Source organism: Pezoporus wallicus, unplaced genomic scaffold, assembly GCF_028554395.1.
Source record: "Pezoporus wallicus isolate ANWC-B61680 ecotype Strahan unplaced genomic scaffold, APGP_CSIRO_Pwel_v1 contig_6897, whole genome shotgun sequence".
NCBI classification, from domain to species: domain Eukaryota; kingdom Metazoa; phylum Chordata; class Aves; order Psittaciformes; family Psittacidae; genus Pezoporus; species Pezoporus wallicus.
The window spans coordinates 1-133,978 of NW_026636510.1; the positions used below are offsets into that span (position 1 = coordinate 1).

General features: G+C 60.3%; 8 protein-coding genes and 2 non-coding genes across 27 annotated transcripts; 6 read left to right on the plus strand and 4 right to left on the minus strand.

The window, feature by feature from the left end:
- On the plus strand, nt 1-18,228 carry EIF4G1 (eukaryotic translation initiation factor 4 gamma 1). Of its 8 annotated transcripts, none has more exons than XM_057400365.1 (35): nt 1-60; nt 1,108-1,168; nt 2,419-2,527; nt 2,626-2,712; nt 3,010-3,042; nt 3,655-3,675; nt 4,213-4,386; nt 4,723-4,822; nt 6,573-6,685; nt 7,700-7,792; nt 7,867-7,933; nt 8,279-9,151; nt 10,265-10,353; nt 10,554-10,740; nt 11,100-11,233; nt 11,487-11,624; nt 11,815-11,988; nt 12,065-12,262; nt 12,509-12,655; nt 12,750-12,986; nt 13,067-13,171; nt 13,583-13,736; nt 13,838-13,938; nt 14,037-14,139; nt 14,244-14,346; nt 14,940-15,196; nt 15,291-15,406; nt 15,554-15,726; nt 15,887-16,012; nt 16,104-16,185; nt 16,400-16,498; nt 16,619-16,753; nt 16,835-16,916; nt 16,988-17,128; nt 17,242-18,228. In XM_057400365.1, the coding sequence occupies exons 3-35, from the start codon at nt 2,453-2,455 to the stop codon at nt 17,421-17,423; spliced, it is 4,899 nt and encodes a 1,632-aa protein (XP_057256348.1). In that variant the 5' UTR covers nt 1-60; nt 1,108-1,168; nt 2,419-2,452; the 3' UTR covers nt 17,424-18,228. The 8 variants fall into 8 exon arrangements, with proteins under 8 accessions (XP_057256348.1, XP_057256349.1, XP_057256350.1 ...); XM_057400366.1 differs by having other exon boundaries at nt 14,256-14,346; XM_057400367.1 differs by having other exon boundaries at nt 11,505-11,624.
- On the plus strand, nt 10,399-10,475 carry LOC130594530 (small nucleolar RNA SNORD66). Its single transcript, XR_008971110.1, has one exon. It is a non-coding gene; the product is annotated as a small nucleolar RNA SNORD66 (small nucleolar RNA).
- Nucleotides 11,666-11,741, plus strand: LOC130594531 (small nucleolar RNA SNORD66). Its single transcript, XR_008971111.1, has one exon. It is a non-coding gene; the product is annotated as a small nucleolar RNA SNORD66 (small nucleolar RNA).
- A 1,467-nt stretch (nt 18,229-19,695) lies between the features above and the next one.
- FAM131A (family with sequence similarity 131 member A) lies at nt 19,696-26,335 on the plus strand. The gene is given in 7 exon segments (XM_057400373.1): nt 19,696-20,086; nt 20,088-20,131; nt 21,804-21,928; nt 22,831-22,924; nt 23,203-23,385; nt 23,825-23,953; nt 24,371-26,335. Coding segments are annotated over 7 exon segments (1,071 nt in total). The 5' UTR covers nt 19,696-20,030; the 3' UTR covers nt 24,811-26,335.
- A 177-nt stretch (nt 26,336-26,512) lies between these two features.
- On the plus strand, nt 26,513-28,267 carry LOC130594485 (heat shock protein beta-7-like). Its single transcript, XM_057400385.1, has 3 exons — nt 26,513-26,713; nt 27,349-27,500; nt 27,911-28,267. The coding sequence occupies exons 1-3, from the start codon at nt 26,572-26,574 to the stop codon at nt 28,097-28,099; spliced, it is 483 nt and encodes a 160-aa protein (XP_057256368.1). The 5' UTR covers nt 26,513-26,571; the 3' UTR covers nt 28,100-28,267.
- Nucleotides 28,268-28,644: 377 nt separating this feature from the next.
- CLCN2 (chloride voltage-gated channel 2) lies at nt 28,645-42,275 on the minus strand. Of its 2 annotated transcripts, XM_057400380.1 has the most exons (25): nt 41,251-42,275; nt 41,018-41,118; nt 35,832-35,979; nt 35,200-35,331; nt 34,953-35,081; nt 34,067-34,200; nt 33,912-33,989; nt 33,729-33,807; nt 33,012-33,137; nt 32,860-32,944; nt 32,632-32,733; nt 32,464-32,548; nt 32,231-32,386; nt 31,792-31,861; nt 31,526-31,636; nt 31,076-31,289; nt 30,845-30,978; nt 30,574-30,725; nt 30,390-30,495; nt 30,250-30,323; nt 29,960-30,010; nt 29,422-29,460; nt 29,130-29,234; nt 28,973-29,059; nt 28,645-28,891 (listed from the first exon to the last, which is right to left on the minus strand). In XM_057400380.1, exons 1-25 carry the CDS (start codon nt 41,468-41,470, stop codon nt 28,685-28,687), a joined length of 2,925 nt encoding a protein of 974 aa, XP_057256363.1. In that variant the 5' UTR covers nt 41,471-42,275; the 3' UTR covers nt 28,645-28,684. The 2 variants fall into 2 exon arrangements, with proteins under 2 accessions (XP_057256363.1, XP_057256365.1); XM_057400382.1 differs by lacking the exon at nt 29,960-30,010 and having other exon boundaries at nt 41,251-42,274.
- A 655-nt stretch (nt 42,276-42,930) lies between these two features.
- Nucleotides 42,931-50,506, minus strand: CHRD (chordin). 6 transcript variants are annotated; one of them, XM_057400379.1, is made up of 23 exons: nt 50,341-50,506; nt 49,876-49,979; nt 49,265-49,391; nt 48,719-48,856; nt 48,508-48,628; nt 47,533-47,629; nt 47,291-47,432; nt 47,076-47,216; nt 46,475-46,557; nt 46,237-46,384; nt 46,033-46,139; nt 45,837-45,953; nt 45,595-45,751; nt 45,266-45,507; nt 45,063-45,176; nt 44,586-44,795; nt 44,406-44,499; nt 44,207-44,263; nt 43,993-44,096; nt 43,734-43,836; nt 43,457-43,611; nt 43,226-43,319; nt 42,931-43,077 (listed from the first exon to the last, which is right to left on the minus strand). In XM_057400379.1, exons 1-23 carry the CDS (start codon nt 50,462-50,464, stop codon nt 43,010-43,012), a joined length of 2,847 nt encoding a protein of 948 aa, XP_057256362.1. In that variant the 5' UTR covers nt 50,465-50,506; the 3' UTR covers nt 42,931-43,009. The 6 variants fall into 6 exon arrangements, with proteins under 6 accessions (XP_057256362.1, XP_057256360.1, XP_057256361.1 ...); XM_057400377.1 differs by having other exon boundaries at nt 47,070-47,216; nt 48,719-48,865; XM_057400378.1 differs by having other exon boundaries at nt 48,719-48,865; nt 50,341-50,505.
- Nucleotides 50,507-57,573: 7,067 nt separating this feature from the next.
- On the plus strand, nt 57,574-59,995 carry THPO (thrombopoietin). 2 transcript variants are annotated; one of them, XM_057400384.1, is made up of 5 exons: nt 57,574-57,999; nt 58,821-58,948; nt 59,032-59,118; nt 59,331-59,495; nt 59,597-59,995. In XM_057400384.1, exons 1-5 carry the CDS (start codon nt 57,960-57,962, stop codon nt 59,777-59,779), a joined length of 603 nt encoding a protein of 200 aa, XP_057256367.1. In that variant the 5' UTR covers nt 57,574-57,959; the 3' UTR covers nt 59,780-59,995. The 2 variants fall into 2 exon arrangements, with proteins under 2 accessions (XP_057256367.1, XP_057256366.1); XM_057400383.1 differs by having other exon boundaries at nt 57,574-58,948.
- A 632-nt stretch (nt 59,996-60,627) lies between these two features.
- Nucleotides 60,628-62,517, minus strand: POLR2H (RNA polymerase II, I and III subunit H). 3 transcript variants are annotated; one of them, XM_057400386.1, is made up of 5 exons: nt 62,399-62,517; nt 61,937-62,020; nt 61,135-61,228; nt 60,942-61,025; nt 60,628-60,818 (listed from the first exon to the last, which is right to left on the minus strand). In XM_057400386.1, exons 1-5 carry the CDS (start codon nt 62,469-62,471, stop codon nt 60,701-60,703), a joined length of 453 nt encoding a protein of 150 aa, XP_057256369.1. In that variant the 5' UTR covers nt 62,472-62,517; the 3' UTR covers nt 60,628-60,700. The 3 variants fall into 3 exon arrangements, with proteins under 3 accessions (XP_057256369.1, XP_057256370.1, XP_057256371.1); XM_057400387.1 differs by lacking the exon at nt 61,937-62,020; XM_057400388.1 differs by lacking the exons at nt 60,942-61,025; nt 61,135-61,228 and having other exon boundaries at nt 60,721-60,818.
- Nucleotides 62,518-83,893: 21,376 nt separating this feature from the next.
- Nucleotides 83,894-111,504, minus strand: EPHB3 (EPH receptor B3). Of its 2 annotated transcripts, none has more exons than XM_057400390.1 (16): nt 111,364-111,504; nt 98,088-98,152; nt 97,057-97,729; nt 89,787-89,942; nt 89,299-89,634; nt 88,373-88,497; nt 88,041-88,209; nt 87,842-87,947; nt 87,393-87,445; nt 87,069-87,191; nt 86,726-86,973; nt 86,286-86,501; nt 86,046-86,195; nt 85,765-85,958; nt 85,473-85,628; nt 83,894-85,164 (listed from the first exon to the last, which is right to left on the minus strand). In XM_057400390.1, exons 1-16 carry the CDS (start codon nt 111,458-111,460, stop codon nt 85,056-85,058), a joined length of 2,976 nt encoding a protein of 991 aa, XP_057256373.1. In that variant the 5' UTR covers nt 111,461-111,504; the 3' UTR covers nt 83,894-85,055. The 2 variants fall into 2 exon arrangements, with proteins under 2 accessions (XP_057256373.1, XP_057256372.1); XM_057400389.1 differs by having other exon boundaries at nt 87,393-87,490.
- Between the last annotated feature and the right edge of the window lie 22,474 nt (nt 111,505-133,978).

Consider the following 133,978-nt stretch of genomic DNA (forward strand, 5'->3'; position numbering starts at 1 on the left):
ATGGTCGTGCTGCGCTGCGCTGCGGCTGCGTCGGGCCGCGCGCGCTGAAGGAGACTGAAGGTAACGGGCGGGGGCGGGGCGGGCGCGCGCCGCGGGGGGGCGGAGGGGAGGGGGGTACCGGTACCGGGCCGCGCGCCGCCGCCCCGGGCTGCGCGCCGTCGGGCCCCGCCGCGCCGCCGCCACCACCACCACCACCACCACGTGGGCGCCGCCCCGCCGCCGCCGGCTGCCCCCTCCCCCCGCCCCTGCCCTGCCCCGTTCAGCTCCCGTTCGCAGCTCGGCCCGGCCCGGCCCGGCGGTCCCGCGCGGCGCTTGCTGCGCCCCCACGTGCCGGCCGGTGCGCCCCGCCGCCTCGCACGTGCTCCCACCGCCGCGTCCGCCTAGGCCCGCCGCCGCACGTGGTGCGTGCCCTGCCGCCCCCGCCGCGCCCGCCCGTGCCGCTGCCGGCGGGGCCGCGGGCCATGGCTGCGGCCGGCAGTGACACGTGTCCTTGGCAGAGGCCGCCGCCGCCGCGGGGGGGAGCGGGGCCGCCGGATGCCGCACCGGGGCCCGCGCCGCGCCCCGCCGGCCCCCCCGCCGCGGCCTTTCCCCCTTCTTCTGTGTCGCCAAGATGGTGCCGGCGCCTCCTTGGGCCTGCCCACAGCCCCGATGTGGGGCCGCCGCCTCGGCCTGGGGGCGAGGTCGGGCTCAGGCCTGTCTGCTCCCGGGCCAGCGCTGCGGCCTGGCCCGGCCCCGCCGCCGAGGACACCCGCTCCCTCCCCCGGGCGCCCTGCGGCTGAGCCCCTCCGTTGTGGAACCCGGTCTCCATGTCCTGGTCGTCACTTGCACTGGGCCTGTCTGCCTCTGGTCCCCAGGGCCCGGCCTCGGGCAGGGAACTGCCGCCCCAACTGCTGGCCCAGCGCAGGCCAAGGCCTGGCCTGTACCTGCGCGGGGGAGGCAGCGGCTGCGGCGGCTCCTCCCGTTGTCACCCTCCCATCCGTTTGGTAGTTCCTCTTCCCGGGTCGGGACCTGTCTCACCCCAGGCCGGCCGGGGCATTGACGGGCACGGGGGGGGGCTCTCTGCGGCGGGCTCGGGCTGATCTCTCTCCCCTCCCTTCTCTCTCCCAGTCAGTCGGATGAACGGTCTCTGCAGGCCCGCTCAGCCGGCCCAGGTTTTTCCCGCGGGGGGGTGAGTATGCTGCTCGCTCCCGGTTGTGCCGGCAGTGTGGGCTGGGGAGGCCGGGGATGTCCTCGGGTTTCCCCATTCTCTGTGTGACACCCCTAATCCGCTTTCTGGGGTGAGTGGTGCCCAGGCTGTGCTAAGGCGTCCCAGGTACTGGATAGCTTCCCTGGTGAATAGGGGGCTGGAAGGAGCCCTGGTGGGGTGCAGCCCAGCTTCTGCCACCTCCTCAAACTCCAATAGGACCCATGTCTGCTGGGTTGTGACTGGGGGAGCCCCCATGACGGGGTGTCACCCTGCCATGCCGGGGTGCAGCCCCGGGGGTCAGGGCAACCCGTGGCCCGTCAGTGCTGGCATGGCCTGGTGTGGGCTGGACGTGCCTGGTGGTGCCCGCGGCGGGCCGGGGGCCGGCGGTGCTGACGCGGCTGCGCTCGGATTACAGGAGGCTGCTGCCTTGCGTGTGCTGGCTGGCCGCGGGCTCACCGGGTGCCATAGGGTGCGGGGGACCCCAGCATGGAGCAGGGTGGGGGGCACCGCCTCTTTTTTTCTGCCCGACGGCCTTTGCCCTGGGGCGGGGAGAGCAGCACCGGCTGCCAAGTCCCTCCTGGGACAGCTGGAGGGTGCCGGCGGTGGGGGTTGTCCGCGGGCTGCCCCGGGCAGGGCAGCAGGCAGGAGCGTCGGCAGCATGGAGGGACACAGGACCTGCTCCCTGCCCTCCCTCCCCTGTAGGCGTTTGCGGTGTGCGCCGGGACCCGGCACCACTGGCAGGAACAGGTTTGACTGGCCAGGGGAAGCGCTTAGTAGGTCAGCTGGGGTGGAGCTGGCACAGCTGACGCTGGGGTGCCGCCGGCCCACCCAGCCCCCCGGAGCTGGCGGTGGCCTGGGTGCTGTTGGCAGGTCATGGGCATTGGTGTCTGCTTGTGCAGGGTGTCCAGCCAGCCTCTGCAGAGTCACCTCAGGGAATCAGTCCTGACAGTAGGCATGGGTTCAGGGCACAATGGGGGGCTCTGCTCTGCAGGGTGTGGGGACCTGCCCTGTCTGGGTGGCCTGGCAGTGCCCATCTGTGCCGCAGCAGGGCAGGAAGGGGTGGCTGGGGGTCTGTGCCTTGATAGGATGCTGTCCATGGGGTAAGGCTGGTGCTTGGCTTTACACTGGTGGTTCTGGAGATGCCCTTTTTTCAGGGCTGACATAGACAGTAGACACAAACCTCGGGTGCTCCCATCTCCTCTGGCTTATGCCCATTGTCCCTCTCCCCTCAGATAGCGAGGGGATCCTTATGCACAACCCCATGAAATGAACAAAGCTCCACAGCCCACAGGAGGAGCCCCGACAGCCCCGCACCCTGCCCCTTCTCCCGGATTGCCGCAGGTAACTGGGTCTTTCGGGGTGGGGGGGACCCAGCTTTGCCCTCACCAGTGTGAGTGGGGGTGGCGGTGCCATCTCCTTCCCTCCCTGCCTCCCTCCAGCCGACATTCCCACCCGGTCAGACGGCACCTGTGGTTTTTAACCCGGCACCGGCCTCACAAATGAATACGCCTTCTCAGCCACGCCAGGTAAGGGCTTTGCCCTGGGTTGGATGGGGAAATCCAGCAGCTTTCAGTTTCCTGGCCAAGTAGCCCCCACTGTGTGGTGCCTGTGGGTGCCAGGAGCTCCGTGGTTCCCCTGGGACTGGCATGCGCCTGCGAGGGTGAGCGCGCCCGCGATCCTATCCGGATGGACCACAGCCGCTGCCCGGGAACCTCCTGGCCCTGGGGTGGGGGGGCAAACACTTCTGTCCGGGGTTGCCCACCGAGTGACTGCTCTTCTCTCCTTCCTCCCCTGCCCCAAACCTCCCTCTCCTCCTCTCTCAGTTTCCAGCAGGGCCTCGGGCTATTCACCAGCAGGTACTAACCCGCATCCCCCAGCCTGCATGCTGAGCACCCTGCCCTGACACTGCACAGAAACACCCACCCTGGGCACGAAGGGGCTGGGTAGCACATGGGGACCTGAGAGCTGAGGGACAGGCTGGTCTGGGGAAAGTGGGGGACACCTACTTGACTTTGGGGGGGTTTCCATGCAGTGTCTCCCCAGTTTTCTCCTTGCATGAAGCCTGCAGCATGTGGCTGTGCCTGTGCTAATCCTGGCCCAGGGTGCTGCTTCTGCCTGTGCCTTTCCTCATCCTCTTCTTTCTCCCTACTTTGGGGGTGTCTCCCAGGGCCCTGCAATGCTGTGCAAAGCTCTGGACCTCCATCAGCCCTCTTGTGTAGAGGAGCTGCTGGGGACAGATCTGGTGACATCCTTGGCTGTGCCAGCTGGGAGCCCCCCAAACTCTTCCCTGCCCCTTGTGAGGTCCCTATAGGGGACCCTGGTGGATTTGGGATGGGGGCACTGGGCAAAGGGTTTTCCAGCCTCCTGCCCCCTCTTCTGCCAGCCACCCTGTGTCCAAACCCCTTCCCAGCGTGGGTAACTCCTCTCTGTCTCTTTCCCCTTTTCCCTCTGTGCGCGCTTGCTAACAGGGAGGATTCAGGTCTCTTCAGGTAACGCTTTCTCCTTGCCCCAGGGTGTGTGTGAGGACCCTTCCTTGCCCACTTGCTGCCGGGCTTGAGCTGCTTCTCCCGGGGATGCTCCTGCCCGGCAAAGAAGCTGGGTCGGGATGAACAGTACAAGCCACTGGGGAATAGCTGGCTCCATGCTCCCTGGCTGTCCAGCTCTGGCTTGGCACTGTGGGACTACAGGTCCCAGCATTCAGTGCGAGCGCCGGGAGCTGGTGCGAGGCACGCTGGGACCCACCGCTGCCAGGCTGCGTGCGGCTGTGTCCGGCTCCGGGTGCTGGAGCTGCCGGCCCCGGTGGGCTGGGAGGGCGCTGCGCAGGGCATGAGCTGGGTCGCATGGACCCAGGCGGTTCCGCAGGTGTGTGGGGACAGGATGGTGCCGGGGGACTGTGGGGCATCTTGGGGGGGGGTGTGTGTGGGAATGGGGGAGCTGCATCGCGGTGGGAAGTGTCCCCCTGCGCATGGGGGTGCTGGGTAGAGGTGCTGTGCTCCACCTGATGCCGTGCCCCATCTCTCCCCAAGCATTTCTACCAGAACAGGGCGCAGCCTCCCGCTAGCGCGTCCCGTGTGCAGAGTAACACAACGGCCCGGCCCGGTCCCCCTGCCCATGTGTATCCGGCTGCTTCCCAGGTGATGATGATACCCTCCCAGATATCCTACACACCTTCCCAAGGAGCCTATTACATTCCTGGACAGGTGAGGGCCGTACCCTGGGCTATGCAGGAGGGGGCTAGGGTGGGCAGGGTTGGAGCTGTGGTCTGGTTTGGGAGGGTGCAGTGGGTTCCCCCTGGCTGCCTTGAGCACCCATTGATTTGAGTGGGGTGTTGCCCAGCTCTGTAGAGAGGCAAGAACTGGTGCTGGTCCCTCTCCCTGCCAGCCCTTTGAGGCTTCTGGGCCCACTTTGCGTGCATGCTGCTCCCTGCCCTGGCACCCAGCTGGTTCACAGGCAGGTTTTGGGGCACGTCAGTGTTTTGGGGGATATGTTTGTGTTCTGCAGGAAGGGTAACTGACCTTTCTTTACCCCCATTGCAGGGTCGCTCTACATACGTCGTCCCAACCCAACAGTACCCGGTCCAGCCTGGTGCCCCTAGTTTTTACCCTGGAGCCAGCCCCACAGAGTTCGGGACTTACGGTACAGATAGGGGTGTTGTTCTGCTCCCTGATGCTCTTCCAGCCCCTACACTCCATCCTTTTTTGTGTTCCCCTGCCTCTGGCCTCCCTGCAGCTGCCTGCACTCAGGAGCTGATTGTGGGTCCCTTTGCCAGCTTGCAGGGGCTGTCTCAGTGACTCCATTACAGGCTGTTTTGTGGGGCAGGGGTGTTGCCAATGTCTCAGCAGCACTGAGGGCTGCACATCATGTCCCACTGGTCCAGCCACTCCCGTTCTTTTCCAAATCAGGGCTATTTAATGTTTAACCCTCCTGGCGGAGGGCTGGGGCAGACTTTATCCCCTGTTCCCCCTTGCTCACCATCAAGGTGAGCAGTTTAGGGTTGGTGGCACCCCTCAGCAGCCTGCTCCCTAAGGAGCTGAGCTTGGAGTGCCGGGGCCACTCCATGCCTGCTCTCTCCCTGCTCTGGGGAGCAGTGGTGTGAGCAGCTTCCCGCTTCTTCCCCCCACTTGCATATGGCCACCTGGGCTGTGACTATATTTAGGCTTGGTCCTGGGAGGCCCGGCAGACACAGAAATGTGAGCCGAGGCCTCCGACCTAGCAGCAAAGCATAAACCAGGCAGAGATGGGCTTCTCTTGAGCCAGGTACGTGCTGTCCTTCCTCCTTCCTTCCCTTCTGTGCTGGGGCCCACCCAGCCCCTTGGAGGAAGGAGATGGCGCCCAGCAGTGACCAGCTCCTGTATGCTGAGCTGCTTCTTTGTGCCCAGTGCTGGGGCATCCCTTTCGCTGTCTGCGTGGGTTCCTGGGATGGGTTTGTCCTCTGCCTCTACTTTGGGCCTCTGGCTGTTCCTAGGGAAGCTGGCAGCAGTGTGCCCCTTGCCCACAAGACTGTATGAGTGGCCTGGCATGGTGTGCCCCTCGATGGGCGAGATGGGCTGGCCTTTCTGGTGCTGAGGGCTGGGCAGCTCATGGTCTCCCTCTGTGGCACATCCCAGATTGCAAGGCTCGTCCGGTGGCCCTGGGTCCCTGCAGGGCAGAGCAGAGGGGTCAGTGGCTTGGGGACAGGGCAGTCACCAGAGCACCATGGGCAAGTTCAAGGCTTGGTGCAGCTGTGAAGGTGCTGGAGCCGGAGGGGACTGGGGCCCGTACCCAGCTGTGCCTGTCCCAGATCCTCATGGCACCACTCTGGGGTGATGCTTTCGGATGCCCTGGGAGGAGCAAAGCACCTCTCGGGGCTGTGCCAGCCCTGGATGGAGTCCAGCTCTGCCTCTGGCCCCCAGCACGGCTCCCTCCTCTGGGCTGGGCTTGCCGGGGGCTCAGGCTGTGCAGGGATCTGGAGCCTCTCAGCCTGGGTGTGAATGGAGGGTGCGGACCGGGCTGCCTGGTGCCGCCCTGGGGCTGGTGCCGGCCCTGGGAAGATAAGGGTGCCGGCAGGAAGGCGGCTGCCTGTGGAGCCGTGACACCCGTACCTGGCATGGCTGAACGTCCCTCTGAGGCCACCGATGGCGTGGAGCTGGTGGGCACGGCGGGTGCCCGCGGGGCCTGGCTGGGTGTGGGGATGGCGCGGGGACGCTCTGCTTCACGGGGAAGGAATTTGGTCAGGCCTGTCAGGCGGGTTGAGACAATCCAGGCCGGATGCGATGGGGGTTCGGTGCAGAGCAGCACAGGCTCCCCGGGCTCCTGACAGACCCCTGTGTTTGGGGGATCAGGGGGTCCCCTGGACGGACGTGCAGGATCTGGGTTGGCCAGTCTGACGCTCTCTCCTCTCCTCCAGCGGGTGCTTATTACCCGGCGCAGGGGGTGCAGCAGTTCCCAGCAGGGGTCCCTGCTGCACAGGTCATTGTGAGCCAGCAGCCACCGATCCCCACAAAACGAGAGCGCAAAACGGTAAGGAGCCATCTCCCTCCAGGCACTGGGGGGGGGGGGGGGGCTGGCGTGTGGGAGGGGATGGTGCCAGCCCTGGGTGCCTGCAGTGTGCAGGATGGGTTGTGGTGCAACACGCCAGGGAAGGGGGGCCATGTGGGGCTGTGCAGCCTGAGCCGAGGGGCTCGGTGATGGGCTGGGGGGCACAGTGGGTGCCAGCCCAGCGACCTTGGCTGTCCTGGCCGGCAGCGTTGTGCTGAGTCATGGCTCGTGAGGGGTGGGGGTGCCGTGGCTGCCAACTGCTGTCTGCTCCGGGAGATGCCGGCACTTGGAGGCCTCGTGTGGGACCTATTTATAGCAGGGAGACGGCTGCGGCATGGCCCTGCACCGGGGCAAGGGGTGCTGCTGCGGGGGGGAGGTGATTGCATTTCCTCAGCAGAGGGCCCTCAGTGCCCGTCGGGCTCTGTGCTTGCTGTCGTGGGAGCAGGTCATGAGGGGGATGGGAAGAACAAGGCATCTGGCTGCATTGTGCCCCCCTCAGAGTCCTGAACCCACTTGTCCTCCCCACTTCCTCCTCTGAGCAGGGTGCTCCGTGGCTCCTGCTGCACCCATGGCAGGCATGTGGCCAGCGAGCCTGCAGGCATATGTGCTGTGCTGGGGTGGCATGGAGCTTGCCATGACTTCCCAGTGCCAAGGCCGGTCCCTTGTGCTGTCCCTCAGGCAGGGAGGGGTCTCCACAGCTCCTGTGCCAGCATGGTGATTCCTTGGGATCCCCTGACCCCTGGGGATGGGCACTGACCTGGGGACATGGTGCTGACTCTGGCTGCCTGGCATGATAGCTTGCAAGGCATCAGGACAGGCTGGTACCCAAGCTGCATGTGGCCACGGCAGGCACAGCAGTGCATGAGCCTCACTTGCCTCTCCCTTCAGAGAAGGGGGTGTTCTGCTGCTGTCTGGCCCAGGAAAAGGGGGTGGCCCATGTGCTGTGTCCCCCACCCTGCTAACAGCTTTCCTCTCTCTGCCCTGACCCATGCAAAGATCCGGATACGAGACCCCAACCAAGGCGGCAAAGACATCACTGAAGAAATCATGTCCGGAGCAAGGACCTCATCCACTCCCACCCCTCCGCAGGTAAAGGGGCCTCCCTGCGTGGGATGGTGGGATGTTCACAGGGCCCTGCTGAACTCCCTCTTTCTGCCCCCCAGGCTGGAAGCGGTTTGGAGCCCCAGGCCAACGGAGAGACCCCCCATGTAGCAGTTATTGTCCGGCCAGGTAAGCGCCTTCACAGGGTGCTTCCAGGATCCCTGATGTTGATGCTGCAGGGTGCAAGATGCCAGCCCTGCCATTCCGCAGCTCACCTGGCGCTTGTGGGTTCAAACGCATTCCCTACATACCTAAGGACTGGTGTCCCCATGTTTGGTCCAGGAGAATTTATGGGGGCTGACTGTTCATCCCAGCCTTTGTATGGGCACTGGAGGATGCCTGTTGCCCATCACCTGTTTACAGTGGGGGTTGGCACATATGTCCCTACCTCTCCTGCAGACAGAGGGCTCAGGGGGTGGTGTGCTGGGTGAGGGGGCTTTGGGGAGCCCCTCGGTAATGCCATCTACTTTGCAGATGACCGTCCAAAGCCTGCGCTGGTGGTGAGCAAGCCCATCTCCCTGGAGCCCAGCAAGTCGGCGTCCCCGTCACCTCCCCCTCCTCTCATCCCCGAGGTGGAGCCTGTGGTGCTCTCGGCCATGACGCTGGTGCCAATGGAGCCCCCCATGGACGCGGACACTAAAGTGGAGCTGGGCGAGGCGCCGCCCGACCCGCACAAGACGTTTAGCGCCATCACTACAGTGCCAGGGGCTGTGGAGCTGCCCCTAGTGCCCGCGCCCGACATGGACACAGTGGCTGTAGAGGAGGAGGAGGAGGAGGTTGCCATTCCCCTCCCAGAACCCACCCCACAGGCGCCTGTGCCCACTGAGGCACCACTGGCACCTGTTGTCCCCCCAATGCCAGCGGTGCCCCTGGTGCCGGCCACGCCGTCGCCACCACCCATCATACTGCAGGCCCCTGAAGCGCCCGCCAAACCTGCCTCCCCCAGCCCCCCGCCGCCCCGGGAAGAGCCCTGCCCCGAGCCCGCTGCTGAGGCCAATGGGGTCTTGGAGGAGGTGCCCGAGCCGGTCCCTGAGGCATCTGTGTGCCAGCCAGCGCCAGTGCCTGTGCCGGGGCCTGCGCCCACCCTGGACTCCCCCATTGCCCAGCCTGAAGAGCTGCCTGTACTCAATGGGATGGAGGGCACTGGCAAAGCAGAGCCAAGCGAGGAGCAGCCTGAGTCGGATGTCAGCCCCATCTCAGAGCCTGAGGAGCCGGCCCAACCTGGCACCCCTGCCTCACCCCCGGCAGAGGAGGAGGAGGAGGAGAGTGAAGGCCCTGGTGAGGCTCAGGAGCGGAGCTCGAGCCCGGCCCCTGCCCCTTCGCAGACCTTGGAGGCGACCACGCAAGGTTTGGATTCTGGGCTGGGGTGTTGGGTGATGTATGGGGGTCACCCAGATGCGGTGCTAGGCATGGGAAAGGAGGATGGGGTTAGGTGACCCAGGATGTGCGAGTGTGGGGTGCTGGGGGGTGGCTGCAAGATGCCCATGGATGGCAAAATGGGGGAGTGCATCCACATGCAGGAGTATGTGGTATGTACAGAGGGGGGGGGTGTGCTGTGTCCTGGGGAATGGGGTGCCATGGGGGAAGTTTGTTTATGTGATACCTTCTGTGCTGGTGGAGGGCAGGTGTATTGGGGTAGTATCTGAGAGCTGTGCCTAACTGTTCAGGGACACAGCGAGGTGCAGGCGGGATGCAGAGCTGTAGCTGTGTGGGGCGCTTTGTGTAGGGGTATCCAAGTACATAGGTGCGATTGAGGAGAGTGACGTGCCCTGGGGGTGTGCTGGGGCAAAGATACATATTAATTTTTTTAAGCACTCTGCATATGAGTATGGGGATTACATAGAAGTGCCAGTGGGAGGATGGGGGAGATGGGTGCACAGGATGTGTTCATATGGAGCACACTCTGCAGGGATATAGGGGGGCTATAGGAGGATGGTCTGGGAGCAGATGTACTTCTGGGGAGCGCCTCTGTATAGGGTGCTGTATAGGGGTGCCGGGGAGGGGAGTGTATATGGGGGCAGAGGTCTGTATGGGGATGTCCCCCTAAGGGCTGCCCTGCAGAGGGATGTGGGTGTTGCAGGGATGCCCTGAAGAGAATGGGGAGCACTGTGCTATGGAAGAGATGCGAATGGGGTGAGGAGGCACATGGTAAATTGGGGTGCAGCAGTCAGATGGGGAGAGGTGTGAGGTGTGTCTATATGGGGTGTTTTCTGGGCAGCAGGGTGCCTCGGTGGGCTATGTGTAGGATCCACAGGGCTGCAGATGCCCAGGTGGGTACATGGCGTGTTTGGGTGATGGGGGCTGTGATGGGGGCAGGACCACATCCTCATGGCTCCCAGCAGGCCCATCCTGAAGCTGACCTGGTGTTACTGGGTCGTTGCTGGTGACCCTGAACTGGTGTCAGGGTACCCTGGGGACTGGGAGGGTCCCTGTCCTTCATCTCCTTGCCTCTCCTCCCAGTCGCCGTGTCGGTGCCAAAGAAGAAGCGGCGGATGAAGGAGCTGAACAAGAAGGAGGCAGTAGGTGATTTGCTGGATGCCTTTAAAGAGGTGAGTGTGCCAGGGGTGTCTGGGAGTTACCGTGTGTCCCGTCTCCTCCTGTGATGAACTCTGCTTTGTGCCATCGTGTCTGGGCCACTGATGCATCATGATGGTAATGAGGATCTGAGGGGGGACTTGGACCCCTGGGTGTGTGGTGAAGGGGGCAGGACCAGGCTCACGCCGGGTGACCGCTGTTCCTCCTGATGCAGTCTCAGATCAGTGACAGTGCCTCAGAGACAGAGAACAAACCCCCCGCGTCCACTCCTGCCCGTGAAGCGGAGGACATGGCCCCTGCCCGTCCACAGGAAGACTCTGAGGAGACGTGGGAGGAGAAGGAGGACAAGCTGGCCCCAGAGAAGGGCAAGGCTGCTGATCAGAAGTACCGCTACAAGGAAGGTGAGCAGTGCCTTGGCCCAGGGCCTCTGGTGGGAGCCTCTGCCACTGCACTCAGTGGTGGGGATGGTGGAGGTTACGTGGTCCAGCTGTCCTAAGCCTCACGCTCCCCTCCCATCTTGTCCCTGAGCCTGGCATGGGGTGGGAAACAGAGGCCGCAGTGTGAGGGTCCTGGGAGAAGACAGGGAGCTGGTGGCATCAGCCTCCAGCAAGTAAGCAGTGTCGTGCTCATGGCATACCAGGCTGGGGCAGCCTTGTAGTTGTTTACATCCCATCTTGCTGGCCCTTGGGAGGGCTTGGACTTAGCTCAGCGTGGAAGATATGGGACAGGCCACATCAAGGCCTCTTTCTCCCCACTGCAGAGCAATGGAAGCCACTGAACCCTGAGGAGAAGAAGCGCTATGACCGGGAGTTCCTGCTGGGGTTCCAGTTCATCTTCGCCAGCATGCAGAAACCTGAGGGGCTGCCCCAGATCACAGACGTGGTGCTGGACAAGGTTGGTGCGGCCCTGGAAATAGGGGAAGCGTGGGTGGTGGCCAGGTGGGGGTCTGGATCCTGTTGTGTCTTGTCAAGGCAGGGCAGGGACTTGCCTGCTGTGCTTGGGGTCCTGTTGCAGCATCTGCAACAAGCCTTGAGCTTGGGGGTTGGTTTGTGGGGGCACCTCTGGGGCCTTCTTTCCAGTTCTTTGTCCCGGCGCTGAGGCTGGGGGATGGATCCATCCCGCTCCTCTGCCCCCCGGGCATCCTCAGCCCTGTGTACCTTTGCAGGCCAACAAGACCCCACTGCGGGCGCTTGACCCCATCCGCCTCAGTGGTATGAACTGCAGCCCTGACTTCACCCCCTCCTTCGCCAACCTTGGCCGGCCCGTCATGGGCAATCGGGGCCTGGTGAGTATTTCTTCTTTTCACTCTTGCTGTGCCCCTCCACCTCTCTGTGATGATCAAGCCTTTGAGCCGCTGTGTCTGGGCCACTGATGTTCATGATGGAGCTGAGGATCTGAGCTGGCAGATGGGGACACCCTGGGAACTGTCTTGGCTGTCCCAGAGGAAAGAGCTGAGTTTGTTTTCCCTGTGCCAGCCCTCAGGGTTGGGTCCTCGCCGCTCCCAGCAAAGCCAGAGGAAGGAGCCCCGCAAAATCATTGCCACTGTGGCCCTCAATGAGGATGTTAAGCTGAACAAGGCTGAGAGGGCCTGGAAACCCAGCAGCAAGCGTGCTTCAGAGGAGGAGGATCCTGAGAACATCAAGACACAGGTGGGAGCTGGGGCGGGTGGTGGGAATGCAGAGGGGGGAATGTGCCTGGCTCTCGCTGACCCTGCCGTCCATGCAGGAACTGCTCCGCCGCGTCCGCAGCATCCTCAACAAGCTGACACCCCAGATGTTCCAGCAGTTGATGAAGCAGGTGATGGAGTTGTCCATCGATACGGAGGAGCGGCTCAAGGGTGTTATCGACCTCGTCTTCGAGAAGGCCATCTCGGAGCCAAACTTCTCTGTTGCCTATGCTAACATGTGCCGTTGCCTTATGGGGGTGAGCAGGAGCTGGGGAGTCTGAGCTGGCAGGGGTTTGTGTGGGTGCCTTGGCTGAGCTCAGCAGGCTGCGGGCCCTTCTGTGTGAGGTGGGATGGAGGACCGCATCCAGAATTGTGTCAGGTGTAAGGTATAGGGTGTAGCATGGCTGTTTCCTGGTTTGAACAGTGCCTGTGCCTTTTAGCTGGCCAGCTTTCGTGGGAGACACGACTCATGCTCCTCACCTGGCTTGTAACTCTCCCTACAGCTCAAAGTGCCCACAACAGACAAGCCCACGGTAACTGTGAATTTCCGCAAGCTGCTGCTCAACCGCTGCCAGAAAGAGTTTGAGAAGGACAAGGACGATGATGAGATCTTTGAGAAGCGGCAAAAGGAGATGGACGATGCCAGTGCTGTGAGTTGTGGTGGGAGCCTATGGCTGAGGGCTGGTAAGGGTGTTCTCAGGGCAGCTCTGGGCTCTGAGCAGCCCTGCTGTACCTTCCCTGCAGCCCGAAGAGAAGGCGCGCATGAAGGATGAGCTGGAGGAGGCGCGGGACAAGGCCCGCCGGCGATCCCTGGGCAACATCAAGTTCATCGGGGAGCTCTTCAAACTAAAGATGTTGACGGAGGCCATCATGCATGACTGCGTGGTGAAGCTGCTCAAAAACCATGACGAGGAGTCTCTTGAGTGCCTTTGTCGCCTGCTTACCACCATTGGCAAGGACTTGGACTTTGAGAAGGCCAAGGTACTGCTTGTCCTGCACTGTCTTATGTGCTCTGCTCTTGCTTTTGGGAAGGATGTGACCATGACTCTATCCCTCTATAGCCCAGAATGGACCAGTACTTCAATCAGATGGAGAAGATCATCAAAGAAAAGAAGACATCATCCCGAATCCGTTTCATGCTGCAGGATGTGATTGACCTCAGACGGGTAAGGCATGTGGCCTGCTATTGCTTGGGAACTGTCCTCTGTCCCCTGCTTGTTCCCATGGAGCTGTTGGCCAGTGTCCTCTTGAGTGCCAGTAGTCCATGCATCACTGGGAGGGGAGAGGTGGATATGTAAGCTGTGTCCAGCCCCAAAGACACTATGCTAGCCCCCCAGGTCTTGGTTAGCATGGTAGTGTTAGTGGGCGTAAAGTAACTGCAGCTGTTTAATACAGAGGGCTCCAGAAAATGAGCCCTTTTGTGCCAAAAGCTGCCACAGAATGTGGGGAGCTGTGATAGCCGAGGCAGGAGAGCAGCCTGAGGCTTTGAGGGTGGGATGGCTAGGATGGGGGAATGTCTCCGACTCCATCCTCCAGCCAGCTCAGTGCCCTCTTCCTTCCTTCCCTGCCCTCTGCAGAATAGCTGGGTGCCGCGGCGAGGAGACCAGGGCCCTAAAACCATTGACCAGATCCACAAGGAGGCAGAGATGGAGGAGCATCGGGAACACATCAAAGTGCAGCAGCTCATGTCGAAGGACAAGAGGAGAGGTCCCCCTGGACCATCCTCCAGCAGTGAGTGCCTGGGTTTGGAGGCAGCTGGGGCTGCCAGGGCTGGATTGAACCCACTGGGCACCGCTCGAACTGTGCCTTATATCTGTCCCCCTTGTACCCAGGTGGGCGCGGGAGCTTGGTTGCAGATGATGGCTGGAATACTGTGCCCATCAGCAAGGGCAACCGGCCCATTGACACAAGCCGGTTAACAAAGATTACCAAGGTGAGGCTGGGAGTGTGGTGTGGCAGCTCAGCGGCTGCCTGGCTTGTATCCTGCCTTGGTGTGGGTTTCAAAGCTGACTCTTGTCTCTCCACCTGCAGCCTGGATCTATCGACTCCAACAATCAGCTCTTTGCGCCGGGCGGGCGGCTGAGCTGGGGCAAAGGCAGCAGTGGAGGGTCTGGTGCAAAGCCTGCAGATTCAGGTATACGGCGTGAGGGCTGGCTGGGAACTCTGGCACTGTGTGGGAGGGGGGATCCCGTACCGGGGAGGTGCCGAACTCTGAGACTCCCCTGTTTTCACACCCAGCATCTGATTCAGGACGACCAGCCACAAGCACCTTGAACCGCTTCTCAGCACTCCAGCAGTCAACCCCTGCAGAGAGCCTGGAGTCCCGCCGTGTGGTGCAGAGGTGAGGGGCCAGTCCTGCCATGGCTGTGCTGGTCTGCAGCCTGGGGCGGCACCCCTGGAATTGGGCAGTGGTGGGTCAGTACATGGCATCTGGGCTGGAATAATCCCCTGTGGCAAGATGGGGCCTTCAGGGGGCTCAGAGTCAGTGGTGAGTCCCTGTGGCAAAGAAGGCTGACTCCACCCTGGACTTCCTCCTGTTTGGCACTTGGGGACCACACCTGGGTGCTTGGTCTGGTCTGGGGGTCCTGGGACCAAACAGGCTGGAGGGAGTCCCTGTAGGCTGGACTACAAGGTGTCCCCAGGGAGAGTTGGGGTTGAGTTTATTCGGGAGGTATGGCAAGCAAAGGGGGAAGACCACAGTCTGCTGCAGGTGGAAGGTGTGGTCAGGATGGGGTCAGGCTCTCCTCAGCTGTGCCAAGGGACAAAGGGCATAAAACAGGGAGAAGCGTTCTCCCCTGCAGGTGGTCAGGTGCTAGAAAAGGCCCTGGAAAGGTCTGGGATTGGAGTGGGATAGCCTTGCCTTGCAGAGCTCTGCAGTCTGGCGTCAAGGAGGGTGGTGATGGGCTCTTCACGCTGTGTCTGTCTTCCACCCAGGAGCAGCTCCAGCCGCGACAGGTCAGAGAAGGCTGGGGACAGAGGGGAACGGGAGTCACGTTCAGAGAAGGGCAGCGACCACCTGGAGCGTCCTGACCGGGGGGAGCGGGCAGACAGGAACAGGTCTGCCCTCACCAAGCGGAGCTTCAGCAAAGAGACAGAGGACAGGAGCCGAGAACGGGAGAAGCAGGGTGGCTCCGAGGCCGTGCGCAAGGCTGCTAGCATGTCGGAGGAACGGGACAGGAGCCGAGAGACCAGTGAGCAGGAGGGCAGTGGTGTCTTGGGGATCTGGCTGTTCCCAGGGGCTCTGCTGGGCCTAGCCGGTGCCTCATCCTTGCTCTCACCTTGCAGATAAGCAAGAGCCAGGAGCTCCTGCAGCATCTCCCAAGCCTGCGCTGTCAGAAGAAGAGCTGGAGAAGAAATCCAAGGCGATCATAGAGGAATACCTGCACATCAATGACATGAAGGTGAGAGGAGGGGGTGTTCAGGCACAGCACCAGGTGGCCTCTGTAACATGCCATTCACTTCTGTGGGCAATAGACCTGCTGGTTAGAATGAGGAAGAGGGGAGCTGGGGCTGGCTGTGGGGCATCACTGACCCCTTTTTCCCCACAGGAGGCCCTGCAGTGTGTACAGGAGCTGGGCAGCCCCTCCTCGCTCTACATCTTCGTGCAGAACGGTATCGAGTCCACGCTGGAGAGGAGCACCATCTCCCGCGAGCACATGGGGGTCCTGCTGTGCCAGCTGGTGAAGGCGGGCACGCTCTCCAAGGAGCAGTACTACAAAGGGTGAGGGGCTGGGGCAGCCTGGACACAAGCTGGTATTTGCTGGGTTTTGAATGTGGTTGGCTCTGCTCTGAGAAGGGCTCATGACTGGGACCTCCTGAGGTCCCTCCCAGCCGGGGGCAGGAGGGCTGCTGGATTCCAACGGCCTCCCTCTGCACTGCAGGCTCCGGGAGATCCTGGAGATCGCAGAAGACATGGAAATTGACATCCCGCATATCTGGCTGTACCTGGCTGAGCTCATAACCCCCATCTTACAAGAAGAAGGCATCCCCATGGAGGAGCTGTTCAGGTGAGGGCTCTGCCCTTTCACAGAGCTGCCATGGGGTCCCAGGAAGGTTCCTGGAGGGAGGTAGCTCAACCAGGTCTCTTGTGCCCTGCAGGGAGATAACAAAGCCCCTGGTGCCCATTGGGAAGGCTACCACGCTGCTGGTAGAGGTGCTGGGCTTGTTGTGCAAGGGCATGGTAAGTACATGGGGCTCATGTAGCTGCCTTGGGGACTGGCAGTGTGCTTAGGGGGCAGGTTGGCAGGCAGGGACTCTGAACTACTCTGCCACCGGGGAGATGACAGGGGGAACCCCTTGCCACATCTGGGTCATGGGGGTGGCATGGCCAAGCTGCAGTATCCCCCTCCCTGGAGATGGAGGGCATGGGGTGCTGATGCTGACTTGTTCTGTAGGGCCAGAAAACCGCAGGCAAGCTGTGGCGGGATGGGGGCCTGAGCTGGAAGGAATTCCTGCCTGAGGACCAGGATGTCAACAAATTTATCACAGAGCAGGTAGGAGCTCAGTGGTGGTGAGGGATAGAGACAGGCCCTGTGGGGACCCTGGAGGGTCCTGCTGCTGGGAACGTGGTGTTCTTCATCCTGACTAATGGCTCATCTCTGCTGCTCCCCCAGAAATTGGAGTACACAATGGGGGATAGCTCGGACACACCGAGCTGCAAAGAGCTGACCTCGGAGGAGCTGTGCAAGCAAATGGACAAACTGCTGAAGGAGAACCTGAACAACCAAAGAATATATGACTGGATCGAGGTGAGGTGCAGCGCAGGCACGTCCAGGGGCTCCCTCCCAGCTTCTTCTCACCTCACAGCCCCTCTGCACTCCCTCTTCTAGGCCAACCTGAGTGAGCAGCAGGTCTCATCCAACACATTTATCAGGGCCCTGATGACATCCGTGTGCCACTCAGCCATTGTCTGTGAGTATGAGGGTGAGGTGGGGGGGTCCCCTTGCCCTCACCACCCCCCTCTCATGCCCCATCTCCCTCAGTTGAGAACCCCTACCGCGTGGATGCCCTAGTGATCCGCAACCAAGCCAAGTTGCTGCAGAAGTACCTGCGGGATGAGCAGAAGGAGCTCCAGGCACTCTACGCTCTGCAAGCCTTGGTGGTGAAGTTGGACCAGCCTCCCAGTGAGTGTTGTGGGGCAGGCAGGCTGAGGAGGGGGGTGGCAGGCATGTTACCACCCCAGCAGTGTGGCCGGTGGCTGGGCAGTGGCAAGGGTCCCTCTTTTGTCTCCCCCTAGATCTGCTGCGGATGTTCTTTGATGCCCTCTATGATGAGGATGTCATCAAGGAGGAGGCTTTCTACAAGTGGGAGTCCAGCAAGGATCCGGCTGAGCAGCAGGGCAAAGGGGTGGCTCTCAAATCGGTGACAGCCTTTTTCACCTGGCTCCGGGAAGCCGAGGATGAGTCGGACAACAACTGAGCAGCCAGGAGGAGGAGGAGTAAGAGGGCAGAGAGAGTGGGGCACTACTGGGAGCAACTCCATCCCCTCCCACCCGTGGCCCCCCTGGACTTGCTGATGCGAGGGCCGAGGGACCTGCTCTGCCTCCTGCAGCCCCCCTCTCTCTTTTCAGTTCTCCTCCTCTCCCTCTTCCCCACATGCCTGTTCTGTTTGCAAGGCCTGTACTAGTTTGTCACGATGATAATAAATGGATGCTGGTGGAGGCGGCTATTGCGGTGGGTCCCCTCGGGGTCCCTCCCCTCCCCTCTCTCAGCACAGGCACACCGGGTCTTTGGAAGCAGGCCAGAACACCCCTGGACTCATGTCATGGGGAGGGGGGGCAGGATGGGGACATAACTTTCCCCTCCTCCCCTCCCTTGTCCTTCTTCCTCCCAACTTCTTGCTGAAATATAGAGAGATTATATATATATAAACTTATTAAATTTGGTTTGGGGACAGGAGCGTGATTTCTCCCCCTCCCCTGTCCTCTCTCTATTCCTCCATTACTGCCTGGACCCCCCCACTATGGTTTTTTATTTTAAATATAAATCATTCCCCCCCAGCTCCCGCTCTGACACCTGGGGAGGGTGCCGGGGAGGAGGGGGGGTGACCCCTTCTCTCTGGGCCAGGCTGAGTCCCCTCCTCCCTCCCAAAGCCCCCATCCTCCCAAACGTTTAAGGCCACAATTGGGCAAGCGACAGGGCGGCCCCCATCCGCGTCCCCTGTATTTATAGAGCGCCGGATGTGATGAGCCGCATGTGTAATTATTAAAACAAGGATTCAATTACTGGTCACGTGAATTTGTAAATAATTTTTTTTTTGCCTTTTTTTTTTTTCTTTATGGAGTATTTAATTGAAGATTTAAAGGCATCTTTTCACCTTAAAACTGGAAATAAAAGAACATTGCTAAATAATGCCCCGTGTGCCGCTCTTGCCGCCCCATGTCCCTTGAGCCTGGGCTGGTGTGGGGTGCCAGCCTGGAGCCCAGGCAGGGGCCAGCTTCCTTTGGCACCCCAAGGCAGATGGTAGGTATATTCCCCCCTCCCCCCCCCCTCAGGGCTGGGAGGGTGGCAGGGGGATGTGCCTGGAACAGGGCCCCCCCTTGCCAGCTCTGCCTGGCACAGGGTGTTCCATGGTGGAGCAGGCACCCCTGCCAGCACCCTGCCTGCAGCACAGAGACACATGTTCCCAGGCATCCCATTTCCCGTGGGCACCAAAGTGGCAGGACCTGTGTGCTCTCCCTGGGCTCTGCTGAGAGATGGCTGCCGTGATCCCCTCATACAACTTTCATCTTGGGGGGCTTTTTCTCTCGGCACCCTCCAGTCTTAGCTTGCAGATGGGGTGGAGATGGGCAAGTCTTGGGAGCCCCTAGTGGAGTGTCCTTCCTGGGACTGGAGACTAGTCTTTGCTGCGTTGGGCTGCCTCTTGCTGAGTCACACTGGCCATGGCCCAAGGGAACAGAATAATTAACTGGAGGCTGTTCCCCAGATTAGAGGCTGATCTGTCTGAGCTGCAGCCCTGGCAGCTCTAATGCTGGGAAGCAGTTGGCACAGAAAGGCCAGCAGGGCCATGAGAAGGGGGGCTGGGGGCGATACTGGCCAAGAGCTCCCCCTTCCTCTCAGTGAGAGAGTAAATAAAGAGGGAGACCCTTGGGCTGGTCGTTACCTTGCTTGCCAAGGGGCAGGGTGACACCCTGGCAGTGCCCCACTGTGCCAGGGAAAAGGTACTGCAGCATTAATTGCCACCAGTAGGTTTCAGAATGAACAGAGGTCTGGCTGCAGGTTAACCCCTCAGCCTGGCACCAGCGCTGGCCTTTATCTCCTGACGTGGTGCCCAAAGCCTGCACCCACCTGCCCTGCACCCAGGTCCAGCGAGAGCGTCCCTTGTCATAACTGTGTGCTTCCTACCCTACTGCCATCCTCTTGGGGCGGTGTGGGGGGGGGACGACAGGCAGAGCCAGAGCCAGAGCCACAGCCCCCCTTTCGCGGGCAGGCCCGGGGCTGAGGGGTCCCTGTCCCTGCCCTGGGGGCTCTGGGGGCAGCGGGGCCTCGGGGCCGGGCGGGCCGGCGCTGTCCGCGGTGCTGGCACGGCGCTCTCCGCGGTGCCCGGCCTTCCTCTCCTCGGCCCCCTCCTCTTCTTTCGTCCATTCTCCTCCTCCCCGCGCCCCCCTCCTCTTCGTTCATCCCCCTCTTCCTCTTCCTTCAGCCCCCCTCTTCCTTTATCCTCCCCGGCTGCCTTCATTCCCCTTCTCCTCTGCTCATTTCCCCTTCCTCCTCTTTCCTCCAGCCTCTCTCCCACCTATCCTTCTCTTCATCCTTCATCCCCCTTTGCCTCCTCTTCCCTAGCCTTCCTCCCGCCCTTCCTCCTCCTCTTCCTCTCCCTCCTCCCTCTTCTCCCCATCCTCCTCCTCTTCCTCCTCATCTCCCTCCCCCCTCCCGCTTCCCCCTCTCCCTCCTCTTCCTCCCTCAGCAGTGACGTCTCTGGACGTGCTGCTCCCCGGCCCGGCGCAGGCACCGCTCGGGGCTCCGGCACCGCGGCCCAGCCCGACAGCAGCCTCCGGCGGGACACGGGCGCTGCCCGGGGCCGCCCATGCGACCGGGGGATGATGCGGGCGGCGCGGAGCCAGCGGTAGTGCCCGCACCGGGCTCCCCCCGGGAGCATGGGCTGCATCGGCTCCAAAACCACCATCGGTGGGTGAGCGGCAGCGGGGGGGGGGGGGGGTTCGTGGAGGGTGTTAGAGTATGGGAGTATGGAGCGTGTAGGGGGATGTGGATTGTATGGGGTGCGGGGGATGTGGGAAGGCTGCTGGGGGGTGGCCGGGGGTATGGGGGTGATGCTATGAGGGTGTTGGAAGGATACAAGGATGGGGGGATGTGGGAAGGTGGGGATGGAGGGGAGCTGGGGTATGAGGTGGTTTATGGGGCAGGCTATGTGGGCTGGGGACTATGGAAAGGTATGGAGGTAGGGAGGGGGACACGGAGGATTAGGGTGCCTAAGGATGGGAGAGGATACAGATAGCTTGAGGGCTTTGGAGGGTTTGGGTGTGTATAAGGGGATGGGGGCTATAGACAGGTGGGGATCTGGGGCCTGGGGATGCTGCTCTGGGCAGCTAGGTAACCCAAAGATTACAGGGAGTTATAGGGGGTGAGATTGGCAGGGACTGGGGGAATTTGAGAGGCTGGGGTGCAGCTTTGTGGGAGCTGGTGGGTAATGGGGGGATGACAGGGGTCTGAGAAGGGGGTGTGGGGCTGGGGGTGTTGGTCAGAGGCCTGGGAGGGTAGAGGGGGTACTATAAGGGGGAGAGAGGTGCTTAGGAGGCTATTGGAGGCAGTGTGGGGGCTGGCAGGGGTGCATTGTGGGGGTGTGGGGTGCAGTTGGGATGCTATGGGAGTGCTGCAGATGTCCTGGGGGTGCTGCAGGAGGGATGGGGGCGATGGGGGCTGTAACCATGATCCAAGGGTGTTCTGGGGGCTGGGATGGTGCTGGGGGTGTTGCAGACGCAGCAGTGAGGCCCTGGGGGTGTTGTTGCTAGAGCGGTAGGGGTGTTGATGCTTGGGCATCATCACAGGGTGCTCCTGCCCACAGCCGGGGGTGTGATTGGTGCCATTGGGAGTTTCTCCAGGAGCCAAAGGCTACCCTCAGATAGGGGTTGGGGGGGAACACTGTTCAGCCCCCCCCATATCCCACCTCCAGGATGGTTTACATAAGCTGGGCCCACCTTGGTGCAGGGGGAATGAAGCTGCTCAGGGGCATCATGTTCTCGGCCCTTGAGGGCTGGCCTGGGTGGGGGGCTGTGTTGACAGAGGACCCTCCCTGTCCCTGGAACTTGGAAGTCAGTGCCTAGGAGGTTTGGGGTGCCAGTGCCATGAGGTCGGGCTGCTGGGGTGGAGGATGGGAATGGGTGCTTTTATCACCCCCATCCTTTTTTTGCTCCTTTTCCTCTTACCTTTCCTCTTTCTTCTTTCCTTTTCCTCCTGGGGAACTGGGGAGGGAGATCTTGGAGGCGGAGGAGGAGCAGCAGCCCCCTGCAGTGCCACATACCCCCATGCACCCAGTGCCTGGCTCAGCCCATCCACCCCAGCCTGGTCCAGCTGCCCCCACCCCTCCCGAAACAGCGTCCAAGCTGGGACAGGAGCCCGGTCCCCACTGCCTGGCTGGGGCTGCGCGTTAGCGCTGACACAGGCAGAAGAGTTGCCTGGGTGTGAGTCACCTGTGCCGCAGCACCCGGCCACTCCGGAGCACCTCTGCAATGAGTTCTGCCTGGTCTCAGACCAGACAAGAAGCAGCTACCCTGGGAGGGGGGCGCTGAGCTGGGTGCTGGGGACATGGAGGTGCTGATGCCAGCCCTGGCTCTTCCCTCAGTGGCTGTGGACACGACGCTGTGCGTGGAGTGGAAAGAGGTGAAAGCGCTGTCTCCGCTGAGTGCCACTCGCCCGCTGCCCCGCCTGGTGCACCAGGCCTCCTTCGACAGCCAGGACTTCCTCCAGGTACCCTGGTACCTCACAGCAGGACACCCTTCCTGGGGTTTTGGGGTGCAAGGGGCCCTGCTGCCCCCCAGTCTCCTGGCCACTTGGACCCGACAGCTCGCAGCGGCTTGGGGCTGCTCTGACGTCAGCCACGAGCCAGGCTGTATCCTGGGAGAAATCAGTCCACGGTGCCTCGTTGCCATGGCAATGCAATTTGTTGCGCGCCTCCAAATCCTGCATTGCTTCCCCCGTGGCCATGGGCTCAGGGCCTGGCATGGCTGGGACGGGCAACAGGGACAAGCAGCAGGATTGGGATGCTCTGGCGTGGCAGTGGCCTTGCATGAGCACGAGTCTATGTGTGAGCACAAGCCGGGGAGGACACTCAGTGGCCCCAGCTAGCATGGACCATGCACATGTGTGTGTGTGCACGCAGGTGCGGGTTACGTGTGTGTGTGTGCACAGTAAGCACGTACGCGTGCAGGGAGTTCATGTGTGCGCATGGTGAGGAGGGCCCTGTGTGTGTGTGTTTGCATGTGTACGAGCGCCTGTGTGTGTACATGTGGTTCCATGAGCAGGCATGTGTACACCGAGCATGTCTGTGTGTGCACGTATAAGGGTGCAGTGTGAGCAGCAGTGTACGGGTGTGCTACCATGACAGCATGCGCACAGACACAGGTGTGTGTGTGTAACTGCTGCCCTGCCTGTAATGGCTGTGGCCAACCCTCTGCACACAGGCACACGTGAGTCTGCAGCGCACGTGAGTCTGCAGCACACGTGTGTGCACAGACAACCCAGCTGCAGGGGGTGGGCACCAAGCGGGGCTGAGCCCCTTCCCAGGGCACAGGGTTTGGTGGCGGTGGTGGTGGCAGGCAGTGGGCAGGCGGGGTGGCTGGGGATCGTGACATCCTTGTCTGCCCTGGCAGGTCAATGTTGAGGACACTGTCGAGATGTTGCCCAAGTCACGGCGCGCACTGACCATCCAGGAGATTGCTGCCCTGGCCCGCTCCTCTCTGCACGGTAACTGCTCGCCTGGCCCAGGGTGTGGGGTGCCCGAGAGTTCACCCAGGGAAAGGGTGTCTCCTATGGGAGAAGGGTCTGTGCCTCTTGGGAAGGGCGTTGGGGTCACCCCTCTGGAATCTGGGGGCTCAAGGTGTCCCTTGGTTCCTGGTGGTACCCAAGAGGAGGGCACGGGGCTGCCAGGTCCGAAGGGCAATAGATGGGGGTAGCTGGTTCATGGACTCATGGAGGGCACTTGGAGTGCTCAGGGAGTGCTGACGTGGGGGCACATCTCGCAGGCATCTCGCAGGTGGTGAAGGAGCATGTGACGAAGCCGACGGCCATGGCACAGGGCCGTGTCGCCCACCTCATCGAGTGGAAGGGCTGGTGCAAGCCAGTGGAACCACCCACTGCCCTGGAGAGCGCCTTCAACTCCTACTGCCACCTGAGCGAGGGCGAGCAGGAGGCGCGCTTCGCTGCTGGTGGGCACCATGTGCAGCATGGCTGGCAGGCACACTCCCCCACCGTGGCCAAGGGCAGGGCTGGTGGGGTGGGTGGTCCCCATCCATCCCTCCATCCCTCCCTCCATCCATCCCTCCATCCCTTCATCCATCCCTCCATCCATCCCTCCATCCATTCCTCCATCCCTCCATCGGACCCTCCATCCATCCCTCCATCCCTTCATCCATCCTTTCATCCATCCCTCCATCCATCCCTCCATCCATTCCTCCATCCGACCCTCCATCCACCCCTCCATCCCTTCATCCATCCCCCCATCCATTCCTCCATCCGTCTCTCCATCCATTCCTCCATCCATCCCTCCATCCATCCATCAGTGCACTGTGGGCACAGAGACGCTGGGGCAGGGGTATTTTGGGGCACCTCCTGGTGTGTGTGTGACCTGTGCTTGTCCCATGCCAGGTGTGGCGGAGCAGTTCGCCATCGCTGAGGCCAAGCTGCGTGCCTGGTCCTCAGTGGATGGGGACGACTCCAATGACGAGTCTTACGATGAGGACTTCATGCCCCCCACAGAGAGCTCCCAGCCCACTGGTAAGTGCCATGGGAGTGGGTACCCACTGGGTGGGCAAGGTGTCCTGCTGCTGGTGTTGGTGTCCTGCTGCTGGTGTTGGTGTCCCGCTGCTGGTGCCAGGGGTTGAAAGAGTGGGATGCCCATGCCCGGCCACATTCCCCAGCCCGGCCACCCCATTTTGCAGCCATGCCCCTGCACTGAACCATGGCGAATGGCTCTCATGCCAGGGATGTAAAGCCCTGCACTGTCCCCAGTGCCAGAGCACACTTTGCTTTTCCTGTGGTGGTCACCAGCGCCACACACACACCAATCTGTGGGCAGAGGAGGCACGGTGCCTGGCAGGGTGCTCCCACCCCCTGGGGCACAGGATGGGGGGGCATCTGGCACCCCCAAGTGCATCAACCCTGACTGACCCCGGGCATCTCGGCTCCCTGCAGAGCTGCCCAGCTCGGTGCCAGCCAGCGCGCTGCTGCGAGACCTGCTGCAGGGCCACCTGTGCCAGCTGGGCGTGCGGCACGGCTCCTGCGAGCCCGAGAGCGACTCCTCGCACACGCTGTCCCCCGAGACTCTCTGCTCCAGCCTCTGCAGCCTGGAGATGGTGTCCCCCTCTGAACTCACTGCCAAACTGCTGGGCTCCCTGGGTGGCGAGGACCTGCTGCTGCCCAAGCTGCCCCCCCCGGCCAGCCAAAGTGCCTTGCGGGGCCTGGCACGGCTCCGGTGCCAGGACTCCTTCTACTCCGTGTCCTACGCCGAAGCCTGCCTCTCACCCGCTGAAGACGAGGTGGTGCTGAGCAAGGACTTCCCGCTCCGACGGAAAGTCTCCGACGTCGCATCCTCCGGGGTGGCATCGCTGGAGGAGGAGGCCGAAGAGCCCTGATCCCCCCCTGGGGTGCCCTGCCTCTCCTGGCAGGGGTCCACCCTTCTGTCGGACCCCGTGCTGGGCAAGGGACAGCCCTGCTGCTGTGCCCCCTCACTATCTGGGCACAGGGGGGTTTTGGGGGGCTGCTGCAGGCCCCTCGGCCATTGTGCCCCCGCCCCGCTTGGCCGTATCGTTGTCCTCCTGGATTTTTGCATGAGAGTGGGGAAGGGGCACAGGGAAGGGCTCGGTGGGGTCTGACCCCCACCCTGATGCCCAGATGTGCCCCCTAAAACTGACAGGACTGAAACAGTGGGGTTGGTTGTTCGCATGTTCCCCCCCCAGACCACCCCTGGCTCCCCTTTTGAGCACGGGTTCCCCACTGGCGTGGCTGAACCTCTCTGAGCATCCCGTGGTGCCCCTGCCCCATGCCCACACCCTCGGCTTGGGGCGGTGGGGGGAATGTGGGGAGTGGGGGAATTCCTTCTCTCTCCCCAGACAGCTTTTATCGGACAGTTTTAAACTGTGAACTGCTGCCTCGGGGCCGGGGGAGGGCTGGGGGCTCCAGGAGCTGTGGATGTGCCGTGGTGCCGGGGTTTCTATACTTTTGTATGTGTGTGGGGCTGGCATGGGAAGACTGTGGGGCCGAGTGGGGGCATGGGCCCCAGGCTGGGGCCTTTGGCCATCTGTGGCAGCACTCTCAAGCCAGTCCCGCGGCAGGGGGCTCAGCCCAGCCAGGGCCCCACAAGTCTGCTGAGGGGCAATGTGGGGTGGAGGCGGGAAGGGGCAGTGTGACCAACATCCCTGACCCCGAGTCACTCACCCCTAGCAGGGAACCAAGTGCCTACATGAAGGGCGACCACTCCCCCTGTCCTGATCAGGGTGGCACCCTGGCTTGGGGGCCCCCCAGGGCTGTGCCGGGGGTCCGAGCACGCTGTTTGGGGGAGGAATGCTAGTTTTTGCCAACGCTTGTGCCCCCCTTCCTGCATGGCATGTGTTCTTGTAGGGCCGCTTGCCCGCTGCATGCTGCTCCTTGCCCATGGCCACAGCACCCCTGGCCCTGCACCCTCAGGTGCCCCAGCACCCACTCCAGCTCTGCTCCTGTGTGCCCCCAGGATCCCCATCAACCCCTGCCAGGCACAGCACCCGTTCCCCCTCCCTACCGTAGGGTGCCCGGCATGGGTCTGTCTCCCCTCTCCCTGCATGGCCAAGCTGTGAGGGGGTGCAGGGGCCAGCAGGCCTGATGCCATGCTGATGGGTTCCCTGCCATCACCCTCTTTCTGCGGACAGCGGATGCTCCCCGCGGCGCTGGGATGGGCTGCGGGGTACGGGGTGCCTGCGGGTGGGTGCGGGGCCTTGCTCTGTGTGTGTGTGCATGTGTGTGTTTACATGTGCACATCTGGAGTGTACATGCACAAGCACATGTGTTCATACTCACAGCAACCTGAGCACCCACCCCGCTGCGGCGGTACCCGAGGGGTGCCCACCCTGGCACCCCCTCCTCCATCCCACCACGTCTCCAATAAAGTCCATTGTGAGAGCGCTGTGCCAGGTGCCTCTTCTTGTGGGTGGGGGCACATCCTCCCGGGCTGCCCCGGCTGGCCCCGGTGGCAGCCACACATCTCCTCCTTGGCCCCACAGGGTGATGACGGGGCCTCAGCCTTTATCTTGCATTCCTGGGGCCAGGGTGCCTAATTATGGGCATGTGTCAGTATCAGTGGTGGCAGGCGGGCGGCCCCCTCCCCGCGGCCAGGCCCTTGGTGGGCACAGGCAGCAGGCGCCATGGCCTCGCTCAGCTCAGCCTCCTCTTACCGCACCGAGCGCATTGGCACCTATGGTCCAGGGCATGGCGAGCCCCGCTTCGAGAGCGACCGGCAGCACGGACCCTTCGGGGCACTGGCACATGAGGCCTTTGGGTTCCCAGGTACTGGGGATGGGGGGCGGCAGGGAGTCCCTGGCATCCCAGGGAGGGCTTGTGACAGTTACCCACTGCCATGTGCTGGGCACACATGGGACCCCTTCCCCAGCACAGACCGGGGGGACTGCCCCTCAGGTGCCCCATGGCTCTGTGGACTGTCCTCCAGCCCTCACACCCCCCCCAAGCCCACGGTACCCTGTGTCCTTGTTGTGCCCTGACCCACTGTGCCTCCAGCTTCCCCTACCCAGACCTCTCAGTGTCCCCTGGTAACTCCCCACTTTCCTGTACACCCCCAGATTAAACCCAGTGCCCCCCAGTCCACTCTCCCTAGGTTGTCCCCTGTGTCCCCAGCCTCCTTCACCGCACCCCTGCTGTCCCCAGGTCCTTCAGTGCCCCCAGACCCCTCGGGTTCCCCCACAAACCCCATGGCCTCCTGCTAATGCTGGACCACCCTGTACCTTCATATGCATAGGAGGCCCTGCTCCCCCTGCAGCCCCCCAGCATCTCCGGTGTTCCCAGACCCACAGTGCCACCTGCCACCCCCCAGCCTCCCCCCAGGTGGCACCCGCTTCCCACAGCCCCCAGTGCCCAAGCCCTTAGGCCCCTTGCCCCCATGCCTGGCAGCCCCCTACTGCCCACAGGGTCCCCAGGTGCCGTGTGCCCCTGCAGCCTGGGCACCTGGGTGCGTGCCCAGGGTGACACCTACCAGGTGGTGGCTGACGTCAGCCAGTTCGAGCCCCCTGACATCGTGGTGACGACCTCCAACTGCCACGTCGCCATCCAGGCCGAGAAGGTGAGGCACGCCAGGGAGGCAGCATTCCCACCCCCTGGCGGGATCCTGCACCATGGCACCCACTCCTGCAGGGGTGGTAACTGTGAATGGCCCCTGCTGGTATGGGGGTAACTGGGAACTCCGGCCCTGTTGCATTCTCTGTTGGTGGGGACAACTGGGAACAGCCCCTGCTGACACTGGGGTAAATGGAAATTAACCCACCCCCACAAGGCTGAGGCAAGTGAGACCTGGTCCTTCCTGGCAATGGAGTAACTGGGAATTGTCCTTGAGTCACCAGTAACTCTGCCCTGTTGAGCTCCCTGCTGGAGCCGGGGTGACCGGGAGCTGCCACATTGCCAGCACTGGGGTAACTGGGAATGTGCTGTGTACCACCATGCTGTGCCCCAGGCACCAGTGCTGCCCTCCCGCAGGTGGCTGAGGATGGCACCGTCTGCGACACCTTCACCCACAAGTGCCAGCTGCCTGAGGACATGGACCCGCTGTCGGTGAGCTGTGCCCTCACCGAGGCCGGCACGCTGGTGATCACTGCGCAGCGCCGTGCCGTAGCCCGCCCCAGTGAGCCCGCACAGATGCTGTACCGCAGTGAGGCCACGCTGTGAGCAGCGCTGAGGGAGGATCGGCTTCTTGCCCCAAGTGATGCCAACCTCGACACCATGGTGTAGCTTTGGTTGTACCCATTGGCCGTGCCCCCTCCCCACCTCCAGCTCCTCAGTGCTCTGGCTCTGTTTATAAAGACCTTTTATTAAATTAATATAAAAATCTCTGTATTTACATGGGGAGGATGCACAGCAGAGAGGAGGCAGGTTCCCCACTTCTCAGCCATGAAGTGCTGAGGAGAGAGGCAGTGCCCACCTGTGTCCCTGTGGGCACCCTGGCCTGCTGCCCCTCTGCCCCCTGTGCTACCCTGAGCAGGGACAGCGTGGTGCCTGTGGTGGGGGGTGAGTGCAGCGGCTGTGCCGGGGGGCACCAGGGGCTGGAGGGGCAGAGGTAGTGAAGTGGAAAGCCCCAAGAGCTGGCAGGGGGTGGGGGGCAGAGGCAGGCTGGAGGGCACCCAGCCAGCCCCTGGCACAGGGAGGGGGCAGTGGTTCTGGATTGAGGGTGCCACCCCTATGATGAGCTTGGCACAAGCAGGCACAGAGCAGGTGCCAGGGGCCCTGGGGACAGGGGGGGTGGGCACCCCCATCTCACTGTCCCTTGGGGCTGTCGTCGTCATCATCACCCCCGGGACTGGCCTCGCGGGGCATGGGGTGGTGCTGGTGGCGGTCCCAGAGCTGGTGCAGGGCAGTGGTGTCGGGCTCGCCGGCACTGGCGGTGCTGTCACGGAAGCTGGCGAGTGGTGGGCGCACCTTCACCCCCTTGGCTGTCAGCGAGCCCTCGATGGCCTTGCGCAGCTGCGAGCACCCCAAACACATGGGCAGGTGGCCCTGGGTGACCCCTTGTGCCCCTCCAGCCCCACACCAGTCCCTGCTCACCTCCTTGAGGGACACCATGCCCACCAGGCGCCCGATGCTGGTGACATACGCATGGTCCAGGCCCAGCAGTGAGAAGATGGTGTGGGTCTGCAGGAAAAAGGGTCTGAGTTGGGGATCTGGAAGGTTAGGGAGAAGGTCCAGGGAGGCACAGGCACACCTTGTGCAGTGAGGTGTGCTCCACCAGCTGGAATGGTGCAGGGTCGATCTTGGCGCTGCTGAAGTCCACCAGCTGGTCCAGCTGCTGCTCTTCCCACTCCAGGATCTGGGGAGGGATGCCATGGGGCAGGGTGAGGGGACTTGGCCGCACAGGATGCCAGTGAGGACCCTCCCCTGCGCTCAGCATTATGGGGATACTGGTGCTGCCCACGTCCCTGCCCACCTTTTGCCTCAGCACCCCATGGATCCCCTGCGGGCAGGAGGGTCCTGCCTGCCCCTGCCCACCCACTCACCTCTGCCGGGGTCATCCTGTCACCCAGATCCATCTCCTCCTGCAGAAGAGGCGAGCGTGAGCAGCCCGGCAGGGCAGCAGGCAGCATGACCGCACACCAGCCACAGGCAGGGAGCAAGCAGGGTACAGGCAGGAGCAATGGGGCTGCGGCAGCATGGGTAGGGTGCAGGCAGCACGTGCAGGTCAGGTGACACGATTGGTTGAGAGAACATAGGTCACGCCATGAATGGCTAAGGTGGGACAAGCCAGCTTGTGACTTATGGGGAGAACGCAGGTTGTGCCGTGATTGGCTGAGCGAAGTGGGGCAAATCAGAGAGCAGCCTTCAGGGCACGCTATGATTTGCCAGGAAGTTTGGGGACTGGGAGGATGCACACTGTGATTGGTTGAGAAGAATCAGGGTGGACCGATTGGCTGTGCACACAGAGGCCGAACATGATTGGCCAAACAGAATTTTGCCAGGCCCCTGATTGGTTCTGAAAATCCGTGCTGGGCTCTGATTAGAGGAACCACGCCCAGCCTGCTATTGGCTGCAGCTTACCACGATGGAAATGCGGACATGTTTGGCCTTGCGATAGGCTGTGCCCTGGGCCTGGCACCACGTGGGGAGAGACAAGAGTGTTAGGGCATGGCAGGGCCGTGGCAGGGCAGGGATGGAACAACGGCAGCTCTACGCGCCGTGGGCAGGAAGGGGCAAGGACAGGCAGGGACGAGAACTGTTGGGCAGGGATTGCGAACGGGTGTGAAGGGACGCAAAGGAACTGGAATGGTCGGAAAGGATGGCAGTGGGTAGAAAAGGCCAGGCAGGGCTGGGCAGGGCCATGCACTCACCTCAATGGGCTCTGCGGTGGGGTTGGCGCAGAAGAGGCTCTTGAGGGCGATGCCGGAGTGGTCGGTGGTGCCAGCTGTGGGTGGGGAGGGGTGTCAGTGGGGGTCACAGCAGGTTTGGGGGGGGGGCTGTGCTGACCCACCTGGGGGGTTCTCGGCTGGGCCGCTGGGCACCCTCTTCAAAGCTGGCTTCAGGGGCTTGCGGGGGGTGGCGCGGGCGGGGGTGCCTGACGAGGCCTCCGTGCTGATCTGTGGGGGAACAGGTGGTGGGGCACAGTGGTGGGGGCACCCTGGCCAGGCAGCCCCCATGATGCCCGCCCCCCTCACCTGGAAGCGGATGCTGGCATCGGACAGCCGGTGCCCGTTCTCGGCCAGCACCTTCTGCTGCAGGGCCTGGAGCCGGCGCTGGGGGCTGAGCTGGTGGCTGAGCAGGGCCCCCACCTGCGTCCGCTCAATGGAGCCCAGCAGGATCATGGACTCTGATGGAGGCAATGGGGGGCCACGCTGGCTCCTGATCCCCCTTTGCCATCCCCACACACATCCCGGCACATCCCACAGCTGGAGCAGGCACCAGCAGAGCCCCCTACCCCCATCTCACCGGCTGACTCCACCAGTGGCAGGCTCTTCAACTTGGTGCTGTGCAGAACGTGCTGCAGGTCTCGGTACTTGCAGTTGAGGGTGACGTAGCGGATGTCCCGCACCATGATGTCCTCCACCCGCACATTGTATTTCCTGCCCCAGGAAGGTAATGGTGGCCTCGCTGTGATGCCACCCCTTACCCTTGTGCCTGGTGAGGGGCTTGGGTACAGAGCAGGAGACACACACTCACTCGTGGTGGCCCCAGCCCAGCTCAGGGAGGTAGGGCAGCTTCTTGATGCGGATGATGCTGTCGTAGAGGGAGGGCTGGAGGCTCTGGGCCACAGCGTTGGCCAGGATGACGGCGATCATGACGGGCAGGATGTGAGAGATCTGCCCCGTCAGCTCAAAGACGATGACAGCCGTGGACACCGTGTGGGTAACAGCGCCCGACAGTGCAGCTGCCCCTGCATCCATCCCCAGAGACAGAGGGGCAACTGTGAGGTGCTGCCTGCCAGGCTGGGTCCCCACCCCATGGCCATCCACCAGTTCAGAGCCCTTGGGACCTCCTGGGGACATCCCCATGGTGGTGCCACTCCCAGCCCGTGGGGATAGCTCCTCAGCCCTGGGGAACCCACCAGCTCCTTTGGAGGTTGCCCAAGGGATGCCCACCATGGTGCCCCTGTGCCAGCCCAGTGCTTACCCACCACGGCGTAGCCCCCCGGGACAATGCGGTAGGTGTTGCTGTCAGTGTGGATGCCGTCGGGGAACCAGGCTGCCATGCTCTCCCCCACCAGGCGTCCAAAGGCTGCTCCTGCCCGCAGAAAGAAGCTGGGAGCAGGCACAGGACTCTCCCAGCACCCGACCCAGCCTCATGCCCTCTCCTCTACCCCAGAGCTGCTGCGAAGTGGACACTGGGGACATCCATAAGTATCTCCCTCTGTCCCTGCCTGGGGTATGGGTTCTCACCGATAACAAAGACAGGCATGAAGGCTCCGCAGGGCACTGGGATGGTGGTGGCCAGGGCTGACATCCAGAACTGTGTGGGGATGCAGACACACATCTTATTAGTTTCTGTTCCCCATCCCAGCCCTGCCTCTTGTCCCTGCCATGACCCACAGCTAGCTGGTGTTGTGCAACGCATGGGCACTGCACTGTGCCATGGGACAGCCCCACTCCTGCCTGTGGGCACCTTGCCAGAACCTCCCTAGCGGCACCTTGGTGCCTCCCATCGAAGATCTCTGATTGCATGTCAGAGCACCCAACCAACACCCGCATGGCCTCTGGGAGCAGCCACCTAGTGCCACCTTGCTGGCAACCATCTGGCACCTCCCTGGTGGCATCAAGGAGGCCCTCTCCAGAGCCTCCTGGTGGCACCTGAGGGCTGGCAGGGGCAGGAGGCACTCACCTTCATGAGGATGAAGACAACAAGGGTGACAAAGACGTTGGAGCGGGGATGGTGCCAGGCCTCCAGGATGCCCAAGTATTCGAACTCGTTGCTGAGCCCTTGTTTGGCCCATGTTTGGTTATCGAAGAGTGTCACCAGGGTGTCCTTCTGGGTGAGCTGGTGATGGGCAGGCATCAGCTGGGGCTGGCAGAGGCCCTGGGGTGGGTACCGGTGTGTCACCCCATGGCAGGTACCTGGCCGGCCATGAACTGTCCGAAGCCGGGTGGGAATGTCAGCGTGGAGATGAGAAGCGTCACCAGGGCAGGGAAGAGCAGGCGCCTGGCAGGGTGGCATGGGGCGGGAGTGACCTTGGTGCAGCCCTAGCTGCACCACCCCAGTGCCAGGGACCGACAGGCACCTACTTCTTCATGAGGAAGCGGTTGATGGTCTTCTGCCGGCGCATGAACTGCACGATCTTGCGGTTGAGGTAGACAAAGAGCGCACCCCCAAAGCCGCTGGCGATCCTGGTCAGAGGACATGTGAGTGCTTACCCAGTGCCACCACGGCCACTGACATCACCATCGCCACCTGCCACCAATGCCTCTTCTGCCCCAGGGCCATGGCACGGGTGCCAAGGTGGCTGCACTCACCCAATGACGGCGAAGGCAGGCAGCTCCTGCAGGTCGAAGGGGAAGTCAAGGCGGAAGCGGGTTTTGAACAGCGCCGTGATTGTCTCTGGGGGATGGCAGGGGTCAGGGGGATGGCGGGGCGACCCCCGAGCCCCCCACCCTACCAGGGATACCTTCATCCTTGTTCCAGACAGCAAGAACACGGAAGATGAAGGCACTGAAGGTGGCGGCAAAGAAGCCACGCCAGTAGTTGCGGACGGCAAAAAAGGTGGAAGTGACCTCGATGCTGAAGAGGACGCCTGGCACCGGGGGGAAGCGCACAAGGGAGACGGCGAAACCCAGGTGGGCCCCCGGTGCCTGGCATTCTTCCTGCCCCGAGCCCATGCTTGTGCTGGGTCCGCAGGGGTCTGGCCAGCCCCACAGACACACTATGGGATAGTTCAAGGGCTTCCCTGGCAAAGCACATGGCCAGTCTGTAGCTGGCTGCAGTGGGCATAGCGAAGCAGCAGCTTGCAAGAACGAGAGGGTAGCACAGAGACACGAGCAGCAACATGGCGGGTGGCACTGGGGTGGGATGGGGCGCACGCAGGCAGACAGACAGACATCAGGCAAAGGGCAAGGAAAGAGTTAGACACATCACCAACCTACGGGCAGGGCTCAGCGGGGCTGGAGCAGGGAGCTCCCTGGAGCGCAGCGCAGCAGGGAAGAGGACGAGAGCAGACGTTACACCTCCAGGAGGATGGTGCCCGTTCCCCCCTTCCTCCTCCCCGCTAAGCGGCACTGCCCTCTCCCACGCCAGCTGTCCTGGGGGCCCTTGCTTGCCTTACTGGGCAGACCCCGGTGCCCGGGTGGGAGGTGTGGGGTATGCCAGGGGCCCAGGGTGACCCTACCTCCGATGGGGGCAGCAAAGCAGCATCCGACCCCAACAGCACAGGCGGCTGCCAGCATTTCGATGTTCCTCGCCTCGTTCTGTGGGAGAGCCAAGGGTGAGTGGGCACTGCCCCTGTCCCAGGTGCTGCCAAACCTGCTGGGGGCACTGGCGGAGCCCCCTGGGGCCAGCCTGTGCTGCTCACCTTGTAGATACCCCCAAAGAGGGAGAGGAAGCGGCTGAGCAGGGCTGCACACATGCTGGCGATGTGGACAAAGGGACCCTGCAAGGACAGCGGCGGGGCTGAGGATGGTGTCCCCCCCATTCCCCTGCCTGCCTTGACCAGGGCACTGCCCTCACCTCCTTGCCCAGGGGCATGCCGCTGCCCAGGGCGCACGTCAGCCCGATCACCTTGGCCACAAAGGTCTTGAAGGTGAGGTACTCCTTTAGCACGACGCCCCGCAGGATGGTCTTCATCTCAGGGATCCCTGAGCCTAGCACCATGGAGACAAGCTTCATCCTTGGCCATAGAGAGGGGACACTGGGCAGCCTCAGATCTGTAGTTCTTGGGGGGATCCTTAACATTCTGCCACACCCGAGTGCCATATGGAGACCCCAGAGAAACCTCTCCCCACAGCCCCATGGCCATATAGGGACAGCTCAACCTATAGCTCTCTGGGGACCCCAATCCCATAGTCCCCAAGAGACCTTCTGAAGGCCAGCTCTTAGCCCTAGGAAGACCCTATAGCTCAGGACATCCACACCTTAACTCACAGGAGACCCTCTGAAGACCAGCCCATAGCCCTTGGAAGACAACCAGCCCCAGGAATTGATGAAATCTCTGTCCCTGGAAGTGTTCAAGAACCAAGTAGATAAGGCCCTTAAGTGACAGGGTTTAGTGGTGGCCTTGGCAGTACTGGGGTAAAGGCTGGACTTGGTGATCTTAAAGGTCTTTTCCAACCTAGCTGATTCTATGATTCTACAACATCCAACCCACAGGCCCCAGAAGATCCTCTGAAGACTAGCCCATAGCCCTGGAAAACTCCCCAGGACCCCCAGCCTTATAGCCCAGGAAGTCATCCACCCCATAGTTCACAGGAGACTCTCTGAAGTACAGCTCATAGTCCTTGGAAGACTTCCAGGACCCGCAACCCCACAGACCAAAAGGAAACCCAGACAGCTCCCAGCCCATAGCCCCAGGGAAAGGACACCCCTTTGGGGTGCAGGCACCCCTCCAGTGCCCTACCCACAGCCTGAGGAGCGAGGATCTGGGTGAAGCCGGCTGAGAAGGTGATGAGCACAGTGGGGTAGGTGACCCAAGCCAGGTACTGCAGCAGCACGTTGGTGTCCAGGCCCCCATACATCCACTTCTGGGCTGCGGGCACATCCAGCCAGCCAGGTCACAGGTAGCAAGGACATGGCATGGCACAGCACTGCGACACAGCCATCCCATGCCCCACTATGGCCCCGGGAGCCCACCAGTGCCCACTCACCTTGGAGGCAGGTGGCAATGGCAAAGTCCATGGCCCAGCTCACCAGTGCCATAACCAGCCCCAGGAGGATGAGGAAGACCCAGTCCTCGCCCACCTTGGAGAAGAGGAACCGGCGGCACTGCAAGGCGCAGACTGCAGGTACAAGGGTAGGCTCAGGGCCAGGCACCCCAGCGGTGGGCACACCGGGGTGGCAGGGCCAGGCTGGCAGGGACACAAATGCTCACAGCCAATGGCACCAGTCCAACACCACTGGCACTATCCGGTGCAGGAGCACCGCGGTGCCATGCCACAGCCACTGGCAGACAGGAACGGTGGGATCAGCGCACTCTGGCCGTGCACAGCAGCACACGGCGCGCACCTCCCACCAGCACGGCCCTCCTGGCACGGCCCCAGGCAGAGGGGCTGGGGCCCCCCGGTCCCTGCGGCGTGCCCGGCTATTTTGGGCCATTGTGTCCCCGGTGCTCGGCGGGCAGGTGGCATTGTCCTCGGCGCCGGTGTCCCATGACAGCCAGAGAAACCCTACCTCCCACCGCTGTGGCAGGGTGGGCAGCCATGCCCTGACCACTTGCTGCCTTGGGGCTGTGCCCACTGCTGTCCCCCACCCCCGTGCCCCTGTCACCCGTGGCCCTTACCTCGGCAGGGCGCACAGCGGCCCTGGGTGTACTCCAGCAGCTCGGAGGGGCGGCGGGGCCGGGGGGTGTCCCCCTCCCCGTGCAGCCGCAGCCGGGCTGCCTCATCCTTGGCGAAGGTACCCAAGTCCTGCGTGTAGCGCCCATACATCTGTGGGGGAAGGAATGGGCAGGGGGGTGGCACCCCGGCTTGCGCACACAAGGGGGGAAACCGAGACAGGGGAGTATGGGCACGCTGCCATGGCCATCCAGCACCGGGGAATGCCAGGCGACGGGACGGGCAGCCATGGCACCCCAGGGAAAGGGGCGGCGGTGCCTCTGCGGTTCCTGGGCTGCCCACAAGGGTGTGGAAGTGGGCTGGGCAGATAAGGTGTGCGGGGATCGATGGCGATCTTTTTGCCCACACACCCAGAGCAGGCAGGCGGCACCGCTGGTACCAGTCCCAGCCCTGCCCAGGTGCCCCGGGCACCAGCTGAGCTGGCAAAGGGTGGGGAAGGGCCTCCGGTGATGGGAGCAGGGCCAGCCTGGCCGGAAAACTCTCTGAGGTCTGGTATTGGGGTTGTGCTGGCACTCTGCAGGCGCCTCCCCTCGCCATCACTAAAAGCAGGGCCAGGATGCCCCCCCTGGGAGGCAGTCTCAGCTTTCTACACGTGACGTGAGCTGGCCGGTCTCAGCCGGCAGCAGGGAGGCAGGAGGACAACGGGGGGGGCAGAGCATATCCCCAGTCCCGGTGGGGGAGGTCACAGCATCAGGCACGGGGCAGTCCCTGGGCTATGAGGAGGGGTCTGGGGAGCAAGGAGGTTCAAGGGGGACCCCCTCCTCCTGAGTACCTCCTGCCTGCTCATGGCACGTGGCCTGGCCCAGGCAGGGGGTGGTTCTGGCAGTGCCCCCCTTGCTGGCCAGGATCTCTTTGTGCCTGTCCTCCCTGCCGAGCCGGGGACATTTGTCCCATGCTGACGGGCACTGCCAAGGACTCGGTTGCTTGGTTTCCGCCTCGCTCCCCCCAGCACGACCTGAATGCCAAGAGCCAGAGGTTGGCCCGGCACAAAGGGAGGCTTCAGGGCTGTGGGGGCCCTGCCAGGCTCCCACATCGGGGCGACGTGAGCCCCATGCCGATGGCATGCCCACCTGCCGTGCCATGCCAGTGCAGCGTGTGGCTGCCCAGCCAGGACACTGCCCGTGCCAGTGCCGGTGCCCGGCAGAGGGGCATCACCAGGGGTGGGCACCGCACTGGGCACGTGGGCAGCCCAGCCCCGGCTGCCTGGGTCCCATTCACACCCCCCGGCCTGCTGTCACGTTTCAGCTCCCTGTGGGGATGGCGTGAAGGTGCATTTCTCACAGAGCACCTCTTCTGCCCAGGTCCCTTTGGCAGGGAGCAGAAAGCAGCCAGAGTGGCGCCAGCTGGATCCTCTGCTGTCTAATACCTGGGTTGTGCTCAGCAGTGGGAGGGAGGTGGGGAGGCAGGTGGTGGAGGGGGTGCACATGCATTTTTATTGCTTATCCCCCTCCTAGCATGGATTTCCCCCCAAACTCGAACTCAGCAGTTTCTCGCCCTATGAGGATGTGCTGGGGGGAAGACACAACCAAGGCAGAGATGCTGACATGGCCACCTTGGGGGCCCAGATCCGGCACTGGCTGCCAGAGAAGGACCCCAGCCCTGCACGGGGTCCAGTGTTCAAAGGCTCCCTTCGGGCAAAGCTTGTTTCCTCTGGAAGACAAAATGGGTCAGCTCCCTGAAGAGTGCTGTCCCCCTGCCAAGCACCCGCCTCCCCTGACCCCCCTGCTGCCCCATGGCTGGCCTTGGCCAGGACTGGGGTACTCCCAAGCTGAGTGCCCCCAAACCAGCTCCATTTCCACCTCCTGGACTGTGCTGGGGGCTGCCATACTGCCCTCCAGGCACTGGGGTACCCCGCAGGATGTCGAGGTCCAGGGGATCCAGCCTGACTGAGGAGGAAGGATTTTGCTTCCCCTCTTCCCCTGTTTGCAGCCAACCCCACCTGCAACAACAGGGATGTAGCTGAAGGGGCTACGGCACCCCGCTGCCGCACTGTGCCAATCTGTGCCACCCCTCTGACCCTTGCCATGGCCCCACAGGCAGGACATGGGACCCCAGGCCCCTCAGCCCTGTCAAGGGGGCTATGGTGAGGGCCAGTGGTGGGCTCTCCCCTTCCTCCTCCTTCTCCTCCTCCTCCTCTTCCCGCTCGGGTTATTTTTCCACAAAGGCCTTTTGAAACACAAACAGCCCCGGGACTCCAGCCTCCGCCGCGAAGCAGCTGAACAATCACAGTGCCGGGCAGGCAGGGAACGGGCACGGGGAGGGGGGTCTGGTGGGGGGCACCCGGGGACACGGGCACAGGCCAAGGATGCTATGTGGGTCTCGGGCTCTTGCACCGTGGGCACTGGCCGTGCTGCAGCCCCCAGGCAGTGCCAGCCTGCGGTGCCTGCTGTGCCCAGGCGATGCTGCGCCTGGGGCGGGTGCTGGCATCTGGCACTGCCATGTCCCCGTGCCACCCTGTCCCATAGCACCCAGCCTGCCTGGCAGCAGTGCCCACCTCTGCGATGCCAGCCAACCTTCCCCCCAAACCCTGAGCCTGAGGGTGATATTTTAAGGCGGGGGGGGGGGGGGTCTCCTGGGCTGGCAGCGGGCAGGCGGAGGCTGGGGGCTGTGTGTCACGCTGCCCGTCTTAACTAGGTTCTAATCACCCTGAGTGGCTCCACTGTGAACAAGGGAAGTTTGTCAAGCTTAATCCCTCCCTTTCCAGGGGCCCTTTGCTCCCCACCATGCAGCCTGGCATGTGGGGGCACTGGGGATGGTGTGCACCCTGGCACCCCGTGGGCTCAGCCAGAGGTTCCCATGGGTGCTTGCCCAAAGTGGGGTCTCCAGGGAGTGATGCTGCATCCTGGGGAGACCTTTAAGGCTGGGGCTGTGCCAGCCCCAGTGGCACCATGGCCACGGCACACATGGATGGTGAAATCTGGTGGAGTAAGGACGTGTGGTGGGGATGGGGCTCTTCAGGCATGGCTGGGCAGTCCTGCAACCTGGCTGTGATGCCCTGGCTTTGGGCATGGACAGCAAGAGCTGTCCCTAGGGCTGTCTGGCTCAGACTAGCCTGTGCCAGGCTCCAGCTGGATCTCGACCTTCCTGGCAGGTGCCAGCAAGAGCTGGTGGTGGTTCAGATGCACTGGGGAGCGCTGGGCACCCCTTCTACCCAGCATGTGCCCAAGCAGCTCCCAAAAGCCAGGCCTGAGGCTATGGGACAGGAGTTGGCAACCAGCCTCACCCATGAGCCCCAGGTGGTTTCATGAGCCTCACCACTGCCCAGAGGCCATGGGGATGGGCACCCTAGGGCACCCAGGGCATGGGTGCTACCGCACCCAGAGGAAGGGAGGGCAAAGTCTGCTGGCACCATGCAAGGCTACCCCAATGCTAGTTTGATGTGCCTCTCCCTCCCACACTGGCCACAGACCTCTGTGCCCTGCAGTGCTCAGCTGGGCTGTCCTTTCTGCCCACCAACCCTGGACACAGCACTGACGCACAGTAGGGTGGCAGGCGGAGGTGGCAGAGGCACCCACACAGCTCACATCCAACAGTGCCACGTACCCCTGCTTGTGCCCCCAGCTGCTTCCTGGCTCAGCCCTGCCAGGGAGGCACCACGGGGCTGATAAGATCATGGAGATGCCAGCACAGCCAGGGCTCCCATGGCCAGCCAGTCCCCCACAGCTACCTGAGAGCAACAGGAAAGGGGCAATGAGGGGCACCCCCAGTCAGGGGCTTTGGGTGCTTGCAAAGACACGTGCCTATGTGCCGGGTGGGCAAGCCTCATCAGAGCCAGCCCTGCTTGCAGCAGTCGGGCCAGAGTCTCAGCAAACTCGGGCAACTGGGGGCACAGGTACCCTGCAGCAGCTCAGCCCCTGCTTCCCTGCCCACCTCCCCAGCCCTGCCTGCCTGAATGCCTTTGCCAGGGCAAAGTACCCATTCGCTGATTCGCCCTGGGCACCATCCCAAGGGGACGCCAAGGAGAAGCACCTTTGCCCAAGATGTCCAAGGGCTGTGAGCATGATGTGGAGGGAGGACACCCCTGGGTCATCTGGGCACCCGGGTGCCAGCAGGGCGGCCTCGGAGGGGAAGGAGTGCTAAACATGGGGCTAAGATTGCAGGTGGGGGAGATACCGGGAGAGATATGCTATCTTGGGGGCAGAGGGCTGGGAACACGGAGGACAGAGGGTGAAGGGTGCCCAGGCGGTGCCTCTGGGAGCCCACAGTGTAGGCATCACCTCTCCAGCGATGAAGGATTTTGGGGAGGGGTTGGAGTGTGTGCCAAAGTCCTGCCCTGGGGCTGTGGGCTCAGCTGGGCTCCTCCACCGCCGGGGGGGGGGCTGCGGGGTGGCACCTCCTCAGCCACAGCCTGGACACGGCATTCCAAACCGAGCACAGCGGAGCTCATCAGCACCGCAACCGCGAGCGGAGCTGCAACCCGCCCCAGCTCCAGCCCCCGCCCCCCGCTGTGCCACCGCCCGGTGTCCCCCCGGTGCCCGGTGCCGGCCGCACTCACCAGGGTCTGCTCATACTGCAGCGCCCGCTGCGCCTCGCTCTCGGTGGCCATGGTGCCGCCGCTGCCGCCGCTCCTGGCCGTGCCGGTGCCGCGGCGGCGGCGGCTCCTCCCGGGCAGCGCGGGGCGGGCCCGGGGCACTGCCCGGGGGAGGGACCGGCCGCGCTCCGCCTCCGCCGGCAGCACCGGCACCCAGCGCCGAGCACCCCGCGCCGGGCAGCGTGCCTCTGCCCGTTCCACCCGTGCCTTTGCCTACGGGCTTCCCAGCGGAGGATGGCACCCGCGGGCAGCCGATGGGAGGCTAAAAGCTGGCATGGGGTGACCGCCGGTACATGGGACACATTGCTCCCTCTTCCCACGGGCACAAGGGCCTGGCGTGGGGCTAACACTGGTCCCTGCTTCCCCGTCGTTTCTCCCCGGTGGGATGTGGACATCAGGGCAGGGAGGACAGCGCTGGGGGCACCACGGGCAGGCAGCCCCCAGGCTCATGGCCGTGCCTGGCTTGGGATCAGATTGGGGTGGCAGAGTGCCTGGAGGTCTTGGCACTGATGGCGCAGGGGGTCCGTAGATGCCCATTCGTGACAGGGCACTTTGACACACCAGAGTTATCCCCAAAGCTGGCAGAGAGCTCATCCTTACCGTGGTGCTGCTCAATGTTCCGTGACTGCCAGCCCCATGAAAGGCAGATGGGCTCCACTCTTCACTGCCGAAATCGCGGGGCAGCAACAGCTCAGCCCGCTCTGGAGGGTCACACGGGCAGAGTTTGACACCGTCGGTCCTTGGGCAAGGTGCTCCGGCATGGCCGGCTGGCTGCCGGGACCTCTGTCTCCCTGCACCGCGGGCTCAGTGGCAGCTGGCAGACCCGAGCTCACCCTCTGCCATGCCCTGGGGCACGGCACCTTCGTGGCAAGAACTGAATGCAGGGAAAGACGGAGCTGTGGCACTGCTGGACTGGTGCTGTAGGACCAGGAACAGACTAGTTCTTGGCGCCCGGGTGCCACCCTCCGGTTTGACGTTGGCACCCCTAAGAATGGGTAATGATAGCCAGGCTGGGGGTTGGGATAAGTCCTGCGCCAGCCTGGGAGGGTTCATTGCCGGACATGAGCCAGTTTGTGGCAGGGAGGTGATAAAATGGGCTGCCCACTCATTGTGTCCTTGGGCACAGAGATCCCTTCTTGCCTGTCAGCTCCAGGCTGAGCCAGGATGCTCACCCAGAGGGGCAGCCCTGTGCCAGGACACATGCTTTGTCCGCTGCTGGGGGTATGTCCTGATGTGGGCCACCAGCATGCTGCAAGGCCACCGTGGGTGCTGCGACCCTGCTGGCACAGACACCCAGGTAGCTGTGGGCATGCCCAGGGCAGGACACCCGGATCAGCACCCAGGACTCTGTGCCAGTCTAGTGTGCCCCAGTGTCATCCTTCTGTTGCCATACCATTAGCCCAGTGTTGCCTCTGGTGCAGACCCAGTACAATCTAACACTGTCCCACAATGGTGTTGGTATTATGCCAGTATGCATCAATACTGTCCAGCAGAGACCAGTGTTACTTTCCCTACAGCTCTGGCACTGTTCTGGTATAGCCCAGTATAGCTCTGGTGCTGTCCCAGTTTCCAAGTCTGTCCAAGTTTTCCTGTACTCCACAGTGATGTCCCCAAAGGTGCCCCAGTCCCCTGCACTGAGGACAGAAGGGCAAGTGGCAGCACTGCAACTTCCACGGGCCCCATGAGCCACGTGAGGTCTTAGTCCAGTGTGGCTGTACTGGGGTGACTGGGGAGCGCTGCCCCAGCATGTGTGCTGGCATAGGTACGGGTGGCTGTGTGGCACACCCAGCCCTGGGCACTCTGTTTGCTGTGGGCAGGCGCCCCTGTAGGTGGCAGCTGACTCAGGGCCTCATGCTGGGCTCTTCATGCCAGCACGGAGGTGTGAGGTACAGAGCCCAGCTGTCCCTGAGCCAGCACACACCGGCACCCGGCCCTGCATCCACAGCCTCCACCGTGGGCACTGGATCCTGCTCTGATCCTCTCCAGTGCCACCTTACAAGCGCCACCCCTGGTGGCTCCAGTCTTGCACTGGCTCCCAGACCCATGTTCCCCAGTTTCCCCTCCCAAATTATGCATCCCCAAACTCAGCAAGGCCTGCAAATCCCACTGGAGCCCAGCGTGGGATGCAGCCCTGCTGCTGCTGCTAGAGAAAGAGGCAGGGAGCCAGGTGGGCAGTATCTCTGCTTTTAATAAATACATCAGGACCCCCGTCCATGGGCACCATAAATTACGTGATGAGCCCGGCCAAGCCGGGGGGGGGGGGGGCAGAGGGAGACGGGGTCTGGAGGGATTTTACACTATGTACAAGGCAGGCACCATGCCCACTGCGCCCACTGGCTGAGGGGGCTTGAAACGGGAGGGCAGTGGGTGCCTCCACCAGCCCAGCCACTGCCCAGGGGCGTGAGAAGGCAGGACAGCCCTGGCACCGTGGCCAGGCCAGGAAGGGGTGCCCAGGCTGGGTGCCTGGCTGTATCCACCCTGCTGTGCTCCTCTGTGCCCCCTGCCCTGCATGGGGGCGATGGGCAGCCAGGACCCCCCCACAGCCACCCAGCCTCACTGTATGCTCGCCCCACTCTGGGCAGCAGTCACTGCTCAGCGGCTCCATGCCTCTGCCCTGGCATCATGAACCTTCTCCCGTGCATCCACGGGGGCATCTGGGGCTGCAGGGGAGGGGAAAGTGGGGCTGAGAGATGGGCATGGCAGGTGCCAGGAGGGCATTTGGGTTGGTCACAGCCCTGGCTCAGCACCAAGGGAGCTGGGAAGGTGCAGAGGCCACCACAGGGTGTCTGGGGGAGCAGTGGCACTCACCGTGGCACTTGGCACAGCAGGGGTTGTCCCTTCTGGCAGGGCTGGTGCAGGCAGCTGGTGGGCACTCCTGGCGCTGGCAGTGTGTCTCCCCTGACTGTGGGGCAGAAAGAGGGTCTGAGCATGGGGATTCGGTGGCTGGCGGCTTCTCAGGATGTAGCTACCCTGGACTGGTCTCCCCTCCCCAAAGTACTGTGGACTGGCACAGGGGCTCCTTCCCCTCCTGCCACTCACCACACACCAGCACAGGATACACTTCATTTCTCCAAAGGGGGGCACGGAGGGATGCCAGCTCTCATTGTTGAGGTACCAGCGGCGCCCAAAGCGGCATGCCCGTGGCCCATCTGCCTGCATGGTGTCAGCCAGCTCAGGGACGCTCTTCTCTGGGGCTGCAGGGAAGAGCACAGGGAAGCTGCCAGGCCTCGTGGCGCTGCCAGGCCTCGTGGCACTGCCAGTGGTGGCATGCAGGGGCTGTGCTGGGAGACCATAGAGCAGGAGGGGGTGCAGGTACCTGGGCACTGCTTGCAGCAGTCGGAGGGGCTGACACGCACAGGGTTGGCACAGGTGAGCCGCGGGCACTGCACCTTCTCGCAGTGTACTTCACCCGTGGTGCCCTGCAGGGAGTACACTGAGGCAGTCAACACAAGACCATCTCCCTGGTTTGAGACCCTGCTACAATGACCAGTAGCTGTGGGCACCCATGGGTCCTGGAGCAGCTCTGCCACCAGACCAGGCTGTGAGGCAAGGGGGGAGCTGGGACTAGCACTTACCTTGCAGGTGCAGATGGCACATTTGATGAGGCCAAAGGGGGGCACAACAGGGTGCCAGCGGGTGCCAGAGCCTCGCCAAGTCTTGTCCCCATCGAAGTAGCAGCCTGGGAGAGGAAGAGAAGAAATAAGAAGAGGTGGGCACAGCCCTCTTGGAGATGCCAGGGAGGCCAGAAGGGGAGAGCAGCCCCCTCAGCCCATGCCTGCTAGAACTCACCCTCACTACTGTCCCGTGCCCGCTCCAGCTTCAGCTCCTCCTGCCCAGTCTTCTTCTCTGCAAGGAAAGATTGAGGAAGGCCATTAGGTGCACACAGTGACAGCAGCAGAGGCTCAGAGAGGGACTCCCCACCTTGCTCCCACAGGGAAGCCCCTGCTCCCCCAGCCCCCTGGCCTGGGACCCCCTATGCCCCAGGTACCTTCGCAGATGGGGCAGCACAGATCCTCGGGGTGCAGCTGGCGGGTACAGTTGAGGGGCTGGCACAGGATGGGGTCGCAAATCACCGTGCGCTTCTGGGGGCAGCAGGTCAGTGCTTGTCACAGGGGACACTACTGACAGTGATGCATCGTCCCCCCCAGCATGCACCCCTAGCCCATACCTGGCAGCTGCAGATGGAGCACTTCTTGTCATAGTCAGGTGCCCATTGAGTGCCGTGTGCCCGGTGCTGCCCCTCAAAGAAGCAGGAGTTGGGGTCCTTCTTCAACTGCTCCAGATCCCTGGTCTTGGTGTCCTCGGGGAGCTCGGCCTCCCCCAGGGCTTCCCCAGGGGCCAGGCGCGTCCCTCCATGGCACTGGTTGGGGATGTGCACCTGGAGAGAGGCAACAGGGTTGGCACTGCCTGGGGATCCTCTTTCCTTACCAATGCCCAGATGTCCTCCATGGACAGGGCTGGTGGAAGAAGCACCCATGACCACAGTACACATCACACTGGGCTGCTGGGACCATTCCACAGCATGGCCTCCTTCCTGTGCCCTTCCCACACCGCTCCAGGCAGTACCATCCATCTGGGGACCGCAGGCAGTGGTGGGGATGGGGACAGATGTGTGTGATGTGGACCTGTGCAGATGAGGACCTACCCGTCCTCGCATTTCTCCATTAGGGTGGGCTTTGGTGCTGACTTGCAGGAAAGCAGTGCCCTGTGCCAGGTGCTGCAGCAGGTCAGCATCCAGGTCCTTCACCACCCCCTGAGCCTGCCAGCGTGAGAGAGGCACCAGAGGGAAGCACGTGAGGGCTGGCCTGGCCCCCACCATGGAGCTCCCCAGCCAGGTGCCCGCCTCACCTCGGTGCTGTAGAAACCCTTGAGCAGGCGCTTGTGCTGGTGGGGCCGGGTGCCCATCTCACCCAGCTCAGCCACACCATGGAGATGGGCACTGATGGTGCCATCGGCTGGGCGGCCCATCCCCGCCACCGAGATCTCGTAGTGCAGGTGGCAGTGCTCATCCAGCGAGAGCCAGGCATGCCCCGCTGCACCACTGCCCACCGGGGGGGACACCAGCTGTCCAGCCAGCACCACGGGCATCTCTGCGCACAGACAGGAGCCATGGGAGGCAGCAGGGGGTGGGGGCTGCCCCACTGCCCCCTGTTACCACCCTCAGTGCTCCCCAGTACCTGTGTAGCGGATGAGCAGCCCGCTGTAGGGCAAGGAGATGACTTGGCCCCGCAGCTCACCCTCTGCCCAGTCCTTGGTGGCCACGTTGAGGAAGAGCTCATTCTGCAGCAGCATGTGGGCATCGCGGGCACTGGGGTTCTGCCAGGTGCCCCAGGCCTGGCACCACAGGAAACCACACAGGTTGGGATGGGGACTTATCCAAAGTTCCCGTGTTAACCCTCCAGTGCCACTCAGTGCTCACCAGCCCGTCCTTGTAGCTGGGTGTCATATCAAACAGGATGTTCCTCTTGCTCTTCCGCCGGGGTTTGGTCTCCAGCGTGATGCCCACCACCTCACTGGCAGTGCCCACCACCTGCACCTGTGGGCAGGATGCTGAGGAGCAGTGCCAGAGATGCCTCCTGGGATCCCCCCGGAAGGACACAAGTGCCCCAACCTACCTGGTACTCCAGGGTGCCATTTTCATGCAGTGCCAGCTTGGCTGAGCCTGCAGCCCCTGTCTTGGTTGGCAGCAAGGCGTCTGCTCCACACAGCACACTTTGTATGGCTTCAACCCAGGGAGAGAGGCACAGGGCAGGGGAGAAGGTTGGCATGCGGGCCATAGGCAATCCTCCTGTGCCCTAGGGTGCCTGCCCCATGCTCACTGTCACAGCTGCGGCGTGTGGTGATGGTGCCTGCCAGCTGGCGTGCATGCTGGCCCTCTGTCTCAGCCACGATGTGGAGTTGCCCCTGCACCAACCACTGCAGCTCACGGGCAGAGAGCTCGCTCAGTACCTCCGCAAAGTCAGGGTCCTGCCAGGGGCAGTCACAGTGCCACGGCTCAGCCCTGGCACGGAGGGCACTGTGGCTGCCAGGGCAATATGGGGGAACAGAGGGCTTTACCTCCACAGTAATGTTGGCATGGACCTCCCGCAGTGTCTGGCCCTGGTGCAGGATCCGCACTCGCAGCGGAACCGAGGGGGATTCTGGCCATGGCGGAGGGGGTTAGACCCACTGGATGGGGCCTGTGACCTCTGTCCCTCTGCCCCCCAAACCCACCCTCTGTGTCCACCACCACCAAACCCCAGCACCCAATCCCCACTGTCCTGCATGACTGGACACTGCACACACAGTGACCCCCACCATTCCCCTCTGCACTCTTCAAACCCTTGCACAACCCACATCCTAAATCCGTCCTTCTGCATACTGATCTCCCATTCCATATGCCTTTCGGCATCCCCTGGCCCCATGGCCCCCCATAGGTACGCACCACACACCCCAACCAGTGCAGATCCTTAATCATGCAACAACCTCTATGAACACCTCACCCCCACCTCTACCATGCACAGCCCCTATAACAACCCTGAGCCCTACACGTAGCCCAAGCACCCACCCTGACTCCTGCACCCCAAGCTACATCCATGCCATGGACTTCCCAGCATTACTCAGCACCCCCTGCCCCCAGCAGTGCAAGGACCCGCAAGGTGCTTGTGCCCACCCTCACCCCCGGCACCAGGCTCCAGCAGTCCCCGGGCCATGAGGATGAAGTGCAGGTTGTTCTCTGCGTCACTCAGTGTCAGCATGGCCATGCCCCCAGCACCCAGGTGTGTGGGGTCCGATGAGGTCAGGATGGCACTGAACGTCTCTGTGTGGGGAGAGGAGGTGTGAGAGGCATCATGATGGGCACCCACCCGCTGGGCAGGCGGGAGCAGGACTGACCAGCAAAGAGCGCCCGGTGCTTGATGATCTGCCCATGGACCTCTCCAGAGGGCTGTGTACGGGTGACAAGGGACACACGGAGCTGCTCCCCCCTCAGCAGCTGGACGTTGGCCTTGGACACTGTCCTCCACATCCCGCAGAGCTGTGGGTGACGGCAGGGCTGGGCAGCGGCTGGGGCCACCGCATACCCAGGGAGGGAGAGGAAGGGGTACCGTGCCCTGTGCCCTCCCTTCCCCTCTCACCATGCCATCCTCGGAGGTAGCGGTCTTCTGCACGGGGTGTTCGAACAACACATTGCCCTCAGGGTCACTGAAACGCACCCGGCTCGGCCGCCCCAGCCTGCGGGCACACAGGGGGTGAGCAAGGACCTCCTGCCCGGCCCCGTGTCCCCTGGCACCACCCTCCCTCAGCACTGGGCACAGGGGTGCATCGGGGAGGGCACACTAAAAGATATGGGGTGGGCAAGAGAAGGGTGACATCCCCCCGTGGGGTCCCAAGCGCCATGCTCTGCCAGTCCACACCCAGCCGGCTATCCCGCCGGGTGCCAACTCGGCACTGGTCCCTGGGCTCCCCTGCTCCGGAGCGGTGCCAGAGCTGCTTGGGGCAGGAGCGGGGTGCCCACCGGGAACGGCGGCAGAGCAGGACCCGCCAGCAGCCGAGCGCTTGGGCCCGGCTGTAAATTAGGAGCATTTTCGGCTCCGTTTGGCTCCCCCGGTTGGAGCTGGAAATTAGTCACCACTTTACTATGCAAAGGGGCCTGGAAGCAAGAAGAGCAGAAGAAACTGGAGCAGGAAGGAGGAAGGGAGGGAGAGGAGCGGCTCGGCTGCCGCCGGGCATCCGGCGAGGGCACAGTGAGGATGGGGGATCCCGGCGGCAGAGCCTGCTGCGCGGCACAGCGCCTCTGCTCCGCGGCGCCCGCGTCCTCCATGGAGCCCTGGAGCCGTTCCCATTTGTTCACGCTCCAGACCTGGAGGCGAAGGGGTGAGGCCCGGCCGGCGCCGTGGGTGTGCCGAAATCCCGGCTGCTCGCCCAGGCTGGACCCCCAGCACACCGACCCCTCCCCAGATCTCTCACCCTGCCAGTGCAAGGCTGTGGCACTGCAGGGGGAGGTCGGAAGGGAAACTGAGGCACAAGCACTGCTGCATCCCCCCCTTTTCTGGGCGGTGGGTGCCCGCTGTGATGGCCTGGGCAGAGAACAGGGAGCAGGCAGGACTCACCGCTCATAGCTGATGGAGAAGAGCAGGTAGGAGCGCAGCAGGGTGAAGCGAGCCTTGGCCACTGCACTGGACGTCCGGTGCCACAGCTCTGGGCCACCACTCGTCAGCAAGGCCACGAACTCTGGTGAGCAGATGTTGATGACAGTGGGGAGCACGGGGGGGGGGGAAGGGGTGCCCACACTACTGCTGCCTGCCTGGGTGGGCAACTCACCTGTGCGGGCATCATCACGGGCCAGCCCCTCAGAGCTGACATAGGAGCGGTCATTGTAGGGCTTGTCCAGGTCATCCTCCTTGTCCTGGAAGTACTCAAAGGTGTCGAGGGCAAGTGCAGGACTCTTCTCTGGGGGTCCTGGCAAAGCTGGCATGAGATGAGCACAGGGGGAGACCACTGCACCACGCTCCTTGTGCCCAAGAGCTCAGAGGGGGGGAGGCAGTAATACCCCCTCCAAAGACAGACTGAGATGTGTCCTGTGAATCACCATGGGGCTCTGAGCTTGCATGTGGGGGCATACTGGGCACAGGCAGATGGACAGGCAGGATGTTGAGCCCTAAGCACCCTTCTGACACCCCTTCCAGGGTGGTGTGGGGACAGCTGTTCCCACCAGGGTTTCCACATGACCACCACCTTGCAAGCATCCCGCAGGTCAATGACAACCTCCATAACAAAGCAAGCAGCCCTTTTTGGAAGTGTGCGTGCAGTGCCCCCTTCCCCAACCCACGGGGGACCCTCCTGCAGGGAGGCAGCCGCTGGCCTCACCTTTGGGGCAGGTGTGGCAGCAGTGCCCGGGCAGCAGCGTGGCCCGTGGGCAGGCGGGCACCGGGCAGTCCTGCTTCATGTTCTTGCAGTTCACTTTTCCTGCCGGCTTCCCTCGGCGGTTCCTCTGCTGCGGGAAAAGCCCGGGAGAGTCGTGTCAATGTCTGCCCCCCCCCGGCCAACTTGGATACCCCATCCCAGCCCATCTGGAGCCCCCGCGGGCAGCACGGACACCTTGCGCAGCCCCCAGCTGCCTGAACGGCAGCCAAGCCCGGGCCCCCTCCCCACGGCCCCCAGCCCCTTGCCCAGCTGTGCATGGCCCCTCCAGCCCCGGCCCCTGGGGGCTGTTCGGAGGGAAGGAGGGGGCCGGGGCCCATCCCCGAGGAGGTGGAGGAGGAATGAAGCCTGATCCTTTAAACCCCCTTCTTCCCCCTGCTGCCGCGGGGGAGGACATCCAGGTGTCCGGCTGGCTGGAGGGATCCCCGCTTCCCTTCTCCGTGAGGAGGGGCTGTATTGGATGAAGGGGTAGAAAACTCCCCCTCTTCCAGTTCCCTCCCAGCAGGGCCGGGTCCTGGAGGAATCTCCCTCGGGAAGGGGGGTACAAGGGCACTCACCGGCTCGCAGTGGCAGATAACGCAGCGCATGACCCCGAAGGGCTCCCCCAGGTCCGGGTGCCACGTCTCCTCCAGGGCATAGAAGTGACCCCCGAAGGCGCAGCCTGCGGAGACCCCACCGCCACCACCACCGTCGCCCCCGTCACCTCTGGGCCGCTGATACCCCCCTGCCGCAGCCCCGGACAGCTGCCGGCACCGCCCCGCCGCCCGCTGGGCACGGCGACCGCTCCCGATCCCGCTCCCGGTGCTGCTCCCGGTGCCGCTCCCGACCACCCGGGAAACCCGGAGCGGGATGCGCGATGCAAGAAAAGGGGAGGAAAGGGAGGTGCAGGCATGCGGTGCAAGGACGCGGGTGCGGGTGGCAGGAAGGGGGTGGACGAAGCGAGACATACGAAGGGGGGCGCGACAGCGGCTTGGTACAGGACGGGGGGTGGCTGGAGCGGAGGAGGGAATGGGGTCTCCTACCTGCCGCCCCTCCGGGGGGCAGCGGGTCCGTGTCAGGCCGGATGGGCAGGGCGAGCTTGGGGCGGGCGGCGCGGCCGGGCAGCAGCAGGAGCAGGGCGAGCAGCAGGAGCAGCGCGGCGCGCATCGTGCCGGTCGGCCGGGGCGGGCAGGCGGCCGGGGGCGGGGAGGGGGGGCCGGGCGCTGCCGGGTGCTGCCGCCGCCTCTGCCCGACCGCCGGCTCCGGCTCCGCTTTATAGGCGGCGGCATGGGCAAGCGGGAGCTGCGAGCCCTGTGCAAACAAAGGCCCCGCTAATGAGGCGCAGGCAGCGACCGGTCGGGGGGGGACGAGCCCCCGCCGCGATCTGAACCCCCGCCTCGGGCACAGAACCCGCCGGGCATGGGCCATCCCACGGCACCCCGGGGGGCGCAGCTGCCCCGCCGGGCACTGGGTAACCTCCATCGGGGTGTCCTGGGGACCCCCCCATCCACTGCCCCCCTCCCCCTGTCTTGGAGTACCCCAGGGTGCAGAGCATCTCCCCTCACATGCCAGCCCCAGGGCACGTGAGGGATGCCTTTATCCACATCCTCTGAGGGATGCCTTCATCCACATACCCTCCTGCAGGGCACGGGGCACACCCAGGAGCTGGGCATCTTGAGAACACCCAACCGTGCAATCCACATAACACCCCGGGACACAGGACACTGTGGAGACACCGCTATCCACATTCCTTCCACAGAGCTCAGGGTGTTCCGGGGCACTGGACTTCCTGGGCATGCCCCCATGCATATGAACCACTAGGGAGTCCCTCATCCACATAAGCCTCCTTGGGAACAAGGCATCTGTGGGGCACCCTCATTCAAATGCTCCCCTCCTCAATCCATATACTCTTCCCTAGCATGGGGCATGTTCTGGGCACAGGGCATCCCGGGGCCTTCCCATCCATATAGCACTCCCAGGGCTTGTAGGGCCCCCAAGGCATGGGACAGCCTGGGGACTCCTCCATCCATTTGGCCCATTCTCAGACCACTTGGCACTCCAGGACATGGGGCGCTGCAGGGCACTGTCCATCCACACTGTTCCCTGTGGCACATGGACCCCCTGCAGACCTCTCCCATGCAGCCAGCCTTTCCTCAGGACATAAAGGTCCTCCATGCTCAGCAGCCCTGAGCATAGGTCCCTGAAGCATGCTGCACCCCTCCAACCCACACTGCATTCTGCAAAGTCGCATGCACCCCACAACTTGTGCCCTCGAAACCCCTAAATCCCTCTGGCTGATGTCCATCCTGGGCAGAGGAAGGCTTCAGGGCAGGACCCTGGGCTGCTGCCCACCAGTGACAGTGGCTGCAGTGGGACAGGAGCCTGGGTGCCTGGGTTACCTTGCCTGGGGAAGGGAGGGGGCAGCTGTGGAAGAGGCTGAGAGAGCAGCACCCAGCACCAGTCCTGCTCATCACCCACATGTGCCTGAGCTGGCGAAGATGGCGGGCAGTGAGTGCACACCATAGAAAAGCCTGGGGAGAGCATCATCCAGCTGAGGAAACTGAGGCACACGCTGTTAGGAGGAGGCCGTTGTGTGCCAGCCGTGTCCCTGCCTTGAGACCTCCACTGAGGGTGGCAGGGACGGGTGGCGGGTGCATGGCGAGCAGGCGCCCCCGGAGGGGAAGGCACATGGGGAAGGGAGGAGGGGGAAACGCAGAGCTGCCAAAATCAACTCCGGGCGGTACAAACACCCGGCCAGCTGCGCAGTGTAGCTAGGGAAACACGGCACAGCTGGAGCACAACAAGCCCCTGCCTCCCTAGAAGGCTCCTCCTGGGCCTCCCCATGGCCCAGCAAGCAGCTGGGGTGGGTTGCAGCCCACCGCCCCGTGCCCCCAGTCAGCCCACATGGAGCTGCCTATCTCCAGCTTGGTCGCAGCTGCCCCATCCTGTTCCCTGACCCTGTTTGGCACATATCCCTGAGCAGTGGGCACCTCTCCAGCAAGGGCAGCGGGGCTGTGGGGCCTTGGCCATGCTGGGGATCTGCCCATGGCAGGAGCTGGTGCTGGCAGGAGGCAGTGAGGAGCAGATGGTCTTCCCCCAGTGGGATGGCCCACGGCATTGCCAGGGCTGGGACACTGCCAAGGCCTCAGGCATCCCCTGGGCATGGCAATGCCCAATGCTCTGGTGCTTCCAAGAACTTTCTGCACATGGGGACCATGCCTGATAGCATGGTACCCCCTGGCCCCGTGCCCTCCCTGCTGTCCCCTGCAGTGCCACTGACCTGTCCCGGCTTCTCTCTCCCAGCGTTCCCGCGGGCCTGGGATCCGGCAGCGCAGTGGGCAGGGGAAGACTGGGTTCTCCGAGGCCGTGCCAGCGTCACAGCACGGTGTCCACTGCGGCACGGCAGCGGCCCTGAGGGACGGCGGGACGTGAGCAGGGCCGAGCAGGGAGGAGGCGGGCGACGGTTCCCGGACGCTCTGCCGGTGCCAGGAATCTGTTGCTGGCTCCGCGAACCCAGAGCTCGTCACAGTCTCCTGGCTCGGCTGCGGGACTCGGGGAAGCAGGGAAGCGGCAGGGGAAGCTCCCTCCCCTTTCCCAGGGAAAGGAAGGAGAGACAGGGAACCCGCCTGTCTGCAGTCCTCGGCATGGGGGAAACTGAGGCACAGGGTGGCAGCGTGAGGGAAAGGGGGGCTGTGAGGGTGGTCTGGCACTGCCGGGCTGGGATAGGGGTGGTATGCTGGCACAGGGCCTGGCAGTGCAGGAGGGCAGCCCTGCTCAGGGAGGGGGTATTGCCACTGCAACGGGGGCACGCCGACAGAGGTGAAATGGATAAAGGGATGTCCCAGCCGTGCCTGGGCGTCCCTCATCCGCAGCTCTGGCTGCCCCTGGACATGCCATGGGGTGCCTCCATGTGAGGGCAGAGGGTGGCTTGACAGAACCTCGGGGGTCTCTGGGCTGGTGGGGAGGAGGATGGCGCCGGCACTTGGGAAAGGGTCTGGGTCCCAGCAGCTGCTTCCCAGCACCAGCACATGTGTGCCGGCAGCACCCTGCACAAAGGCGGCTCTGAGGCACTCCAGAGCCAGGCCTGGCACCAGCACATCCCCAACAGGGCTGCCGGCTGTGGGCAGCTGGAACCACATGGGGATGGAGCTGGCTGGCCATGGGCAGCCCCGACCACCCTGCCAGGCACCCACACCCTTCAGCACCTCTACCAGAGCAGGCACCCAGCTTGTCCTTGGGTGGGGTGATGGTGTCCCCTGTGGGTGCCACCCTAGCACAGAACGGGTGGGACTTCCTGATGACACCCTCCAGGTGGCCACCAGGGCCACCAGGACTTTGTGGGCATATGCCCTGTCCAACAGCAAGGGTCCTGTGGGCCACGGTGCCAGGGCCGTGCTTGGCGTGCGGGTGTCACAGAGGCCCTCGCCAGCCTCCTGCCCCACGCAGCTCCCTATTGTCTGGCCTCATTAGCTGCTGCCTGCTTGCGGCTTTGAACATGAGCAGGGCTCCAGCGGCAGGAAGGAGCCTCTGCTGCCCGGCGATGGGGTCGAGGCAAAACCGCACACCTCGGGCCCCTTCCCACCGCCTCCCAGGCACCCCAGCAGCCAGGAGCCAAGAGCCAGGAAGGCGCAAGGGGCACTCCCTCTTGCCAAAACAAGCCCCCCTCGACCGACCCAGGGTGCAGAGAGCCATCAGCTTCCCCAAAGCTTTGAGCCGATCGCGGCTTGCACCGTGACTAATCCCCCCCAGCCTCGCACACACGCGGCAGGGTGTGGGGGGGTGTGTGTGGGGGGGGCTGTCGTAATGGGTGGAAATATCTCATAATTCACGTTGGACACGGGGATTACAGTCGTTCCAGCAATATTTGCACAACTGGTAGGCGGCTTGCAGCACTGGGCTGCCCCAGACAAAAGCCAGGGGGGTCTGGGGATGGAGGGGGTTTTGGGGGTGGCAGGTACAGGGATGGGGATGCAGTTTGGGGGAGTGACGGAGGACGTGGAAAGCGGCTGTTTTCTGTCTGCGAACACATGGACTTTATTATGGAGGGTGCATTGCTGGCATGACGGGGATGGTTGGGGCTCTTGTCTTCATCCTGCACTGCTGCAGCAGGCACAGCTCAGGGAGCAGGATGGAGACCCCAAAACAGCCTTGTCTGCCATGCCATGCAGATCCTGGCTTTGTCCTGGAGTACCATACCTGCTTCTAGCACTCGTCAACTCTATAGAGCTCCCTGCTTATAGGAGCACCCAAATGTGCTGGTATTCCCTTGGCCCCAAATGTCTCCTCTTCCCCTTGCTGTGGGGCAACCCCAGCAGGGGGAAGGTGGGGGGCATGCAGGGCATGGAGGGCTGTGTTTGGCATGGGGATTAGCAAACTCCCAGAGTGATGGTGGTCTCCCCCCTCCCCACCGGACATGCAGGCAAATATTTGTGCCCAGACTTCGCAGGACAGCGAGAAGGAATTTCATTCTTGCGCCCACCTGCGGCTCGGCCGCCTGGCATTAACCCATTCACCACCCCGCGGGATGGAGGCAGAGGGCTGAGGTGCCCTCCCAGGACCCCCTGTGACCCTCACTGGGGTGGGGAGCTCAGCTGAGGAGCAGGATAGGAGAAGGTGACACAATGGGGTCACCCCAAACTCCAGCAGAGCCACTGGCACAAGCTGAAAGGGAGCAGATGCAGGGTTCGCCCATGGGCATCCTCTGGACAATACCTAGGGCTTTGTGCTGGGTACCGGGCAGCGTGTAGCCTGCTGGGAATTAGGAAAGATGGGGAAAACCCTGCCAGCCTTCACCCCGTGAGCTGCAGCACCCCGGCCAAGGTGGCCTTTGCAAGCCCATATGCCCAGCAGCACCGTGGGACGGGCTGGCAGGGAGCAGAGCGTGATGCGGAGGGCATGGGGAGCGGGATCTGACCACGGATGTTTATTGGCAATATGCAAACGTGAAATGGCCCGGAGGGGTCAGGAGACACCCAGCCCCCGGAGCTTCCCTCACCCAGGGAGCGGACCGGCAGGGGTAGAGGGTCCCCCGCTGCCTGGCTCCCCCACAATCCTGCTGTGCTCTTTTCCCCCGTCCCGGGGACAGCTGTGCCCTGAGCAAACGGGGCTGTTTGCTCATGCCGGGATTAGCTGCTTGCTTTGTTCCTTTGACTTTCTCTTCCCTTTATGCCGGACCCTTTTATGGGGGCTTCAAAGGGGGCTGAGACACACACCCCCCCCGTCCCTGGAAGCCCAGGTTTGCTTCCCATGCCCCCCCCCCCCCCCCCCGCCTTGCACTGACATCCCTGAGGGTGCCCACCGAGCACATCTGGGTGGCCTGTGGGTCAGCAGCTGTGCCACACGTCGCTCCGTCCCCCCCCCCTTCTGCTTGGCACCTCCGGCTACCGTCAGCACCTTGGCGAAGTGGGTGCAAACAGCCGCCCCCCCGCAGTGGGATTCCCGGCACTTTGCACCCTGTAAGGAGAGGTGGGAAACTTGGCACCAGGATCTGGCCAGCTGCACAGCCCCGCAGCCCCCCCTCCCCCCCAGCTTCCTGCCCCCTGCCAGATACCTGCTCACCTCTGCCAGAGCCTCCATGCCACACCGAGCTCTCTGACCCTCACTCACTATCCCCACTCCCCTTCCCTCCACAGCATGCAGCATCTCTGGATTTTGCTGTGGGAAACAAAGTGGACCAGCAGCAGGGGCTCCTCCCACATCCCCTTCTGTCTGCCTGCTGTGGTCAGCAAACACTGGCAATGCCCTTCTCAGCAGAGGAATACCAGGTTGCCCACAGGAACAGGCTCCTGCTGCCCACCAGCTTCTGGCATGACTGAAAAAGAGCATTTTGAAGTAAAGGGGCTGCTGAAGGCAGTTTAATTGCCTTGGTGCCCACTGGTGTCCAGCAGACTTCCAGTTTCCAGCAGCTGTCTGGTTTCCCTCGATGAATTCATTTGCCTAGTGATGAGGACAAGTAGGGAGTGCAGTGCACTGCAGCCCTCCAGCCTGTCATCATCAATGGCTTTGTGCCCTGGGAAGGATACGGACCTGTGCATGGCAGGGACTGACACGGGGCCAGTGGCAGGAGCAAGGCCAGCACTGTCGGAGGGGCTGAGGGTGCTGTCAGGCGTGTTTGCAGCTTGTCACGTCCGCAGAGACGAGGCATGGCTGAGCAGGGGAAGCCTGGCCGCGTTTGACCCCGGTGCTCATGGCTCCTGCCAGCCGTGCCCCACATGAGCCAGGCTGCCAGCCTCATCCCTGGAGACACAGCACCTGCTGGACCCCCGTCTGGGCACCCCGTGACCTGCAAGGTGGGCTCTGGGGGCTGAGCAGGGCATGGGGCAGGCGGAGCGGGGCTGAGGTGTTTACTCCAACTGTTGTCACCCGGCCAGGCGCTGCCGGGAACGGCTGGCCACAGGGACAGGGGTGGGAGCGTGCAAGAGCAGTGGTGTGAGAAGGAAGCACAAGGCTGCAGGGAGACTGGGAGCTAGAGGACATCAGCTGGAGGGGTCCTCCGCCAAAGGGAAGCATGTGGAGGGCTGCCTGGCTCCCAGAGTTATCTGTGCGTGCATCCTGACATGTGCCGCAGGAAGTGTGCGTGCACATGGGGAGTGTTTATATGTGTGCTATTTGGGCACACACATGCATGTATACACAGGTATGGGTGTGTGCATCCCCCACCCCAGCAGCCAGGGTGCTCTAGGGCAGGGGCTGGGTTTGCCAGGGGGGATGTGACAGCCATGCCAGGGCCTGGTGCTGGACAGACCCCCAGTGCTTCTCTTACACAGGAAGGGGGTATCTGTGGGTACTTCACCCATCCACAGCCAGTATGTCTTGTGAAACAGCCCCAGGGACCACGTGCCAGACAAACCCCTGGACTCCATCACCTTCCCTGGCTCGGAGGGGTCCCCATGCACCACAGCCACACCACAGATCTCCAGGATCCTGAGTCACCCCTAGGTGCTGGATGCAGGGAACAGAGCCCACCTCTGGCCAAGGTTCACTGGGGGTGGGTTCCACCTCGGGGGGAGGATCACCAGGGTTGGGCTCCACCTCTGGGTGAGGATCACCAGGGTTGGGGCTCACCCCTGGATAAAGTTGACCAGGGATGAGGTCTGCCTCTGGGTGAGGGTTGCTGGGGTTGGACCCCATCTCCAGGTAAGGGTCTTTGGTAGCCCTTATGCCTGGCTGCCAAAGCCAGGAGCAGGAACCTGTCAGGAGTGATGATCCCAGGGTCACCCAGCTCAGTGTCACCCATGCCATCCGTTCTGCAGGTATCAGGGCCACCTTCACCCCCTGGCCAGGCACAGCTGAGGTGTTGACCACTGGAGTGCCAGCAGCCAAGTGCTCAGGCCAGGGGCCAGGTGAGCAGCCCCAGGGACGCCCTTCCCACGCCCCAGGACAAGGGAGGAAGCGGCCGGAGGCAGGAAGCCGTCCCCCGGGCCCGGGGCCCCCGCTGCAGTTTTGCTTGAAGGTCAGTGGCGACACAACAGGAAATCGCGCTGCCTCGGCTGGGCGGCCAGGCCGGAGCCGGAGCGCCGCGCCGTGCTGTCCTGTCCCGGGGGCAATCCCGGCCCCCGGCCCTCCATTCCCACTGGGCAGCTCGCGGGGAGCCCGCGCCACCACCGCCCTCCATGGAAGGGGGACGGGAGGCAGGGAGCAGCCGCTGGCCCCAGGGTGGAAGATGCAGGGCCGAAGCCCCCAGCTGAGCATGGAGCTGAACAGTGAGTGCGCAGCCAAAAGGGGGGACGGGAGCGAGCAGGAAGGGGCATTGCTTTGGCAGCAGACACCACGGCTGTACAACCCAAGCATCCGCTGCATGGGTACCCCAAGAGATGAGCCCCACAGGTGGGCAGCAAGCCTCCAGTGTGGCTCTAGTTTGGTTGGACCTGGCTCCTACCAGTGCTCATGGGCAGGCGAGCATCTCTCCATGCCTGCCCTAGGGAACAGACTGTGCAAAGGCCTTCTGGGGACAGGTGTAGTGCTAAGGCAGGTGGATGCACACAGGGTGTTTGGAGAGGAGATGCCTAGTGCCAGGATGCTGCAGCTGCCCAGCCAAGAAACATCCTTGGCAGCAGCATGCCGGCAGTGCTGGGGAAGGCAAGCTCTTGGCCAGAGCAGCGGTGAGCAGCTGTACACTGCAGGATGCTGCAGGCAGGGATTCCCCATAGTGCATGTGACACCCAGAGCTGCTCCTGGCAAAGATCTGGAGAGCTAGCCCAGGCTGCACTGGGAGCATGGCTCTGCTCCCCACTAGCAGCCCAGCCCAGAGCGGAGCTGAAAAACCTGGTACAGATGTGGCTGTGCGGCCCTCGGCACACACCACCAGCACAGAAACACTGGCTCTTCCTGGCACCTGTGCTGACAGGGGTGCAGCACCTCACGTCCTCCCTCAGCCCCCCTACACCTCTCCCTGCACCCCCATCATTGGGCCAATAAAGCCACCAACAGGCTGGGGTGAGGGTTGCCACTGCAGGCATGGCCCCAGGGTTGGACCTGAACAGGGAGGATGGCATGGTGCCCAAGGTAACCCAGTCTCTCGCAGGACTGCTCCTCCTCACATCCTTTCTCCTGCACATGGAAGAGGGCCATGCCAGCTCAACACGGCTGGTCTGCGACAACAGACTCATACAGAAGTACATTGGGGAGGCCAAGGACATGGAGAAGAGAGTGGTGAGGATAGTCTCCCTTGAACCCAAGATGAGAGGTGGGCACAGCTCCTGGTATCTCACCTCAGCATCTCCTGTTCCCCACAGGGCGAGTGCCAGGTGCTGCCTGCACTCAGCTGTCCCGCAGTGCTGCCCTTGGTGGACTTCAGCCTCCAGCAGTGGAAATCCAAATCGGTGAGAGGGGCTGGGAGGATGGTGCTGGCACTGCAGTGCTCACAGGGCTGAAGAAGGAAACTCTGGTTTGGCAGAGGCACCATAAGTGCCAAACAAGATGCCTGTGAGCACACCTGGTAGTACAGGGGGATGGAGAACCCCCCTCCAGACCTAGGATGGGCATAGGAATGAGCCAGGCCTGAGGTCAGCCTACTTGCTGCCTGCTCCCACAGAACGAGACCAAGCGGCGGGAGATCCTGTGTGACATGGCACTGCTGGTGGGAGCTGTGGTGGGTGCCCAGGGCCAGGTGAACGAGCCGTGCGGGGCCAGGCAGCTGAGCCAGCTTTACCAACACGCCAACTCCTTCCTCCTGCTCCTGCAGACCTTCAGCTGGGAGGTGAGTCTTCCCACCTTGAGCCAGAATACCCTGGGGCAGTGTTGGCTGCACTGCACTGAGTATGGCGGCATTTGTCATCTCATCACACTCTCAACCCTCAGGCAGGACCCTGGGAGCCAGGCTGCTCCCCACGCTCCACGGAGCAGACCCACATCACTGGCATCTTCCTCACTTACCGACAGCTGGTGCAGGGCAAGCTGCGCTTCTTCTTCCACGACCTGGCAAAGGACTTGTGCAAGCAAGGCCAGGCAGGTGGCACAGACCCTCGGTGCAGGGCCCGATGAGGCTGTGCATAGGGCTCACAGCCAGATGCCCAGCTGTGCTCTGGGTACCCAGGAAGGTGCCCACAGGGAAAGGGTTGGCTGTTTAAGCCTGCTGTGCCCACACAGCCCATGGAGACAAGACAGCAGCAACACCCACGCAGTGGGCACATGCTCTGCTCCCACCCAGGCAGGCACCTCTACTGTGAATGCTTTACAATTAAAGAGCTATTTTTATAACGGGCTGTTTGTGTCCTTTCCTGCTGCCGTTGTGGCCCTGGCAGGGGCTTGCACACCCCCAAGGGCCTCACCTCAGTAAGCGGCAGCCGCTTCGGTTCTCCCCGCAGCGCCCAGCTCCCTCCCGCGGCAGCCGGCAGCGCTGCAGGGCGGTCGGGCTGCGGCCGGCACCTCACCACATGCACCTGCCTGCTGGTCCCTAGCCCCAGCATGCAGCACCCGGAGAGGCGCGCAGGACAGCCTGGGGCAAGTTTGTACTGCCCATCCTTTGGGAAAGTGGTACAGGCTCTCTCTGCTCCCCAGCACAAGCACATCCGCTCCCCAACAGCCTCAGCCAGCGGAGACAGATCTAGAAAACACATCCTAGTTTAATCAAGCCCATCTTGCCTCAGGATGGCTCCTTAGGAAATGGTGCCCAGCCCTGAGGCAGAGAGGTGGCTGTCCCAGTCCAGCTGCCCCTGGCCAGAGCCAGGACTGCAGAACCAGCTGGTCTCCACTCAGCCATCAGGCACCCCTCTCCTTGCAAGAGGGGGCTGCAGATCCCAAGAGTCAGAAGAAGCCAGGATATGGGGGGGGGGACTGCTCCCTTTTCCCCAGTTCCAGAAGGGCCAGACAACACAGACACGGAGGTGGGATTTGGAATCACAGGGTTCCTGTTTGCTTGCCAGCAGAACATCTTTGGGGCAGCCCACAGAAGCAGGTAATTTCCTAGAAGGCCAGCTTCTTCATCAGCAGGTAAACTCGAGAGTCCACTTCAAACCCATGCAGGTTGTTTGCATCTCCCTGCAGCCGCATGAGCAGCCCCCCATAGGACACGTAGGCAGAGCTGGGGTGGGAGAGGAGCAGTCAGAGTGAAAAATTCCACAAGAAACCTGGGCCAAGATCCCAATGCCTCCCCACTCCACCCCTGGAGCTCCACGTTCCCCTCCTCCCACCAATAAGCACTTACAGGCGTGTGGCTGCCTCCGTGGAGGTCTCATCCCCCTCAATCCTGTACACCTTGCCGTACATCACATACTCAAACTGGTCTGCCCTGAGAAGAGTCAAATTCAGGTATTCCTCCAGCTGAGCATTCTTTGAGAGAAGGAACCTCAGCACCTCACCCCCTTGACACACCCATGTTCCCAGCTGGACCCCCATACCTGGACGGCCTGTCATCTGTGGGGTTGTACTCGCCATCATCCAGCGTGCCATCTTCATACAAGGTGCTGGCAATAACTAGGCGGAATTTGTCCCCTGGGAAGAGAGGGCAGAGGAGCAGTGAGAAGGTGAGGGTGCAGCCGCACCAGATCTCAGTGTGGTGGCAAGGAGATGTCCTGACAGGTTCAGCACAAACTCATCTCTGCCTTCAGTTCTCCAACAGGACTGGGGAACAAGGAAAAGCTCATCTTGGATCATTTGTCTCCCTGCTCCCCACGGCCACTGGTCACCACCACAGAGAGAACAGAGCCGCTAAGGCACCACCGCTGCTGTTTTCATGGCATACAACAAGATATTCATGGGGAGAGTCCCAGAGGACTTGGCTGAACCATGGGCAGCAAGTGCGAGACTCTGCAACAGCAGCACCAGCTCTTCTGTGCTTCACTGAGGATAAGACTCTTTTCCACCTAATATATTTAGTCACAGAAGCTCATTTTTAAAGTCTCCCTCAAAGCTTTGTTGCCACCAACTGAGACAGTTTCACTAGACAGCACCTCTGGGGACAAGCCCAAACACATTTAGTGAGGCAAACCACAACCCAGCTCAACACCAGCATGCTGAGAGTGCCCAGTACCTCGTGGAGACAAACACCGGGACCCAAGGAAGTCTGAGGCAGCTCATTCCCTGCTCATAGCTAATTTAGCCACCCTCCTCCAAGCACCAGCACGCACCTCTAACCTCACCCACCCAAGATGACACTGGCTCAGGCTTGGCACCCTCTGGACTAGCAGCCCAATGGCTTACCGAGGTCCACAGGGTAGATCTGGATGTTCACATCCAGGATGAGGTCCATCTTGAAGGACTCGCTCTCACAATGCAGGCGGGACACTGTGGAGAGCAGCAGTGAGGGACAAGCACAGAGAAGACCCCAGGGACTGAGTGGGAACAGGTCTCTCACCCAACCCTGGCTTGCTCCCGAGATATTGGGGGAAAGGGATGCACACGGGTGGGCTCGGGGCTGGGTACCAGGGCCAGGGAGCAGGCCTCCGGACGCACAGGCAGGGAGAACCACGGGAGCGGTACGCACCGGGGAGCCGGCCTGGGGAAGAAGCACGCACCGGCGTGCGGCAACACACGGCGGGCAAATGCCAGGGACTGTGAGGAGCCACGGCCCAGGGGCAGGGCGAAGGGGGCCCGGGGCAGGCTAAAGGCGGGCACAGGAGGGCGCGGGCAGGCGGCGCCGGGGAGCCGCAGGGCGCCACTCACCACGGTCGAACTTCTTCCCCTCGGGGTCGATGTCCTTCACGTCAAAGATGTCCTCGAAGAGGATCCCGGCCATGGCAGCGGCCCCACTCCTCCGCGCGGCGCGCACCCACAACACACACCCGCCGCCGCCGCGCAGGCGCCCTGCCGCCGTGGGGCGGAAGTAGCCTCAGGACGCACGGGGCGATTCCCGCGCCTGCGCGCTGCTGCCGACCGGCGGCGAGACTCCGCGCGGCCCTAGCGCCCTCTGGTCCCGGTGCCGCCGGTTTCCCCGCCGTGGGCTGCGCTGCGCGCCCTGCAGTTACGGCGTGGGGTGAGATGGGGGAGCGCTGCAGCGGAGCTGCATTGCAGGGCGGGGGCAATGCGCAGCAGCGGAGGGCTGCCAGGGCGCATGGCTCCCCCGCTGGGGTGCCCTTGCGGAAGGTGTCGGCAGGGGGAGCTGCGAGGCCGCGGATGGCTCCGCACTTCGAAGCCCCCGTCCGACAGCCCCGAGGCGTGGGACAGCAGGGCCTCACCCGGCACTCCGCGGATGCAGCATCAGTGTCATGAGCTGCGCAGACTCAACTAGCGACGAGGCCGCGGGGCTGCAGCCTGCGCCCGCTCCTTCCCCTTCTCACGACGGCTTTTTGGGGGCAGGGAGGGGAGGTGGCCTCTGGCAGGGGGAGGTGCGGTGGCCGCCACCCGTGTCCTGCCGATGAACCGTGAGGGGAGCCGGCCTCTGGCAGGACTGGGGTCGGCTTACACCGGTGCTCGCACGCCTGGCATCTGGTGGGGAGCCGACGGCGCGGGGTCGAGAGTTCATCCCTGCCACCCCCTCTCCCCCCCCGCCCCGGCACCTCGATGCCACCGCCTGCCTGCCTTAGCTGGGTTTTCCTGGCTCAGATGGGATGTGGCAGCTGGGACCCTGTGCCCAATTTGAGCAGGGGTTGCCTGCCTGGACGTGGCATAGATGGGGCTGGCGTGGAGGTGGCGGGTGGTGTCCTGGTGTGACAGGGACCGGGGAAAGTGGGTGGCACAGCACTGTCCATGTGGCACATGGCAGCAGCTCACTGGGGACCACGAGGCCGTGAGCATAAACATCCATGGGACATGGGTCTCCATGTGTGGCCTTGGTGTCTGCAGTGCATGCTAACCCTGGGAGCCAGGCATCTCCGGGACATGGCTTGGGGTGGCACCCAAAGCCGAGGTGTCTCCAGCATCTGCACTGGGATGCCTGCTGCAGGATGTCTGTGGTACCCAGACCCAGCCGGTGTGACCTCTACACAGTGTGTGTCCCCCGTGACACAGGGTCCCCCTTGACTCGGTGCCAGCACACCCCTCACGTGTGCGTGCAGTGCAGGCAGTGGGATGGGGCAGGGTGGTGACGTGTTGGAGATGGTGGTGTGACAGGGGTGCTGGTGCGAGGGGCTAGGGGCCCCTGGAGGGGGTACACGGGAGGTTCACGGAGGGGTCACCCCGCGGCAGTGGTGCTCAGCAGGGACAGCCTTAATGCGCTGCGACATAACCTCGGCTCCTTCTAATCATCGTCTGGGCGAGCGACCCCCCCCAGCCCCACGCCCCCTTCCCACTCTGCCCACGCAGGCACAAACCCATCTGCCACAGTATGGGGGACATGCCCAGGCACCCAATTTAACAGTGCAGGGCATGGGGTGTGGACCTCCCAAAAGTTCCCTATGCCTCCCCTGCCATCCTGGACCCTGGGGTGCCCCTGCTTGCTATGGGAAGTGCGGGGCTGTGCTGTGGGGTCGTGGGCATCCCTGCGTGGGACGCCGCGAGGGGGATCCGCGGCTGTGCACGCTGCCAGGGGGGGGCAGCAGCACACCGAGCATGGCAGAGCGCCCCCAGGGTGGTCCGGAGGGGAGACCCCTGCCCCGGCCAGGCTCACCAGTCCGACCAGTTGGCCCCTCCAGCACCCCCAAGATGCCATCCTGGAGGGATGTGACCGATCAGGCCGGGGCCAGCCGGCCGGGGCCCATGTACCAGCCCTGAGTGCGCTCAAGGGTACCCCTGGGAGCCCAGTGCGATTCAGGCAGGGAGGCCCTGGCGCAGCCATGCTTGGACGCTGTCAAGGCCAGAGCGGGGTGACACAAAGGGCTTATCCCACCCGGCAGTCCCTTCCTGCCCCTGCTGAGGCCTGGCAGGCCCAGCGCAGGCCGGTGGGCAGCCGGGGCTGTGCTCACCAGCCGGCGATGCTGCTACCCGCAGACCCTGCCAGCCGGCAGTGCCGTCTGCCTCCCTGCCCTTGCGGGACCGCGCACACCTGAGCCCCGACCCCGAGCGCCCACGGGCACGGCCCCTTGCAGGGGTCACTGGCACGCAGCCACCCGCAAGGCCAGCTGGCTAGGGGCAGATTTCCAGGTGCCCTCCAGATGCCACGGTGGCAGCAGGAGCCTGGCACAGCCCTGAACATCCGGGCATTGGCCGTGCAGCACAGCCATGGTGCCAAGCCCCCTCCTTGGCCCCACACCCAGGCAGCCCATGGGGCAGGATCAGACAGGGGGCTGGCCCTGGCATAAATCCAGCCGGGATTGGCAGAGGATGGGGTACCCTACTTTTCCCTGCACTATAACCCCAACTACCGCCACTCTGCCTGTGTGCTGGCTGCCTTGCTGACCCCGTGTCATGCTGTGCCATGTCATGCGGTGCTGTGCCACAGGAGTGTGGGTGGTCAGAGAGACTGACTAATGCCAGGCTAATGCCACCCCTGTGCTGCTGGGTGGGGAGCAGATGGTCCTGGGGTGGGTGCAGGGGGGTCAGCATGGCCTTTGGTGCTGTTGCCTGGGGAGCACCCATTTGCCAGCCAGGTGCCTGGCGTCGCCTCCTTATCTGGGATTAAACAAACCCTTCCCAGATCCGGCGCCAGGCGCTGCCCCTGTACCCACAAGACCAGTCCTTCCCTACCTTGGGCTCCCCCGTGCCTGCTTCCCCCCCCCATGCTGGGTTGCAGAGGCACCCAGGCCATGAGTCCCTGGGGTGGTGGGCCATCCAAAACCTAAACCCAGGTGGCCTGGATCTGGTCCTGCCTTAGACACTGTGGTCTCTGAACATCAGAGCAGCCAGGGAAGGCATGCTTGGGAAGAGGGAGCATCCAGCCAGTGCCTCCAAAGCAGGGCACAGGGTGACACTGTCTGCCCCTGCCTTGGGGCAATCCCAAAACATCCCAGTGCAAAATGGGACCCACTGGGGTGTTCCCCTGTCCTGCCATGGCCAGGGAAGTGCCCATGCCCTCAGTGTGATGGATCCTGGCAGCCCTGGTAGCTGTGGTGACTGTCTCCTTTGAGTGGGGGTGCAATTCTCTCCCTCCCTCCCCCCGCCGCCCGCCCTTAGCTGTTATCTCCTTCCGATAAATTATACAACTGTGCTCCTTTGAAATGCAGCCAGGCCTCCATCCGGTGGGGCAGCCTTTCAGTGCTCAATATCAGCCATTTCTGGGCTGCCTCCAGCTGCCTTTGCTGGGGAGGGGGATAGGGGTGTGGGTTTGGGCACTGACCTGGTAGGGGAGTGCTGGGGATGGGCTCCTGGGCTGCAGTGTGACCCTGCGGGCAAAAGCAGAGGAACAGTGGGGCTGTAAAACCTGCCTGCACCTCTGCACTCCATGCCCACACACACTGCTTGCAGCCCTGCCAGTACTGCCACCCATCCCTGCTGCCATTCCTACCCATACTCCTTGCATGCACCCAAGGCTCTGCCTGCCTCTCTGCCTGCATCCCTTGCCCATACCCCACATGCCTGGTGCCCAGTTGGGGTGTCAGCGGTGCCCGGCTGCCAGCCGGTGCTTCAGAGGCAGTGGTGGACCCTGTTATCTGCCAGAACAAAGGAGCCGAACTGCCACAGCCGTTGCGGATATGAGAGCAAACAAGAGTAGGGTGAGGCCAGAGGGTGGGCAGCTGCCGGCACCTGCAGCACCCGTCCCGGTGGCATCACTGCTGGCAGCAGGGTGAGGGGCAGGGTGGCACTGTCCCCATGCCCAGGGATGGGGGTCCCTCCTATGCACCCTGGTGTCGGGAAGCCAAGGCCACGAGGGCTGCCTAGGGCAGGGCTGCCTGCCTATGTGTGTTGTACACACGTGTGTGCACACATGTACTCTCCCACCAGTTCTGTGGGTGCCCCCCTGGGGTGCAGCAATGGGGTGCACTGGCCTCGAGATGTCCATCCCTGCACCCTGCTGAGTTTGTCCCCACCTGGACTGGGGGTTGGCAGGAAGAGACTGAGCCGAAATTAAGCTGTTAATGAGCCTGTCTGTCACCAATCCACCAATTACTCAGGCTGGGAATGAGGAGATGATGAAGGCTGGCATGGCTGGGGGAGGGAAGCAGGATGTTGGGGTCCACAGCTTAGAGGCAGCTCAGAGGTGTCATCACGTCTGGACAGCTTCCCCACCACCACCTACCACTGGCCCTCCTGGGGTCAGCAATCATGTCCGGCACTGTGGGGAGCAGAGGGGACAAAGGGGTGGCAGGGTCACAGCCATACCAGGAGCCCTGGGGGACCTGGGTAGTGATTAGCCCCTTCTCCCCATGCTGAAGCCCTGGGTACAAAAATGAGGTTCTGGGGAAATAAACCCCAACCACTGTCCCTGTCTGACACAGGGGGTGTCACCAGTGTCATGAGCTGGCTGTTCTCTGCACTTGGGTCATGGAGGGGCACATGGGAACAGAGAGAGTACCCCGGGGATGCTCCCAGGCCCTCTGGCTGCTCCTGGGAAGTGGTACAGCAAAGAAGGGGATTTATACGTGTGTCCCTCTGCATTGCCCTGCTCAAGGCTGCCGTGGTGCATGGTGGAGGCCCTTGTCCCTGTCCCCAGCTGGGATGGGCCAGGGTGGCCAAATTCCTTTGGGCTGATGCTGATGTCAGTTTTTCCGCGACACCTCTGTGAAGTGGGGCTGGGTGCCTTGTGGGGCTGGCGGAGGACAGGCCATCTCCCCAGCTGTCATCGCGCCTGCCTGTCCCCGCGATGGCCCTTCGTGGCACTGGAGGACCTGGGGATTGTCGGAGCCTGGGCTTGGAGCCTGCTCCCTCATGGTGGCAAGGGGCTCTGTGCTGGGCACCGGCAGCATCTGGCAGCGCATGCCATGCCCCTGCCAGCCCCAGTGAGCTGGACCCAACTGAGCCAGGGGGCAGGCTAGGATTAGAGCATGGGGGTTTCACCAGGCTCTGAATTAATGGCTTTGGAAGGCAAACAGATTAAGGAGCTGTGGGGATCCAGGCGAGAATCAGCTAAATTGGAAGCAGAGGCAGGCAGCATCATCCTGGCCAAGCCCTGCTCTCCCTGCACAAACCCCCAACCAGACACATCGCTGCAGCACCCCAGCCTGTTACCTCCCTGCCAACCCTCAGTCCCTCCATAGGTTCCTTGCAGTCCTCTCCCATGGGAAAGCCAGTTGCAGGGCTCGTCAGGACAGGCTCTTGCCTCTAGTCCGGCTCTTGGCTGTGCATTGTGAGCGTGAAGGTGTTGCCTTCCCCTCCCCTTTTGCTGCCTGTCCCTTTCCCACTTTCTGTGCTGCCTCTCCCTGCCATCCCCTTCCCTGGCATGCTGCATCCCTACCAACATCCGCACCCTGGCTGTGTCCCTTCACATCTCTCCTCGCATGCCACAAAGCTGCTGCTGAAATAAGCAGTCCTGAAATAAGCTTCCTCCTGGGGCCCCATAAATATCAGCAAAGCACCAAGTCAGGGAGCCAATCCTGCAGCCCCCTTTTCTGTCAGGGTGCCTGGTCCCCACCATGTCCTCTTGCATGCCAGGAGGGTTTGGGGCTGCATTGCCACCCTGATAGCATCGGGTCCCCAGGACAACCCTGCTCACAGGAGATCAGATCACTGGTAATGAACAACATCTGGATATGGGGGCTGGGGACAGAGAGGATGGAGGGGACAGCCCTGTTCCCCTCCAGCATCCAGGCACATATCTGGAAACACTAAGCAGTGCCAGACCAGGCTTAGCTGCCCGGTTTTGGGTGACACCCCCATGGCAGGACAATCAGCGCCATTTGCGCCCTGAGCCCTGCAAGTCTCAGCCAGGCTTTGATGGTACAACATAGTTCAACAGGGACAGGGTGGCCTGGGGGTCCCTGAGGAGGAGGAGGCCATGGTGAGGAAGGCTGGGTGTGGGGGACAACCTCCTGCTGCTGCAGCCCCCCCCAGCGCCCCCGGCCCCCACCCCCCCCACCCCCGCTTCCTGCAAAGGCGGCTCGGGGAGGCGATGAAAGCAGCCCCAGCAGATGTTTCTGGGTTGTTTTCATCTCATTAACCGTTTCCTCTTTTATTATGGGATAAATTATTAATTGTTCATCATGAAGAAGAAAGGAAAGAGAAATCCTGACAGAGAACCCGCAGGCCCTGGGGAGAGCAGCAGGCAGGGGCTGGCACAGCATGGAACAAGGGGAAGGCAGGGGGGGATTTGGTGTCCCTGCCATGGAGGCAGCCCCTTGCAGTGCCACCAACCCCCAGATCCCCCCATAAAAGTGGGGCGATCAGGGCGAGGCGCTCTGGAGCAGGGCAGGGGTGGGCTGTGGGGGGGCTGCCGGCACCTGGCTTCTGTCAGCAGCCGGTGGAAGTAACCCAGGAGACAGGATGACGGTGGGGCCGGGTGTGGGGCGCAGACCACCAGGCACCCGTCTGCAAGCCCCAGCATGGAGTTCCCCAACACTTTCCCCCTGCCCCTTCTGGCCCCCGTGGGCTGAGAAGGGACACACTCACTGCACCTCCCAGGTCAAGGACTGGACTCAGCCCCAGCCCTGCTGACCCCCTCCCCATAGCTCCCAGGCCCCTGCCCCCCTGAAATATTCATGGGCCACAATGATGAGTTAATTAATTGCCCTGATGAGGAGCTGAATAATTTACGCTCTTTGTGAGTAGGGTGAGAGACATCATTAGCAGCTGATCTCAGAAGCAGGGAAGTGGCCAAGCCCCCATCCCACTGCTCAGGGTCACCAGGTGGGTGACAGGGACCCAGAAGTGTCCCCATCCTGGTGACCCCATGGCTGGGTGACATGTAGCAAGGTCCAAAGCATCAAGCCCCCTGCCCACCCTATGGCACTGCAGTGCAAAATGATAGCCTCAGCCTCCTGGGCCATGGCTGCCCCAGTCCTGGGGTCCTGGTGGGCTCTGGGGCACAGCCTCCCACCATCCCCGTTGTCCCTGCTTTGGTCTGTGGCCAGCAGCGATGGCTGGGATGAAATATGGCTGGGAGAAGGGGCTGGCGCGCTCCGGATTCCAGAGATAATGGGGACAGGCTGGTCAGGGACCTTTATTTACATTTTTTCCTTGAAATTTTGTCTTCTCTCTGGTGAGACCCTATTTGGCTGCCATGAAGATAAGAGGGGCTGGCGATGGGGATTGTGGGGGGTCAGGATGTGTTTCAGTGGGCTTATTCCCTGCCGAACCCTTATGCTCACCCCAGTCCATAAGACCCCATATGGATGGGAGGCACAGCTGAGCACCAAGGCGGGGCTACAGAACAGCTCCTTCCCCATAAAATCCATGCTTCTCCGTCTGCACTGGTGTGACTGTGGCCTGCGGGTCCTGATCCACCCCATCCCCTCACCCCTGAGGGTCAAGGGGAAGCCGTGTCCACTGCCGGCTCGGACCCCCTCGGCGGAGACGGCAAAACCAGGGATAACGCTGTTGTGGTGGCCGTGTCAGGAAACTTGGGGCCAGAGGCCGCGGTGGAGGCAGGGACTGCAGCCAGCCGTCGATAGCGCCTGCATTTCCTCCGGCACTACCCGGCGTCCGGCCGGTGGGGAGGGCTCGGTGTGGGGCCGCAGCACCCTGCCCCCCTGCAGGAACAGCCCCGGCTGCCCCGGGGGCACAGCGCAGCCTCCCAGGGGTCCCGGCACTCCAGCAGTGCTGGGGTCCCAGGGTGCGTCCCTCTCGCAGCGCTGGGAGCATCCCATCTTGCAGAGGCTCAGGGAGAGAGGCTGCTGCGACGCGCAGCACCTGAAGCCCCCGGGGAGGGTCCTGTCCCCGCTGCCCCCCCCCCCCCAGCGCAGGGCTGGCCCCCACGGGGTCACTCAGGGCAGGCGTTCTGGGAGGGCAGGATTGGCTGGAGGGGGAGCAGAGCCGGGACCCACCGCAGTCACCCCGGGTGCTGGGGCTGGCCATGGGGGGCTAACAGGGCATCCCTGCGCAACACATGCACACACAGAGGACACTCAGGTTCATTCTCCTGCACGCAGCACTGACATCCCACATGCGCTCACAGACACAAACACATGCTTCTCCACGTGCTCAGACACTCACAGATGGCATGCACATACCCCTGTTTGCACACATGTGCACATACGTGTACATGTACACAAGCACATGCAGATGTACACATCAGCAGACATGCAAGTGTGCACTCATACATCCGCATACACACATGTAACCTCCCAGTGAGTGCGCACACACAAATCCACGGGCACACGCATATGCGCACATGCTGCACACTCACCCGTGTGCACGCACACGTGGTCCCTGTGCACATACACACCCCCGGTGTGCGCACACACAGACACGGACTCAGACACCCGCTCCTGCCCGGGGTGCCCATGAGTGCTCCCCACGCAGCCGCTGCCCCCCCGACCGCACTCTGCAGTTTAGGAGCGAGGAGGAATTTTAAATGCATTGACCCCTGACCCTGCCTTGCCTGCGACGGGAAGCCAGACCCCGGGCTGTCCCCAGCCCAGCCGGATGGGCCGGGGTGGGGCAGGGGGTGGTGAGCCCTCAAAGAGGGCAAGAGGAGCAACCTGCCTCCCCCCTCTTTTCCTGCATCCCGTGTGCCAGCCGCCTCAGGGAGCACCAACAAGGGCCACCCCAGCACCTCGCTGCCTGCTGGGCATGCTGCAGCTGAATGCCCCACACCGCGCGGGTTCTGTGGGGACTGGATGCCCCCACCGTGCCCTCTGCAAGGGGTCCCGGGACCCATGCACTGCTCCTGGCCAGCTCTTGGCATCCCTGCCTCCTGCACAGAGGGGCCGCTGTGATGGCAGTGTAATTAAAAACGCAATTAAGCGCTGCCACTTAGCAGAAAAGTCATACAGTTTGGGGATAATTATCTGACAATATAACAAGTTGCCCAACATTAATCAGGCTCTGATCTGCTCCAGCAGCTGCGCTCCCTGATCCGGCCGCTCCCTTAATGGCATCCTTCAGGAGGCAGCAATCAATCAGGCCCTTACAGGAGCCCCGGGGGCAACATGCTGTCCCCTGCCTGCTCCCTGCGTGCACTTGGGTTTTTTTTTGAGTGCCAAAGCAGCATCCTCCCCCCCCCCCCCCCCCCCCATCCCCGGGGTGTTTCTCTCCTCCTGGGGGTGCCGAGAGCCACCTGAGGCTGTGGGGCTGATCCCAGGGGTTCAGCCCTCACGCCAATTGGGGGGGGGGGGGCACCCCTCAAAGGAGACCTGCTGGGTGAAATGCCCCTTCTATGCTAAGGGGCAGCAGCACCCCCTGCCCTTCCATGTGGTGGAGCTGGCAAAGGGTCCCCAGGTGGTTGAGGGACATGAGCTGGGATGTGGGCAAACTGGGTCCCTAGCCCATCAGTGATGTGGGGAATTAATGGGTACCTATGGCTTGTATTTGCCATTGTTAATAAAGTCTTTGCACTGGAACAATACTGACTCTGAAGCAGAGGAGGGTCCTCTCACTGCATCCCACTTCATCGCCTAGGAACCATCCCCACGCCAGGCAGCCCTGGCCATTGCCCTTCTAGTGCTGTGCCCTGGACTGAATGCTTCCGTGCCAGTGGGACCCCGTGGTGCCACATCTGCCTGGGCTGGAGATGGGCCCTTTCCCCCCCTTCCCCAGACTAGCTGCATGGTCAATGTGTTGACACGACTTGCTTGATGCTGGTTCCTTCCGTGCTCCTTTCCCACAGCCCCAGGCTCTGCCCATCCTCGTCCCCATCCCTGTCCCAGCCTGCCTGTTTTCAGAGGGGGGTGGACACAGCCCTGTACAGCTCCAACTTCTAAGGGCCGGAGATGAAAGCAAAGCTCGTCGCCTTTGTTCCAGCTCTCGCCGGCGTGGGCTGGGTAGGGGGAACCAGCCAGAAAGAAACCAGCATCTTAACACATTCACTTCACCCCTAATTTGCCGGTTCTGCCACAAAATCCCATTACAAAGGGCTTAGTGGCTGCGCCCAGTAAGAGGTCACTGCTGGGGGCCCTGAGGAGATTTACCAGCCACAAAAAGTGGGAGAAAAGAGTAACCCTAGCTCCCTCAGGAGCTCCCTGGCATGGCAAGGGACGGCCCTGTGCCCTGGGGTCCCACCATCCCCTGCCTGTCCCCTCCACCTTGCACCTGGCAGGAGGGAAAAGCGGTTGGGTTGATTCACCTTTACAGCTCCAAAAGCAAATAAATCGGGGCTTGGCATTGATCTGCGGGATTGAGCAGGGCCATAAAACACCAGTGCTAACCAACGGGCACTGCCTGAAAGCTGGCTGTGCCGCACCAGGCTGGGTCCCTGCGTTTCTGTGGGGGATGTGGCTGCAGTGGCCTCCCAAAATGCACCAGAGGGATGGGCTGACCCCACAATTGGATACACAGGGAGGGTACTGGGAACTGTGGGGAGCTCAGAGCCACTCGTGGTGTCCCTGTGTCATGGGGACTGGCTGTGCCAGGCTGGGCAGAACCCCCTGCCAGCCTGGGGCACCCTGCTCAGCTGGAATGGAGTGACCAGGGAGAGCCAGAGGGCTGGGAGCATGCACAGGGGTGCAAAAAAGGGGGGTGCACATGGCTGGAGACGACCATGGGTTGGTGTGTGTGTGCAAGTGGGTGCACCCATGCAGGAAGTGCATTCTCAGCCGCTCACCTCTGGTCCTGGCAGCCTCTGCACGGGTCTATGGGAAACCCTTGCTGGGCTTCGGAGGGACCAGGACAGACCGGCTCAGCAGCTACCACGTGCAGCAGCGGCACACTCAGTGGCACGGCATGCCGGCGGTGCAGGTGTGAGCCGGGGGTGGGAACTGCGCCGGGCTGGGGCACAGCTGTGGGCTTGGCATCGCTTCCGCCAGGCTCCGGCACGCCGGCAGACCGAGGAGCGCGGCCCGGCGGCGCTGAAAGGAGCGAGGCGAGCCCCCGGGCAGCATGGAAATGAGTCCCCAGGGGTCCGCCAAGCACAAAGGCTCCCGCTGGGGTGGGCCGAGACCTTCCCAGCCCCTCGCCACAATGTTTGCAAATACGGGAGGCCGCTTGCGGCGGGGAGGGAGAGGGGGGCTCCCGGCATCCCCCTGCGGCCGGGTGTCCCCGAGCGCTGCGGCGGGCTGGGAAGCAACGCTGGGCACAGAGCCCAGCGCCGGTCCTGGCAGTGCCCCACACGTACCCCATGGCACCCCAGACGGTAGGGCTGAGGCAGGCAGGGGCTGCCCATTGCCTTTGCCGGCAGCCCCAGCTTGGGAACCAGGGGAGCAGGGAGCGGTGGGTAGGAATGTCCCTCTCAATGCCCACCATGCCGGGGCTGACAGCCCTGAAATTGGACTGTCACATCCCATCTGGGCAGCCGTTCGCCTCCATTTGTGGGGGACTTGTTCTGCTCCCATTGCGTTCAGCCAACACAAACACAGCACTTAACCCTCTGGCTCCCACCTTCCTGGGGTGCAGGGCCGACTGGCCCCAGGCTATGCGCTGGGCACCGGGCTGGGCCGTCCCACCACCATCCTGCTGCAGCATCCACAGGGATGAGGTGAGGTGCCCCATTGCGAGGCTATATGAAAATGGTGGTTTAGGGTCCCCATGACCCCACCCCATGGCACTGATTGATGCCCTGAGCCAGGACCTGATGCCTGCCCTGGGATGGGGGCCCTCATACAACCCCTGTGACACCCTTCCACCACTGACTCCCTCCAGACCCCACGACCACCCTGAGACCCCTTCCCACCCCCCTGGGGACACCCACCCCAGCCGTGGATGAAAGCAGGAGCCTTTCCTTTGACACAATTAAGCAGCCCGAGGTCCCAGGGCCTCGCCTCGCCGCAGTGTGTTAAATTAATGTAGCAGAAAAAATCATTATGCAGGGACACAGATGGAAGTGACCAAGCAGAAAATGCGATGTGCAGCGGCAGAGGACCCCTCTTACCCATGTAAACACCACGGGAAGGGCAGGTTTCCCAGCTCCCAGGCAAGGAGGTGATGACAGCCTGCCATGGGGGCTCCCCCCCACGTTGCTGCTGGGGCAGACCCCAGATGGAGATGGATGCGGGGGTCCCTGGGTGGGTGAGGGGAGTGGATGGTGGGACCCCCCGGGCAGTGGCTAACCCTGGTGCAGCGCGGGCTGGCCTGCAAACCGGGCAGTGCGTGTGGCCAGGCCTCCGCTAGCAATTACCATGTCATTATGTGCCGGCACAGCCCTGGCTAACCGAGCAGAAAAGCTCAGCACTGCAGGGACCAGGGTGAGGGGACTCTGGAGAGCCCGCAAGTGCACCCAGCTACATGAGCATGCCCTCCTACATGCACCCAAAGCATCCCCCTGGGTGGGCATTCGTTCCCTGAGCACCACCATTGCTGGGGATCTCTCCCTGGGTGCACACCCTGGTGTCTCCTGCCTCTGTGGCACCAAGGGCCTCACACACACCCTGGGGACCCCAAGGGAGCTGGCCCTGAGAGGGTTTCTTCTTCTCAGGGAGATAAACCCAGAGCAAACAAGGCCCCAGGGCTCAGCTCTAAGCCATTCAGCAAACACTGAGGGCTGCACAACTGTTCACTGGGACCCTGCACACTGGTAACCCCGAAAGCAGGCTGGAGGGTCACCATACTGGGGTCTGACATGGGGCACAGCAGGATGCAGGGCGGATGCAGAGGTGCTGAGCATGTGGGAAACATGGGATCTAATGCCACCAAGGCATCCCCGCCTCACTCCCACCAGGTCTTACCTACTGCTTGGACAGAAGCTGCAGCTGCCCAGTTTGAACCCATGGGTGCTTCAGAGGCTGGAGCTGCCCCTAGCACAGGGGTGCTGGCAGAGACTCACACAGCCCACAGGAGGGTCCTAGGCAGCACAGCCCAGCTCCCCTCCTGGCCAGGCTGACCTTATACCCCACTGGCTCCTTCAGCCTGGATTTCACCCCAGCTGGCACCCTGTGCCAAACGAGGGCTAATTATACACTTGCCTTCATTTGCTGAGAACTCCCAGGTGTTGGCATTTGGGTGCTTCCCGTGCCACCTCCCTCCTGGGTTCATGGTGGCGACACATGGGGACGGATGGGTGGTCAAGGGGTGGCTGGAGGCTGCTGTCTGCCCCAGTGCTAGCAGGGGTTATCGCACTGGGGTGATTGGGATGATAACCAGAGCTCCCTCCTGTTGTCACTTCAGGGTGTGAGAGCAGGATGGGGACAGGGATGGTCCCAAGCCCCCATTTGCTGACTCGAGGATGCCTTGTGATGGTGGGGTGCCTGCTTTCTGCTGCCTCCTGTCCAGCTTTGTTTCCACAGGGCTGTGTTCCCACCCGCCCAATATTCATGTGGGCTCCTTCCCTCCCTGGGGGGCTGCTAATCCCCCCTGAAATGGGCCAGGGGATTGTTGACCGAGCTGTCATATCCCTTGAACAAGCAAACCTAGGCCTCGCAGCTGCTGCTGGATTAAGAGACACCCTTTCGCTGCCACAGCCCCCACACCCAGGCACCCAGCCCGCCCCAGCATGATGCTCGGGGGGTGCCGGTGGGAGGTCAAGGGGATGGTTGCTCGGGGCACTCTGGCAGTGGAAGCTGACAGGTTTAGTGTGGCTCCCCCCACACCCAGATCTGCTGTGTCTGGTGTGTGTTCGTGGTGCCTGGGCTGGGGGGCTGGGAGTGTTCCATGGTGCAGGGCTGAGCCCAGGGAAGGCACGTCTGCTGGGTGGCACCAGCTCTGGCAGCAGTGACTCCCCAGTCTCTCCTCTCTCTGCTGCCATCAGCCATGGCAGGGGCAGAGCTGTGCATGGCAATGGCAGACTGCGAGCAGCAAATCTCACGCTCCAGAATTGTGGGTCATCGGAATTAGATTAATTAGTATGTACTAATGGCAGCTAATTGGCACCTGGCTGTGCTGATGCAGAGCTTGCTAAGATGGGCACCTGCCCCTTGCCCTGCCGCCTCAGTTTACCCACCTGCAGCATGGGTAAACCTGGCACCCAGTTATCCATGATGCCAAGAGACACCAAACCAACAGGGAATACTGTCACAGGGATAGGGGACCAGCTGCTGCCTTGTTATCCGGGCCAGCCCTGCTGAGTGCCCCTGGCCGGGGCAGCCTCCAGCTATCTCGTTATCTCAAGAGCTTGTTCTGGGTCAGGGTGGACATGTCCGCACACAGAAGTAGGTGCTGCTGGATGCCCAAAGTCACCCTGCCCTGGGCACAGGCATGTCCTGGGGGGTGAACAAATAAGGGTGGGAAGGGCAGAGCACTGTGTCTCTGCGCTGCTTCTGCTGTGGGGAGGGACAATGGGGCAGCCCTTCATAGGGGTGCTATTTGTACCTGGCATGGTTACAAAACACCTTTTGGCTCCACTGAGAAGCTGCCAGAGCCCCACAGCAACATTCATCCTGGTTGAGTGGACAGGGCAGATAAAGGGCCCTCAAGAGTCCCCAAGGAGCTGACTGAGACACTCACTGTCTCCAGAGGGTGTTTAGGGGGCAAACACGCTGTCCCTCCCTCACAGGAAGCCTCTGAGCCCCGCAGCTGACCCAGCAGTGGGGTATTAAGGGGAAAAGCCCTTTCCCCACACTGTGCCCATCCCAGCAGCTCCTGGAGAGCCTCTGGCTCCAGGTGGCTTTTGCTGGGACACCAGCTCCCAAAGCAGTGGACTCAATGCGTGCCATTCCGCAGCAGATGGGCTTGACCCCCAGTGCTGCAGGCGTGTCCTGGGGGCTGTGGCCACCAGTTCGTCCCAGCTCCACAGGATATGGAGGGTTCCCAGTGCTGGCATTTTACAGCATTTTGAGACATTTTGGGGCCAACCTCATCTGGGCAAGGGGGTGGCACACGGGGAAAGGCTACTTCAGAAATTGCAAACGCCAGCACAAGCTGTCCTGCCTTCAGTGCAAGCGGCGAGTGTGAAGTTAAGAGATAAAGAGGGAATTAGGAGATAAAGTCTGCGTAATCCCAGTTGCTCTATGCAATTAAAATGAGCTTCACCCCACTGTAATTGGATGGAAGCTGCCTGCCAGCGTCAGCTCGACCGGGAGCACTGGGCGAGCAGGCGCGGAGGATTCACCGCGCTGAGCACGGAGACTTATCTCCCTGCCAGAAGAACGGAGAGGGCAGCAGCACAGAGTGGGAGTTAATGAGATGAAAGTGGAAAGCCTGGCACAAAGGATTAGTTCCCAGCCAGCTCCGCTGCTGAAATCCCTATGTTCTCTGTGAAGCCTTTCCTTGCACCATGGCCGCATCTTGCTTGGGTCCGCTTGGCAGACGAGGGATGTACTTGGAGCAGCAAAATTTGGCTGTTCTTCACTGGTGTGATCCCTCAATGGAGACTGGACTGTCCCAGCCACCGGCTCCCCTGCTCCACTCCATCCCTGTCCTGGCGCCTGGTCCCCATCCTGAGGGTCCCTGCACAAGATCATCCCTAACAGCATTTACAGCTGCTGGTATTAAGCAGAAATAAAAACCACCAAGTGCAGATTAAAAGGACACTGATGGAATGTCAGGAGAAGAATTACGGCCCTAATAAACCACTGCCTTCTGCTGGGGGTGGGTGACAGGGAGTTTATGAGGCCATTTAAGCTTCACTGTCAGAAAGGTGTATTAAAGCCATAAAGGCCCCGTCGCCTCTCCTGTCCCATGGATGCCAGAGCACGGCTGCAATCATAAATCCACCTGCTCACAGCCCAGGGCGAGGGGCCCGAAGCCCCCTGTCCCTGGGAAAAGCTGTGCAGAGCAACGAGGCCTCCTTGGCTGGGGTCTTGGGGGTGACGTCAGCCCTGGAGTGAGATAAATGCCGGCCGTGGGCCGGCAGTGCTGGCAGGGATGGGATTATCTCGGCGCGGAGGCTGGGACGTGCCTTGTCCATCACCCACCACTTGCTCATGGGGAGCATGTGAATGGGAGGCCATGCCTCCAGTGCACCCTGTGCCCTGCCTGCTGCCTGGGCCCAAGGGGACAAGGGGACATGGGCTGGAAGTGCAGCATGGCCATCACACTGCCAGGGACAGCCCTGCTCCACACCAGCCTACAGATGTGCTGTGCTGGGCCTCCATCACCCAGTTCCTTGACCCCATGAGTTCCAGATCAGGGACTGGCACAGGATGGGCTTTCCCCATTCCTCTGCCTGACTCTCCACCATCCCTGCATGGTCCCACAGGTTTGCTTGCTCAGGGCTGACAGCGCTGCCTCAAACACCCTGGGGCTCTGTCCCTGGACTTGGTTCATCCTTCTTCTCCCCTTCCTGCAAGGTTTGAGTATGCACAGAGACTTCCATCACCTCCCCAGAGCTTTTCACCTCCCTTCTCTGTCAGTGGCTCCCACGGGGCCTTTCTGTGCTGTGGCATTGTAGGATGGGGATGGGGTTGGTGTTGGAAGGTGCTTTCCAGCACAGAGCACCTGGCACAGCCTGACTCACCACCCGTGGGATAGGTCATGGTTTCAGCTTCATCTTCCTGGGGTGCAGTCCTGGCTCCCTGCCTGTGTGATGATGGGGACAGTGGGATGGGGGAAAACTATGCTGAGGGAGGAGGCAGATGTTGAGCCACCTCAGAGGGTTGTGGCATGGGGCACTCTTGGGCATCAGCATGGGACTGCCGGGGTGGTGGGGATGTGCTGGGAGTCAGTGGGGATGGTGGGGGAGCCCCACGAGCATGCAGGACCCCATGAGGGATCAGGGTGGATGGTGGGCACCTCTCTTCTCCCCATATGCTATGCTAAAAGAGCTGCTCACCTCCTCCACTGCCCCAGTTTGGGGGCCCTTGGCCCTTGCTGCTTCCCATGCTGGCTCATTAGAAAGCGCAGAGAGAGGAAACCTGTTAATGGCACGAAATGACTACAGGCTGCGGGGAGCATGTGGGGAGCTGAGCCCAAACTCTTGTGCAGAGCCGGGACTCCTGCTTTTCCCCTTCCCTTTGAACTTCCCCAGCCGCCCAGAGCTGTGGTTCCCCTCAGCGTGGACAGGGGCAGCTGGGATAGCAGGGCACAGTGGGGTGCAGCACCCGTATACCCCGCTGCACCGACCCTCACCCCAGCCCCAGGGCAGCGCATGGGTTCGAGGCATCACATCGGGGCGTCTGGTTCTTGCAGCGGGATGGGTCACCCGAGTTTTGGTTTTGCCGGGCTCCCGGTTACGCCACCTCCAGGGAAAGGGGTGTGGAGGGGGAGCTGCGAGAGCCCGGCGAGCACCAGGCCGGCGGGGGAAGCCAGCGTGCCGGGAGGTGGCCCGCACACCCCGCGGTGACTCAGCGCGCCCCGGCAGAGGCAGAGGTGGGGTGGTGATACCGGAGCTAAAAAAAAAACAACCTGGCCCAGCTCCGGGGAGAGGAAATTTCTCATTAGCCAGAAATGTGCGGCTGAACCTGTCTGACACCCGGGGCGGCCCCCAGCCCCCGGCAGCGATACTGTCCCCAGCTTCTTTCGAGGGAGATCAAAGCAGGAGCAGGGCCGAGCGCTGCCCCAGGAGAAGCCAGATTTGGGTGTCGGGAGGGGCTGGGCGGCAGCGGCGTGGTGATGCTGCCGTGCGGGACGTGGGCAGTGCTACCTGCTGCGAGGATGGTCCGCGCAGACCAGCCACCAAGGATGGGCAGGGGTGATGGCCCGCAAAACCTGGGTGAGACAATCTGGCTGGGACCAGAGCATCTCCACCTATCGCTCCCGGCCGTGCAGCAGCCCCTGTGCTCTGCTCATTTCCAAAGGAGCCAGCGTTTCCAGCTGCAGCAGCCCATGGTGGGAGTGGTGCAGCCCCGGCTCTACCAGGAAGGCCACTACAGCTTTCCCTGTGAATTCCCCCAATACCAGACCACCACCTTGGTCTTGTTTAATAACCCAAAGCTGCTTTTCTCCTCCTGATCCAGCACTGGGTCAGATTCTGCTCCTCAATGGAGGCAGGCAGGCAGGCGCAGGGTGATTAATTCGGCGGGTGCGTTCATTCGCTGGCTGTGTGCTGCCAAAGACGATGTCAGCTCCCAGGCATCTGGAGGAGAGCTGCCTCCTGCTCACAAGGCAGCCCCTCAGCCCTAGGATCCCCTTTTTGTGAGCGTGGGCTGGCTGGCAGTTCCTGGAGCAGAGATCCTCGGCGCCACTCACAGGGTCCTGTCCCCCATGGTCCCCCTGTGGGGACACTCAGCTCTGCTTCAGGGGGCAAGGATGCAGCCCCAGAAGCAGTGGGCAGGGAGGAGACAGGCTGCATTGGCAGCCAACGCACTGCACCATGTGCAAGCCCCCCACCAGCTACCAAAGGAGTCTGGAAGGAAGGAGTGGGAAGAAAATGATTAAAACTATTTCTTTCCTTTTTTTTTTTTTTTTTAATAAAATAAAAAAAAAAAGCCCTGGGAAAAAGCTGTGTAGGGTCCTGGCACGTGAACAGAGTCTGTAAGTGGTCTTAAAAATTACCAATAAATAATCTTAACGGGAAACAGAAGGAGCAGAGCCGGGGCGCTCGTGGGTGTCTCGCAGCTCCTTGTGAGCATGGGAAAACTCGCCGGGTCCCGTCCCTCGGGCTCTGGGGGAAGCCCCTTCTCTGGCCGCAGCGTGTCCCCCCGGCTCCAGCCATGAGGCAATGACCCGCCCGGCCGCCATCCGTCCTGCCCCTGGCGGAGCGCGGCGGCGGGACGCGGCCCCGGCACGACCGTGCTGGCGGTTCCCATGGGCGCAGTGTGGCAGCTGGGGATGCGGCGCGGTGGGGGCGATGGCGGTGTCCGTGCCCCGCTGTCCCGTGCCCGCGCTGCCTTGCCGGGTCGCTGCCGCGCTGTGCCGAGCCGTGCCGAGCCGTGATCCCTTCCAGCTGTGCCGGCCCCAGGCGGCTGACAGGGCTGCGGGATCCTCTCCCTGCCAAGTCGTCGAGGTGTCAGCCAAGAGTTAGCAGGGAAAACGCCAAGCAGCCGGCGAGCCGGCCAACCCATCACCCGCAGCCTTCCTCCTTCTCCTCCTGCTCTGCTGCGAGAACCTCCCTCCCGCCCGCCCTTGAGACCCCAGCCCACCCCACCGGGGTCCCCCCTTAGCGCCGCTGTGCCCTCGCCCCAGCCGTGCCCCTGTGGGGACCCTCCTCTACTGCTCCCGGGGTGTCTCCATCTGGGGCGCGCATCCACATCCTCTGGGCCTGTCTGGAAAAAGACGATCCCCCCTCCCCGAACTTTCCAGCTCTCTGCAGAGCGGGAACAATCGTAGCCTTTGTCTTCCCTTAATCTCCGGGTTAGGAATTAAAAAGGGGGAAAAAAACCCAGCAGCACAAAAGGCTCTTTTGCGCCGGCTGGGAGGGGGGAAGAGGAGGCCGTAGGCAGAGCACAGGCAGGGTGTAGGCAGGACTTGCCCTTCCCCCCCATCCCAGCTTGGCCATCATGCTCCCCAAGGGCCACTCCATGCTGTCCCCATTTCCACTGCCCCAGGATCTCCAGGACTGCCCTCAGCCCCCAAAGATTAAAAAGACGGACACTTTCACCCTCATGGGGCTAAGTGGCCCCTGCTCGCTGCCACGGACCTGTTTTTACACACACAAGTACGCAGACATGCCCACACGTCACACAGTGCAGAGGTCCCCACCACCCAGAGCCCCCCAAGAACCACACAGGCACCGCAGACCTCCATAAAATTCCTTAAATAATTTAATTGAAAAAATGTCTTTCCGTTAAAAAATATTTTTACAAACGCACGCTCGCATTAATTTCCCTTGCTGTTTTTTGCTGTTGCTTTTCCCCCACCATCGAACACAGCTTTTCCCCTGTAGGTATCTGTGTGGAAAGGCAGGCAACAGGCACAGCGCATGAGGAGCCGCTGGATGCAGCCTTGGGTGCAAACCAGGCAGCATGGACACCAAGGCTGGGGGAGACCTGGGGCTGGCTGCAGGGACCCCGAGTCCAGCCTCACCGGGAGCAGGGTGTGCGTGAAGGCTGGGAGAAGGAGTTTGTTGTGGGTTTAATGCTTAAAATGAGAAGATCCCCGTTTCCAAAGCAAAGCCAGGCCAGAAGGGAGTAGGGTTGAGGTGGGGATGTTTGGGATGCACTGGGCTGTTGGAAACCCAAATCTTGCAGCAGCAGGGGTGAGGGGAGCAAGGGCGGCAGGGTCAGTCCCTGAGCCCCATGGTGCTTCCAGCCAGGGGGGCTGGAGAAAGTTAGAAAGCCCAAAATGGGCTCTGACATCTATTTTACCACTTGCTTTCAAAAGCCTCCCAATGCCAGGTTACTTTGCCTGATCTGGGAGAGGGGTGAAGTCCACCCTGTGCTGCCATTTGGGGTCTCACTGTGACAGGGACTGGGGAGCAAGAGGGTGGGGAGCAAGCCGGGGCAGGCAGGGCTAGGAAACCCCAGGGAAACAGATCTGTGGTGTCTCCAGCAGCCAGCATCCCTGGCACATCCTGCAGAGGAAGAATGGTGGGATGCAGGGAGCCTACTCCCTGGCACAGGACCTGCTGCCGACCACCCTCGTGGCCTTCCTTACTGTTCCCTGGGGAACAGGACAAGATTAAGGAGAAACCCAAGGGCAGGTGAGTTTCAAGGGAAGGGGAAAAATAGCACCTGCCTGGTCACTTTGGGGAGAGGGGAGTGAGGCTGGGCACAGAGAAAGCACAAGGGTGCACCCCTCATTTCGGGGAGCACCCACTTGCTCCTCTGCACCACAAGCGAAGCAGCCTGTAGCCAGTGGGATGTACATCAGCCAAGAAGTGTTAGGACCTGAAACCACTCAGCATGAGCAGCTGGGGAACCACTTGGCTACTAAGGAGCTATTCCCCCTGGGCTAGGGGAACAGGGACCCCTGACCCTGCTCTGCCAGGGATAGCAGCCCCTGAGAGGAGGGGTTACCCTGCTGCTCACAGCTGGGCCAGCTGCCTTGGTGTGGCGTGATCCTACCTGGCTCAGCAGCTGCCATTTTGTGGACAGGAGGAGCGAGGCTGGTGATTCAGGGGTGCCAGTGGCTGTTGCAACACTCCTGCCCAGGGCTGAACTGCCTGGGGAAAACAGAGGAATGGAACAGGCTCTGGGTAGAGGCCCGGGGCTGCAGGGACCCTCCAGCCCTGGGAGAGGAAGCAAGCACGGCTGCTCCCTGCTTGTTTTTCACACACTGGGTTTGGCTCCCACAATTCCAGCTTGACTTGAGGAGGAGACAGTGGGCAAAACCCATAACCAAGGAGTGTATTAGATGGAACTTCACAGCTAGCTCTGCCCTGGGACTCATACCCTATGCACCTCCATGGGGGAACACACTGGGTCCCCAGACACCGCAGGGTGGTTTCAGCATCACTGCCTGGTTTGACCCTGTGGGACACTAAAATACGTGACAGCAAGAGAAGGGGGGAGAAGAAAGGGGCACAGAGCCTGCCTGGGGCAGGAGAAGGAGGAGGACCCTGGTGAGCAGCAAAGCCGCAGGCACCCGGGCCCATCCAGAGAGAGCGCGATCGAGCAAAGGAAACTCCGGTAAAATTCTTATTGCCTTTATTCTGCCCATTGCCTCACACAGTCCTGCCGGCCAGCACACACGCACGCACGCATGCACACACTCACGCACACTCAGGCACGCTGGGAGTCTCTCCCTCAGCTTGGAGGAACCGGGCTGCAGTGAATCCTCAGGGAAAGGTGAGTGAGTCTTTTGGCAGCAATCACAGCGTGTGTCAGGAGCGGGGCGGCCGCGCTGGCGGCTCCCGCTCCTTCTGCATAAAAGAGGAGGCTGCGGGAGGCCAGGCCTCGGCCCCCGGTGCAGCCCCTGCCCCAGCCCCACTCTGCGGCCCCTTGGGGGAGCGCGGCTGCCGTTGGTCGGTCCCGGGGCGGAGGGTCCCTGTGCAAACGTGCTGACGGCCTCGCTCTGCAGTCCAGAGCTGGCCAGGAGAACCAAGAGGGTAAGAGGTGTGGAGCCGGGCTCCTCGTCCCCTCCCTCCCCTTTCTGCTCCCTCTTATTTTTTTTTAATATATCTCTTTTTTTTTTTTTTTTTGCTTTTTTTTTGCCTAACTCCCTGCATAGTAAATCAGGTTCGGGTTCTGGCGTGCAAAGCCAAGAAAGGGAGCAAAGCCTTCCCTTTGGACACGTTCCAGTGCAGACCCTTGGGCAGAGGGGCCACCAGGGCTGGAGGAGAGGAGTGATTGTCTGGGGCAAATTGCCCCGGCCCTGTTGCTGGCTTGGCCTCCCCTGGCTGCTTCCACACGGGGACCAGAGTTAGGGAAGGCTTCAGATGTGTCTGATGGACTCAGAGGACAAGTCAACAGTCTGTGGCCTCAGGGAGGGGTGAGGACTTGGGGGGGAATAATGGGGTGAAAAGAAATCCAAGAAGCAGAACAACTCTTCAAACTGATGAGCACCGAGACAGGGCGGGAAGCGGGATGTGCCATCTCTGTCCCATAATCCATCTTCAATATGAAGATGCGTTGCTGCCTCGCCGCTCCAGGACACGGGACGAAAAGCTGGGCTCCCTCTCAGCACAAGTGCCTCCGATCCAGGGAAGGGCGGCCCATCCCGTCCTGTCCCAGGTGACCGTCCGAGGCAGAGGAGTGCCATGTGAAGGGGAAAACGGGAAGCCGGGCTGCACCGCAAACTGAACCTGGTTGGCAGGTTCCCTCGGTCCGTTCCAATGCAGAGTCCCCTGTGGTCAAACCTGCACCGGGAGCGTCTGGTTCATCTGCAGCCTCATGTCCTGAATGCTGCTCAGGATCTTCTTCTGGTGCCCTGCTAGCGTCACCCCTATCCTCAGCAGGTCTCTGCAAGCAGAAGGTAAAGATTCAGCTACTGCCAGCAGCTATACCAGCACGTGGCCCTGCCCCATTTAGCTACTGCCAAGGGACCCCCATCCATCTTCATTACAGCCCTCTGCCAAGTTCCACTGTCTCTCTGACACCACAGGCGGACTGCATGCTGAATCCCAAAGCTTCTCTCACTTGGGAAAACTCCATGCACAACTCAGCCCTCCACACACTAAGGCTGGAGGAGCTGGCTGCTGGAGAGGCTAGGGACAATGTGCAGCAGCCCCAGCCCCAGCCTTATCCCTCCTCCGCAAGCAGGGACTTACTCTGCAGTCATCTGTGCCACCAGGTCAAAGGAGGCAAAGCCGGCATTGACAAAGTTCTCCTTGTACCGTCCCATTTTGATGGCGTCCAGCCAGTCTCCCACAGTGGTGAAGGTGGTGTAATCTGGGACGGTGCGGTCCAGGAGCGGCTGGGAGATACTAAAGGGCAAGAGAGCCACAGGTCACAGGGAGCAGGAGACAGAGAGGTGTAACTGGAAGTGTATCCCTGCCCTCCCAAATCTCTAGTCCCAACCCCTGCAGCTTTCCCTGGTCTGGAAGCAGGGATGCCACTGACCCAGACTGGACGCTGGCGATGACTTTCAGGCTGGCAGCGTTGCGGATGAGCTTGTCCAGCGTGTTGACGATCTGTGCAAACTTGGGCCGCAGGTTGCGGTCCCGCACCCAGCAGTCCAGCATCAGCTGGTGCAGTGCTGTGGGGCAGTCCATGGGGGGTGGCAGGCGGTAATCCTGCTCTACTGCGTTGATCACCTGTAGAGAGACATGCAGAGGCAGGCTGTGAGCTACCTGGGCTCCCATGGGGAGCCCACAGCTTCCAGCTCCCCAGGGAACACTTACATCCTGGTTGGACATGTCCCAGTAGGGTCGCTCCCCGTAGGACATCACTTCCCACATGACAATGCCATAGCTCCACACGTCGCTGGCTGAAGTGAATTTGCGGTAGGCAATGGCCTCAGGAGCCGTCCATCTGATTGGGATCTTGCCTCCCTGCACGGATACACAACTCCATTATTTAGCACATACCTGAGGTGTCTCCCCCTATCCCCAGATCAGTGGATCCCCATGAGTGTCCCATACCAGGGAGCTGGTGTAGGTGGGGTCAGCCGGATCATCCTCCAGGAAGCGAGACAGCCCAAAATCAGACACTTTGCAGACCAAGTTGCTGTTGACCAGGATATTACGGGCAGCCAGATCTCGATGCACGTAGTTCATCTCCGAAAGGTACTTCATGCCGGCAGCGATGCCTCGCAGCATTCCCACCAGCTGGATGACTGTGAACTGCCCGTCGTTCAACTGCCACAGGAGAGATCAAAAGGGTTTTCAACACCCCAGATGGACTGGGGGAGGATCCCGATGTGCTACCACCACCTTCATCCTTCCTACAGCTCCCCTCTTCCCCATGCCATGGTGTCTATGCACAACAGCTCTGGGTATACCAGCATGACAATGCAGAGGGATGGAGAAGGAGGCCTTGGAGCTGCAGCCCCCATCTGGGGCAGGAGGGAATGGATGCTCACCCGGAGGAAGGAGTCGAGCGCACAGTTCTCCATGAACTCTGTGATGATCATGACAGGGCGGCTCTTGGTCACCACACCCTCCAGGTGGATGATGTTGGGGTGGTCAAACTGGCCCATGATGCTGGCCTCGCTCAGGAAGTCCCGCCGCTGCCGCTCCGTGTAGCCCACCTTCAGCGTCTTAATGGCCACAAAGATCTCACGGCGGCCTGGCAGCTTCAGGCGCCCACGGCACACCTCGCCGAACTCCCCTGCAGTGGGATGGGGAAAAAGGGGTGGCATGGTGAGCCATGTGGCAGGGTGAGGCAGCAATCTCAGCACTGCTGTGCACAGCCCCTGGACTTGCCTGCTCCAATGACCTCCTCGATTTTGACACAAGAGATGTCAATCTCTTTGGCAAATTCCCGGACGGCTTCGTTGGGGTCCTCGTAGGTGAAGGGGTCAATGTAGACCTTCATCCCAGGGGTGACTGCAAGAGCAGAGGAATGATCACCAGGAGGGACACAACATAGGTGACAGATGCCAAGCCAGCTTGGCTGGCTGTCAGCCCATCACTCCCAGGCCCTGGCTAGCAAAGCCTGCCCCTTTGCTTGGGCATGGAGCAGGAACTGAGAGGGAGCAGGATTTGGGACAGGGCAGGCAGAGCCCATTGCTGGGCTCTCACACTCACCGTATTGCTGCAGCTTTTCTGTGTACTCGGGGTCCGTGCTGTTGCGTTGCTTCCTGCCCAAAGGAGACGAGAGGAGGTGTTCAGTAACCATCCCTTTCCTGATGGGGCAAAGACATTCACTACCAGCTTGCAAATCCCAGCACAGACAGCTTATGCCAGAGAGCTTCCCCTCCAACAGCCTGTGAGCAGAGCCATCCCTCTGCTTGAGGTGCAATGGGAGAAGATGGCTTAGTTGTGCTGAGTGAGGATGGCAGGAGCTGCTGGGGAAGCAGTGATGCACAATCCTCCCACAGGACCTCTGCTCTGGTCCTATGCGACAGGTCCGGTCCTTCACTCTCAGACTGGAGCTGCCAGAGCTCTATCCACAGGCAAGAGGGAAAGCTCTGGGGCAGACATGAGCAATCCCTGAAATCCAGCTCTGAACTCCCTCCTCCCTGCAAAGCCAGTACCTGAAGCAGACGATAGCAATGATCACTACAACGATGACGAATAACAGTCCCGCAGTGGCTGAACCCACGATCAGAGGAAGCTCCTGGAAAGTCTTGCTGGTGGAGCCTGATGGAGGAGAAGCAGGAATCAGTGTCAAGCTGGGGCAGCAGCATGCATATTATGGGTAGGGCACAGAGGCAGCCCAGTCCTGGTACCTACCATCCTCTGAAGTTGTCTGAAACTCCGTGGGGAGGCTGTAGCGGCCGTATCCAGCCACTGTGCGTGCCCGGACCTGCACCATGTACCGAGCATTGGCCTTCAGCCCGTCAAGCCGTACTGAGTTCTTCTGGCTGGTGACTGTGTTGGCAATGCCATCACTCTGGCCTTGCTGTAGGGGAGACACGTGGATGTCACCTCTAGGACACAATCCCCCCTCTGCTGCCTTCCACATCCCCCACGCACTATCTCTGCAGAGACCACTTTTGCCATGGTGCTGATGACCAGCCATAAGGGCTGGAGGAAGGATAAGGCTACTCTGCCTTCTGCTTTACCTTCTCTGAGTACTTGATCTCGTAGTCAAGAATGATGCCATTGGGTCTCTCTGGGGGAGTCCATGACAGTGTCATGCTGTTCCCAGTGCTGCTGTGCAGGTGCATCGTAGGCACAGCAGAAGGGGCTAGGAAAGAGGGCAGAGGAGGAATGAGCCATCTGTGCTAGGCTACTCACCCCCACCATCCCACATTATCATGGGTGAGTCTCTGCCTGGGACCTGCTCAGATAACCTTGCTGGAAAGGCATGGAAAAGCTTTGAGACTAGCTTCCCACAAGTCTCCATAGAGAGCTGCGATATCAACATCTTGCACACCTAAGATGATAAGGGACCAAGGGGAGCCTCAGAATTAGCACAGAGGTAACACTTCACCCCACACCTAGCTGCAAACTGTTCTGGGGAAGTGAGCCCAAACTGGGGCTTCCCCCCCACCTCCATTTCCCAGGAGCTCCACACTCCACCCCACTGACGAGACCTGTGAAATTAGATCAGAGTGCGGTGGCTGGAGATTACCAGCACGCTGGAGCTGGGCCAGAGTGGGAGGAAGCAGGGAACGGCAAAGCACTTGGCTGGCTGCGAAGGTTTGGGTTGGTGCTGAGCCTTCCCAGGCCCACAGGGGAGAAATCTCATTTCCTTCCTCCTCCCTTCGCAGCAGGCACAACATCTCTGGGGTAGGTCTAGGAGATGCAGAGCTCTCTGGAGCATCTGCCAATCCTGCCCTTTTCTGCTTGCATGCATTCTGATCTCATCTCCTACAGGGACACGCGTTAAATGGAGAGGACAATTTACCCAGGGGATTAGATGCAGGCGCGAGGAGCCAGTAACACAGCAGCACAAAGGACTGCAGCCTCCAAGGCTGTCAGCAAGAAAACCCTGCTTCGCTCTGCAGCAGAGAGCCAGCCCCCACTCTCCAGCAGCAACACTGACCTGCCTGGTTGGTGGTGATATTGACAGAGGCGAAATGGGGAAGGTAGGGGCTCTTGCTGGAGATGCCGTTCACAGCTTGGATCTCAAAGGTGTACTGGGTGTGGGCCATCAGATTGCTGATGTAGATGCGACGCTCGGTGAGGCCAAGCTGGCGCGGCACGAACTCCACGTTGTCGTCACAGCGGGTGCAGAGGTGCCGCTCCACGCTGCACTTCTTGCAGATGACATTGTAGAGCAGGTCATCCCGCCCACCCGTGTCCTGCGGCTCACTCCACTCCAGCACCAGCGATGTCTCATTCACATTGGAGATGACGTTGCGGGGGGCAGAGGGGACGCCTGTGGGGAGAACGTGGGGGTCAGGGATGGCGCGGCCCCGTGCCTGGCTCACCTCTGGTGTGAGCACAGCACACTCCCTGCACACCAGCTGCAGACCCCCGTCACCTCCACAGCAGCCCTCGCCTTCCCTCCTCGCCCCAGGCAGGACTCACTGGTGCAGGCGCTGTCTGCGGGGTCTGTGTCTGCCCGGAAAAAGCCGTTTCGACAAGTGCAGACTGTTGCTGCTCCAGAGGTGGTCCGGCTGTTGGGAGGGCAGGGAGAACAGGGACCTTCCCCCTGCTTAGACTTGAAGGTTCCCGGGCCACATGCTGGAGGAAGGGAAAATAGACTTGAGTTATAAAATGCACTCAGAAAACATTCCTAAACCTCCTTCCCAAAGCTGTGCAGACCCTTCCCCACTGCCCTGCCAAATCTCTGATCAGAGGCTTGAGGTACACAGACCACCTACAAGCCTTCCCAATGCCATCAGCCATGCCCAGGGATGCAGGGCCCCTGGCTGGGGCCAAGTGGGTGAGAGCAGGCTGCTGACACTAGGCAGGGGCACCCACCAGCACAGGCACAGCTCTGCCCCAGAGATGCTGTGCTCCAGCATCAGAACCAGGGCAGCTGGAGATACGAAGAGCTGACTGTCACCAGCACTACGGGGGTCAAGGCAGGTTCTGCCAGGAGAGCACATCCTCAGTTTTGTTTCTTCACTGCACTTCCCCTTCTGGCTCCCAGACACAGCACCCTCCATAGGGCCAGTGATCTGTGGAAATATGGCTGGGAAGGAAAGGACCCCTCAGCAGCAGCCCCTGCAAGAGGCCTCTATGGCCCAAAATGCAGCTACACAGCCCCAAACTTTCTGCCTCGGGCTCTTCAGCCACTTCTGAGCCGGGAGGTGGTGGCACCTCCCGAGGCCTGCTCAAGTGGAGCACTAAGCGAGATTAAAACATTCCTGCAGGTCCTTGGCTAAAGAGCTGCTTCAGCACCGCTGCCACCTCCTACGCCCACTTCCGATCAGGGTCCTTTAAGGAGCCACAAGTCCTGGGACCCTTCCCGGTTGGCACCAGGGGTTGTTTGGTTGTAATGAGGGCCACGTGAAAGGATTAACAGCACTTGAGCCAAGGACCACAGTGGGCTGAGGAACACAACGCATGCCTCGAAATAGCCTGATTTATCGCAGTGCTGCCCCTGGAAGTGCATCCTGTGCTCTGAGTTCGCAGCGGATGAAGTGGCAAGTGACCTGCTGGTGCCGGCTCTGCTTTGGGATCACTCTGTTTACCACAGGTGGGGCAGCATTAGCACTGATGGCTCCAAAGGAAGGAGCATCCTCCTCACTCACCTGGGGTTAGGGCAGCTCCTGAGGGCATGTAACCCTCCTGGCAGCCCAGTCCCACCTCCCGTGCCTGTCCCACATCACCCTCTAAACAGGCGGATGTTTCCTGGTGCTTCACCAGGCTGTGGCAAGCGGAAGTTTCCTGCTATGAGGCATCTCCTGACACCCTCCATGGAAGTTTTCCGGCTGGTTGCAGGCCCATGTGTGGGGTGTGGAGCACTGAGTCACACGCTGCCGGGCCGGCTCCACAGGGATCCACACACAGCTCCAGGGTGGCAGGGGACGTGTGAGCAGCCCCATGATGGGGGTAGGCCAAGCAGGGGACCTGTGCACCCTGTGCTCTCTAGCTCCACTGCATGGATGGGCAGCAGGATTCACTTCCAGCTTCCAGGGTGCGAGCCTCTTGGCAAGGAAACTCCTCTTTGGTCAAAACATGACCAACCACTAGGCTCAACTCACTCTGGCTCCTTCAGCTGAGTTCACCCAGCCTCTGGGCCTTCCCTTTGGAAATGAAAGCTTAGCCCATCTCAACTGCTCAGGCTGGAGGGCAAAGGAGTGCACTGCTCATCGCTGACCAATGGAAGCTCCTGACCAGCCCATTCAGGGTTCCCAACCCTCAGCCCAGGCTACCCTCACCACCATGAAAAGCAAAGACATGGAGAGCAGATGGGCAGAGGTAGCGGAGCAGCCTCAGCACAGGCAGATGCACCCCAGCCGGAGTCCCAGGCGGTTCAAACTGGGTGGATGCAGATTCACACATAAGGAACCAGATTGCTGAGAAATGAGGGATGACTGAAACCTCTTGGACAGGAACATTCTGGGCTCAGAAAGCTGACAAACATGCTTTGGTTATGGACAGGAGCCCAGATCCATCAGGGACAAACCCCCCTGAAATAACAGGCTTGTTAGGGGGGGAGAGAAGCTGGAGCCACCAGAGCTTGTGTGAAGCCGACAGCCCAAGCATGGAATGGCAGCTGGGGACAGCGAGGCACCCTGCAAAGGATGCAGGAGGGATGATGGCACTTGGTGCCTAGGGCCATCTGGTGCCAGCCTGGTGGGTTATGGGCATGGAGGAAACAGTGACCTCCTGTGCAGGGAGGACAGGCAGAGCCGTCCTTGGGCAGCTCCTTGCCATTGCACAGGAGGGCCCAATGCAGAGACAAGGGATAAAAATAATTTCTTCACACTCTCATGCCACTGTGGCAGGATGGGGATGATCCATGCCTCAGCCCTGTTAAGCAGGAGAAGAGCAGGAGGACCGAGGCCCAGATGCACTCCGGTGTTGAAGTTTCCAACTCTGCTTAATAAATCAGAGCATAAAGACCTTCGTGGCAGCACGACAGCTATCAGCCGCCACATTTGAAGGCTGTAACTGAGCTGAAAGCTGATCCCAGGTCCCCAGTGGATAAGCCGCTGTGTCATCTCTTCTCTGCAAGAAACTGCCAGTATAACAACCACTGTCTTGGCCAGCATACCGGGGAATGAGCCTGGGAGCTCCAGAGCAGGAACGTGACTCCATCCAGCTGGAGCTGGGGAGCCAGGCTCCCTTCTCCCTACTGAGAGGTTTGCATAAGCACTTGTCCTGCTGAAGTGTCCTCAAATAAAATAACAACCCTGAACCTCGGCACACAGATCACATCTCCTGGTGCCAGGCTGTGGTCACCTCTGGGGAGAACATGACAGTCACTGACAGCCACAGGATAACAGGTCAGGGAAGCACAGCAGAGCTGCCCAGCCTGATGAGGAGCTGCTGGTTTGACAGGAGGGAGATGTAGCCTGGCCTCACTGTGGGGATGAGCTGTGGAGGGGATTTGTGCACAGTGTGGGAGGGAGAGGGGCAGTAACACAGCCCAGGGGCTGCTGCAAAACTGCCCCTGCACCCTCTACGGGGCACCATCCACCCAGCACGGCACGGCACCCACCACTGCCCATCCAGCTACTTCTGCCCACCTCTGGGGCCTGATCCTGCCTCACAGAACTGCAGCACAGGGCTGGGGGAAGATGAGGGCACTCTTCCCAAAACAATCTCCAACCCGGTGAATAAAGTCCAAGGGAGGGAGCCGAAAAAACCACCTCCTGGCAGCAGCAGTGAGCAGTGACTCATCCCGCAGGCAGCCTCCATCATTGCATGGGATGTGGGCAAGCAGCAACGAACCCTGCATGCATCCCCAAAATTTCGGAGTGCCCTCCCTTGGGAAAGGGAGGAAGCAAGGGATAGCCCACAGCATATTGGGAAATACCAGCCCCAGACTACCCTGTTTCAGGTCTCACCTGCTTTCCCATCCACACAATGCTATTCCAGGCCAAGCAGCATCCTTCCAGCTATTTCTCTCCTTGTAGGACTGAAGCAGAACGCCTCGCTTGAGCCTAGATAAATTAAACTGATCACATCCCTTTGTCCAGCAACCCTGTAATTTCTTTAAAGGCAGCAATCGAGTTTGCCTGGGACGATCTGTGCTTTATGAACCTGCACGGCTCGCTCCCTTCCCGCTTTCGTAAGTGGCTGCAGATGGATTAGAGCTGTGGAAGTAACAGCCTGGCTACAACCGAGGTGGTAACTCTGGTTTTAAGTCTCTCTTAAAAGGCACTTGATTTAGAAAAAAAATAGTAATAATGAAAAAAAATCACCCTTTGGGTAGAAATATTTCACACTAGCGCAGTCTAGAAACGAATGGAATAAACCTGAAGGGGAGAGAAAGGGAAGAGGCCCCGGGGGGTTGAACAGTGGCATCCAAAGAACAGGCGGGAAACCATTTTATCTAAAAAAAAAGGGGGGGGAGAGGGAATTCAATAAGCAAAGCTGCCTCTGGAGCCACAGCAGGTCACAGGCAGGACGGCAGGGGCATATTTCCTCGACTGGGTTACAAGTAACCCATTGTGGAACTGCCTGGCTGTAACCCGGCAGCTCTCCCCTGCCTGTGCTGCTGAGCTGCCTTTGATCTGGGAGTCCGGGCAATTAATAGCAAGCAGTTTCACTTCCTGGGTTTCATGCAGCAAGCCCGTGTTGCAACGCAAAGCTGCAAACAGTTGGCAAGTGTAATGCTTGCTTGGCATTTTTCTTCTTTTAATACAGGGTGATGTTTCCATTAGTCACTGATTACACGGGAAATTTATTTCTGCAAAAATTCAGGTTTTGGCCTCAGCCTGACCTGCTATCACCTACTGACAGCACCCAAACACGCAGTGCCTGGTGCCATCAGAAAAGGGATGTCAAAAAGGCTGAGAAATGGGTCCAAGGAGAGAGTCTCAGTCCCCTTCCCGAGCAGGGGGTAAGCTCTGGGGGCGCCATGGCCCCTCTGCAGGACCCTCCCGATGTGAGAAGCAGGCTTGCTGCTAGTGCTGTCATGGAAGCCTGCCCGACCCCAAACCTTTCTGTCTTTGGGTGAAGCCTGCAACACGAGGGGTGCAAACCCTGGTGAATTTGGCATGGGGAGCACATGCTCGGGAGCATTTTCGGGGAGGTGCCGCATGCTGAGTTGCTCTGTGCCAGGAGCCCCGCACTACTCAAAGGAAACTCCCACCACCTACCTGTGCAACATGGGGAGCACGTTGATGTCAAATCCCCCCAGCGGTTTGGGTGCTTGCAAACCAAAAGGAGGAGGGATGGGGGTGCAGAAACGCTGAACCCCGGGGGCTACAGGGGGTGAAAGCAGGGCACCCCTGCCTGCGGAGGCATGCAGGAGCCTTCATCCCCCTCCCTGCTCAGCAGCTCCTCTTCGTCCTGCAAGAGCCGCCTCTGCAGCTCTGCATGGCAGGGAGCCTGTGGGAAGCAGCACAACCCCCAGAAGGGCCATGTGCTAATTAAATAAAGATAATGAGGCTGAGAATGAGATGCCAAATCAATGCTGTGGCAACTCAGGACTAGAGCGCCAGATACCAGCCCGGCGTATCGCATTACAAAGCATGCCAAAGAATCTGCCTTCAGCCGGGCGGGATGAGCCCTCGGCTCCCGAGGGACCGGGATGCAAGCTGCATTGTAACAGGTCTGAATGCAAGGTCTAATCCTGGCTCTGGATGGAGATAAAGAGGAGGAGGAGGAGGAGGAGATCTTCAAAGGCCACTCAAAGTCTCGGGAAAGGGAGAGATTTACAACAGGGCTTATCCCATCTAAGCAGTAACTGGGTATTGTTATTTATTAAAATGCCATCTGGCACTCAGAAGTGCTCCTCGCCTGCATGGTGAAGCCCTGGCGGGCTCCCTGGGGCTGAGTGCCGAAACCCCAGCTCCACGGGGCTGCATCCGCACTGCTCCCCACACTGCGGGGGCTGAGCGCCTTCTTGGCGGTGCTGGGCTGCCGAAGCAGGGAAAGGGAACTTCCAGCCAAGAGCAGAAAAGGGAGCTGCAGCTCCAGCTTCTCCCAGCCCTTCTTCAGCTGTTTCCACTTAAAACACATGATCACATGGCGGAAAAACTGATCCTACAAGCGCAGCGCAACTTTCCCAGAGAAACGTGAGGACACCACCGCTTCTGCCCAGCGAGAAGGCAGGCTGCCGGATGGAGACGTGCCCACAGCTCAGTATGGCTTCCCTGCAAGCTGGGGAAGAAGCTGAGGCCTGGCAGGGGATATCAAAGGCGCTGGGAGAGCTGCTGTGTGGGTGTCTGCCCATCTGGGGTGATGCGGAGAGGGGACCTCCCCCCAGGCTGCAACGATGCCCTGAGCCCAACACAAGCTCTTTGTCCTGCCTTGGGATGCCCCTGCTCAGCACAGACCAGATGCTCGCTGGAAACTCACCTTGTGCCCAAACCCTCCCACACCCTTTATGGTCCAAAGATTGCCCAGTCCAAGCAAGAAGAAAAACAGCTCCCCAGGAGCATACGCCCAGCACACGCTTAAGTGCACGCTCTTCACCCAGCGATGGATGCTTGGCACTGGTGTCCACCTACCCCAGGCAGAGCCAGACAGGCTGCTCACAAGACTGATGCCGGGGGCCAGGGTACCCAAGCTGGGGTTGTGCTGGCATTGATGGTGCTGGAGGCTCTGGTCCTTCGGGCTGAGCTCTCCCCAACCAACTGCAGTGGCACGGCCGATAGCTACACTGCTCCCAAAGCAAATGGAGAGGCCAGCCTGGCCCAAGACACACGTTATGGGCCATCCCAAATCACATCGCCCCTGCCAATAGAAAAGGGCTGGCGCCAAGCACCCTGTCATCAGCAAACACAAGGCATCCAAAACTGGGGACCCAGCCAGTGTCCAGCTCCCTGTGCAACACCTCCAGCGAAGGGGAGCAGTGACCTTTCCGCCCCAAACCCCAGCCACCCCAGGGTAGGGTCCTGTGTACCAGAGACCACTTCCAAGGCAAGAATCATCCCAAGGGAGAGCAACATCCACCTGGGCAGGTTTTTCCTTACCAACACACCCAACCTGGGGTGAAACAGAAACACCAAAGCCACTATGGGAGAGCATGGCAGCTGCAGTACCTGCACAGGACTATCCTGCTGCCCAGGATGCCTCTACATCCCAAACACCTCCATGTGTAGGACGCTCTTCCCTGCCTTCCGAGCAGGGACAGGGAGCTTTGGCTGCCCTGTCTTTGTTCTCCTCACCACCCTCCCCACAGCAAGCCCTCAGTACTGGCAGGAGAACATGTACCCGCATGGTTTCTCCTGAAGCCCGCACAGCAGGGCCCTGCTCACCACCGGCATTTCTGAACACTTCCGCACAAACAGCATGAAATTATGCTTGCCAGGAATAATCAATTGCCCCAGCCATGAGTACCACAGGAAGGAGAGGAGAGACACTGGGAACATCAGCAGGGGCAAGAAGGAGCTTTCAGTAACGCTCAGGGGCTGGATCCCTGCTGAGGACCATGCCTTGAGCTGCGACTCCTGGTGAGGAGATGCATCCCTCAGAGGATAGCACTGGGGGATGCTAACCAGTGCGTCACAGCAGACGCTGTGCCAATCCAGACCACAAAGGCTTTAAGGCTTGCAGATGCTGAGTCAAACTGCAGACTAGTCCTCTGAGATACCACCCTGCTCCCTCCTCGGGCAGCCTGCCCAGCTCCCAAGCCTCTGAAAACAGACTAAGCTCAACACAAAACCGACTCTTCCACATCAACACATCCATGGAGACAAGAGCCATGGTCACTCTGCCACACACGTACCTTGGCACTGGGTATCCTTCATGGTAGGCTCATATCCAGCGGCACACGTACACGCTCCCACGGGTACCATCCACTCGCCATCGCCATTGCAATACAGCTTCAGTGGTACAGACACCTCCACCGCATTGGGGATGCAGGTGCCTGGCGCGATGACCAGAGAAGTGGGCTCAGCTCCCGTTAAAGTCTCCGGGAAGATAGCAAAGCCAGCAATGGTGTTGGAGCATTTCTTGTAGAAAGCCCGGACGGAAATAAGGGACATGCAGGCTCCCAGGTCTTGGAAGGCAAGATAAAAGCCATTCTTTGAGAGAGGGCCAAAACTGCGCACCTTGGTGTTCACACGGCCAGACTCCAGCTTGGAGAAGCTCTCATCTGGGGCAATTGTATCCACTTTGATATAGGGGTTCTCCATCCAGAAAGGGCTGTTTGCAGAGGCAGAATCCGTATCTGACTCATAATAGAAGAGGTTGAAGGTCTCTTTGCAGGAGCCAGGGATGTTGGGGATGCTGTTGCAGTCCCGCACAGTGAACTTCAGCTCCACGTAGACACGCTGGACGTCCTGGCGCTGGATGAATTTGGTGCGAAGCCAGTTGTTCTGGTTGGCCTCCCGCACGTTGCACACCTGGTACGTGCGGATGGGGTTCATGGCCTCGTCGTAACCGCTGACTTCTTCCCACTGCGAGTGAGAGAGGAGCAGGTTAGATCCTCAGCTGGGGAGATAAGTGCCATGGACCCACTGCGAATGGTGTGGGATCGGGGGGAACAGGTAACAGGGAAGAGCAGCAGCTGCATCACCACCAGTCCCAGCCCTCCTAGTCATCAAAGTGACAAACAGCAATCTGGGCCAGGGACCACAGTGCTCACACTCTGCCAGCACAGGGTCAGAGGAGATGGTTTCATGAGATAAGAGGATGGGGGGAAGGGGGAAGATGCAGCCAGCTCTGCAAAGGCGCTGTCGAGCAGCCCTGATTCCTGTGAGGCTAGGTCCAGCTGTGCCCCTTGGAGGTATGGACTGGGGCTGGCTCCCTACTTACCCCTGTCTCCGGATGAGTTGTCCATGCCAACTCCGAGGTCACCCACTTCGTGTCCATCAGGGTCTCTGGAGAGAGAGGGAGGAGAGAAAGAAGTAATTGGAGATGAAAGCCAAAATTAGATGGAAAAAACCCAGGAGGAGTGGGGGAGAGGAGAGCCGAGCCTGACATTTCTGTGAAAAACAGCAACTTGGGGGGTGAGACATGGTGGGAGGAGGGGGAGCGGCACAGACAGGCTCCAGATTTTTCTCCTCCCGTCAGGAGAACAGGAAGAGCGAGGCGTCCCCAGGGAGCTGCGCCGGTGCAGGGAAGCAGCATGATGAGGAGCTGGGCAGATGGGGACAGGGACAGGGTGCCACCCCGGCCACCAGTGCAATGCCATGACTCCTGGCCAGCTTGGGGGGATGAGGCCAGGCGCCCCTGTCTGCGCCCTCCCCCTTCAGCTTTGGCAGGGCCTGTATTTACTGTGGCTGGGGTTGAAAGGGCCCGTTCCCATGACAGGGAGGTGCGGGCCAGGCAGGTTTATCCAGAGGAGGAGGGACTGGCAGGCTGCTCTCCCAGAGACGCCCCACATCACTCATTTTACAAGAGGGGAGAAGAATTTGACCGTCTGGCCAACATTCCTGGAGCAGACTACAAGACAAACCACCCCGGCAGCATTCCCCAAACAGCCCCAGCCCCAGCCTTGGGGGAGCGAGACGCTTGTCTGGGAAGAGCTGCAATTGCAGGCAGCTGTCGCTAATCCTGGGCAGAGCCGCACGGCTCTGCGCAAGCACCGTGCACAAAACCGGGAATGAAATGCAAGGATGGAGGACAACAATGTGCTCCAGTGCCAATGGCCCCTCTGTGGGCTGCTGTTCAGTGACCCCTGCTCCAGGGATGGCCTATAGGCTGTTTGGAGGGGAGCACGCACCACTGGGGTCCTCTGGACTCTCTCCTGCCTAGGGGTTTTTGGGGCAAGGGGGATGTAAATGGCAGAGCTGAGAAACAGACCCTGGAGACCTCAATGCGCTCAGAGGGACTTTGGTGCCTGCCCCAAGCAGGGCCCAGCAACAGCTCCAAAATACCTCCCTCCTGAAGGCACCCCCCTCCTGGGCTGCAGGGATGGCCTCATCCCAAACCCTGCACAGCTCAAGGGCTGTCCATCAGTCCATCCCTCAGCCCATCCTGTCCTGAGACGCAGGGCAGGCAGTCACGGCTCTTTAGCGGCTGAGAGCTGCTCTATCTCCATAGCTGGGACACAAGATGTGCTGGGGCAGCTCAGCTGTGCCAGGCACCACGGCTCAGCCCCAGGAGTGAGAGGCAATTTCAGATTCTTTCCTTCCACCCCAGGAAAACCACACGCTGGCCCAGCCAGGGAGGAAGCATGGAGGAGGAAGGAAATACTGGGTTTTGGATGAAGCCTGGCTGGAGATAAAACACCTTCCTCCTTTGTCCCAGCCCAGGGAGACCCATCAGCAGCTCCCATGCCAGCACCCACAGCCTGGCCAGGAGCATGGGCTGTGAGTGCCACCACAGGACAGATAAACAAGCACATCTGGGGACATGTGGGCTCCCCGACCTGCCTTGCTGTTTGCCAGGATCCCAGCCTGGCTGGCAAGTCTGCCTCTCACCCAGGCTCTTCACCTGGAGCAAACACAAATGCAGTCACATTGCAGGCTGGTGGCACTGGCAGCAGACATGGCACTGCGGACAGTGAGGAAAACCCCTCATGGTGCCAGCTCCTATACCAGGAGAGGGCCAGGGAGGCAGCACCTATAACAGGAAGGACAAACTAACACCAGCTATTGTTTGCAAATAGGAAGAGTGCATAGGCGGTTATGGGGCAGTGGTTATTTGCTATTTCTCAAGAAAACAAACTAGGGATATCCACAAAAACAAAGGAAGAGAAAGAAGAAGCCCTCTGCCAAGCAGGTAATGCAGGGCACTCACAATGAGGACATGACGAGGGCTGGGGCACAGGATGTGCAGGATAGTGCTGGGCACACATGGGGCAGCCTCTGCCTGGTCCCAAAATACTGCCTGTCCAGGGGATGCAGTAAACCACCATCCCTCTCCCCTCCTGTTCCCCACAGCATCATCTACCAATGGCCGGCTTGGGCATAAGACCTCCCTGAGATGTTGCTGTGCTCCCTAGACTCCAGCACCGGGGTGACTTCCAGGGACCACAAGGGAGCAGGTTGTGGAGCAGGGCCACCCACACCTCTCTGAGGGACAGGCACAGCCCCAGCTGCCCTTATTAGGCAGCTGGGGCTGTGCCTGTCCCTCAGAGAGGTGTGGGCTGCTGGGGCTGCGCAGGGCCCCAGCATGCCGTGCTGGCAGCAGAGCAGAGCGAAGCGCATGCTCAGCACTCACAGCACACCGGGCTGCCAAGTCCCACACAGAGACCCTGCACGGGTCCTGCTCCTGGCACAAGCTGCAGTGGGGCTGGACACAGCAGGAGGAGCAGAGAAGGGATGCGCTGCATGCTCAGGGCTGGTGTGGGTGAGTGGCTGCTGCAGTGAGTCAGACCAGGGACCTGATGGGGATCTGGGTGGCAGGGTGTGCCCATGAACAAGGCAACACAAGGATCCCATGGCCAGCTGCAGCAGAGCTGGGCTGGACCTGACCACGTGGGGAGCTTTGCTCCCCAAACCTGACAGGGTATGTGGGAACTCCCCTGCATGCCAGCAGGCCCCATGAATGCAGCCGTTGACATACTGGCCCAGCCCCAGGACAGGACACATGGGCAGCCATGCCCTCTGGCAGCTCCCTTCCCCATCAGTGCTGGCCCAGGGCAGAGACATGGCTTGGACAGGAGGCTTGCTGCATGCATCCTAATTTGGCAGCATCTACCATCTGACCAGCAGTGGAGGGAAAAAACCTGACAGAGCCAAGCTGACTGCTGGCGCAAGAGCCACGTAAACCACACAGAGAGAGCGGGGAGGGGAAATCATAAAATCACTGAGCAATTCAGCTAAAGGAAACGGCTGAGCATGGAGGGCACAGGGGTTTCCTGCAGCCTTGGGAGCAAGTGGGGCCAGGTGGGGTCAGTGGTGTTCCCCAGCCCCTCACAGCCTCTCACTGTGAAGGTCACAGGCAGACAGCCCTGCGGGCTGCGGTGCTGCGTGATCCCGTGGCCTGCAGCAGCACGCTGAGCCGAGCCACAGAAACTGCTCTCTGCCCTTAAAGCTACCGCAGAGACCTCATGACAGCCTAGCACCGAACCCATGTCCTTTCTGGGTTTCCTAAGTGCTGGCCCCCCATGAAAATGCATGCGGAGATGAGCAAGCACTGGGTTTCAGTGGTTCAGCAGCACCAGCTGCTCTTTCTCTCTGGCACACAGTGCCAGAGCTGGGCTTAGAAGAGCACAGGTGGTTTCCCAGCTCAGTTCAGGTTTGCAGGTGCTTCAGAGGGACGTGAACAGTGTCAGGGCTGGCTAAGCAGTGAGTCAAAGCCACCTCAATCCTGAGCACCCCAGCAAGATCCCGGTCCCATTAGTCAATGGGAAATTGGCTCCCAATTTCACCAGCTTGGGGAAGTCACCCTAAGGCTTGCTTTATCATTGTCTGCAGTGCTGGGGAGTTGTCCTCTCCTTATCTTCTGCTGGGCAAAAGAAAGGGATGCACTCAGCAAGTGCAGCAGGTCATAGTCAACCCCGTATAAAAGCAGGATTTCCATGGCAGAGGGGGATCCCAGGGCAGGGAAAAAGTCTCACTCCTTGGGCAGAGCTGTGTGCATTGCTCTGGCTGCCACCTCCCTACCCTGCAAAATCTCCTCCCAGGCACACCCTGAGCTGCAAAGACCAGTGGTCCCCCACCAGCAGTCGTCCCATCATCTCCACAGAGTCCCCAGCAGTTCACTGGGTGTTTGAAGCCCTGGTGGGGACCCATCTGGAGCTGGGGACCTCTTCCTCCCCATGCAGGGGCTTAGGAATGCGGCATGCAGAGTCTCAGGCCAGCAAAAACGTTTGAACTCCCCCCCAAGAGGCCCAGAGAGCCCGTCTCGCGCTGCTGAGTGGCAGACGCGCGCAGCAGTGATGGCTGAGCCAGAAAAGAGATGGGGGGAAGACAAAAAACCAAAATTCTTTCAAGATGAAGCCACTGGGGAAGACTCAATTATCTCCACCAACTGGCTCCGATTTGAATGCTCTCGCCTTTGAACATGGGATCTGCCGGCTTTTATCAGGATGCACTGGCAACATAGGACGCCAGCTCCTTGCCCCGATGAGAAGGCAGCTCGCGCAAGTCCAGAGCATCCTGAAAGAAGGCAATGGAGGAAAGTTAGCAAAGACACTCACACAGCCTTGCCACAAACAGAGGAACCTGTTCTGCAACGTGCCCATGCTCTCTGGGAGCTATGCACCCATGGCACCATGTCTGCAGGAGCTCAGAGCGCGGCGAGTGGTACGGCCCAGCCAGCGCGCCACTCGCCCCATGCTGGGCTCCTGTAGGCAGCATCGATGGCTAGGCCATTTTCCCCAGGATGTGGCTCGTCTTTTGCTGTGGTGGCTACTCACAGCAGTGCTGGATGCTTCTCCCCCTTACTGCTGCGCTCCTCTGGAAGGAAAGGCAGCTTGTTTAGGGATGCACTTTGAATCCTGGTGACTGCCTGCTAGTCAAAAAGCCACCAAAAGGGGCATCTCCCCACATATTTTAATTTCCTCCTCAGTTTTGAAGATAATTACAGCAGGAGTGAGCAGCCTTGCGCACTCTCCATTCAAGCACCTATCGGTACAATTAATCCCAGCACCGCTCTGAACAGCGGCACAAAGGGCCTTTGGTGTAAGGTCCTTTATCTGGGAACAAAGAGCTGCCTGTGGGAGAGAACCTGAGGTTGCACTTTTCCCGCTGACGAGTGTTTCCCATACACAAAAGCTGAGCCACACATAGCGCCCTGCGTGAGCATCAGGTCTGGGAGACCCCGCAACATATTTTCCTGGAGCGTGCCAAGCACTCGGATCCCTCCTCCTCCAGGAGGGACCTTCCCTCTCTGACCCCATCTAAACCCTGTGGCCATCATCCTCCCAGGCAAGAGATGACCCGGCTCCAAGGCCAGAGGACTCCACATGCTGCGTGCAAGGGGAAAGCACTTCCATCCCACTCAGCCCACGGCGGCGCATGTGCACTGTGATGGGGCACCCCACAAATGGCAGCTTCAGAGCTGTTGTGTGCACAGGAGGTGACATACCGAGAGATTTCGGCACTCGCAGCCCCTCGTGCCCAAACTACACTGCAGGGAGGCTCTTGCTGATGCAGCCGACAGCCAGGAAGAGCAGTGAGGAAGACTGCATCCAGAGAGGGAGGGAGGGAGGCAGCACTTAGAGTGGGCCGGGAGTACCCGTGGCGGAGATGCCAGGCACGGGATTTGGGAGCCTGGCGAAGGTGCCGGCAGACGCTGTCTGCCAGCTCCCTCTGCAGGGACGGGGCTGGCAGCACTGCCGGCATTCCGCACAGCCCGCGCCCTCGTCCTGCCCGGTGAATCCGGCTTCCCCGGGGAGCCCTCCCGCACACCGGGCTGCCTCAGCGGCTGGTGCAAGGCCGGGGGCCGCGCGGGTCCCACCGTCGCGGCTGTCGGTGCGGGCAGCGCGGTTCAGCCCCAGGGAAGGGCTGAGCACTCCCTATTGCTGCCCACGCTGGGAACCCGCTCTTGCTCCGTGCGGGGCGTCTGCTGCTCCCCAGCGTCAAGTGAGGGACGCTGGCCCCACAGCTCGCCCTCTCCAGGGGTATGCAGAGCTCGGGCCACCCATGCCCACCAACGCGCCCTGGCCCCAGGTGTGGGGTGAGCCAGCGGCTTGCCAGTGAACTGGGAACAAAGGGAAGAGGGAAGGGGAGGAAGAAAGAAAAAAAAAAAAAGGGGGCCTGTATCACAGCTGTGGCCCTTCATGCCAAGGGCGTTTGGCCCATCATCAAAGGGGACTGGATTTGCTGAGGCAAATGATGACACATCCACTTCAAGCGGGGCAGGTTCTGCCTGCTGCTGGAGTCGAGCCAGCAGAGTGAAGAAGTACTGTGGGCACTTAATAATAGACTCATTATTTCTGCATTATGGCAGGGCCCAGAGGCCCCAACTGAGATTAAGGCCCCTTCACACACAACACACATGCATGCACAGGGCAGACCCCAGAAAGCCTGGCCAAGGATAGACAGCACCACTGGTCCCAGCACTGTGGCCGATCCTGGTCTGGCTGGCACCACAATAAGCTCCCTGCACAGCCAGAGATGCCAATTCCAATGATGCTACAAGGATGCATCCTCCATTTCTCAATCCCACTCCCACAGCAGGATATAACAACCTCACATGGGGAGACAGCCCCATAGGTCTGAACCATCAGCTGGCTGCATCTCGCTCGCAGTCTCCTCATCCGACCCTGCACTTCCTTATGGGCCAGATCCAGCTCCCAGATGACCAGGAGCTGCCTGGCATGTGGGACTGAGGGGGATGGGAGCGCTCCCCCTCCATCCAGCCCTGCCCCGTCGTCCACCCACTGGCTGCTAACTGGCTGAAGAGGGTTTTCCGGCTGTGTGCTCCTCACCAGGAGCTGTTTTCTGATGGCTGCGAGACAGACTGAAGCATGTGAGAGAGGACAGGTGCCAGCTTTGCAAAAAGCAGATCAAGTGGCAGTGCCTGGGATGCGGGGAGGGACAAGCGCTCATTTCCTCCCGGTCATGCACTGGGCCGAGCTGGGGAGGACAGATTTCTGCCATTCTGTGCACAGGGACATGCCAAGCCAGGCTCCGGCACCTGCGGGCACCCATGCTCTACACGCTCCCCTCCAAAGCATAGTACTTGGGGCCTGGGGCTTTTGCAGGATGGCAGGCTCCTGCCTTGCAATCGCATGCCAAGGACACGTGCAGCCTGCTGCCCGAGCCCTGCCAGGTCCCGCTCTCACAGAAAGGCCGTGCTGATGCTGGGAGAGGACGTGAGCCAGCTGCCTGAGTCCAGCCCTGCACTGCAATTACTGTTCTATTAATACCGTGGGGATTTCAGATGTCAGAACCCGGTGTGCCACACCAGGGTCAGCTTGGCCAGGGAAGAGCTGCCATCCCTGCCCACGTGGTGGATGCGCCTTGGTGCTCACTGCTTCAGCTCACCCCAGGGGAAAAGCCGCTTTCGCTCTGCCAGGCTGTGGGCAACGGGAAAGGACAGATCCCACGGACAGCCTCTCAGCCCTGCCTGCTGCCAGACACACTGCCAACCTCAGAACAACTGCAGCCCACTCGGGATGGGCATGTCTCTGCCCGGCCCATAGGAAGGGGCAGGCAGGAGCTCTATGGCCAGCAGGCAGGAGAGATTTATAGGTCACCGTCCCCAGCAGGAATGGCTACGCAGCCACCCTCCACTGCCACAGAAACAACTCATCTGATTGAGAAATGCCAGACCTGTTTGAGCTGCGAACGCCATCAACCAGGACGTAGGCAGCAAATTGTCCCGCAAAGCCACCTTTGTTTCCAGGCCCTGCTATGATGGGGATGCTTTTGCCACCTCCCTCCACAGCGCCACTGCCCTGTGGCTGTGGCTTCATGAGGCAGGTGTCCCCATAGGGCCACCAGGCTGAGCTGGGGTGGCACGGGTGGATGCAGAGCCCCAAAGTCCCTGGGGGAAGGAAGGGAACGCGGTCGGTGCTGCAGGCCTGCCTCTGCAGGGCAACCATTTGCAGCAGGCTGATGTCCAAAGGGCCCCTCTCTCCACACTCCAGCTCCATTTTTTTTCCAGGTTGTACTTCTGGAAAGAGCCCAGGCAAGGAGTAATGATATTTCAAAACAAAAAAGACGCCACCCCCTCCCCAAAAAAGGTTACTTGCTGCACATCCAAAGGTTCGCCCCACAGACTGGGTGGCTCAGCTGCCAAGCTCCATCCCATCCCAGCAGCACGGAGCAAGACTTTCTGCCAAGATCTCCCTCCTCTCTCCTGCCTGGGGCAGTTACCCAAATCTCCGCGCTGCACTACGCTCGCTTCCTTGTCTCTCCTCGAGCACCAAGCCCATCTGGAACTGCTTAAACCCAAATATCCCCCCCCTCCTTCACCACCTCCCCCACCCCCAAAGTCAGATTCTTCCAGAGTTAAAACAAGCACAGAGTCAGGAGGGGGTGCCGGGCCGGGCTGACTCGCTCCTTCATTTCAGTTTAATTTCTGGGGAACTAGAATAAATCTGTTCCTGGCGATCGTTCAAGCCCTGCACATTTTTCTCATTAATAAAAAAAGGCCTTGGATAGCACGCCGCGTGTGCGTGCGCACCCGCCGAACACCCCCTCCCCACGGGGTCCCTCCCGCGCCCCAGCCCTTGCCAGGCAGGCGTCAGAGCACCCAAGGGACAAGCAGGACTGGTTGTGTGTGTGCAGGGGGGATAGGGACACCAGCGCCCGTCCCCGGGACACGGGATGGGTTTCAGCAGCCCTGCATGAACAGCCACACCTCAAAGAGGAACAGGGAGCCCCAAATCCCCCTGCAGCTGCCATGGGGCAGGAAAGCCCCAGGGGAGGGCTCCCCTTGGAGGGGTGTCCCTGCTGCCCGCCTCCGGCACCGCAGCCCCAGTGAGGCCCCCGGGCATTCCTGGGGAGGGGGCTGGGAAACAGGTGTTTGTCAACAGCTCCTGCCACATGCATGAGAAAAGCCAGGCCCGGCAGCACGGAGCTTAGCAACGGGCAAAAATAAAACGCAAGGGCCCCCACGGCAGCCACACCACACAGCCTTTCCCCGGGACCCCCACGCCATGGAGCCTGCACCCGGCCCGGCTGCTGCACTCCTGCATCTTCCTAAGATGGCTCCCTTCCCTCTTCAGAGGGGCAGCCATGCAAAGCCGGCCCTAGGAGCATGGGCCGGAGGGTCTAGCTGCACTGAGGGAAAGCAGACGCTGGGGAGGGCTGCAGCGCCTTTGAAAATGGCGGCTCTGTGGGAAAGGGACACATTCCCGCTCTTAAGCTCAGCCCCACGAGGCCTCCATGATGCCGAAGCCAAGCACCAGGACTGGCCTGCCACAGGCAGGCTGCCCACCCACCCTGCCGCATGGCCCCTGTTGGACTCCACACCGAGCGTGGGGCTCAGCTCCGCCGGGGGATGGCCGTGCCCTGCCACCAGCTCCACCCCAGCCCGAGCAGCAACAATAAAAATGCAACAAAACACCCAAACATGGAATCAAACGGGAGTGTCCCCGCCAGGTGGGAGTGCCATTGCTACAAGTCTTCAGGATGGCAGCTTGGCCCCATGCTACTGCAAGGAGCTTCTTGGTCATGGAGGGGCACCCCCATCCCCACTGTCCCCTAGACGGTTTGCTTGGGAACACTCCTGTTCCAGGAGAGACATCAACTTGTTACGGCTTCAACCTCAGAGAAGCCCAGGGTGATGGCAGCCACTGGCTCCACCGCAGCCCACAAGGATAGTCCCCCTTTCCCCGGGTTCTCCTCAGGGAGAGGCCAGCACCCACCCCACTGCCTCTGCCAGCCGCGAATGGGGATTCCGACCCCAGGGCCGCAGCACCCTTCCCCCAGTGCGGCTCCCAGGCAGAGACGCTCAATCCCGACAAACCAGTTTGACTCAGCACAACAGGAACAGCTACAATTTTAAAAACATGCAAGTCTGTGATTCAGATTGCTCGGGCTGCTTTAATTAAACACCAAGCTCCCCTGCTCCAGTGGCAGCAGCAAACGGCTCATGGAAAGAAAATGCAACAAACTGGTTTCCCCAAATGTCTCTTGCAGTAAGTCATCACAACAAAACAAGGAGTTTCGGTTCATTCCATAAAAACCAGAAGCCGCTATTCCCAATTGCAAGGGTTAGATGGGCACAGCCCCGCAGCCTCTACAGCTGAGCTGTATACTGGGTGAGAAACACAGGCCTGCAAACAGACCAATGCTGCAAGTTTTCTGTCTTCCTCGGCTCTCTGCATGCTCCGCCTGACACAAAGGAAAGCCCTTCTCCCCGCCTTGGGAGCACGGACGAGGTTAGCTTCGTCAAGCAGAGCTTTTAACAAGGAATGGGAGATTTAATGAATCCAGCAAGCATTGCGGAGCCCCAGGACCCGCTTTCCCTCACAGCTCTACCCCAAGCATCAATAAAACAGCAGGGCTAGCTTCCCCCCATCACCCTGCGGAGAAACATGCCATTTCAGTGAAAAGTAATTAAACGGAAAGCAAATCTCCTGCCAAGAAAATACCTGGCAGTTCCAGTACAGGGGTCAATTAAGCAGGGGCTTGCTGGTGCAGAGAAGAGAGTGGTCAGCCTGTGTAACGCCTGGCTGGGGTTTGGAAGCTGCCAACGGGAGAGGCCAGCGGAGGAAAATACCCCCTTGAAATCCTCCTGCTTCAGGGGAGTTTGGGTATTTCACTAGAACCCAAGTTAGCTTGGGGCTACACGCAGCAATGTGGTCCCTCTGCACGGCGTTTGTGGGGGAGTATGTGGGAAACCCCAACTTTAAATGGAGTCCTGTGCCCAGAGAGGCTGCTCGGGGCAGGAGCTGCTTGGGAGCACAGATCCTGGGGAAAGCAGGTCCCGGTCTCAGCCCACCTGCACCCCTGTGGCAACGGGCAGATCAAGACTGTGGCTATCCACACTCCCTCGGGCAGATGTTTTGAAGCCTAGGGTTTTATCTCTGGACAGTTGGCAGGGGCCTTGCACAAAGTACATTCCCTATGCTGTTTCATCGTGTCTGCTCCCCACAGGGTCTCTGCTCCCACAGCCCCACTGGGACAAACTCCTCAGCTCCAACCCCTGCACTGGAGAAAGGATCCGCTGTTGCCCCCGGATAGAGCATTCCTTCTGCAGCCGGTCTGGGGACTGCTGAACCGGAGAAGAAAAACACATTGTGACTTCAAACAGACCCAGCGCACTTACAGGATCTGGAGAGAAACCATTTTCTCCTTGGCAGCACAAAGCCCTCACTGAGCTGCTGCCGAGCGCGGCTTTTCCCCTCCACCCTTGTGGGGCCTTGTAAAGAAACCCAACTCCCCGCCAAACCCTTGGGAATGGCCAGTGCCGTCCAGCCCCAAAGCCTCCGGACCTTCCAGCTGGGCGCTGGCCACAAGCCCTGCCTGTTGCCCCCTCAGAGGGGATGGTAAGGTGGACAGGTCCGGGGAGCGCTCACTGCCATTGTTGTCTGCAGGACACGCGTGCGGATTTATGGCCACGCCAGATTTATGATCAGCACTAAAATATTTGAACAAACGTGCACGCTAAATTTACAGTAACTGCTTGAACATGCCGGTCTCCATGAGGAAGCAGTATTGCTAGCCGCCAGAAATGCCCAGTGCAGCAGAAGCACAGGAGCTCACTGACCCCAGTGCAAGCAATGGCTTCCTAAATGTGGGCAAGGCAGAAGCCTCTCCCGGCCCAGCTGCAACTTTCCCTCCAGCTCAGACAAGGCTGAAGGGGAAAAGAGAGACAGAGAGAAAAGATGAGAAAAAAAAAAAGGAAGAAGGTAGGAAGGAAAGAAAAGGAAGAAAATCCCAAGGGAATTGGGGTCAGCCCCCAAAATGCTGAGTGGCTGCCAGCCAGCCCCGAAGTGGTCCCATCGGGCTGGCACCCAGCTGGGCCCTGACCTCCTCGGGTAGTGTGTTTGTCCCCTGACCCCTCTGCGAGTTTGGGAAGCTGAGAAAACCCAGCGACTCCTCAGCAGGAGCTGTTTATTTTCTCTTCATCCGGCTTTTCACACCGCTCCATCCCCAGACGACGGCAGGGGAGAGGCTGGGGATCCCTGCCTCTCCAGGGACCGGAGGGACTGTCCCTAAGCGATGCCCGCTGCCAGCCACCATTCTGGCTTTCCTTTCCCAGTTCCCAAGCTGTTGATGGGTAGGAGCGAGGGGCTGCCTAACAGGCATGGGGCCCCGCCAAGCTCCCTGCCCACAACGTCATCCTCCTGCACGTCTCCGGCAGGCATGGAGGGCTACCAAGGCTCTGCCCAGTGCAGTGGTCCCCGGGAACCTCCATCCAAGAGGGCTGGCTGCAGGCAGTCTTCTGCCTTCTCCTCCTGCCGCGGGGCTCCCGCTCAGCCCGGAGCTCACGGCCCAAGCAGGCCCACAGCTCTGTTTCCTACGGCGTACAAAGGAGAACTAGCTTTTAGGGTTGTTTTTTTTTGTTTTGTGTTTTTTGTTTTTTTTTTCCTCCCTTTAAAAGAATAAAAAAAAAAAAAGAAATCGCAGGGAGGGAGAACGAACCGAAACGCGGGCAACAAACACCCCCCAAACTTTTGACAAAGCCCAAAGCCGGAGGAACCGTGTCCACCAAACCGCAGCGGTGGGAAGGGCTCCTTCCCACGGCCACTCTCGGTGCCGCAGCCCAAACCCCGCACCGCCGGGCGACGGCGGCAGAAGCCCGAGCGCAAAACTGCCTCCGAGCAAGCGAGAACCTCCGCCACAACCCGCCCGGGCGGGGGCACCGGCAGCTCCTCTCTTCCCGGGGTTTCTCCCTTCCCGCCTCTCCGGCGGTGGTTCGGTTACCGGACACCGGATCGTCGACCGCCTCCGGTTGAAGCCGAGGCACACTCTGTGCCGAGACAAAACCCTGCCCGGGTCCCCGCCTCCTCCTCGATGCGATACGCCTCGCTCGCCCGGGGACCTCCCGGTCCGGCAGCAGAACCAAGACCCGCGTTTCTCGCTCAAAGCCGAGAGGAGACGGGGCTGCCCCGTGGGCCGGGATTCACCCTACGAGGTGGGGACAATTAAACCCGCCTTTTATATTCGACTCCAAGAAAGCGCGGGGAGAGACCCCCCTCTTTTCCCACGTTCTCACCCCTCTGGAGAGGGCGGCCGAGCCGATGCGGCACGCGTGGCCGCTCACCCCCCGGCGGTTCCACGCCGGACCTTCGGGGGTTGAGGCGATGGGCGCAACGAGCCCTGTCGGGGCAGGGATAGAGTCGGACACGGCACACGGACACTCCTCCGACGGCCCCGCCAGTTCTGGCATGCCGCGAGCTTCCACTGAAATAAATATGAATATTCCAGCCCTCTCGGTCGTGGCGAAAAGCCTCGGAACGTGAACCGCGTATCCAACGAGGCGCCGCTCCCTGCCAGCATCCGCCGGCCGCGGCCGCCGCGTCTCGGCCGCACCGGGCTCGGTTCCACGGGGCGTTGACTCTGAAACCTACTGAGGGCGGCTAAAAACTAGGAGCTGGGTTGGGGAGCGCTGCGGTGGCGAGCTCCCCGCGGGAACAACTGGGCGTCCGCGGCGCGACGAGTCAAGCTGAGCCAACAACAGACGCCGAGGAGGCCCGTGGGCCGGGGACACCCTGGAAGGTGCGTGCGTATGTGTGTGCGCGCGATCACACGGGCCCCGGTGCAGCGGCCGGGCACGCCCGCCCGGTACTCACCCTCCAGAGCGCGGCGGCCGCCGGGGAGCAGCAGGAGCAGCAGCAGGGGGAGCAACGGCGGCGGCGGCTGGGGGGCCCCCGGTCGAGCTGCGGCCATGGCGGGGGGCGGTGCGGGCGGCCCCGCCGGGCAGTCCCGAGCTCGGCGCCACGCGCGGCTCCTCTCCCCGCCGCGCCACGCTCGCGCTCTGGCGCCTGGAACTGGGCTCTTAAAGGGGCAGCACTCCCGGCTTGCCCCGCAGCCCCAAGCCCGCCCTGCCCCCCCTTCCCGGGTGCGGGTGAGTGCGGGAGCCTCCGAGTGTGTGAGCTGATGGACCCCTCTGCGCCCCAGCGCTGGCAGCCTGGTTTACCTGTGCCACCCGCTGCTGTCCCACCCCTTACTGTCCCATATCATCCCATCGTCTCATGCATCCCACTCTGTGCCATCCCAACTCCCCTTATTCTGTGCCAGCTCAACCCATGCAACCCGTCTCATCCCATAGTACCACATCCCAACCCACCCCCACCACACTATGATTCCCACCAAGGCTGAGTGTTGGAATCCTGGCCAGAGTAACACCATACAGAGAGCACCCTCCAGTAATATCCCCCTCCAACACCCACTTCACCCAGCCGGGGTGCCTTCCCCACCACACTCCTTGTGGAGGTGGTGCCAGCTACTGTGCACACAGCCATGGCTTCTTGAGCCTGTGGGTGTCGCAGTCTTCTTCCCCCTCTCTCCTGCCATTGCCATGGGGGAGGTTTTGGTGCCCTGTGTGGGACAGACTTTGATCTCTTGGGGGGTGTGTGCACACACACACACACTGTCCCTGTGGTCAGAACCAGCATTACCACATCCTTCAGGACAGACATCCGTGCTGTGCCAGGCACGGGACATGGGCTGTGACCCATCCTGGCACTCTGCACTGGATGTCTCCTGCTCAGATGCCTGACGAGCCTGGGCTTGGGCTTAGCAAAATCCCCCAAGTCCATGATTTTGGGGTGTGCTGATGCCCCTGGTCCCCAGTGTGGCCAGTAACCCCGGGATGCCCAGGGGTAGTGGGATGCAAGGCTGGGCGCAGCACCCCATGGCCTTGCTCCTGTGGCACAGCCACTTGGGCGACTCTGCTGCAGCCACTTGCCATCTGCAAGCAGCACCACGCCACAGTGCTCCTGCTCCAGAAATTCCCTCATTGTGTAGCTGTAGCCGTAGCCTGAGCTGCAGGGGTCCTCAGCCAGGACACTGTGCTCTGAAGGCTGCCACAGTGCCCCAGCACCCTTAGGCACAGTTCTGGAAGAGGAAAGCCACGCTCAAGAGAGCCAGTGTGCTAATTTAAGACGGGTCATGACATGTGACTGTGGTAAATCTCTGCAAGGCACAGGAGAAGCAGAAAGTGGGGTAGTGTTCTCTCCAGGTAAAAGGAAGTGGTTGGGGAGCAAAGCAGCAGAAAGGGGGCTGTGCTGGTGAAAAATATCAAAGTTTGAGCAAAGAAGCAGAAGTTGCTTTTTTGGACACACTGGCACTCAAGCAGATGAGCAGCAGACAAGTGAGTGACAAAGCCGGCACCGTTAACACATGTGCTGGGGTATGGTGCTTTGTCATCAGGGAAGGGCACCGGGGGAAGGGGGGGGTGGGGGTGGGGGCGCTGACAGAGGCACCAGGGCAAGAAACTTAACCAAGGACCATACCCAGGGTGGGAAGATTTGCTGTTTCCCCATGAAATCAGTCCCAGGAAACCTTCCCTGCAAAGACACCATACAACTGCTGCAGCAGGAGCCTGCCGGCTTAGCAAGATGCAGGAAACTCGTTTATTCTGCGATTCCAGAGCCCTGAGTTACCCAAGCACAAAATTTCTGAACGAAGCACATGGGGAAATTGCTTATTCACACTTGAACAACTCAAAAATGACTGAACCAATTTTACTTAAACTTTCCCCAAGAATTCCCTTTGGAGCCAAGCCATGCCTAGCAAATTCCAGCCCAAAAGGAATTTATTTCAGAAAAGGATGAAAAACTGGAGCAGGGTGCTGGGGGGCAGGGGCCAGGGTAAGGATGCTCTGCATAATTGTATCTCTCCCCTCATGTTGTCATTAATGAGCCCCCACTTGCTTCTGCCAAGCTGCTGCTGGTGGTGGAGTGCTCCACAAGCCCTCATGCCCTGCGCTGCAGTCCCAGGCGAGGGTGTTTGGGGCAGGAGCGGTGCAGGTAACTGGCCTGGGAGCACTGGGTCACTGCCTGGGTGTCACAGCTGGCAGGTGGCCTGCAGAACAGCACTGGCAGGGCTTTGGCGCCTGCACAATAGGAAATAACTGTGGTAACTGTGTGGTATTTGCTGGCAGAGGCTGGCTCTGTAACATCAACCCACCTCCTTGTGCAAGGGCTCGGTGCTGAGGATGGTGCTGCTGTGGTCCCTGGAGAATGGGCTGATGCTGTGGCTGGGGTGACACACATGCCCGTAGAAACATGAGCATCTCCCAGCTCCACAATGTCCCTGCACACGCACACAGAGTCAGCCTCAGTCCCCTCCAGCAACACCTCCCCAGCACCTCGGAGTGATGGCTGGAGCTGGACAGGGCTGTTACAGGGACTGTGTTGACATGATGTGGGCAGAGATGTGCTGAGAGGTGAAAGGCAGGTCTGTAGTGTATGCAAGGGAGCGCGTCTGCAGCACTGACCTGAGTTAGTGATGCTCTGCCTCAGAAAACCCTCCAGCCAGCATGGCAAAGCTGTGGTGCCCATGCTGTCCCCAGGAGGCATTCCTGGGCAGACCAGAAGCAGCAGGACCTGTTAGATGAAAGAAAACTCCTGAAAAGCAGCAATGGCCATAGATATCCAGAGGACAAATCTCCTGGCCCAGCCTTCTCTCCCTGAGAGTTCCTACCCAGAGGCCTCATCCCGCTGGAGCAAGCCTGATTTTCACTCCCTACTTCCAAGCACAGCCCCAGTGCATTCCAGTGATGGCTGTACCTCACACCGACACACACACAGCGTGTATCAGGCCATGGCCATGGCCTGGCCGGGCCTGGCCTGGCCCGGCCCGGCCTGGCCCAGCCCCCACCCCACCCCTCCCCTCCCCTCGTTTGTGTGCAGCAACCATAGCTGCAACTTAATAAAGAGAAGGTGATTAGGGAACAATTATCCCTGTTTTCTCAGAAGATCTAAGGGGCATCAAATGAAATTACCCAGCAAGAGTTTTAAAACAAACAGAAGGGAGTGCATTCCTCACCAGGCAGTGAGCCCCCGGAGTGAATCACTGTGAGATAGCTATGGGGACGTGTGTCTTAAGGGTGGCACTGCGGGCATGGGATGAAAAAGCCCTGCAAGAGGCCTCCGTTGCAAGCTTACCAGGAACACAGCTATGCAGGGGATGTGAAGCTGGGGTGGGGAAATCCCCCCTGTTTCTGGGCTGGGTATCACTGCAGTGGGGCCTTTGTGACATCGCCATGCCCCCTGTACAAAGGGCAGCACACTGAGGGGCAACACCTGTGCAGGCACTAGGCGCCATGCAGCTGATGAGGGCCCCTGTGCCACCTCGGCACAAGGGGACCCTGGATGGCCCCATTGCCCCATTCCCAGGGCAGGGAGTGCCGCTGCATGCCAGCTTGCCCAGCCGGTGCTTTTCCCTCAGGGTCAGCGCCGGCTCCAGCCTGTCTCCTTCCCAGGCTCCCTGGGCCCTCACCCCTCCGGGCGCTCCTCCCCGTGCTGCTGGGCTCTTGGCGCTGCCAGAGGGATTGGGGCGCCCGGCAGCGTCTGTGCCAGCCCGGCTGGGCCCCGGCAAGGCGGCCACCTCCTGCCACTCCTTGGTCCCCACTTCAAAACCCTCTCCCGTTCCACCCACATCCACCACCCCTCACCTCTGGCAGCTTCAGGATGCAGTTAAACACTTCAGCACTTAAAATTTCAGGTGCTAATTGCTTAGTAATGAAAACTTTAATCACAGGGCAATTAAAACCTTAAGTAGCTGTGGGAGATCCATTCCACCTCAACAAAAAACGAGCGCTGTCACTGCTCGGGCACCACCCTGGCACGGCCGCAGCATGGCGTGGCCGGGAGAACCCATCCTGCAGCCCCCATTGCCCCCTCTTTGGGGATCTGGGGAGCCCCATCTCCCACACTGAGCGGGAAGGGTCTGAGGAATCATCATCTACCCCCGTAAAATTTAAAACCCAGCTAATTTCGGATTAAGTGCCATATGAAAGGGTTTTGTTATTTTAAATCTCCTACTTTCCAAATTCCCAGGATTAAAATTCTCTGCATTTATTTTAACCACATAACATTTGCAGACAAATCACTTCTCCCAGTGCAAAGTTTGAAGCAGGCTTAGGATATAAAACCCAGCCACAAGCTCCAGGGTGGAATTGCTGCGGACGCCTGCCAGTGGCCGCCAGCCCCGTTCGCCGGAGCGCTCTTGCGGGAGAGCTCAGCCACCATTTCTGCAGGGGGAAAGGGCCCAGCTGCCGGGTGCTGGAGCCCTGGGAAGTACGGTGGGGAAAGGGTGGCTGGAAACCTGGCTCCTGCGCTGATTGCTGCACTGGGGATGAGCTCTCAGGAAAAAAATCCAATGAAGTTTGTGTGTTTGCAGATCCAGCCCATTCTCTCTGCCACAGGGTGCCTGTTGCAGGGTGCATGTTGCAACCATGCTGATGCTGTCCAGGTGACACTGTCCACTTCTGAATTAGCACTATCTCATCAGATGCTAACAAATGCTACGGAAAAATTAAAATAGAATCAGTGTTTCTGCCTTTCCCCTCTGCTCCGCAGCCCACTAGGTCCAAAAGGGAAAGGAGGTGTTTGGTCTCCTGTGGCTCCAGCTTTGCCAGGACAGCACCAGGGGAGCAGGGGGCATAGTTTGTAGGGCCAGGGACTGAGCCTTGGCCCTACCTGCTGGGAGGTGTGGGTGCCTGTGGGCAGCAAACTGCCCCTCACTCTCTATCAAAAGCAGCACTGGTGTCCTGCATGCTTCCCAGCTGGGAGGTCCATTTCCTCCTGCTGCCTCCCATCACCCCATTTCCCTCGCTACCTCCCAGCCCTGTAGCAGGATGGGGCACAGTGGGATGACACACAGTGGGTTGAGGCACAGTGGGTTAAGGCACAGTGGGATGAGCTTGTGAGAGGGTGGCCGTGGGACTGGCAGCCAAGGCAGGGATGTCAATTGGTGATGCCCCATGGTGGGGTCCTCACCCAGCCCATCGCTAATTGCTGACCAAGGAATCAGCAGCCTGGTCCCATTAGTGACATTTTAGCGGGATGCAGCTGAAATGCTTGTGCAGACACTCTTGGCATGCCTGCCCCTGAGCTGGGGGCAGCCCAGTGCCTACCTTAGCCATGGGGAGCAAACAGAGAATTTAGAGGCTGAATCCTGCCCTGCACCTCAGCTTGACCCAACAAAGCCATTCCCAATTGGGGGATAGTGACCCCCAAGTGGGGTGATGAGATATTTGGGGTTCATGCTCATATCTGAAGCATGCAGAGATGCTCAGCAGACTCTCCTGGCTGCAAAAAGCCAAGAGGTCTCGCTTGACACATCATGCTCTGCAGAGCTGTTTGCTCTCCTGGACTAAACATGCAAGCACTGACAGTACATCCCATCAGGGCTGTCTGGGAACAGCTAGAGGTGACAGAGGCAGTGGCCACAGTGGGGCTGTGGCAGGACTAAAAGCAGAGTCTGGACCCCACCAGCCTCCCCCTGCCCACCCCTCCAAGTGCTGTGGTCCAGGGCTGTCCTCAGACTGGGGGAGCTTTCCTGGACTCAAAGACAAGGCTTTGGGATTCCCCAGGTTCGGGGGTACCCTGGTCCTGCCTCCCTCCCCACCTGGAGCATCCCTTGCCCAAAGCCAGCTCCGGATACTGTGCCTCCTGTTGCCATGGAAACCCCCATCCTTGCCGGGTTGCCATGGCTCCCCAGCCCCCAGCCGCATCCGCATCCTCAGCATCGAGAGGAACCAGCGTTTTAGGTCCTCAGGGGCTCCCACCATGGGGAATGCTGTGTGGGGACTGGGAATGGAAGTGCAGACCAGGGCTGGGAGGAGAGCTAACAGTGTGCTGGCATCTCCATATCACCCTGATACCGTGGGGAGACAGGCTCAAGGGACCACCTGGGGCCTGGAGGGGTTGGTGGGGATGGGGTCCCTGAGAAGCAACACTTGTAGCAAGGAGGTGGCACCATTTCATGGGCCACCCTCATGCTTTCCAAACTTGTCTCCTTCCTGCTCAGAGTTTCTCCACATGGCACAGCAGCCCTGGCCCCGCAGGGCTGTGTTGGTGGGAAGGCATGCAGGTGCTGAAGCCCTTTGGTGTGGCTGCGTGCTGGTAACATCAACAGCACCAAGCACACATGACCACCCTCCTATACCCTGTTGTCTGCTGCCCACTGTCCTCTTGAAACACCATCCCACCCATTGCAAACACACCACCAGGCCCTTGGGGAAACCTCAGCGTGGGGCTCCTGTCGCTGAACTTGCTGCGCTGGGGTTATGGCTCTGCTCAGCAGCAGCATGCGAGCCCGGCGGGCTCCAGGCTAGCCATGCTAAATAAACACAGCCACCGTGAGAAAAAGGCAGCCAGGAATAAATAGTCAAACAAAATAATAAGCTGAAGGAATAAACAAAGCGGGGATGTGCCCAGGCATGGCACAAGTCTCTGACATAGCGCTTCCAAGCTGGGCTCTGACCCAGCCCCAGTGCCTCGCGGGCGATGGAGCCCAGCCTGCTGCCAGCGCCCCAGCCACCCGTGCTCCCCCATCCCTCCCGGCTGCAGGGATCCCCTCTCCCTGCCATGCCACATTCCTGGGGCGCCTGAGGATGAGGGCGTTTGGAGGCGTGCCAGGCAGCGTCCAGCCTGCACAGGATTTGCATCCGCTGCTCTGGTGCTCAGCTCAGGAAGGATAAGCCCAGACTCAGCTATTGCCTCTACTAGGGCTGGCTCCCAGTTCATAACCAGTTACGCTCTTTCCCACACTAACTCGGGTCAAGGGAGCTGTGTGGCCTCTGTCGTCTCTCTCCCCTCCAGTGCTAAGGAGCTTTCATGGTTTAAAAAGTCTGCAGAAGAGATGGTGGGAAAGGGGCAGCCCTGAGGGCAAGGGTCTGCAGCTGGGGAGGCTGTCAGCAGTCGCCAGGGATGTGGGCGACCTGCTCGCAGACTGCAAGACCCATGGCTGCAGACCCATGGCTGCCGCTTTGGATGAGGGTTGGGTTGCGGTGTAGGTGCCAGCTGGGAACCTGCAAACTCAGTGCTTCCCTGGGAAAACCCACAGCATGGGGTCTTGCCAGCAGTGAGGGAGAGGGCAGCTCGAAGGATTTGGGGTCTAACACGCTGTCCCCATCACCACAAACCTCCTTTAAAACTCTCCTCAGGGCCCTGACACTTCACCTCCCTCCCTCTCCAGCTGGCATCCAGCAGTGCTCAGCTGGGGAACAAAGGAACACGTTTTAAAGTAGCCAGTTATTTTAAGAGCCTGCACTGGCAGTAACAGGCAAAAAATAGAAAGAAAACCAGAATAAGTGACAAAAGAGCATTCCCTGACACATACTTTCACAGCAGTGCTTCCAGGCATTTAGTGTAAAATCTGTTGCAGGTAAAAAAATACCTGAAATAAAATGAAAACCACTGCAAAGCCCATCTGAAAGTGGCACCTGAGTGTCTTGATGGGGCAGGATGCTGGCGACACAGTACTGTCAGCAGATGGGTGCTCAGCTGACAGGATTTTCATGCAAACTTTTCATCTGCAGGTTTCCCCTGGCTTTTTCAGCCTGAAAGTGTAGATACAAAACAAATTGCTGGCACACCGTGCTCCACTCGAGCAGCTGGGCAGACGGAGCTGATGGGGCCCTGGTGCAGCCCAGCTCTCTCCAGGAGCCAGCAATGGCAGGGCTGTAGCTTTGGCTTGGCCTGGACATCCTTTGTGTCCTCTGGCACACTTTTTCTGACGTTTCCAAGTGAGTCTTGTTTGATCTTTGCCTCCACATGTCTGGAGGAGCAGCTTGGCTTCTCTCTGGCTATGGTGGGATGATTTCCCATGCTGCTTGGCAGTGAGGCTCCAGAGACTTGGCTTGTTGCAAAGAGATTGGCAGTGTAAGATTTATCAGCTTGTGGGCACTATATTCCTAAAAAGAGCCTGTCATGGTGCAGCCCTCTCCCCTGCACCCCAGCTGGGATGCTGTACCTGCCATTCTGGCTCCCCTGATGGCCCCAAAAGCTGAAGCTAAAAGCCTTTGTACTCACCCTTACATTGGGGAAAACTGGTGAGGAGGAGTAGAGGAATGTGGGATGTGTTGCTCTAGCAGCCTGTGGGTGCCGAGGCCAGTTTGGCAGGCCCATGGCTGGGTGACCCTGGCGTGCCCCTACCTGCCACCTCCTCAGGAGCTTGGTGGCATGGGGAGGAGCAGGGTGGTGAGGGACAACCTGTCTGCCCCACACCAGCACAGAGGAGATGGCAGTGAAACAGATGGGCAGAGCAATGAACCTGGGACTGTGCTAAGTGTCTGAGCAAACAGAGCCCCAAAATGCACCAGACAGAGAGCTGGTGTCCCTGGCACAGGTGGGGACCTGCTGTCCATTGTTGGATCCGATCCCCTTGGCCATGGCACACAGCAGGGGCGATTGCCACAGCTCAGCTGCCACAGAGCTGGGGGCCACATGTGCTCCCCAAATCAACTGCAACTCATCCGAAAGCAGCAGCTACTGACCCAGCCAGGTACTGCTTTGTCCCCTGCACCGGTTACCCAGGATGCTGTGGCACAACCCTGAAACCCACAGGCCAGATGGTTTTGTCCTCCTAACTGCTTAACAGCCCCAGAACACCACAGAAAGTGTCCCCCACCAAGCTGCTGGGATGCTGTCAAGGCTTGGCTGGCAGCAACATCCCTGCTTGCTCCTTGCTGGACTCCCAGACTGTCCCCACACTGTGACCTGCATCATTCTCACCTGCAGTAGGGATGGCAGTATGTGAGATGCAGCCATGGGGAACAGAGGCAGGGACTGGGGATAGGACACTGACCCCCAACCTTCCCTCTTGGCATGCACAGAGACCCCTGGATGATGCCTTGAAGGCAAAGGTCAGGCTGGAGGGGTGCTGGGCACAGCCCGCAGGACAAGCAGCACTCACTCAGTGTTTGGGACATTAACCCCTGGAATGCCAGGGACCCTCACCCAGGGGCTCAGCAGGTGCAGCTATAGCTGCCTTGTGTCTTTCCCCCCAGTTCCTGGCCTCCAGCAGGGTATTTGGGGGGAAATCAAGCATTTTCTTCTTTCTATCCCCCCTCCCTTTCCAAGATGAAGAATTTAATTTTAGTTTTTACAGCTCCTCCTAGGTGGATAAATCCCTTTCTGGCGAGTCCAAGCCCTGGAAAATCTTGTGAATCTAACGCTGGCCCTTCTGGCAGTCACTGCAGCAATTCCTGTTTCTCTCCAGCCGCACTCTGTAAAGTTTTATAGTTTCCTGGTTGTAGCTGCAAGACCCTAACCGTGCCGAGGATGGTGGCGGGGGGAGAGCCCGGCACTCAGGAAACTCGAGGCCAGGGAGGCAAAGCGGGGAATTGCAGCCAGGTGGGATGTGCCAGGGAGCCTCTGGCCAGGGATGTCTTGTACGCAGGGTGGCACGGTCCTGTGCGTGGGGATTCAGTCCATTACAGCTGTCATCCCACCCTGGGGCAGCTCTGTGCCAGCTCTGCCTGTGTGCTGTTGGGTGGTGGTAGGGAGACGCCATCCATCTCCTGGCACGCATGCGCCTGGGGAGCAGGCAGAGCCTCCGGTGTCACAGCTCCACGGGGTGTGAATGGGGCCCCACGGTGAGACCCAGCACTCCTCCGAGACAGTTCTCTAATGAAAGTCAGATTTATATCTGCTTTATATCAGTTCAGCGCTGCTTGGCCCCCAGGGCAATGAAGAATGTGAAGAGCAAGCATTGCCATGGCACCACCTTGCTCATCCTCATCAGCCATGTGTGTCCCTGGAGGGGTAACTTTTGCAGGTGGGAAAGCAAGACACAAAGGTGTTCTGTCTGGAACCAGCTTCACCCGAGAGCAGGACATGATACTTAGCTGGTCAAGTGGTGGGGGAGCCCTCTCTTCTCACTCCCCGTGGCAATGGTGGCAGTGCTCCCCATGGTGCTCAGTTCCCCTGGGAGAAGCGGGCACCCACATACAGGGTGGATGAAGCACCACATCACCAAATCTCTCGATTTGCATTCTGAGCCTTACCTGTATTTGGCACCTTCTGATGGAAAATTTGGTCCCTGGTGAGGCCAGGGGTGAGAGGATGGGTCTGGTGGCTGGGGCGGGGGGGAGCCCCTGCTAACTGCAGTCATGGCTAAAAATCCTGGCTGATGCTAGGCTGTATCAGGGAAGCTGTGGGAGAGGTCAGTGTCAATGCTGTAATACCATCAGCTCTGTTAATGCTCTTGAATGCCAAAGTCACTGTGCTCAGCTTTGGCTGCTCCATCACCAAAAAGTTACTGTAAAAATAGTCTGGAGAGAGGCAGGAAGTGTCATGAGCAGGAAGGTGATTTCTGAAAGAAGAGGGATTAGTGCAGAAGAGAGAGGAATGAAAGGGATGTGACAGCAGTACACAGCCTCCTGCATCAGCCCGCACCCCACCGTTGGGTCTCATGGGGCTGTTTGCAGCCTCACAGGAGGATCCAGGAGATTGGGAGTGGGATGAGCCTGGCTGGGTGTGAAACAGCATTTCCTCTGCTGATCCTGCACAGGGGCTTTCCCACATCCCATCAGCAAGGGACCAAAGGACGCCTGTGGATGCTGGGGTGGGCTGTGGCATAAGGGGAACCCAGGGATCAGGATGCTCTTGAGCGAGTGCCACATGGGGAAATCTCTTCTTGTCTTCCTGCTGCAGCCAGGCTGGAATGTCCCCATCCCCTCTGCCAGTGCTGCGTCACTGGAGGACATCACGGGTCACTGAGCAGCAGAGAGACCTGCCTCACCCTTTGCACCCTTCCCAGAAACAAGGGGCCAGGGGGAGGCAGTGAGGGGGGCCGTAAACTCTACATTACCACTAATTAAGCACTTGGCTGTCACCAAGGCTTCCCAACACGCCTCTTTCTCTGACACTTTTACTGTTTGGGGAAATGGTGTCTCAGGCCTTTGATGAACTGGCTATGAAGTTGAAAGGAGCTGGTGGCACAGTGCCAGGGCCCGTTGCAATTGTCTCTCGGGCTGGGGATGGGAAATGACCCATTTATAAAAAGTGAGGTGATAAATTAGACCTGGAAATGGGAGCCATTGATTCTGCAGATAAAAGGCAGGATGGGCCGGACCTGCCGCTGGGAGGCCCTGCCTGCTCCCAGCCCCAGCAGGCGCAGGTACAGCTGGGCTGAGGTGAACTCAAGGCGAGGCAACCCTTGTCCTGCTGCCAGTGCCAGCCCAGCACCCGGTCCCTGATGTGGTGGGGCACGAGCTGGCAGGGAAGGTGGCATTGTGCAGAGGATGGCTCCAGCAGGGTTATTTATAAGAGGGTGTTTTGGGGAGAAGCAGATTCAAAAGCTGGAAATCCAGGGCAGACAAGGAGGAAAATGCCCTGCTCCTGGGCTGTCAGGAGGAGCAGTCGCAATTTGTGTCCTACCACAAAGCCGGCTCGTTGCCGGTGCTGCAGCACAGCCCCACGTGCTTTGCCTGGAGAACATGCAGCCAAGAGAGCTATTGAAGCACCTATGTCACCAGGACACAAGGACTGGCCGGGTGGAGGTGGCAGCGAGTGCAGCCATACATCCTGTGTGGGGATCCTGTGGTATAGACCCTCCTGTTATAAGGGGCCAAGCCCATCCCTGGGGTCAGGGTAGGCCATGGGGGCCGTCTCCTGCTGGGTTACAGAGAACCTACAAATTCATTTAGTGCAGCGTGAGCCATGGCCATGGGAGAATCCCAGGCTGCTCATGTCCTGGACAAGTAAGGTGTGACCATGCTGAAGCCTGGGATCAGGAGCCATCACCCGCAGCTACACCACCAGCCACTCTAAAGGTGCTCCCGGTCCCCTGCATCTGACCCTTGCCTCACCTCCGTCTGCCATCTGGCCATGGGCTCAGCTCCAGGGTGGAAAAGCAGCGGGGGGACTCAGGGTCACTCCAGCTTAGCACAGGGCAGGTCCCAGGAAGGCAGCCACTTCCCAACTGCTCCAATGACCAAACCCATGGAGTTAGGCCTGCAGGAAGGCAGCAGCTGCCATTCCTATCCCTATCCCCATCCATCACAGGAGACAACACCTATATCCCATTCTCTATATCCCTCAACCCCCCCCATCTGCATTTTAGGGAGTCCCCTGTGTCCCTGCTCTTTGCCCCACATTTTCACATCTGCCATCCTGCAAAATTCCCAATACATCTGAGCCTTAATGTTTTTTAATACTATATATATGTATATGTGTGGGTATATGTATACATATATCCTCTCTGCATTGTATTTCTCATTAATTATTTACATCTCATGAAACAGGAATGAAAAGAGATTGCACGATGCTGGCCTGAGTCTTGCAGGAGGGAAATCAACCCGGAGATTTCCTGCAGCCACTGCTGAACTCAGGCAAGAAACCCTTTGCCCCAGGGCACAGAATGCTTGGTGTCAGGGACCTCGCTGAGCGTCACAGCACCTGGGGAAAGGGACCCCAACAGTAGAGAGACTGTGGGGAGCTCCTCGACTGTGCAGGGTGGGGGAAGGAGCACTCTTCTGGTGAGTTCCTGCTGCAGTGTGAGACCTGCTCCAGCCCCTGGCCGCTGGGTTTCATTACATGTTTTTGACTGAAAGAAATCCCTTCCCCATGGAGGGACGTGCTGACTGCTATGGAGTCACATCCTAACCTCGCCTGCGATAGACTAAATAGACAGGGTCCTGCCTCAGCCTCCCACTCAAAGGCAGTTTCCCATATTCCTGAATTCTCTCCAATTTTTCCACGTCCTGTCTCAAGCTGGGATGCAGCATCTGGTCCTGCTCTCACCCACCATACACAGAGCTAGGCACATCCTTCACCTCTTTTCACCTTCTCCCCTTGAGTATGCCTACCCCAGCCAGAGCATGGGCGCTGTGCCTTAGAGTCACTGCTCCACATGGATGGGAACCGCTGCTCCTGCTCCACCCAAATAGCACTTGCTTTTTAAAATAACTCAACCGTGTCCTTGTTATTTACAAATCTGCTGTATATACTTGATCTCTTCCATTTTTAAGAGTTTATCAGGAAGAAAGGGCTGAAGTTGGTCCCTCTTCATGCCCTTCTAGCCTTTAACCACATTGCCCTTTGCCCATCATTCTTGCCCTCTGCTCCTACACGTGCTGGCAGAGCCGTGCTGATTTAAGCAGTGATTCTGCAATATTTCCACTGCTTTGCTCCATACTCTCTGCCTATTGTAATATTTTCTTCGCTCTTTTGACCATCAGCATACATTGAATAAGAGCCCTTAATTGAGCTGTCTGCATTGACATGTTAGGCTTGTACTTAGTGGCTGTAATTAATTTAGGACAATATATGTGAATTATCTTGATTAGTCTATCCAAGATGCATCATCTTGCATGGGCCCATGGTGAATGTCATACATCTTCATGCAATCCTTTCCCACAGCAGCGGAGTCCTTCAGCTTTAACTAACCTAAATATGTCACGTTTTCACTAACACGCTGCCTTCTCCACATCATTAATGAGCATAATAAACCACACTGGTGCTAACACTCAGCAGCCTGCCTAGCCCTCTACTAACCTTCTGCCACAGGGAATAGTGACTCTCTTCCCACAGCCTGAGGCAGAAACCAGGACCTGGTCAAGGTGGAGGTGTCTGGATGCCCAGACAGATACTGGGATGGTGGTGGCTTTGTGCAGTAGATACTGCGAGGGCTTTCCCACCTCTCTGTTGGGTTGGCCGACAGAGAAACCAGCCTGTGAAAGGCTCAGCCATGCTGCCTTGGTGGACTCTACTATGGTCAGAGCAATGTTCTTGAGATGCAAGGCCATGTTTTCATGTTTTAGTGCCTTTTTCTGAAGGGGTGTGTGTGTGTCTCTGTCAGCTTTCTATGAATACGGAAATGTGATGGTGCAGCTGCTCAGCCCTCCTGCTCCTGTTGACCCCCTACTCCCCCTGGCTCTCTATAGCCACATTTTTGGCACATCCTTCTGCACCCACTGCCTGCCCCCTGCAGAAGACCCTTCCTGGGTCTCTCCTGGAAGTGCTCAATGATGCTGGAGCCCGTTTTCAGGCATGGCAGGCAATCCCCTGCTCCTGCGGGAATGCTGGCATGACTCCAGAGCCGCCACCGGTTGGACGGGTTATGCTTATGGGGATGTGTAGTGGCTCGACCTCGAGAAGGGCTGGTGCTGCCTCTGGGGCAGGCCCTTTTTTAGAAGCGGTATGCATCACCAAGACCTCCTTTGATAGTTTTACTACAAACAAACACAGAAACAAAACAACCAACCCTTCAGATATCACTCGGGCAGAAAAATACAATTACAGGGCTCAAGTTTCCAGCATCAACCTCACCCTGGCACTTTGGAGAGCCCTGAAACCAGCAGCTGCTTAACTCTGCATCCACTTGGAGGTCTGAATTTCCCAAGTGCTGCAGAGGTATTTACCCAGTGCAACAGCGCACCGAGATGGAGGAAACTCGGCGGCCCTGGCGATGCCTGTTCTTAAGGCAGCAGGGAGGTGCGGCACACAAACCTCGGCACGCCGGCAGCCTGACCTTGCCCAAACAACCGCATGCTGCAGGATCCTGTTTGGGACAGACAAGCAAGATGGGAGAGATGTTTAGGCTAAGTCCTCGGTATTTAGCCATTGGAATTTAACCCCACTGGTTCTGATTATGGCTCAAGAAGTTCAGTTTCCATCCCAGACCACCGGTTTTGCCCACTTAAGAGCAGCCGGTATCACCTCTGACCCCCCAGCAAGCTTTATTGCTGCAGCCTTCAAGGAAGCAGCCGCATTGGCTGCCTCGTAAACCTCAGGGCCACGGAAGGGTGGTGCTGGCAAATAAAACCCCTGCAGATGCCCTCAGCCCCCATGTGCTCCCTGGGATGCCCCACGGCCACCCAGCATCACACTGAGTAAGTCAGAGAGGAACAGCCATAGGCAGCCAGAGAGATTCCACTTACTATTGATGAATGGTCCCTGAGGAAGGCTCCAGTGGGGACACCCCTCACTGGCATGGGGCTGGAGTGGCACTTATTGCAGCAGCTTTCGTCCAGCCATGAGCTGGTAAGGTGCCATTCCCCATCTTGCAAGCACTGTGACTGCAACTATGAGCAAGGTTTCCTGTTTCTTATGCGGTCACTGTGTGGAGAACCTCACAGTCCTCCACATCTCCCCTGGCCCTTTGTTGAATTACTGACACCCAACAGAGACAGGAGGGGAGCTAACCCCTGAAGCAGCACACCACTTCTCTGCTTTAGGCATTCCCCACCTTTTGGCCTTGCTTGCAGCCTTGCCAGGGGCACATGGACAATTGAAAGGAGCAGCCGCTTCCATTGAGTCTCTGTCTCCACTGCTTGGCAGGCTGAGGACCAGGGAGGTGGCCCCAGGTTCTTCCCATCCCCACTGGGATCTCTTCTTCTCATCCTGAGCCCACTTGCTTGCCTCCATCTCAGCTCCTTCTTTCCTCAGAGGCTCTCCCTGACATATGTGGTCCCTGAGGCTTCCCCTGCTCATCCAGGCTCTTGGCTCCACAGCCTGTCCCAGGGTGCTTGGCCCAGGGATTTCTCCAACTGGCCTGGGACTTCCCTGAGGCCACCACAGCCAGCACTTCTCCTGCTCCTGGCACATGAGCCAGCATGAGCTTCCCTGGCATCCCCTCTGCGGCACCTTCTCCTCCACACCCAGATGTTCCCAGATACATCTGCTCTTCCTGCCATGGCCTGGGGGTAGGTGACCAGCACTGGTGGCACTTTGGCTCCCGTGTCCTTCACCCTGCCTGCAGTACAGCTGGGAATCCTTCTCCAGAGAAACTGAAGGAAAACCTCCAGGACCTTTTCTGTTTCTGTGTGGGGAGTCAAGGCTCAGGATTCATCTTGGAAACTCTCCCAGGGGAGGATTTTTGCTTACATTTTTGTTTCCCCTTAGAAGGATGAGGTGTGCCCAGTTTGTGTGGAGCCTGTGGGGACAAAATTGCGTGCACAGACTGGCTTGCAGGTCCCCTCCAAGGTGACACAGTGCGGTACATGACCAGCATCCTCTAGGAGAACTGAAACTCACATTGCTAATATGCAGAGCAAGTAAACTCATGGGTGTTTAAATTAAGGAAAGCTAGTCTTCCATGTTTCCTTGTGCCTTGTAAAACACCACAGAAAGGACATCCACCCTTGGTCCCCCTTTCCAGAAGATCCCTAGAGGTGGTGGCTGATGCCAGATGATCATGTGCTCCCCAGCACCCAATCCTGCCCTTAATAGGGTGCAAGAGCCCCAGCCTACCACAGCAGCCATCCCCACCCTGCTGAGCCAAGGAAGCTGCATCTCTCCCTGCATGACAGACAGGGGATAGAGGGACCCCGGGGTGCTCAGGGAAGGAGGCAAACCTGGTGGCTGGTACCCAAGGGATCTCAGGGCCCCAGAGTTCCCTCTGGATGCTGTTGATGCCAGGACTGTACCCTCCCTCCATCCTCCTCATCTCATGGCTGCTTTGGCAGCAGGGACAGGCAGGGTGGCTTTTTAGGGGATGTAATGAACAATTCAGGCTAAGCTGGAGGCCCCCATCTCCAAACCTCTGTGTGCATGCAGCAGGGATGCACAGGGGCACAGCTGGCCCCAGGGATGTTCTCCCCAGGGACACAACGACGATGCTGATGCTCAGACACTTCAAACGGTACCGGCCAAAGCCCCTGAGAGCAGACTGACGGCAGGGCTGCTGGCGCCATCCCCAGAAGGGCTCCTCGGGTCCGAGAAGGGCTGGGAGTGCTTGCCTCTCTATTTACATTACCAGGAATGCACAAAACAGGGGGGTGCAGGCTGGCGGGGGGTGGGGGTGGTATTGGCTGATTGTTCCCAGGATCCCCTTGTCAGAAACCCTCCCTGCTCCGTTAGTGTCTCTTGATATATGGCTTGCATTAGGGGATGAAAGTGAGGCATAGCTTGGGGTTTTGGCACGACAAACCCCATTAAACTCTCTCTGGGAAAATGAGTCCAAAACGCATTTCGGGGGGTTGAGTCACTAACTGAGCTGTGAGCGGCATTTACCCTCACCTCTGCCAGCCTGGCCTGAAAACCCAACCAGGGCAGCCGAGGGTGCTGTGTGCTAGCAAGCAGCAACAGCATCCTGCTTCACTCACCACCCCTAGCACCCATCGTCCTACAGAGGACCTGGCAGCACTGGGCAGCTGGCCCCAGCTCAGCCAGGGGTGTTGGTCTCAAATCCAGGCACCCCTCTGCCACCTGAAAATTTGGGGATGGGTAGGGGAGTCACAGGGCTGGGCATCTCCCAATGGGGTTGCTCCCCCAAGGTGGAGGGGATGGGGACAGGACCTTTCGTCATCATGACAGCCTGAGCTGGGGGTCACCCCAAGCCCTCTTCCTTTGGGTGCTCAATGGCCAGTGGGTTGCACTCTCCCAGTACCATACATACCCAACTACTTTCATTTCACCAGAGACAGTAAGGCAAACCAGGGGGGACCCAGCTGAGCCCCACTTCAGAGTGCCAGGGGCCTTGGTCCTCTGTTGCGTGAAGGTGAGGAGGAGCAGAAGCCAGCCACCCTGAGGGAGCACGGTGGGAGTGAGCAGCTGGAGGAACCCTCTTCTCTCTCTCCAAAGGGCAAGAAATCAAAGCCACGCAGGAATCAGGGTCAGGGCAGCCCTGAGCCCCCCAGGCCCTCTCCTTGCAGATCCCAGGCCCGGGTGGGGGCAGGGAGCACAGCCACCTGCCTGCACCTCCCAAGCCCCACAAAGGCCACTCTGCAGGTGATCTGCTCCAGGGCGAGGGGAGGGGGCTGTCGAAAGCTTTCCATCTCCCAGTGAGGCAGCAGGAAAATCCCCACAGAGGTGAAGTCAGGAGTCACAGCAGGAGCAATAACTGAACTGAAGCATAGGGAACTGAAAATTGCTCCTGGCCTGGAGAAGGCAATCCACCCCATACCTAGACCCTCTCACCCTCTCCTCCATGGCCATGGTGGGTTTGCTGCTTTCCATGACGAGAAGACACTTGGACCCCCAAGTGCCAGTTGTGCAGCAGCTAGAACATGACTGACCACAGGTGCCAAGAGCAAAGCAGTAGGAAGAATGGGAAGAGGCGTAGTGAGGACCTTGTTTGCCCATGTGTCCCCCTCTTCCCCACCCTTGCTGTGCTGCTTTCATCCTTGGTTTCCCTACAAAAGGGACCAGGAATTTGCTGGGAGCTGGGGACAATGAGCAAAGGCAGAGCAGGGCAGGAGGCAGAGGAGCAGCCGTGCATCACAAAAGCCTCTGGCTTCTGACCACGTTGGGCTCCCAAGGCCCCTTCCTGGGAAAGACAGTGGGGATCTGGGCCCCAGTCCCGCAGCACCTCTCACGGTCCATGGGTTGAGGGACAGCATCCGAGGACATGCGACATGTGGGGACTGAGTGACACTCAGGTCACCATCCTGTGGGACATCAAATCTCAGCTTCTCTGGCCTGCCATCCCTGTCCGGTGTCGATGCCCGAGGCACCCTCAGCACCCCACAGCAGGGTGATGCCATGGGGGTGCTCAAGGCAGCTGTGCCTGGGCCCTATAGGGGAGGGGGTGGCCATCAGAAATGAGAAACGAGGTCCTGGAAGATGTCCAGCTCTCTTTTAATTAACCTGAACAAGCCAGAGCTTAAGTTTCCGAGCCAAGCTGAAGTCTCCCTGTTAGGAAAAGCCTGCAGTACCTGGCAGTAATTTAGTAACTCTCATTTCAAGCTCTCTAATAGCAGTGCTGTGGAACGGCTCCAAACCCGCTGGTCTCCCTGCCTTTCCGCAATCAAGTTACCTTTATTGCTTTATAGGAATATTAACAGAGATACCAGTGTTAATGCCTCACCTCAAAATCAGCTGTCAGGGACCTGGCAGATCCGAGAGGAAACCCGGTGGTGCGTGGTGGGGCTGGGCCGGCTGCCTATTGGCGCACGCTTCAGCACCCACCATAGTGAATATGCTGCTCTGCTCCAACCCTGGTGTCTAGCACATGGGGGTGACCTGTCACCCCTAGTATGGGGACTGGCTCTGTGGTACCCCAGAATGCCTATCCTCAGGAATATCTATCAGGTGACACCTTCACCCTGGAATCAGCACTTTTTGGGAGATGCTTGCATTGCTGCAGGGGTACAGGATCCGACCCTTTCCCAGACACCATGGGAGCTTCCAGGATCCATGGAGGATGTTTCACCAGCCTCCCTTAACACTGCCCCAGCAGGCTCACCTATACAGCATAGCAGGAGCTGGGATGTCCTGTGTGGCAGGGAGTGCCTGCCCTTCACCCCTGTTGCAGAGATGCAATTAGCTTGATTGCACTAACCTAGAGAAGACATACATGGCTTGAGGTGCTTCAGAAACACTCCTCTCTCCTCCCCCAGGAAGGGCAGGATACCTTTCACCCTTCGAACCCACAAGCAGAAGGACAGGAGGATCAGATAGGCAGTAAGTTCCTCCATAACCTTGCTGCTCTGCAGAAAATACCCATCACACAGCTGTGGGCATGGGAGCTGTTTATGGGAGCCCCTCCCCTTCATCACTTGCAGATGGGGTTTTCCCTGGCTTTGGTCTCCCACAGCTCAATCCTGTGGCTGATGTTCTAAGGGGTTTCTCCCCAGCTCTGCCACAGGTTTGTGGTACAACCTACATACTGCTCTGAGAGCATTTCTAGAGGATGTGCTTCCTCTTTGCTGGCTGGGCATTGCAAGGAAAACTTGTCCAAAAACACGGCCTTGACCACGGGTCGTATGCATGTTGGGGGTCACTCTGCCCTCCCTGGTCTCCGCTGGGTTTGGGAGAGATCCTAGCTAGCCTGGGTGGCAAGGGGCAGATTTGTCACTGCTAACATGAGCACCAGGCTGCAGTGAGGAGGAAGAAGGGCTGAGGAAGCAGCTGGTGTGTGGCATCTCAGCTCTGCAAACCTTTGCAGTACCATGAGCAGAGCAGGGTGCTGGTGTGGGGAGGGTCACACATGACCCGGCCCCATGTGTGCTGGTGGCAGCACCATGTCCCCAGGGAGAGCAGGACTGTGTAAAAGCCTGCCACTGGTGTGGGAGCTGACAAAGCAGCACTGTTCCAGTTTATGGGATTGGAAACTGCCTGTGGGACATGGACAACCTGACATGGCTGGGACAGCATGGGCTGCCTGGGGGAGCAGGCTGACACAGAGCACACCGAAGCCCTGCTGGTGTCTACTAAGTTTGGCTGGGATCTGATCTAGGGCAGCAGAAACTCCTGGGACCAGCCGTGGTTTCCTTGCGCATCTCCCAGCTTGGGTGGGAGGTTTTCCTCTGAGTCAGGGGCACGGAGCCGAGTGTCAGCCTTTGCGCAGAGCTGCTGCTAATACCTTCTTTGCTATTTTTAGCTCAGCAGCCTCGTGCTGTTGGTTTCAGCATATATTTTTTCCTCCCAGTAAATTCCAAGTCTTTTCCCTCTTTCACCTTCTATTCCGTGATGCTGCCTGCACCATTTGGCTTTGATCTGCACTGATGCCAAGTGTGTTTTGAAACTCTAAGTATAGCACATCCCTTGAATTTCTCTTATCTAGCAAAGCAGTAATATCCTCAAAGAGCTCCAGCAGGCTGGTAAAAAACCTGACATAGCACGGCTCAGTCCACACTGGCTACTCCTCAGCCTGGTTCCCAGGCATCCTTCCCCCCAGAGTGCTCCATGGGCTTGTGACCCAGGCTGTGCTTTGCTGCTAGTGTCTCGAAGCTGCTGTCAATCTTATTTTACAGCTCAGAGACTGAAAAGGGCAGCTAGGAGCAAAGAGGGCAAATACTTCCCCTTTCTTCTTTTCTTTTTTTCCCTGAAGATGCTGAATGCAGCCTCAAATTCTGCATTTGTAAAATGATTGCAGGTAAAAATAATAGTATTTAGGACTTCAGGATAACTGTTTTTCCAATGTAGGCAGGTAAGTAGATGACTAAATGCAGTCATTTACGACTCGCAGTGCATTACAAGGGCAAAGATCTAAAGCCTGCTCTTAAATCTTGTACCTCCATACCCAAATACTGCAATGAATTGTCAGATGCTACATTGGGTATAATTAGACAGGATTTAGATTGGCAGAGCCAGTAAATTGCTATGATTTACATGAAGCCCCTACCCAGATGTCTACACCCACCACTGGTTCATTGTCACTGAAAATCCATTCTTCAGTGGGAAAACCCATGGCGACCTGCTCCCAGATTGGCTCAGTCCTTCTGGCCGCTATCCCGGTGGAAAACTGGGTGCTGTGCACTCAAACATGGTGGGGTGGGGCACTGATGCCTGCTTCTTGGGATGTGGGGTATCAGTGAGAAGCAACAGTGCTGATAAACTTTACATAACCCATGAAAGACGCATACAGCAGGCAGAGTGCTAGGAAGCACCAATCTCAGTAAACCTTTGTCCTCCTTTCCCCAACATCCAGTACGAATTAAAAAAAGAAATGGAAAAGAAAAAAAGAAAAAGCCCTCATTCCCTAGTTCTCACTAAGAGATAAAACCAATTCGGCTTAACTAAGCCAAGCTCTGGCAGCGGCGGGCACGTGAGCGGTGTGGGTCTGCTCCAAAGTGGAACCAGCTCCTGGCTCCACGCTTCAGGAAACGTCTCATCCAGCGAACCTCATATTTTTCCCACAAACTCCCCTCGAGCTGTAAAGCACATCTGGATAATTTTAGGCAGAAAGGGATTTTCCCAGAAAGTTGGAGGGGGAGGGTGGGGGAGGCAAGGGGCTGGTTATATATGGAAACCTCTTTTAAGCACAGAGACCCTGTTGCGGCTGCAGCATCGTGGGGTGATGCTAAGTGGTGCGGCACAGCAGCGAGGATGGCTGTTGCACCGGCATGGAGAAACATCTGTGCCAGCAATTTGTTGCAGCGGGTTCAGAGTTTTGCTCCTCACAGCTGAATTTTGGGGTGCGCTGCTCCCTTGGCTGCCCAGGATGAAGTGGGGACATGGTGAAATACTCCGGAGATTTGGTTCATTTGCTCTGGGGCAGCTCCGGACATGGCATTGCTCAAAAGCAATGGAAAGGCAAAAAAAGCCATTTTGAAAAGACAAAGTGCCCCGAAGGCCTCGAGGCGCAGCCAAGCATTGCTCAGAGGGGCCGGCATAAGAGGAGGCAGCTCATCAAGGCCTTATTAGCACAGGAACTGCTGAGTGCAAATTAACGTGCCAGGCTTGGGCTCGTCCCAGCCGTACGGTGAGTGCTGTGTGCGCAGCCACACCGAGCAGTTTAATCAACTCAGAAAGCAATTTGTTCTCTCCCCGTTTATAACCTTGACAAGCTAGTGGGTTATTTTTAAGCATACTGGCAAAAGCAAAGGCAATTCCCAGACGTGGGCAGCTGGCAGGCAAACCACCATGCCAGGCAGGTGAGCAGCACCCTGCCACCGAGTTGGCAAAACCCTTCCCCAAGCTCCAACCCCTTCATCCCTGCATGCCCAGGTCAGGGGCACGCTGCTGCATGCAGGGTCCACTGCCTGGGGCAATGTGACGCTCTCATGCCGTTGCCCTGGGGACGTGTGCTCCTCCCGTTAGCTCTGCGTGGTGCTCTGGA

What these genes read in the sequence shown, in the direction of transcription:
- EIF4G1 (XM_057400365.1), top strand. Translation starts at nt 2,453, where the DNA reads ATGAACAAAGCTCCACAGCCCACAGGAGGAGCCCCGACAGCCCCGCAC. An exon ending in TCATGGGCAATCGGGGCCTG is followed by an intron (nt 11,625 to 11,814) that starts GTGAGTATTTCT and finishes TCCCTGTGCCAG; the next exon opens with CCCTCAGGGTTGGGTCCTCG. An exon ending in ACAAATTTATCACAGAGCAG is followed by an intron (nt 16,499 to 16,618) that starts GTAGGAGCTCAG and finishes CTGCTCCCCCAG; the next exon opens with AAATTGGAGTACACAATGGG.
- LOC130594485 (XM_057400385.1), top strand. Translation starts at nt 26,572, where the DNA reads ATGGCCTCGCTCAGCTCAGCCTCCTCTTACCGCACCGAGCGCATTGGC. An exon ending in TGAGGCCTTTGGGTTCCCAG is followed by an intron (nt 26,714 to 27,348) that starts GTACTGGGGATG and finishes TACTGCCCACAG; the next exon opens with GGTCCCCAGGTGCCGTGTGC. An exon ending in TCGCCATCCAGGCCGAGAAG is followed by an intron (nt 27,501 to 27,910) that starts GTGAGGCACGCC and finishes GCCCTCCCGCAG; the next exon opens with GTGGCTGAGGATGGCACCGT.
- CLCN2 (XM_057400380.1), bottom strand. Translation starts at nt 41,470, where the DNA reads ATGAACCCTCCCAGGCTGGCGCAGGACTTATCCCAACCCCCAGCCTGG. An exon ending in CCACCGCAGAGCCCATTGAG is followed by an intron (nt 30,011 to 30,249) that starts GTGAGTGCATGG and finishes ACGTGGTGCCAG; the next exon opens with GCCCAGGGCACAGCCTATCG. An exon ending in AGCACACCTCACTGCACAAG is followed by an intron (nt 29,060 to 29,129) that starts GTGTGCCTGTGC and finishes TTTTTCCTGCAG; the next exon opens with ACCCACACCATCTTCTCACT.
- CHRD (XM_057400374.1), bottom strand. Translation starts at nt 50,265, where the DNA reads ATGTCTCGCTTCGTCCACCCCCTTCCTGCCACCCGCACCCGCGTCCTT. An exon ending in AGGGTTTCTACAGCACCGAG is followed by an intron (nt 45,177 to 45,265) that starts GTGAGGCGGGCA and finishes TCACGCTGGCAG; the next exon opens with GCTCAGGGGGTGGTGAAGGA. An exon ending in GTGCCATCTGCACCTGCAAG is followed by an intron (nt 43,837 to 43,992) that starts GTAAGTGCTAGT and finishes TACTCCCTGCAG; the next exon opens with GGCACCACGGGTGAAGTACA.
- THPO (XM_057400383.1), top strand. Translation starts at nt 58,754, where the DNA reads ATGGCCCCAGGGTTGGACCTGAACAGGGAGGATGGCATGGTGCCCAAG. An exon ending in AGGACATGGAGAAGAGAGTG is followed by an intron (nt 58,949 to 59,031) that starts GTGAGGATAGTC and finishes TGTTCCCCACAG; the next exon opens with GGCGAGTGCCAGGTGCTGCC. An exon ending in AGCAGTGGAAATCCAAATCG is followed by an intron (nt 59,119 to 59,330) that starts GTGAGAGGGGCT and finishes CTGCTCCCACAG; the next exon opens with AACGAGACCAAGCGGCGGGA.
- POLR2H (XM_057400386.1), bottom strand. Translation starts at nt 62,471, where the DNA reads ATGGCCGGGATCCTCTTCGAGGACATCTTTGACGTGAAGGACATCGAC. An exon ending in GGGGAAGAAGTTCGACCGTG is followed by an intron (nt 62,021 to 62,398) that starts GTGAGTGGCGCC and finishes TGCTCTCCACAG; the next exon opens with TGTCCCGCCTGCATTGTGAG. An exon ending in ACAGATGACAGGCCGTCCAG is followed by an intron (nt 61,026 to 61,134) that starts GTATGGGGGTCC and finishes GACTCTTCTCAG; the next exon opens with GGCAGACCAGTTTGAGTATG.
- EPHB3 (XM_057400389.1), bottom strand. Translation starts at nt 111,460, where the DNA reads ATGGCCGCAGCTCGACCGGGGGCCCCCCAGCCGCCGCCGCCGTTGCTC. An exon ending in CAACTCATCCGGAGACAGGG is followed by an intron (nt 97,730 to 98,087) that starts GTAAGTAGGGAG and finishes TCTCACTCGCAG; the next exon opens with TGGGAAGAAGTCAGCGGTTA. An exon ending in TATCACCACCAACCAGGCAG is followed by an intron (nt 88,498 to 89,298) that starts GTCAGTGTTGCT and finishes CCTCTTTCCTAG; the next exon opens with CCCCTTCTGCTGTGCCTACG.